The sequence below is a fragment of the Patagioenas fasciata genome, chromosome 16, assembly GCF_037038585.1.
Source record: "Patagioenas fasciata isolate bPatFas1 chromosome 16, bPatFas1.hap1, whole genome shotgun sequence".
Classification (NCBI taxonomy): domain Eukaryota; kingdom Metazoa; phylum Chordata; class Aves; order Columbiformes; family Columbidae; genus Patagioenas; species Patagioenas fasciata.
Window position 1 is genome coordinate 14571035 of NC_092535.1, and position 133718 is coordinate 14704752.

Sequence of the window (133718 nt, forward strand, 5' to 3'; positions counted from 1 at the left end):
GCTCTACGCGTCTCTTGCCGCAGCCCTGCCCAGGACATGGCCCGCAAGCCTCCCAGCTAACGGCCTCGCTGCTGCCGCGGCTGCTGGGGCTCGCCTCCCACCAGCTGGCCGCGCGCTGCTCTGCGTCGTGCTGCTGTCTGGGCAGGGGCCCTCGGAGCTGCCGGAGGGACGGGCTGTCTGCAGAGCTGTGGGCCCGTGGAGGGGCGGGTGTCCTCAGCGGGACGGCTCTCCTCTCCGCCTGGAGGTCCGGGCGACTTTGCTCCCTCGCCGGCTTCCAGGCTCTGCTCTTGAGGTGCGCCGGGGAATCCTTGTCCTTCCTCCACGCCTGGGCTTGAGAAAGGCGCCCGGGGTGGCTGCGGCCGTCTGTTGGAGACAGCTCCCCTGAAAAGCTCCAGCAGTCCAGAGCATGGGCAGCTACAGCCTCCTTCAGCCTGAGAGGCTCCGATGGCTTCCAAGGTGCTGCAGACAACGTTGACAACTTCTGTGGCCAGACGGTCAAGCGAAGCCCCTGAAGTTGCTCTGTCGGAAGCTGCTCTTTCCGCTTGCCCCGATTTCTCTTCCTCAAATTTGCCCGCTTCGGTGGTTCCTCCGGCAACAGGCCCTGGCTCAGGTGTGCCGGATGCAAAGTGCTTCCCCAGGCTCTCCGACACGGTCGCTGTAAGCTGCTCGGCCGCCAGTCCGATTTGCTGCCGATGGCGCAGAGAAGAGATCTCCGGAGGCTCTGCAGCTCTGAGCGCACCGGCTGCACCTTCGTGTCCCGGCTCGGGTTGGGAGGGGCTTTGGCCCTTGCCCAAAGCTGCATCCGCTCTTAAGCGTCGCCCCCATTTCAGGGAGTTGCTTGCTCCTTTGGGTGGAGGTGGGCACGATGGTTTGTGAGGCAGCAGCAGCTGTTGTCCCAGACCAGATGGTATCTGAGGCAGCAGGAGCCGCTGTCCCAGAAAAGAAGTGTTGATATTCCCCCGCAGTTTGGGAGCATGCTCTAACTTGGGCAGGTGTTCCCGAAGCTTCTCCTGCAAGGTGACAGCAGGTTGTGTCTGGCTGTGGGCTGGACAAGCGCTCCCGGCCCTGCGTGCTGAGGCGTCCCGCGGGCCCAGGACAGGGCTCTGCTCCAGCCCCGCGACGAGGGCGGAAGGGAAGGGCTTCCCTCGGGACTCTGCGTGTCTGGGAACACCCCGCTTTGCTGACCTGCTCTCGGATGAACGCTTTCTGGGCCTCCAGCTTGAGCATGGTCCGGTACTGCCTGTACTGGTTGAACTCCTTCAGCGAGCAAACCACCTGTGGAGAGCCGGGGGCAGAAATCCCCCAAGCGCTGTGAAGCCGGCTGCGCAGACTGCCTTCCCGAAACAGCCGCCCCGGCGGGAGGGGAGCTGCTCCCTGCACACCCTGCTCTGCGCTCGGGAACCCCGCTGGGAGGGAACCGTTTTGATCAGCCCCATCTCATCCAAACCTACGTTGCCATCGCTGGTGACGAAACCCTGTCTCTTCAGCCACTGCACGTTGACCTTGCGTTGGTGGTAGGCCTTCAGATGCGGGTCATGCAGGCTGTTGTACTCGTTGCTCATGCGGCGGCCCAGGGGATCCCCAAGGTCAAACGAGCCCGAGGGCCGGTGAAGCTGTGAGAGATGTTCCAGAGTGTGAACGGGGCAGGAAGGAGCAGCAGGGACGAACGCACCTCCCAGCTCCTCAGGCACACAGGCCGGCATTTCCAAACCTGCGAGGTCCAGACTAATTCTGGGCTTACTTCCCACCCCTTTCTTCTGCCTTTACCTTTTCCCCCAGCTTTCCCCTGCTGAACACAGGCTTGGAGCCGGGTGTCACGGGGATCTTGACACCGAGGGTGAGGTCCAGCAGCTCAGGGTCCATTGGGCCAGTAGCTACTTCTCCCAGGTGTTGTCTCCTGTGTCCGAGCTAGGAAGACAGAGACCCTCAGGCACAGCTCAATGAGCCTCCTGCCCAGCGGCTGCAAGAAAGGGCCCGTCCCAATGCCCCCGAGCAGCCCCGCCGTGTCCCAGGCTCCCCGGCTGAGCCCTCTCCATCGCCCCGCTGCTCACCTCTGCCTGTTTGACAGTGCACTGAGCACCGCGTCTGCCTTTGGGACAGCAGCGGTGAGACTGCGCTGCACAGCTCCTGCACTCAGCACCGCGTCTGCCTTTGGGACAGCAGCGGTGAGACTGCGCTGCACAGCTCCTGCACTCAGCACCGCGTCTGCCTTTGGGACAGCAGCGGTGAGACTGCGCTGCACAGCTCCTGCACTCAGCACTGTGTCTGCCTTTAGGACTCCAGCAGTCAGGCTCCGCTCCACGGCTCCTTCCAAGAGCTCTCCTAGAGCTGCGTCCTGCGCTGGCTCCTGTCGCTCCAGAGGCACCCGGCAGCAGATGCCACGGCCGCTCTCCCGGCGAGCGGCTTTATAGAGCACTCGCCATTGTGGCATCACGGTGTTGCCGCATTGTCACATCACTGGTTTCCATGACGCTGCCCTGCTGCTGCCCACCGGCCCGTGCTGGGGGCCCGTCTGGAGGCCCATTTGGACTGGCCTGTGGCCCCCGCCCTTCCTGGCCCAGCTTGGAGGGGTCATCTCCACAGCCCCCTTCTCACCTCAACTCTCCTGTGATGCTGTGAAGCAAAGCAGCATCCTCAGCAACCGGGAAGAAAGACAGGGCACACCCCTTGATACCAAAAAGTCTATTCTGCTAATCTACTCTATTCTATATTGGTCAGATTGCCTCCAGCACCATGAAATCTCACCTTGAATGTTACCAGGGATGAGGCATCTACCACCTCTCTGGGCAACACGTGCCAGCATTTTACCACTCTCATTGTAAAAAAATTCCTCCCTTGTATCTAGTCTAGATCTCCCCTCTTTGGTTTAAAACCATCACCCCTTGCCCTGTGTCCTGGTTTTGTTAAAAAACAAGTTTCTCTTTTAGTGAATTTTGCCTGTCAGCTAAAGCTTCATATCAGCTGCATTTTCCTGGAGAACCAGACACATGTTTTGGCAAACCTCGCAATGGAATGCAAACTTATTGATAAGCACGGATGGACATCTCGCGAGAGGGGCAACGAGAAACTGGTGACCGAGAGACTGAGCAACGGTGTATAACATTCCATTCACGTGAATACTTCATATAAAAGTGGGAGATCACGAGGATCTCATCCCTTTTTCCTTCCCTTTTTCCTCATGGCTGACATTAGGAGAGGACCTTGCTGCTCGTCCCTGTGAACGGAGGCCTAGTGAGAGACTGAGTCCAGCTCCGGTTGGCTGCAGAGTCCAATCCAGGACTTTGGGTGCTGGCTCTGCAGTTGCTGAGACTTTCAAGATTGGTTTTGTATATTTTGTATTATTTTCTCTATTCTTATCAGTAGCATTAGTAAAACATCTTTAACTTTTCCAACTCTCTTCTCTCTGTCCTTCTTTCCCTCCCGATCGCCTGTCCCTGGTGGGAAGGGGGGAGAGGGAGGGGCAAATGGGGGAAGTGTGGGGGAGAGGAGGTGAACAACACATCTGCCAGGGTTTGATTGTCACCCCGCAATCTTAACCCTCGACACCCTGAGACAGAAAAGAGGAGAAAAGGAGCGCCCGGGGCAGAGAAACGCAGAGCCCGGCACCCAGGGCACAGGGAGCGCCGTGCTGGGTACCCAGAGGCAGCTGCACAGAAATTCACTTCGCTAGAGCTCCGTGTTCAGAAAAAGAGACAGAGGAGTCAAACCAAAAGAAAAACTTTATTCAACTAAAGGGAAGAGTCCACCGGGCATCTCCCTGTGGGGTCTCTTCCAAAACGCGGGGGACGCAGCCCCCATTGACCCCAGTTCCCCAGCCCTAGCTCCCGGCCGCAATGATCCCTCCTCCTTTCCCCATGGGCTGAGGTACTCGGAGGGTACAACCTTTCCGATCCGCCTGCTCCCCATCTCCCCACCCACCCCCCAATGTCTCCCCAACCACACCCCTGAACCCCCCTCGTAGCTCGTGGTTAAAATTCACTTCCCTCATCTCCAAGGGTGTGATTGCCCCCTGGGCAAGGGAGAAACAGCAGAGAGGTCGCTCAACAACTGCTGCCCACAAGCAGCAGCCCTGGGATTTCCCAGCTCCCTCAACACTGGCTTTGTTGTCAGACTCAGAGGCAGCAAAAGCGCTTCCTGGCATTAACCAAGATCTCTCTGGGATGGCCAGCTCAGCTGCTTCTCCTGGCTTTAAGCCTTCCATTGCCATCCACAGGTTCGGTTCTCCCTTCCTCTCAACTCTGATGATGCCCACAGTGAACGTCTTGCCTCCCCGCCGTGCTGTCTGATCACTGCATCATCCATCACCTTTCTCTACCACTGTCCTGAGCCCTCACCTACTCAATCCTACAGGATTTAGTAACCCAACTCTTTGTTTCAAAGAGAGATCTGGGCTACTGCCACCTTAGTTCCACACACTTTTTCCTCAGCAGGACTACTGGTTACACGAGGCAGCGAAGAACTGTTCTGTTATGATCGAGTTCCCAAACTCAACAGCTGGCACTTGAAAAGGGACCAAACTCTCCCCTTTCCTGGCTCTGGAGCATTTCACAAATGAGCAGAGCATCATTTGCTGGACAAAGCCCAGGGGGAAATGAGCCTTAAAGACTGCTGAGGCCGGTACATCCTCAGAGCCTGTTCTCTCCTGGCAGCACGGGCCGTGCCTGCTGGGCTTGTTGGAGCAGAGCCCCAGCTGCTCTCAGCTCCTGGACCGTTTGCAGCGCAGCCACAGCAGCTCTGGGATGTTCCTCTGCCCCTGTGGAGCGGAGCAGACGGCAGCGCTGGGAGCAGCGCTCCGGGCTTTGCTGTTTGCGGAAAACAGCCCAGGCGAAAGGTTTTCCTCAGTTCCCAGAGTGACAAGTGCTTTGCAATCCCCAGCCTCAAATTGGAACAGAGGAATATTTTCTTGGGCGGTGAACTCAAATAACAGAAGCAATTCCTAAAGGAGTCTTATGGCTTGTGGAACCTGCTACTTTTCAAGCGCAACACCAAGCTCAGTCAACGTAAAACAGCCAAACCCAGTAAAACTGGGACCCTAATCTGCTAAGCCTCTAGAGCAGACCAGATGTGAAACTCAGGCAGCAGCTCCAGAAGGGCAATGCGCAGGGCTCAACTGGAAGCCAGTAGCACACATGGAAAATGAGACGTCCAAGGGACTTCACGGCAAGTTCCAGTCCCACTCTGTCCCAGCCCCAGAGCAGGGCCCTAACTGGCAGCTGAGGACTCGGCTTGGAGCAGAGCACCCCCATTTTGCTGAAGGAGGTGCCCAGGGCAGGCAGACACAACAGGCACGAGGGGAAGGGGGCTCAGTTCGGTATCTGTGCCAAGAGAGCTTCAGCCACTGAGGCGCCCTGCTGAAAACATCCTGCAGACAGACCCTGACAGTTCAGCAGGATTCTCGGCTCCTTTGCCAGAGCCAAACATCACGTACCCGACTGACAGAAATCTTACAGGCGTTTGCCCCTGAGCACCTCGGGTGCTCAGGTCTCTGGATCAGCCCCATGTTGGGATCACGATCAGCACAGAAGAGCAATACGAGACTAACGAGTGCCTGAAGGCTCTAAGCTCTGGCACTGCCTCGGATCCCTGGAGCTCTGGCACGATGCAGATACGCTGCTGATTGAGCCACAGGAAAACAGGAAGAGTCAACACCATGAGGAAGACTCGAGGGGATCACCCTTATAACATTCTCCTCCTGCCACCCAGTGCGATCCTGTTCTCACCTGTCTGGAAGCCGGCACCTTCCGCTGGTCAGAGAGAGACAATGCGCACGCATCTGGCAGCGAGCGACCACGGCAACATCTCTTCAGCCTCCTCCGTTCACGTTCCACCTGCACGTTGGGAAGGAGAAAGGGTCACAGACTCTGGCCACCAAACGAGTTGCAGAAGGACCCCTGCACATCAGGGCAAGGAGATTTCTGCTCAGAGACTGTCACTTGCACCTGAGAACGTTGGGGCAAAACGCACTCGAAGCAGAATATGGAGGAGAAAGGGCAAGAGAGAGTCCAGTGTGTGTGGATGGGGACACTGGGGCAGGAAGGGTGGTACCCCAGTGAATGTGCATTTGGGAAGGCAACGGGTGCCAGGAGGGAGAGAAAATAGACAGCGAGTGTGCACAGGGGGACGGGGAGAGGGCAGGAAAGCAGCAGAGGGCTCCAAAGTGCTGTCTGGGAAACGTGTGGTGTTCCAGAGCACCGGGAGGCTTTGCAGAGGCAGGGAAAGCCTGTTTCACCTGCTCCAGGGTCCTCCTGAGCTCAGCGTTGTACTGCTTCAGCTCCGTCTTCTCCAGTTCCAGCCTTGCAACTGCTCCCTGCAGACATTCCAGCCGCTGCGACAGGCGTCTCTTCTCTGAGAGCCAGGAGAGCTGCTCCCCTTCTGCAGCAGCCTGCTGGGGATTCAGAGAGGAGATGGTGGAGCTGGTGCCACACGCAGGTTACAAGGGCCAGAATGAACAAGCCGGGGAGAGTGAGCGCGCTCAGGACTGGACAGGGCCAAGTGCCTTCTTCTCCCCCTGGGCCACAGCCCAAAACAGCCCCAAACTCTCTTCCCAGGGGCCCCCTGCAGATCACCTGGGAGAAACCCACACTCATTTGCCTTCCTGCTTTTGGGGCTGTGGCACAAGTACATGCGGAATGGCAATGGAGCCTTTAACCGGATCACGCAACAGTACCAATTCCATTATTTCAATACAGCGGAAAAGCTGTTGCCCCGCAGACCCCAAACTGCGCCCTGCGCTCTCTGTGCTCCATGGTGGGGCTGCCATTCGGCAGGACCTACACCAGCTGGGGAACGGGCTGTCGGAGACCTCACCAAATCCATCCAAAAAGCGCTGGGAAACCAGAGCAGAAGCCAGGGCAGGGGAGACTTGCGAGGGCGAAGAATCATGGACTCCACACAATCCAATGTGAATTTAAGCAAAGCCGTTTATTACTTGTTATAACTCTCCTTAAATATCTTTTTGACCTGTCCACGCGCTGTCCACGCATCAGAAGGCTGTTTGTAACTGGTCAATAGCTACTGTTCACATGCCGCAAACCAACAGGTGATTGGATTCTACAATTCTGCACAAACTCTAAGATTAAACAAAATGTATCTCCATTATAGCTGGCTTGCTGACTCTTTTCTTCACTAGACAGTCTTTCTTTTGTTTTACCCCAGGTTGTATAGAGTCACGTAAGACACGTAGGCTGCTCGACTCTTGCTCTCTTGCTGAATACATAGGCCTCAGAGGCCTGTTCAGTTCAGTTCCATACAATGTCCATTAACTTCAAGAAAATCACTCAAATCTCCCACAGAGACTGGGAATGGGCAGAGAGGTGTTTGGGCCGAAGGGGACCCTGAGGAAGGGGAGGAGAGGGGTGTTCCTGTAAGAGTCGGTCTGAAGACGGAGCAGGATGTGCCTGAAACACAGTCATCAGGAACTGAGAGAACTGAGGCCCTGACAGAAAGAACAGATGGACAATGACTTGGAGAGAGGCCTGAGGAGAAGAATTGTGTTGCACAGGTCTCTCCAACCCGGAGGGCTACTGCTAACAATGGCGGCTGTATGGACTTCGCCTGCTGCCTGAACCAAGCTGGCCCTCGCCTCCTAAAAGCGATTGTTACGAGGGTCTCTCCGCCCCAGGGACAACAGCTGCTGTCGGAAGATGGATTCTCACCTGCAGCCTCAGCTACACGTGTCCCCCACCTGCTCCCTCGAACAAAGGTCAAGCACAAGGGCATGCCCAGAAGCTCGCCAATGGTCACCCAATGGACCAGAGAGAGACCCCAGAATGCTGGACATGCAAGCGCAGACAAGTGCTGGCAAGAGAGGCGAGGATCCTTTCAGCCTGCGCAGTTAAGCCTGGGTTGTGAAACAAAGGCAGAGATTGGCCTCGAACAATGGGAGCGATGGGGGTGAAGAAGAATAAAAGATGACTCCTGACTGGACATCGTTGAGATCTCCCCACCAAGGGATCTCGGATGATGACAGAGGACCAACAGGACGCTGTTCGGGACCTGGGACCATAGGGCCGCCTTGGGACCCGTGGTGGTAACCAACCCTCTTTCCGCCTTTTCTTTCTCCTTCCCTTTTTCTCTATTCTTCCTATCGCGTGCCACTTTACGGGGAAAATAATAAAGTAACACTGTTTGATTGAATTATAATCCCTTAGCATTTGGTTGCCTCAGTTTTGCACTTTGAGATCTAGATAAACGAACCGTCATGAGTCCATCCCCAAATGGAGCATGACAGTCCCTCAGCCCTGGTTTGTCTTCTATGTTTCATGTGATGCAAACCCAGAATTAGATGTTGACAGGGAGGGGCCAAAAATCCAGTTCAGTGCAATTCCCCAAGTTGAGGCTGCTTGGTCCATGGCAGGGAAGAGCTCTGAACAGGAAAAGGGAGCAAACTCCAGCCGAGACCCAGTGTCTTTGGTGTGGCAGTTCTTTGTCTTTCTTCCCGGTTGCTGAGGATGCTGCTTTGCTTCACAGCATCACAGGAGAGTTGAGGTGAGAAGGGGCCTGTGGAGATGACCCCTCCAAGCAGGGCCAGGAAGGGCGGGGGCCACAGGCCGGTCCAAATGGGCCTCCAGACGGGCCCCCAGCACGGGCCGGTGGGCAGCAGCAGGGCAGCGTCATGGAAACCAGTGATGTGACAATGCGGCAACGCCGTGATGCCACAATGGCGAGTGCTCTATAAAGCCGCTCGCCGGGAGAGCGGCCGTGGCATCTGCTGCCGGGTGCCTCTGGAGCGACAGGAGCCAGCGCAGGACGCAGCTCTAGGAGAGCTCTTGGAAGGAGCCGTGGAGCGGAGTCTGACTGCTGGAGTCCTAAAGGCAGACACAGTGCTGAGTGCAGGAGCTGTGCAGCGCAGTCTCACCGCTGCTGTCCCAAAGGCAGACGCGGTGCTGAGTGCAGGAGCTGTGCAGCGCAGTCTCACCGCTGCTGTCCCAAAGGCAGACGCGGTGCTCAGTGCACTGTCAAACAGGCAGAGGTGAGCAGCGGGGCGATGGAGAGGGCTCAGCCGGGGAGCCTGGGACACGGCGGGGCTGCTCGGGGGCATTGGGACGGGCCCTTTCTTGCAGCCGCTGGGCAGGAGGCTCATTGAGCTGTGCCTGAGGGTCTCTGTCTTCCTAGCTCGGACACAGGAGACAACACCTGGGAGAAGTAGCTACTGGCCCAAATGGACCCTGAGCTGCTGGACCTCACCCTCGGTGTCAAGATCCCCGTGACACCCGGCTCCAAGCCTGTGTTCAGCAGGGGAAAGCTGGGGGAAAAGGTAAAGGCAGAAGAAAGGGGTGGGAGGGCCAGGAATCAGTCTGGACCTCGCAGGTTTGGAAATGCCGGCCTGCGTGCCTGAGGAGCTGGGAGGTGCGTTCGTCCCTGCTGCTCCTTCCTGCCCCGTTCACACTCTGGAACATCTCTCACAGCTTCACCGGCCCTCGGGCTCGTTTGACCTTGGGGATCCCCTGGGCCGCCGCATGAGCAACGAGTACAACAGCCTGCATGACCCGCATCTGAAGGCCTACCACCAACGCAAGGTCAACGTGCAGTGGCTGAAGAGACAGGGTTTCGTCACCAGCGATGGCAACGTAGGTTTGGATGAGATGGGGCTGATCAAAACGGTTCCCTCCCAGCGGGGTTCCCGAGCGCAGAGCAGGGTGTGCAGGGAGCAGCTCCCCTCCCGCCGGGGCGGCTGTTTCGGGAAGGCAGTCTGCGCAGCCGGCTTCACAGCGCTTGGGGGATTTCTGCCCCCGGCTCTCCACAGGTGGTTTGCTCGCTGAAGGAGTTCAACCAGTACAGGCAGTACCGGACCATGCTCAAGCTGGAGGCCCAGAAAGCGTTCATCCGAGAGCAGGTCAGCAAAGCGGGGTGTTCCCAGACACGCAGAGTCCCGAGGGAAGCCCTTCCCTTCCGCCCTCGTCGCGGGGCTGGAGCAGAGCCCTGTCCTGGGCCCGCGGGACGCCTCAGCACGCAGGGCCGGGAGCGCTTGTCCAGCCCACAGCCAGACACAACCTGCTGTCACCTTGCAGGAGAAGCTTCGGGAACACCTGCCCAAGTTAGAGCATGCTCCCAAACTGCGGGGGAACATCAACACTTCTTCTCTGGGACAGCGGCTCCTGCTGCCTCAGATACCATCTGGTCTGGGACAACAGCTGCTGCTGCCTCACAAACCATCGTGCCCACCTCCACCCAAAGGAGCAAGCAGCTCCCTGAAATGGGGGCGACGCTTAAGAGCGGATGCAGCTTTGGGCAAGGGCCAAAGCCCCTCCCAACCCGAGCCCGGACACGAAGGTGCAGCCGGTGCGCTCAGAGCTGCAGAGCCTCCGGAGATCTCTTCTCTGCGCCATCGGCAGCAAATCGGACTGGCGGCCGAGCAGCTTACAGCGACCGTGTCGGAGAGCCTGGGGAAGCACTTTGCATCCGGCACACCTGAGCCAGGGCCTGTTGCCGGAGGAACCACCGAAGCGGGCAAATTTGAGGAAGAGAAATCGGGGCAAGCGGAAAGAGCAGCTTCCGACAGAGCAACTTCAGGGGCTTCGCTTGACCGTCTGGCCACAGAAGTTGTCAACGTTGTCTGCAGCACCTTGGAAGCCATCGGAGCCTCTCAGGCTGAAGGAGGCTGTAGCTGCCCATGCTCTGGACTGCTGGAGCTTTTCAGGGGAGCTGTCTCCAACAGACGGCCGCAGCCACCCCGGGCGCCTTTCTCAAGCCCAGGCGTGGAGGAAGGACAAGGATTCCCCGGCGCACCTCAAGAGCAGAGCCTGGAAGCCGGCGAGGGAGCAAAGTCGCCCGGACCTCCAGGCGGAGAGGAGAGCCGTCCCGCTGAGGACACCCGCCCCTCCACGGGCCCACAGCTCTGCAGACAGCCCGTCCCTCCGGCAGCTCCGAGGGCCCCTGCCCAGACAGCAGCACGACGCAGAGCAGCGCGCGGCCAGCTGGTGGGAGGCGAGCCCCAGCAGCCGCGGCAGCCGCGAGGCCGTTAGCTGGGAGGCTTGCGGGCCATGTCCTGGGCAGGGCTGCGGCAAGAGACGCGTAGAGCCCTGGGCAGCTCCGCCAAGTACAGCCCCGCGCTTCCAATAAAGAGTTTGTTGCCAAGTGCTGGCTTGTGCCTGCCTTCCTTCCAGCCAGGCCAGACTGTGTCTGGCATTTGCCTTGCAGTCATCCGTCCCCGTCCCTCCTGCAGTCTCTGTCATGCTATGACCCCATTTTACAGGGAATCTCATGTAGGGAGGTGAGAAGCAACCAGCATTTTCATCACACCTGTGCTCCAGCCCCTCACCAGCTCTGTTCCCTTCTCTGAACTCACTCCAGCACCTCAAGGACTCCTGTTGTGAGGGGCCCTAAACTGACCCAAGGATTCAAGGTTTGGCCTCCCCAGTGCCCAGGACAGTGGCACAATCACTTCTCTAGTCCTGCTGGCCACACTATTCCTGGTACAAGCCAGGATGCTGGAGGCCTTTTTGGCCACCTGGGCACACTCTGGCTCATGTTCAGCCGCTGTCACCAACAGCCCCAGCTCCTTTTCCAGCCGCTCTTCCCCAGCCTGCAGCGTTCATGGGGTTGTTGTGACCCAAGTGCAGGACCCGGCCCTTGCCCTTGTTGAACCTCAGGCAATTGCCCTCGGCCCATGGATCCAGCATGATGAGACATACGTCGCTAATTCCTCCAGTCGTTCTCCAGCACTTTCTATGCTAGAGTTCTCTGAGACAGCAACTCATTAAGCTTCGGGAACACCTGGCCAAATTAGAGGATGGTCCCAAACTGCAGGGGATGATCGACACTTCTCGCCTGCGAGAGTGGCTGCTGCAGGAGCAGAGCAAGAGTTTGCCAGGCGGAGAGAGGAAGAGGAGGCAGAAGTAAGAAAAGGCCAAGTGGCGCTTGCTCTAGAAGGGGCCTGTGCTCCAGGAGAGAAGTGCTGGAGCCGCACGTTCCGGGAAACAAACCAGGACCAGTGGTGGAAGGAGCTGGAGCCACCGCTGCAGAACACTGCGGATGTCACTGGTGTGTCGTGCGCTTGCTAAGAAGAGCAGCCAAACGGCCACAGATGTTGTTCCCAAGGCCTTGCTCGTGCCTGCAGCGATTCACGCCAGGCCCTGCTGTGTCTGGGCATTTGCCTGCAATGTTTTCCTGCCTCTTCCTCCCTCCTACAGCCTCGCTCAGGCTAAGACCCAGTTCTACAGGGAATCTTAAGTGGGGAAGAGAAAAGCAGCCCAGGCTTTTGCCTTGTTTGGAAAGCCTTGCGGCCGGGCTGTTGGAGGGGCAGGTCCAGCTCTGTAAAGCCGTGCTCGTGCCCTAGGACAGTCCCACATGGCGGTGCTGTTGAAGGCTGCGCCTTGTTCTGGCCATTGATTCTCTCGGCCCCTCAAGGCTCCTGATGGCCCTTTGGGTTCCCACCCAGGGCCCTCGCTGGGCCTTTCGCTGTCCCACCAAGGGACCGGCCTTCGGCTTGTCATCTTTCCCAGGGACTCCTCCTCTCGTCTCCTCAAGCCGTCTCTGTTTGCCTTTCCATGTCCCCAGGGATGGGCTTTTTGGGGCAACCAAGGGGCCACCAAACAGCCTTTTGGTGCCTCCCAAGGGCCTCCGTTTCTCTTCCTGTGCTTCCTGGGGCCCTCCGTTTGCCCTTTGGTGTGGCCCAGAGCCCTGCGTGTGCCCCTGGGTGTCCAGCCTGAGCCCTTTGCTGCCTCTGGGTACCCCCATGGCCCTGCGCGTGCCCACGGGTGCCACCCTTGTGAAGCACGGATTAAGCGTGAGGGGTTCTAAGTCAGGAGAGCTCCCGACCCGAGGGGTGAATAAGTGAATTCGTGCAACAGACCAGTCTGGCCAAGGGGACTGAGCCCCGTGTGTCATCTTTGGTTCTTGTATTTCTTCATGAGGTGATGAAGTGAAGTGTAGTTCAGAGAGCACGTGGTGCTGTGACTTGTCCGTTTTCTCTGGCACCCAGGCTCTTCTCTACCTGCTTGCAGTCTGTCCCGTTCATGCTGCAAAACAGGGAGGAAAAGGTTCCCAAGTGCCACCCGTGTGCGTTTGGTTTGCGCCCCAGCCTGGAACTCCTGCGCCAGGGCCAGTCCCGGGCTCAAGTGTGAGCTTTAGCAGAAAGCTCCGGCTGCTCCGTCGGCTCCCCTGGCCCACGGAGCTTTTGCGCTGTCCCTGCGCTGCCCCCTCCCTGCCCCAGTGTCCCCACACCCCACGCTCTGCTCTCGGGACCGTTTCCTCGCTCCTTCTCTCCCGGGCTCCCGCGGCAGCGCGTGCTGCCCGCACCGTTCTCCGGGGCCGTTACCGGTCCCTGCGCAGGGCTCGGTGGAGCAAAGCGCTGCCCAGAGCAGCACCGCAGCCCGGCGGGCCCGGCCAGGAGCGAGCAGAGAGAACCGAGAGCCGAGGAGAGAGGAGACAGAAGCGAGAAGAGCAGCGGGGAGCGAAGCGCTGCCCCAGAGCGGCCCCGAGCCAGCCCGGCTCTCCCGCCCCGCGGCTCCCGGTCGCGCCCGGCGGGCAGGGGGAGCCGCTCCGCCCGCCCCGGAGGCGCCAGCCCGCGGCCCGGGGCCGCCTGAGCGCGGTCCGCCGGGCAGGGCGCGGAGCAGCCCCCGCCGCGGGGCCCGGCAGGGAGCGGGGCCATGGCGGCGCCGAGCCAGGGCTCCCTGCGGCGCCGGCTGCAGAGCTCGCAGGAGGCGCAGCACCGGCAAGCGCTGGTGGTGCGGAAGCTGCAGGCGAAGGTGAGGAGCGGGGGCGCCTGCCCGGGGGGAGCTGCCCGGGGCCGGGCCGCGGTGCTGGGGCCGGGGTGTCCGGGCCGCCCAGAGAGGGCGCTGGGCCGCGGCGATGCCGGGGGCGAACGCGCGGCCCCAGCGGGTTCCTTCCCGGAGCTGCCGCGGGCGGGACGGTGCCCAGCGCGGAGCTCGGGGGAGGCGCCGGGAGCCGCCCCGCTCCGCCCGGCCCGCCCAGGCGTGCTGGGCGCTGCTTCCCCCGCCGGCAGCCCCGAGCCGCTCGGCAGCCCTTGGCCGCCTTCGCTGCCGCTGCCCGGCCGGCGAACGGGCCCGGGCGGCTCTTGTGCAGCTGCACAGAAACCGCGTTGTGCAGCGGCTGAGCGGGGCTGGGGCAGAGCTGACCTGCTCGGCGGGGCTTGAGAAGCGACGTGGAAACTCCCTCCTTGCCCTCCCTTCAGGGCCCGGGGGACCTTTCCCCCGTGGGAATCTCGAGTTGGGGTCCGGGTGCCCATGGGGCAGGTGCTGCTGGCCAGCGCTGCCTTAGCATGAGCAGACAGTGCTGTGTGCGACAGAAACCCTGGCTGGCTGGCCTGAAGATCAGAGGAGGTGAAGCTTCCCCGTATGGTCACGACTTCTCGTTGCTGTATCAGCAGTGCCGTGAAATGTTCCGTGCTTGGGCTGCAAAGACTGAGAGAAAAGGGGATGCGGGAGGAGCCGCGTCTGGGAGAAGCTGCATTCGCTCATCTTCCTTCTCTGTATCCTCCCAGGTCCTGCAGTACCGGACTCGGTGCCGAGAGCTGGAGCAGCAAGTGGAGGCAGCAGGGGTGAGTGTGCAGGCTGCTGACTACAGACAGTGCACACAGCATTCGTTAACACCGGCAAAAAACACCTCTCCAGAGTGACAGTGACAGGAAAACAGGCTTTTGCTACCGGAGGGTTTCGGGAAGCGCTGTAATTCTGCCCGTCAGTGTGTGTGCAGTTGCCGTTCTTGGAGCAGCCAGGAGTCCCAGAAATGCCAGTCCAGAAATCCCCACCAAGAAGGATTTTAGTTTTGTGAGAGAGCGCTTTCCTGCTGGGGTAACGCGCTGTCCTCGGTCTCAGGAGAGGGCCGTACTGCCTGTTACGTTGTGGGGCCGTCTCTGAAAGAGAACCGGCTGGAACACGGCATTTCGGCAGGCGGGAATGCTGGCGTTCAGCACACAGAGCTGGCTCTTCTGTGCTTTTCTTTCTGCTTCGCGGCTAAAGTAAACCTGGGAGAGGAAGAGTAGGAGAGCAGGAGAGCATTCCTGGGCTTCAAGTGCAAGTGAGCGCTTGTGGTGCTGAGCGGAGGATCCCGGGCTGTGAGAGTGCAACAGTGGGAGACTGAGCAGAGCTGTCCCCTGCAGTGACACCCTTCCCCTTCCTCTCTGCTGTCACGACACTGTTATGCCTGGAAGAAGCCACGAGCTGCAGAGATACCAGCAAATGGAGGGGAGAGCGATGGATGCTGACAGTAGTGAAGGGAACACAAGAATTTGACTAATCTTTTCCTTTCTGCCTTAGGGATCCCTCCCCGGCAGGCGGGAAGCCACAGAAGACCAGAGCCTGGAGAAAGCACTGCTGCGGCTGGAAGAGGAGCAGCAAAGGTACAAGGAAGAAGCGTTCCCTCATAGCCGGTACCCTGGATGCTCATGGAGGGGAGGGAAAACCTGCCAGTGCCGCCTGCTCTCCCCAAGGGAAGCGGCTGGACGAGCCGCTGTGACAGGAGAAAGGTCCACGATGTGTTTTCTGTGGTGCAGTGACAGTGTTGTGTGCCGAATGGCTCTGTTCTGAGCGGGGGGTTGTTCCGGGTGAGCTGCAAAGGTCCCTTTCCAGCCTCAGGTGCTCCAGGGTTCAGTAGGTGAGGGCTCAGGACAGTGGTAGAGAAAGGTGATGGATGATGCAGTGATCAGACAGCACGGCGGGGAGGCAAGACGTTCACTGTGGGCATCATCAGAGTTGAGAGGAAGGGAGAACCGAACCTGTGGATGGCAATGGAAGGCTTAAAGCCAGGAGAAGCAGCTGAGCTGGCCATCCCAGAGAGATCTTGGTTAATGCCAGGAAGCGCTTTTGCTGCCTCTGAGTCTGACAACAAAGCCAGTGTTGAGGGAGCTGGGAAATCCCGGGGCTGCTGCTTGTGGGCAGCAGTTGTTGAGCGACCTCTCTGCTGTTTCTCCCTCTCCCAGGTGTGAGAATCTGGCAGAAGTGAACGCTCTCCTGCGGGAGCAGCTCGATGAAGCCGGTGAGGTTAATTCAGCCCTCAAAGAAGATGTTGCAAAACTGACGGCGGATTGGATGAGGGCCCGGGAGGAGCTGGGGTTGAAGGAGAGTGAACGGCGCCGTGAGCGCGAGGTAAGGAAAGGCTGCGGGCTCGTCAGCCGTGATGCCAGAGCGGCGTGAGAATGGATTTGATTTCTGGCCGAGAGGTCTTGCTGTGTGGCAGCGGTGGCTCTGCTGAGCTGTGCTGGTGCTGAGGAGCAGGAGACAGGGCTGGGAGATGGAAGAGACCTGGTGCTGGGGGTTGCGCTCTCTCCTCTCTGAAAGACTCGAGCAGTGTTGGCGAAGGCTGGACTGGCATTTCTTTTTGTCTTGGCACGTTTAGGTGTATGACAGCTACGTCAGGGGTGAACACCAGCGTCTCCTCAGCCTGTGGTGCCAGGTGGTGACCTTCCGCCGTCAGTTCCTGGAGATGAAGGCTGCCACTGACCGGTGAGTACGAGGGAAGGCCAGAGCTCTTGCAGGAAAGCTGTAGCTTCCTTCACACCTGCTGGGTGAGCCTCCATGTTACAGTAATTGTGGCTCAAGCCATGATTTCTCCTTTGAGAGTCTGAAGCAATGAAGCCATGAAGCTGTTTAGCTGTCTTTGGAATGATTTGGTTTGATGCAGGTTTTCAAACCAGACTGAGGGGCTCGGGCTGTGGGCAATGCCGAGGCCCTGAGCGATGAACTTGCCTGTGGTGATGTTTGGGCACATTAACTCGGGCACGGGCACACATGGACATGCTGGAAGAGACTCCCCACAGCTGTGCGTGCAGCACGTAGAGCAGTCCGTTTAATAGAACGGTGGAAATCTGCCGTACATCTCACTGAATGAGAGTATGTTAATAAGCTAGAGCAGCAGCAACAGTCAGTAAGAGTCAGTGGAGGTCCTTGAGGCCTCTGGCCGTCCCACACATTTCTTCTCATCTCTGAGGAGAAAACAGACTCATCCTCGACGATCACGCAGACTCATTGCTCAACTGTCCAGATGCGTCCTGGTCCCAAAGTGCCAGATGAGCGGCTCGTCCCAGCCAAGGCGTCACCTTTCCTGCCAGCTGGGACTGGTGCACAATGATGCGCTTCAGAAGCGAGTGAGCTGATAGAGATGGTGCTGTGAACACGGTCTCTTTCTTGATTCCTCTTCAGAGATTTGTCTGAGCTGAAGGCAGAGCACATGAGGCTTTCTGGAGCTGTGCTTGTGAGCTGCTCCCGTCCAACCTCTGGCGACCTGGAGAAGAAGGAGCTTCAGGACAGGTGAAGCTGTTTTAAACTTTGCAGTTACCAACATGATCTTTTGTGGCTGCTGCTGTGATTCGTAGATGAGCTGTGTTCACGTTTTAAACACATGAACAGACCTGCACAGCCCTGTTTCTGTGCCTGGTCAGACTGTTGCCTTCAACGGGATGGACAGAAAAGCCGTCAGACTGACAGAAGCTGTTCTGAGTAAGACCAGACTGTCAAAGAGATTGCATAGCACAGTGTTTTTGCTGTTAGCTGACTCTTGGTGAGAAATGGAGAGCAGCATAAAGAGAGCTCTGTCTCTGTACAGCCCTTTTCCTCCCCAGGGCTGCATTAAAGCAGTTGGGAGGAATGTGAACAGGAGCATCATAAGCAGTGTAGCTCCTCTGTGCTGATGGTTCCTTGCAAGACTGAGTGCAGAAGACCTTTGTGGCAAGAAGGGCCATTTGGCACCCTCAAGCTCATTACCCCTTAGAGCTGGATGCTGCCTTTGCTGTATTTTCTGGCTTGGACTTTCTCTGCTGTGCCTCTGGGAGCTGCTCAGCTCTTTCCCAGGCGATGGTGTGCTGTGCTTTTGGAGTGGCATGTGGACCTTCTCTTCTCAGGGTGCTGGAGCTCTCGGCCTTGCTTGTACCCTCCCAGAAGAAGAATGAGGAGAAGGAGAAGCCCATGGAAACACCTGACGACACCGTGGAGATTCTGGTGTGTTTTCCCTTGATCTGGGGGACAGCCCAGTGTTTGCTCCCCAGCCGTAGCACACAGAGGTGCGGTTTCCTCAGCAGAAGGAGGGGTAGAGATGCCACCTGCAGGGGAACATCAGGGACATTGCCAGAATGTTCCTTGTGTGTTTGGCACAGGTGCAGTCAGTCCGGGTGCAGCAGCGGCAGGGGAGCTGCAGACAGCTCCGGTGTCTTCCTCAGGGGTTGCACCAAGGCTGTTGTGCCTGGGGTCAAAGTTCCTTGGCACTGGCAGCTTCCTGGCAGTCTATGGAAACGAGCTGTCGGTCTTTCCCTTCTTAGTTTTAGCCAGGAAGAAGTGGAATAGATGTGGGAAGGAATGCACTGGAATGCCGAGGGCTGAGGCTTCTGGGCACGGCAGTGCCGCTGAGGATGGGAACGCTGCAGAGGGAGCAGCTCTGCCCTGCCCACCCTTTCCTCCTTCTGTTCTCAGGAAGCTGGTCGGTTAGAGAAAGAACGTGAAGTTCTGTGGAGTAAAAGTGCCAAAGAGGAGAACCTGTCCCTGCAAAAGCTGATAAAAGATATAACTGAGGTGTGTGCAGAGCTGGGACCTTGATCTCCAACCCCCTCCCAGCTTTTGCCTCCAGCGGAGCCGTCTCTCTGCTCACTGCTTCTCCCGGCTGTCTGGAGCCGCCTTGGCCGCTCCTCACTGCTTCTTTGTGCTCTTTCCCTGCCCGTTGCTTGCAGGCCCTACAAGAAGAGCTTTCTGCCAGGCAGGACTCCATTGATTCCCTGCTGCAGCAGCACAGGCAGCAGGAAGAGAAGTGCAGGACGCTGCAGCAGAGGCTTGAGCAGCTGCAGGAGGAATGCGCCACGTCCAGCAGCCAGCGGCAGCACCTCCAGTCTCTGGTGGAAGCGCTCAGAAGGTGAGCGTTTCCTCCTTCTCCTGCGGTCCAGAGGCAATCTGCTTCCAGTTCGGGAGCCCAGAGCTGTTGTGGGCAGAGAACTTGCCTGCCCTGCCTCGCGCGTGCCTCTGTTTGGCACCACAGCATCCTCCTGTCGCTGCTTTTCCTGCTCGGCTGTGCCTCCCAAGGCTGTCTGGGCGATTCAGAGCGATGCTGGCATACAAGGCGCCTCTCCCTCGACATGCTGTGTCTGCTTCTGCTCTTTGGGTGCCCTTTCCCGGGCACCGCTTCTCGCTGGCTGAAGGCAGCAGCCTGCCCGCCTTTCTGCTTCCCTCTTCAGTTACCCTGGGAGGGGAAGAGCAAGTTCTTCCTCCCCGTGCTCCCCACAGCTCCATCCTGGGATGAGGAAAACGGGATCTGTGACTCTCCTGGCCTCTTCATTCTTGTAACGGAGCCTTGTCTCTCCAGTGACTGTGCCAACCTGGAGAGAACCAGGGACGAGCTACAGCAGCAGCTGGAAGTAACGGAGCAAGAAGCCTCGCGTCTGCGTCAAAGGAACACGGAGCTGCAGCTGAAGGAAGACTCAGCCCAGGGGGACAAGGTGGAGCAGCAAGAGGCGATGGAGAGAGCGCGTCGTGAGCAGGAGCTGCTGTGAGCGTTCGAGCTTTCTCGGGGCAGGGGTGGGCATGGCTGGACCTTAGGGGCCCAGCGCACAAGGCTGAGTTGTGCCTGCTCGTCATTTGCAGCACAGAAGGGCGAAGGGAGCCCGCGGGCAGGGCTGGCTGCCATATCTGGACATATTAGGTACTCTTGGTTTGGAGATGACAATGCTTTTAGGTTAAGAACTTGTTTGTCTTTCCCCGTCTCCCAGGCTGAAGGACTTTGCTGCGCTCGAAGGAAAACATTCATTATTGCAGAGTGAGCTGGTAGTGGCGAGAGAGACGCTGGAGGAGTCGCAGCTTCAGAGGGATCTGCTGGAGCGAGAGAAACACGAGCTGACCATGGCCCTGGAGAAGGTACGGTCACCTTATTCCTAGGGAGCACCTGTGGGAGAGGGAGCTGTGACAGCAGGACCAGCACCGGTGCTGTTCCTGGCAGGAGAAGACAGGGAAACCGTTGTTGTCCTTCTGGGGAAATGGGGATCAGAGCACACAGGCTCTTTGGGTGTTCAGTCCCCACGTGCTCATTGGGAGCGTGAACTGGGAGCGTGTCGGAGACACCCAGGGGATGGGAGTTGCTGCTGGGAGTCAGGCATTTTCCTGCCCTTGTTGTCACGTTGTTCTTTTGTCTCTGCAGGCCGAGCAGTCGGTGGCAGAGTTGAGCAGGACTCAGAAGCAGCTGAGTGTAGAAATAGCTGATCTCCGTGCTGCAGCAGCCAACATGAGCAGTATCAATGAAGCTCTTGCAGTGGAGAAAGTGCAGCTGAACCACCTTGTGCTGCAGGTGAGCAGAGTTGCCACAGCTCTTGCCAGCTGTTTGTCTCCAGCTGCTGCTGCTTCTCAGCCTTCTTGCCTTCCAGCAGTAGGACTGGCTGGCTGTGCAAATGTTGTTCCTTGTCCTGTCCAAGCCAAAGCTCCTTCCTAGGAAATGTTCCTGTCTTTGATGTGCTCTCTGCTTCTGTGATTGTAGCTGGAGCAAGAGAATAAGGTTGTGTCAGAGAAAGTGGCCGGGCTGGAGAGAGCAAGAGTCTGTGAGCAGGAGCGGCTGAGCTGGTGTGAAAGAACCAAGGCAGAGCTCTGTGCGGAGAAAGCCCAGCTGGAGCAGCTGCTGCAGGAAGCAGAGGAGCAGCAGGAGGGGCTGCGGGTGCAGCTGAGGAGACTGGCAGAGGAGAAGGAAGAAACCCGAGAGCAGCTCAGTGAGGTGAGACCAAAAAGCTGGTGCTTGTGGGTGGGCGTTTGGCTGCTTGGCTGAGTGAAGCTGTGTCTGCTGGCTGCTGCAGGCTTTGTGTCAAGGAGACACTCGGTAGCCCTGCAGGGCAGGGGGTTTGTTCCCTTCTTTTTGGCACCACGTTGATGGCTTGCGGAGCAGCTCTGCAGTTCTCTGCGCTGTCCTCTGCTTCTCTGGGTTCTTCTAATCCACCGGTCCGTGTTGGCCTCTTCCGTGGCTTTTGCTGAGCTGCAAAGCGGTGATCGTGTTGTCCATGGATCAGAGCGGGGCGACTCCTGTCACCTGTGGCAAAAGAAACAAACTGTGTAGCTCTGAATCCTTTTTCTGAGGCAGAATCCGGTCGGCAGCGGCTGAACATGAGCCGGCGTGTGCCCAGGTGTCCCAGAAGGCCAAGAGCAGCCTGGCTTGTCCCAGCACTGGTGTGGCCAGCAGGAGCAGGGCAGTGACCGTCCCCTGCACTGGGCACTGGGGAGGCCACAGCTGGTCCCAGGCAGCCCAGGCTGGCCTTGCACATCACTTGCCGGTGAGCGGGGCCAGCGCCTTTTGGCAGCCCAGGCTCTCGGTGCGGGACCAGCAGCTGCTCTCACACTTGGAGCCCCCGGGACAGGAGCTCTTTCTCCTCCCGCCCCCTGGCCAGCGGCGCTGGCTGCTCTGCACACAGCTGCACAGAAAGGGCTCCAGCTGCGGTTTGTCCCGTTCCAGGTGTCCCGGCAGCAAGAGTCGGCCAGCACTGGTCTGGAGCAGTTGCGCCAGGAGTCCTCTCGCCAAGGGCTCGCCCTGGCCAAGGTGTCCGAAGAGAAGGAGGTGCTGGTGCAGGAGAAGGCTGCCCTGGAGCTGCGCCTGGCAGCCGTGGAGCGGGACAGACAAGGCCTTTCCGAGCAGCTGGCAGAGGCCAGGTAAAGGGCGAGGAACCCTGGGCAGGACATGACTCGCTGTCGGGAATTACAGAGCTGGTCAGCATTGCACGGGGCTTTCTTGCGTCCCCTGTGCTTTGCGGATGTTCTCACCTTCCAGGGACAGAACAGGGAAGAATCTTGAGGGGAAAAAAACCTGCTTATTGTGTCCCCCTGCAGAGCAGTTGGAAGTGCTGATGGGATGCACCTGTGAGCAGAGGTTGGGCTTTTGCTGGCTGGCACAGACGTTGTCAGGAAAACTGCTACCTGTGTGCCATCCAGCAGGCAGCAGCCATTTCAGATTTGGCTGTCGAGATGAAATTCGGCTGGGCTTGCTGTGTTACGCTGGGTCCTAAGGAAAGCCTGGGCGTTCCCTCAGAGGGGCCTGCATTGCTAATTTAAATGGCAGAAATATGTTTGCTGTACACGGGTGTCCATGCAGCCCCTTTTCCGTTCTCAGGGGCAGGGATCTTGAAGCACTTGTCACTGGGATCCCTCCCTGTGGGTGTCAGGAGCAAGAAGCTCATTTCTCTCCGTGTCCACAACCCGCAGGCCGGTGAAGGAGACCCTGGCGCGCAGCCTGTTTGAGGCTCAGCAGCGCGTATCTCAGCTGGAGATCGCCCGGAGTCACCTGGAGATGCGGCTTCACACCGTCACGCAGGCCAAGGACGTGATACAAGGTGAGGCCCCATGTGCTTTGTTTCTGGTGATGCCCTGCCTAGACAAGATGGTATAAAACCAGCTCTCTGTCCGCAGTGCTTGTGAGGAGTGAAGGAGCTGGAACAGACCCCTCCAGCACTGAAACTCCAAGGGCTGAAGGTCAGTAAGGCCAGAAGCAGGGTCTGGGTAGACTCTGACTCTTGCCACTTGTGGGGTTTGCAGGGGAAGTGAAGTGTCTTCAACGTGAGCTGGAAGCAGAGAGATCTCTCCTGAGGCAGGAGCGGGAGAACGCGGCACAACAGCTCTTGCGGAGAGAACGGCAGCATGACGATGCCCTCAGACTTCGGCAGAGCGACCACGAAGCAGAAACACAGAGGCTCCTGCAAGACCTGGTAGGAAACAAGAGGTGTTGAATTCCTCAAGCACGCTCGGTGGGCTGGCTTTAGCAGAGGAACGGCCCGGGGTGTGAAATGGCAGCAACCGCGTGTCGCAGGCCGCACGTTGCCGGGCCAGCAGCAGAGCCGATGGCTCGTACTCGAAGGCACGTGGAGCCCACAGGACTGTGCTGGGACAGGAAATGCAGCCACAGATGGAGCGTGGGCGTGAGATGAGTTCAAGGGCAGGTTGGGGGCCCCACCCAGAGCGTGGCAGCACAGGGGGGCTCTTACCAGCCTCCCGTCTCCCATGGGGCAGAGTCCTGACCCTCCTGCCAGCTGCAGTCACGGGAGCTTTGTTCCTTTCTTGCTGCCCTTTCTCGGTGGACAGAGGGGTTTTCTTTGGGCCTGAACCCCAAAGGAGGGTGAAGCTTCCCATGTTCTGAGGAGCTTGGCTGGGGCTCCATCCTGAAGCGTTTTCCTCCCGTTGACCACTCTAATGTAGGGAACTCGGTAGAGTTTTATACCGATGGCTGAACAGCAGCGACACCGATGGTGCTTAGAGGATGCTTTCAGAGATGGAGATCTCTGGGCAACAGCTTTTCCGCTGTATTAAAATAATGGAATTGGTACTGTTGCGTGATCCGGTTAAAGGCTTCATTGCCATTCCGCATGTACTTGTGCCACAGCCCCAAAAGCAGGAAGGCAAATGAGTGTGGATTTCTCCCAGGTGATCTGCAGGGGGCCCCTGGGAAGAGAGTTTGGGGCTGTTTTGGGCTGTGGCCCAGGGGGAGAAGAAGGCACTTGGCCCTGTCCAGTCCTGAGCGCGCTCACTCTCCCCGGCTTGTTCATTCTGGCCCTTGTAACCTGCGTGTGGCACCAGCTCCACCATCTCCTCTCTGAATCCCCAGCAGGCTGCTGCAGAAGGGGAGCAGCTCTCCTGGCTCTCAGAGAAGAGACGCCTGTCGCAGCGGCTGGAATGTCTGCAGGGAGCAGTTGCAAGGCTGGAACTGGAGAAGACGGAGCTGAAGCAGTACAACGCTGAGCTCAGGAGGACCCTGGAGCAGGTGAAACAGGCTTTCCCTGCCTCTGCAAAGCCTCCCGGTGCCCTGGAACACCACACGTTTCCCAGACAGCACTTTGGAGCCCTCTGCTGCTTTCCTGCCCTCTCCCCGTCCCCCTGTGCACACTCGCTGTCTATTTTCTCTCCCTCCTGGCACCCGTTGCCTTCCCAAATGCACATTCACTGGGGTACCACCCTTCCTGCCCCAGTGTCCCCATCCACACACACTGGACTCTCTCTTGCCCTTTCTCCTCCATATTCTGCTTCGAGTGCGTTTTGCCCCAACGTTCTCAGGTGCAAGTGACAGTCTCTGAGCAGAAATCTCCTTGCCCTGATGTGCAGGGGTCCTTCTGCAACTCGTTTGGTGGCCCGAGTCTGTGACCCTTTCTCCTTCCCAACGTGCAGGTGGAACGTGAACGGAGGAGGCTGAAGAGATGTTGCCGTGGTCGGTCGCTGCCAGATGCGTGCGCATTGTCTCTCTCTGACCAGCGGAAGGTGCCGGCTTCCAGACAGGTGAGAACAGGATCGCACTGGGTGGCAGGAGGGTCTGGCCATAGGGAGGAACGATGGCAAATCCCAGTGGTCTTTTGCCTCTTTCAGGTGGCCCTCCTGGAGACACAGCTGGTGCAAGAACCAAAATAGAAGCAAGGACTCCAGGGGCAGTCACACCCTTGAAGATGAAGGAAGGGAATTTTAACCCCCAGCTACTGGGGGGGTTGGGGGGGGTGGGTGGGGAGATGGGGAGCAGGCGGATCGGAAAGGTTGTACCCTCCGAGTACCTCAGCCCATGGGGAAAGGAGGAGGGATCATTGCGGCCGGGAGCTAGGGCTGGGGAACTGGGGTCAATGGGGGCTGCGTCCCCCGCGTTTTGGAAGAGACCCCACAGTGAGATGCCCGGTGGACTCTTCCCTTTAGTTGAATAAAGTTTTTCTTTTGGTTTGACTCCTCTGTCTCTTTTTCTGAACACAGAGCTCTAGCGAAGTGAATTTCTGTGCAGCTGCCTCTGGGTACCCAGCACGGCGCTCCCTGTGCCCTGGGTGCCGGGCTCTGCGTTTCTCTGCCCCGGGAGCTCCTTTTCTCCTCTTTTCTTTCTCAGGGTGTCGAGGGTTAAGATTGCGGGGTGACAATCAAACCCTGGCAGATGTGTTGTTCACCTCCTCTCCCCCACACTTCCCCCATTTGCCCCTCCCTCTCCCCACTTCCCACCAAGGACAGGCGATCGGGAGGGAAAGAAGGACAGAGAGAAGAGAGTTGGAAAAGTTAAAGATGTTGTACTAATGCTACTGATAAGAATAGAGAAAATAATACAAAATATACAAAACCAATCTTGAAAGTCTCAGCAACTGCAGAGCCAGCACGCAAAGTCCTGGATTGGACTCTGCAGCCAACCGGAGCTGGACTCAGTCTCTCACTAGGCCTCCGTTCACAGGGACGAGCAGCAAGGTCCTCTCCTAATGTCAGCCATGAGGAAAAAGGGAAGGAAAAAGGGATGAGATCCTCGTGATCTCCCACTTTTATATGAAGTATTCACGTGAATGGAATGTTATTCACCGTTGCTCAGTCTCTCGGTCACCAGTTTCTCGTTGCCCCTCTCGCGAGATGTCCATCCGTGCTTATCAATAAGTTTGCATTCCATTGCGAGGTTTGCCAAAACATGTGTCTGGTTCTCCAGGAAAATGCAGCTGATATGAAGCTTTAGCTGAGAGGCAAAATTCACTAAAAGAGAAACTTGTTTTTTAACAAAACCAGGACACAGGGCAAGGGATGATGGTTTTAAACCAAAGAGGGGAGATCTAGACTAGATACAAGGGAGGAATTTTTTTACAATGAGAGTGGTAAAATGCTGGCACATGTTGCCCAGAGAGGTGGTAGATGCCTCATCCCTGGTAACATTCAAGGTGAGATTTCATGGTGCTGGAGACAATCTGACCAATATAGAATAGAGTAGATTAGCAGAATAGACTTTTTGGTATCAAGGGGTGTGCCCTGCCGGTGGGCAGCAGCAGGGCAGCGTCATGGAAACCAGTGATGTGACAATGCGGCAACGCCGTGATGCCACAATGGCGAGTGCTCTATAAAGCCGCTCGCCGGGAGAGCGGCCGTGGCATCTGCTGCCGGGTGCCTCTGGAGCGACAGGAGCCAGCGCAGGACGCAGCTCTAGGAGAGCTCTTGGAAGGAGCCGTGGAGCGGAGTCTGACTGCTGGAGTCCTAAAGGCAGACACAGTGCTGAGTGCAGGAGCTGTGCAGCGCAGTCTCACCGCTGCTGTCCCAAAGGCAGACGCGGTGCTGAGTGCAGGAGCTGTGCAGCGCAGTCTCACCGCTGCTGTCCCAAAGGCAGACGCGGTGCTGAGTGCAGGAGCTGTGCAGCGCAGTCTCACCGCTGCTGTCCCAAAGGCAGACGCGGTGCTGAGTGCAGGAGCTGTGCAGCACAGTCTCACCGCTGCTGTCCCAAAGGCAGACGCGGTGCTCAGTGCACTGTCAAACAGGCAGAGGTGAGCAGCGGGGCGATGGAGAGGGCTCAGCCGGGGAGCCTGGGACACGGCGGGGCTGCTCGGGGGCATTGGGACGGGCCCTTTCTTGCAGCCGCTGGGCAGGAGGCTCATTGAGCTGTGCCTGAGGGTCTCTGTCTTCCTAGCTCGGACACAGGAGACAACACCTGGGAGAAGTAGCTACTGGCCCAATGGACCCTGAGCTGCTGGACCTCACCCTCGGTGTCAAGATCCCCGTGACACCCGGCTCCAAGCCTGTGTTCAGCAGGGGAAAGCTGGGGGAAAAGGTAAAGGCAGAAGAAAGGGGTGGGAGGGCCAGGAATCAGTCTGGACCTCGCAGGTTTGGAAATGCCGGCCTGTGTGCCTGAGGAGCTGGGAGGTGCGTTCGTCCCTGCTGCTCCTTCCTGCCCCGTTCACACTCTGGAACATCTCTCACAGCTTCACCGGCCCTCGGGCTCGTTTGACCTTGGGGATCCCCTGGGCCGCCGGATGAGCAACGAGTACAACAGCCTGCATGACCCGCATCTGAAGGCCTACCACCAACGCAAGGTCAACGTGCAGTGGCTGAAGAGACAGGGTTTCGTCACCAGCGATGGCAACGTAGGTTTGGATGAGATGGGGCTGATCAAAACGGTTCCCTCCCAGCGGGGTTCCCGAGCGCAGAGCAGGGTGTGCAGGGAGCAGCTCCCCTCCCGCCGGGGCGGCTGTTTCGGGAAGGCAGTCTGCGCAGCCGGCTTCACAGCGCTTGGGGGATTTCTGCCCCCGGCTCTCCACAGGTGGTTTGCTCGCTGAAGGAGTTCAACCAGTACAGGCAGTACCGGACCATGCTCAAGCTGGAGGCCCAGAAAGCGTTCATCCGAGAGCAGGTCAGCAAAGCGGGGTGTTCCCAGACACGCAGAGTCCCGAGGGAAGCCCTTCCCTTCCGCCCTCGTCGCGGGGCTGGAGCAGAGCCCTGTCCTGGGCCCGCGGGACGCCTCAGCACGCAGGGCCGGGAGCGCTTGTCCAGCCCACAGCCAGACACAACCTGCTGTCACCTTGCAGGAGAAGCTTCGGGAACACCTGCCCAAGTTAGAGCATGCTCCCAAACTGCGGGGGAACATCAACACTTCTTCTCTGGGACAGCGGCTCCTGCTGCCTCAGATACCATCTGGTCTGGGACAACAGCTGCTGCTGCCTCACAAACCATCGTGCCCACCTCCACCCAAAGGAGCAAGCAACTCCCTGAAATGGGGGCGACGCTTGAGAGCGGATGCAGCTTTGGGCAAGGGCCAAAGCCCCTCCCAACCCGAGCCGGGACACGAAGGTGCAGCCGGTGCGCTCAGAGCTGCAGAGCCTCCGGAGATCTCTTCTCTGCGCCATCGGCAGCAAATCGGACTGGCGGCCGAGCAGCTTACAGCGACCGTGTCGGAGAGCCTGGGGAAGCACTTTGCATCCGGCACACCTGAGCCAGGGCCTGTTGCCGGAGGAACCACCGAAGCGGGCAAATTTGAGGAAGAGAAATCGGGGCAAGCGGAAAGAGCAGCTTCCGACAGAGCAACTTCAGGGGCTTCGCTTGACAGTCTGGCCACAGAAGTTGTCAACGTTGTCTGCAGCACCTTGGAAGCCATCGGAGCCTCTCAGGCTGAAGGAGGCTGTAGCTGCCCATGCTCTGGACTGCTGGAGCTTTTCAGGGGAGCTGTCTCCAACAGACGGCCGCAGCCACCCCGGGCGCCTTTCTCAAGCCCAGGCGTGGAGGAAGGACAAGGATTCCCCGGCGCACCTCAAGAGCAGAGCCTGGAAGCCGGCGAGGGAGCAAAGTCGCCCGGACCTCCAGGCGGAGAGGAGAGCCGTCCCGCTGAGGACACCCGCCCCTCCACGGGCCCACAGCTCTGCAGACAGCCCGTCCCTCCGGCAGCTCCGAGGGCCCCTGCCCAGACAGCAGCACGACGCAGAGCAGCGCGCGGCCAGCTGGTGGGAGGCGAGCCCCAGCAGCCGCGGCAGCAGCGAGGCCGTTAGCTGGGAGGCTTGCGGGCCATGTCCTGGGCAGGGCTGCGGCAAGAGACGCGTAGAGCCCTGGGCAGCTCCGCCAAGTACAGCCCCGTGCTTCCCATAAAGAGTTTGTTGCCAAGTGCTGGCTTGTGCCTGCCTTCTTCGCTGAGGGAGCTGCTCCTGCACCCGACGGGCGGCGGAGCGGCAGACCTTGCCACGCTGAGGGGTTTCCTTGGGCGGGAAACGCCGAGAGAGGCCGCCCGGAGCCGGCAGCTCTGGCCAGAGGCGCCGAGGAGAGTTGGGCCTGGCCGGAGCCACGCTGACCGCCGCTCTCGCCCCCACCTGTCAGCAGCAGCGCCAGCCCGCAGCGTGTGGCACGGCCCGTGCGTGCGGGGAGGGCGCCGTCACCCCACCGGCTCAAGAGCCGAGCTCAGCTGGTGGTTGTCACCCTCCTAGGAGGAGCTTGGCCATGGTATCCACCCAGCAGAAAGTTGTGTCCTCGGCACTTGCCAGGAAGGTCCTGCAGCAACCGAGGCAGAGCTGCCAGGGAAACATGCAGCCCTGCAGGCCTGGGGCTGCCGGCAGTGCCAGAGCCTTTCCTGGGCTGGGATGGCAGTAGAGACCAGAGCTGTGGGAGGGGTGACCGGGCGTCCATCTGCTCAGCCTGGTGGCAGAGCTAAGAGAGGAAGCAGAAAGGTTAAGAGGCATCAGGGAGTCTGAGGAGACTGGTGGGACTATGCTCTGGCTTCCCTGGGACAGGAACAGCCACCAAAAAAAACCCAACCAAACCCACCAAGATCAAGGGGGCCCTTTACCCTCACCCTGCCGGGCTGGAGGCCGTAGCTCAAGGGAAAGGAGTGAATGGAAGCAAGTCCACACTTGGGGCAGCAGGTGAAACCCCTCCTTGCCCACCTCGCCCTCCCAGGTGCCTCTGTACAACAGCTATGAGGCTCTGGATGTGGAAGACCAGTCAATGGATCATGAGGACGAAGGCCCATCCACACCAGAGGTGTTGACAGGGGCAGGAAGCATACCTGCTGTATCAAGACCAGCTACACGAGGAAGGAAAAAATGGGTTACAGTTGTAGGTGACTCGCTTCTGTCAGGAACAGAAGGTCCAAAATGCCAGACAGACCTTCCCCGTAGAGAAGTCTGCTGCCTCCCTGGGGCCGGGGTCAAGGACATTGCCATGAAACTTCCGACCTTGGTACGGCCCTCAGACGGCTGGTCTGCCCTTACTGCTCTTCCATAGGTAACAAACACACACACACAAACAACTCCAGTTCCCTCAGCTGTTCCTCGTAAGACTTGTGCTCTAAAATGCTGAAGGTGTCCCTGCTCATTTCGGGGGCTTGGAGTAGATGATCTTCAAAGGTTCCAGCCCAAACTATTCTGTGAAGATTCGCCAACGCAGGCAGCCCTGGTTTGCCTCTCCCGTAGCTCTGCCTTTTGAAAGCATCCTTTTGCTGGCTGAGGTCACATGGAGCAGAGAGCTACAGTGGTGAAGGCAATCAGCACATCTCCAGTGATTGTGTTCACGGTGCTGACAACAGGACACCTCGGCTCCACCACCACAGCCCATCAGAGGCTCCAGCTCGCTGTGTCTGAGCACATCTGCTGCTCCTTTGCCAGCTCCCACAGGGAGAAGCCCCAGCAGGGCTGACACTGCTGTGGGGTCAGTGCAGCAGGCACAGGCCCATCACCCATGCCGCAAGGAGGCGGTTCAGAGAGGTCCCGAGCTCAGGGACCAGAGTTTAAATACCGTGAGGCTGGTGCTTAACAAGGGTCAACCCGCATTGCTGCTCCAGATGCCAGGACCAGTGAGGCAACTGTTCTCACCTACCCGCTGCTGCATGCTGAGCTTCCAGCTGGCTTCCCACCCTCTTTCTTCAGCACTTACCACCCGTTTGCGCTCTGCTGGCCCTGTCCCTTACACCCGCAGCTCCTGCCCTGGACAGAAGATTCAGCTGGACAGGGTGCTGGGCCACCTTGTCTAGACTGTGCTTTGCCAGGAAAGGTTGGACCAGATGATCCTCATGGTCCCTTCCAACCTGGTGTTCTATGATTCCATGATTCCCGGCAGGCGTAGGACATGAACACAACGGTCAGCTGCAACTCAGGCAAACGGTATCTAACCCCCCCTCTGCTGGGCAGTGCAAAGGGCCTGAGCCGAGGGGCAGCAAAACACACTGAGATGCTAAATGGCCATCGGCCCCTGCCTTTGGTTGGAAAACAGTTTTGACTGAGCGCTCGGGGAGGTTTCCTGCACTGCTCAAAGTTTCCTTTAAAAGCAGAGACTTTGCAAATGCCCCCCACCGCAGGGTTTGGCTTTTTTCCCAGGTGAGGCAACTTGGTCGTGGGACAAGAGACTTGCCTGTGTCACGGGTAGGGCAATGGTAACCACGTTTCCCGCATCACTGTCCAATGATCTGTCCTCTAAACTGGGCTTCCACCTTTGCCGCAGCCCCTCAACCCCAGCCAGTCGCCTTTGCCACAGCTGGGACCAACCACGACTTGAATTTATGTTTATTTTATATATATATTTATAGATATATATACCTTTGTATAGATTAAACTGGGTGGGGTTTTATCATATACATTGTTTTGGTATAATACACGAGAAACAGGAAAGGGAACATAGCAAGTATAAACCAGTACGTTCCTTGAGTGAACTCTTTGCCACACTGAGACTGTAAAGTTGCATGCAATGGGGAGACAGAAAGGAAACCAATTTTACTAAAAAAACCCCCAAAAATGAGACAATCTAGGTACAACTGTCAACAGAGGAGCAGCACTTTATATGGCGACCTGTATAAATTAAAATGAAGTTCCACTCTGACATCTACTGTGCTTTAAAGTGCAATGAAGCCTGATTTATTTACCTACAGATACAGGAAAGATTACCCCCTCTCCCCATTCCAATCTATCCCTAAACAAACCAACCCAAACAACCAACCAAAACCCAATAAAATAAATCTAAAGGATATACACTATCCACAGCACTATAGAGACGCCTACATCTAATCAGTAGCACCAAGAATCTGATATGGGTGTAATTCAAATCAATTAAAAGTCGGGAGCAACGGTAACATCTGTTTGCTGCTTTTGCAGACCTCCTGCCCGTTGTTAGTGGGTCGGAGGAGAGGCGGCTCTCCCTGCGCTGCCAGCGAAGGCTACAGTGTCCTGTCCCCTCTCCGCCACGGCCGGGCCGTCTTGGCACTGGGTTACAAAGCCGCGGAGCACAGCGAGAGCAGCAGGGGGTGACACGGAGGGGACGGGACAGGGAGCTGAGGCCCCACGTGCGCGCTTGGGTGTCTGCACGTGGGTGCGTGTGTGTGGAGGGAGCGGGACTAATGCACACAGAGCTGAAGGGCTGTGCTGGTCCACCACACGCCACGAGCCTCTTGGTGATGGGAAGGGGAGGGAGGGAAGGGGGGTCAGCACAGCCCCCGTCTCGTGAGCCTCTGGCTGTGTCGTCTTCCAAAGCCGGGGCCCGTGTGCCACAGTTCATCTGTCTCCACACGCCACCTCTCAGCAGGCCTCAGTAGCCAAAGGTCTCCTGGGACGCACAGACCATGTAGAGGAAGCCATCCTCATCCTTCTCCTGCTCGTAGATCTCCGAGATGGGGGTGGACACGCTCACCATGCTGTGCTGGTTCACCAGCAGGAAGAACGCCTGGGTGGGATTCAGCTGCAGGCGACGCCTGTGGGGACAAGGGCAGGAGGGCTGGGGTCAGCCCACCGCGCAGGCACCGCGACAACAAGTTCTGCCTCCCCCAGCAACACTGTTCACGCGGGGCCAGGCCTGCACAGCCAGGACATGGTGTCTATGAGCCCAGCTGAGCTGCTCGGGGTTCTGTGGCCCCCTGAATTGGGACTCTGCAAAGCCCCTTTCTCCAAGTACTGGCGGGCAAGGGCAAAGCCAAGGAGCCTCTTCCATCTGAGCTGACGCACGAGAGAAGGGCACTGGGGTCCCCCCATCGGCTCATGGAGTGTCCCTGGCAGGGAGAGGTCACAGTCCTTCACCAGATGTGAAGAACCTGCCCCCTCCAGCCCCCTGTACCACAACACAAGGATGCTGTGGTTGTCATGTCCCCATCCCCACCCTCAGCAGCTGTCTCTGCCTCACCCTCGCCCACCACTCTGTGCCCAGGTTCTCGGCATGCCAGCTGGGGCCACCCCACTCACCGGATTATTTTCACCAATTCACTCATGTTGACATGGTCTGGGACAAGGAACTTGGTCTTGCCCAGCACTGGGAGCTGTTTCTCCCCTTTAGAGCGTTCGATGATGACCTGCGGAGAAAGTCAACGGTAGGGTTGGCCAGAGTTCAGCGTGTCCCAGGCACTGGCCTCAAGGTCAAACCCAAATCAAACTAGTACAAGTTAAAAAGTTGAGGTAAGGCCCCACTTGGCTTCACCCTCACGGGAAAACAAAAAAAAAGGACATGAGCAGTGACCACCAGGTTGGCTGCAGACAGCTCCTCGGCAAAGAGTCGGCAAAGAGTCACCTGTCTGTCTGAGCCACGTGATGGAGAGCATTTATCTTCACAATCACTGCAAGGCTAAGAGAGCTTAGAGGCAGACTCTTCAAATTTTGCCTCCAACCAATACACGTTCTTGTCAGGAGGGGAACGTTTTACACGCTGATATTCTGTGGGTTGATATAAGGATACTATTGTTACTTCATGGCTATTTTAAGACTTACACAGTCACGGAATGGATGCTGAACAGCCAGAACAGTTCCTTTTTGCATCTGAATAAAGGCGAGTTTTGTTATTGATCTACTGGTAGGGTATTTTTGTTCTTTCATTCAGACACTTCTTCAGTTCCAGACAGAACAATCCCATTGCCCCAAAACACACGTCATAAGGACACGCAAAGACCGTATTTGAAGAAATACCTCCTGTTAAAAAGACAGTATTGCCCTTGCTAACATCTTCTTGCCAATGAAAACCAGCAGTGCAGGAAACTTCTGACCAAGAAGAAACTCTTTAAGACCTGGTAGAGGTGAGAATCTGGATCTGGTGACACAGAAGGAAAATCCATCCTAAAAAGGCCTGGATCACCCAGCGAGGGAACAGGACATCTTCACATCCGCAAACCAAGGCTAAGAACACGGGCAAAACCAAATTCCTCACATTTAACACTCACATGGATAATGCTCTGACTCCAGGTTACCCCCTCATCCTCAACACCCGAAATTCCCTTTCCAACATCAGTGCTTCCCACAGGTGGAGGGGACAAATATGACCCTGCCACTCCCAACATCCTCGTTGGCGACTTTTTTAGAAGAGTTTTCAAACGAGCGTGCCAGCTGGTTCTTTGAAAACAAATACACAAACGACATTTATCCTCTGGAATGGAAATCCCAACTCTTCTATCAATTTTCACACACATCGGCTCCTCAAATACCAATTACATGCGCTTGGAGGACACCACTCATGACACTCAGCACACCAGAGAAACACGTTATGTTTCTGAAAGAACCACATGCAAAGTGCTTTTATAAAGTAAGAGATGCTCTATTCACTGTATACACTGCTCTCAAACACCATCCTAAAAACTATTAAAAAAAAGTGATAATATATGTCAGAACATCCTGGTCAGTGGAGAATTTTCCCCAGAGTCATCCCTGCCAGTCTTTAAGCTGTCTCCCAATCTTGCTGAAGCTTGTCATCAGAGGAAGCTTTTTGTGAGGAAAACAGAGGAAAAACCAAGCACATGTTGTCAAACCCTCCCCTTCCACCTTCCCGTAAGGACCTTCTGTCCCAGAGCCAGCACTCGCAGGTCTCACACCTGGGAAGTCACATCCTGTGCATGAACGACCCTCACACCCCAGAGATGGGAGGAAATAACTCCCGAGAGCAGACTGAGCCCGCACAGATCGCTAGCGAAGGGCAAACACACCGAACTGCTGCAGAGGCAGCTCTGGCAAGGTCGGCGCTCAGTCCCATTGTCAACCCCGATCCTCAGGGAAACCCACAAACTGCCCTCCAGCCACAAACCGAGAAAGAAAAATCCGTGACACTTCCAGACAGCAACTGTGCTGCTCTGCCACACCGCAACCCCACACCCCACGGGCTGTCACCTCTCTCTTTCTCTGCCTACAGCTCATCCGGGCATTTAACCACGCCAGGAAACAGCACTTCTCTTCCCCTGAGAAGACAAGTATCACATCATTCCTGTTGCCCTACAAATCAGCATTCCCATGCTGAACTTGCCAGCTCCATTTCCTTTCAAATAGGACCTGATGGATACAGACTCAAAACTCCCAGGGATTTTCTCATTTCCATGCCATTCGGAAAGCAAGCTGGCACTTTTAGCTCAGGCCTGAAGGTGGCTTGCATGCCTGAAAGCTTTTCTACTTTTCAGACCGTGCGCTCTAATGACAGACATCACCTCTGCATGCGTCCTTAGACATCGCGGCCACAGCAATGCTCCTGTGTTTCTAGATACTTGAAAAAAATCAAGCCATATCTACATCCAAAATAAACTTTCAATCCTTAGAAAACATTTCAAAACCTGATTTTGAATCCTCAAAAGTTTAAAGACACGTTGCGCCTCCTAAACCACTAGGGTTAGAGGAAATTTGAGTGGTACCTTACAAGGTCACTGTAAAATTCTAGTTTTCCAACTTAAACTGTTCACAAGTCATCACTATTCTCAAACAAAGATTTGAAAATAGATGAGAAAGTGCTCATTGCCATTAGAGAGCAAGATAAAGCTAGAAAGACACCGAAACTGCTTAATATCACAAAAACATTAGTCCTCCCTAACAAATCAGCCAGTCCCAGTGTCTGACGGGAGGAACTGGGACCACACTCAGACTGTGGGAAGACAAATATTGATCCAAACAACTTGACGTTCAAAGGTCTTCACTCTCTCAACTCCCTGTTCGCCGTTACAACTCCATTGGCCCTTGGTAAGCGTTCCAGGAGATCCAGGGCTCACTTCTCAACTCTCTCTTGCTCACCCTTGCCCCCCAGAGCTGTGGTTTCTGTAGCAACTATGGTGCAAATCTTGAGAGAAGGAAAAAGCCAGCAGACACACACTTGTGCCCACACCTCAACATTCACACCCGTGCACAGAGGCGTGCGGAGTCACAAACCTACTGACAAAATTATTGACCCATTGAAGATATAATCCACGTTTGAGAAAATATTTGAACCACTGTATGGGAGGTGAAAGCTCCACCACCCAAACATTTTCTAGGTGAAAGCCTGTCAATGCGTCTACATTGAACTCATCCTTGTTCTGAAAAATGACCTGCGCTCTTACCATCGTGATTAGAATTTCCCAGGGTCCAGGGCTTATCGGAATCAAAGTGAGCAGCTCCTCCTATTCCTGGTCCAGGAAAGTAAGCGTGAGCTAGGAATCCACCTTCTCCATCAAACGGAGAACTGTCTCCATGGAAACCAGAAGCAAAAAATATCATAATATCTGCCTCCTTTCTGTCCTTTTTAATTTCGTGGTAGGGGACCTCTTCAAAGGTCAGCGGCGTCACCCTCTGCCAAACGTCAAACGCCTGTCGGATGGCTCTCCTCGTACCGACCTCTCCAGCCTTGGGGGTATAGTTGTGTACGCTGTGCGGGTGAGAAAGAAGCGTCCTTTAAACTTGCAGAACACATTGAAGATTTCTTATTATAATTCCAGTACACAGCCACATCTACACGGTTTCCATTTCCAAAGGGTCTTTCTTTTTTGCACCTACTACTTTGTGCATGCAAAGTTTTGCCGTTACAAATAAAGTTACAAACAAAACTACGTTTTGCATTTACTAACAAGAATCTTCCCAACGCTTTGGTTAATCTTGCATGCCTGCCTAAAAACCTGAGAACCTTTCAGTCCTGGTGTACACAGCTAAACAAGGTAGTTTAAAAATGTAAATCACTTTGGGTTTTGTCTGAAATCATTGTGCTAAAATGGAACCCAGCACACATCTTCACTCATCATTCATTTTCCCATTGAGAACAGACTCTTCAGTTACTCCAGTGCTCTCAAAGTGTTTCCCCCCAGCATGTTCTGAGCATCTAAAGGCTCACGCAGCCAGCGGAGCAAAAATCCCGTTTTCAAAAGTACTTACAACATTTGCTTACCAGACAAATACAGAACCTTTTTTCCCCACAAAAAAAAAGGCGCATGGAGGGCTCTATACCTGTAGGTTATATGCTTCTGCCTCCACTTCTGTCCAGTTAGTGCATACCGCTTTTTCCTCCGGCTATGGCGTAGGTGGGGATGATCTGGAACTCCACATCGAGGCTTCTTCATCCACCTGGAAGGGAAGGGAAGGGAAGGGAAGGGAAGGGAAGGGAAGGGAAGGGAAGGGAAGGGAAGGGAAGGGAAGGGAAGGGAAGGGAAGGGAAGGGAAGGGAAAGGAAGAGAAGGGAAGGGAAGGGAAGGGAAGGGAAGGGAAGGGAAGAAAGAGCAAGCTAACAAAGAGTTTGGAAAAGAGATTCAAAAGAGCTCAGGGGTGGATGGATGGCCTCTGAGGGAACCTCTCCTGGGTTCACCCTCTATGCACAGAGCTGCACACCCACCTCTGCTGACAATCCACACCCCAGCACACCCCAAATCATTCATTTTTCTTTGTGGAAACACAGGCACCAGATCATGTAGCCCTCACGCTCGTCAAGAGCTCAGTGACAACAATGCCACAAGAGAGGCCCAGATCAAAACCGCACGCGCGTGTGCAGTGGGATGGATCAAACTCTGCCATCACCTGCTCTATCCACTCTCCATTGTTCAAGTGCTCCTGTGCCAGCAAAACAACCTCCAATTTGTAACTTGCTAGATAGGACCGAAAATGAGCAACCACGACCCTCCCAGGTAGCAACAAAGGCTTACACCTGTAATAACCAGAACAGACCACTCCAATCCGTGGGTCACAGTCACCAAGTTCTGTTGGGTCCTCCCCATAAGCCTTGACTCTTTTCATGTCCCTCGTCACGTAGGAACCTCTTGTCTCTATGGCCAGGTGACCTGGAAGAGCAAAGGCTGCTGTCCCTTGCACAGGACCCAGCTCCGACCATCAGAGAAGACAGGTCTCCTCCCCAGCCTCCTTCTTCTCCAGTCTCAACAGATCTTTGCCTGTTTCTTGCACCAGGCTGAAGGTGCTCAAGCACTGGCACAGGTAGAGTCTCCAACTGGACGTGGTCCTGGGCAACCTGCTCCAGCTGTCCCTGTTTGAGGAGGAGGTTGCAGTAGATGGTCTCAAGAAGTCCCTTTCCGATATAAATCATTATCTGACAAGGAGAAATCGACTGTACCCCAGAATACTATCCCACTCGCTGGTGCTGGCACACTCCAGAGAAGTCAGAAGCAGCTTACGGAGCAAGGAATCTGCCCATGTGGCAGCGGGGGAGAGAGGAGACAGGGACAGGAACACAGGAACTACAGGTACTGCTCTCCAAAGGTCCCAGCACAGCAGATTTCTGCCCCAGCCACATTCTTCAGGATTTTGCAGTGCAGCCCAGGACAGGAGACCAGCACCCAGGAATAATGCACGTGGTGTCTGGCCACAGCCTCCCCAGCACAGTGGCCCTCGGCCCAGCTTGGGCTGCTGCTGGGGACGTGGCCCTGGCATTCGTCAGGGGTTTTGCACGTTTGGTCTGACAGCAAGGGCAAGTGTCCACTGTGACACAAGGTCTTGAGGACACACTGCGGGACATGAGATACGGAACAGGCCACTGCCTGGGCACACACAAGAAGAGCATCATAGCCAATCCTGGCAGATTTCACAGAGTCACAGAATGGTTGGGGTTGGAAGGGACCTCTGCAGATCATCTAGTCCAGCCATAGGAGGAGACTCCACAACCTCTCTGGGCAGCCTCTTCCAGTGCTCTGTCACCCCTCCTCTGTCACTGGGCCCCACTGAAAGCAGTCTGGTCCGTCCTCTGACACCCACCCTGAGATATTTATAAACACTGATGAGATCCCCTCTCAGCTTCTCTTCTCCAGCTGAACAGACACGGCTCTCTCCTCATAAGAAAGGTGCTCTAGGCCCCTAATCATCTCCATAGCCCACCACTTGACTACCCAATTCTCTCCCCTCTCCTCAGCAGGGCTTCCCCACATCCCACCTCTCTGGGAAACCCTTTGCCAGTATTTTACCACCCTCATTCTAAAAAAATTCCTTCCTTGTATCTAGTCTAGTTCTCCCCTCTTTTTGTTTAAAACCATCACCCTTGGCCTGAGACAGAAAAGAGGAGAAAAGGAGCTCCCGGGGCAGAGAAACGCAGAGCCCGGCACCCAGGGCACAGGGAGCGCCGTGCTGGGTACCCAGAGGCAGCTGCACAGAAATTCACTTCGCTAGAGCTCCGTGTTCAGAAAAAGAGACAGAGGAGTCAAACCAAAAGAAAAACTTTATTCAACTAAAGGGAAGAGTCCACCGGGCATCTCCCTGTGGGGTCTCTTCCAAAACGCGGGGAACGCAGCCCCCATTGACCCCAGTTCCCCAGCCCTAGCTCCCGGCCGCAATGATCCCTCCTCCTTTCCCCATGGGCTGAGGTACTCGGAGGGTACAACCTTTCCGATCCGCCTGCTCCCCATCTCCCCACCCACCCCCCCCAACCCCCCCAGTAGCTGGGGGTTAAAATTCCCTTCCTTCATCTCCAAGGGTGTGACTGCCCCTGGAGTCCTTGCTTCTATTTTGGTTCTTGCACCAGCTGTGTCTCCAGGAGGGCCACCTGAAAGAGGCAAAAGACCACTGGGATTTGCCATCGTTCCTCCCTATGGCCAGACCCTCCTGCCACCCAGTGCGATCCTGTTCTCACCTGTCTGGAAGCCGGCACCTTCCGCTGGTCAGAGAGAGACAATGCGCACGCATCTGGCAGCGACCGACCACGGCAACATCTCTTCAGCCTCCTCCGTTCACGTTCCACCTGCACGTTGGGAAGGAGAAAGGGTCACAGACTCGGGCCACCAAACGAGTTGCAGAAGGACCCCTGCACATCAGGGCAAGGAGATTTCTGCTCAGAGACTGTCACTTGCACCTGAGAACGTTGGGGCAAAACGCACTCGAAGCAGAATATGGAGGAGAAAGGGCAAGAGAGAGTCCAGTGTGTGTGGATGGGGACACTGGGGCAGGAAGGGTGGTACCCCAGTGAATGTGCATTTGGGAAGGCAACGGGTGCCAGGAGGGAGAGAAAACAGACAGCGAGTGTGCACAGGGGGACGGGGAGAGGGCAGGAGAGCAGCAGAGGGCTCCAAAGTGCTGTCTGGGAAACGTGTGGTGTTCCAGGGCACCGGGAGGCTTTGCAGAGGCAGGGAAAGCCTGTTTCACCTGCTCCAGGGTCCTCCTGAGCTCAGCGTTGTACTGCTTCAGCTCCGTCTTCTCCAGTTCCAGCCTTGCAACTGCTCCCTGCAGACATTCCAGCCGCTGCGACAGGCGTCTCTTCTCTGAGAGCCAGGAGAGCTGCTCCCCTTCTGCAGCAGCCTGCTGGGGATTCAGAGAGGAGATGGTGGAGCTGGTGCCACACGCAGGTTACAAGGGCCAGAATGAACAAGCCGGGGAGAGTGAGCGCGCTCAGGACTGGACAGGGCCAAGTGCCTTCTTCTCCCCCTGGGCCACAGCCCAAAACAGCCCCAAACTCTCTTCCCAGGGGCCCCCTGCAGATCACCTGGGAGAAATCCATACTCATTTGCCTTCCTGCTTTTGGGGCTGTGGCACAAGTACATGCGGAATGGCAATGAAGCCTTTAACCGGATCACGCAACAGTACCAATTCCATTATTTTAATACAGCGGAAAAGCTGTTGCCCAGAGATCTCCATCTCTGAAAGCATCCTCTAAGCACCATCGGTGTCGCTGCTGTTCAGCCATCGGTATAAAACTCTATCGAGTTCCCTACATTAGAGTGGTCAACGGGAGGAAAACGCTTCAGGATGGAGCCCCAGCCAAGCTCCTCAGAACATGGGAAGCTTCACCCTCCTTTGGGGTTCAGGCCCAAAGAAAACCCCTCTGTCCACCGAGAAAGGGCAGCAAGAAAGGAACAAAGCTCCCGTGACTGCAGCTGGCAGGAGGGTCAGGACTCTGCCCCATGGGAGACGGGAGGCTGGTAAGAGCCCCCCTGTGCTGCCACGCTCTGGGTGGGGCCCCCAACCTGCCCTTGAGCTCATCTCACGCCCACGCTCCATCTGTGGCTGCATTTCCTGTCCCAGCACAGTCCTGTGGGCTCCACGTGCCTTCGAGTACGAGCCATCGGCTCTGCTGCTGGCCCGGCAACGTGCGGCCTGCGACACGCGGTTGCTGCCATTTCACACCCCGGGCCGTTCCTCTGCTAAAGCCAGCCCACCGAGCGTGCTTGAGGAATTCAACACCTCTTGTTTCCTACCAGGTCTTGCAGGAGCCTCTGTGTTTCTGCTTCGTGGTCGCTCTGCCGAAGTCTGAGGGCATCGTCATGCTGCCGTTCTCTCCGCAAGAGCTGTTGTGCCGCGTTCTCCCGCTCCTGCCTCAGGAGAGATCTCTCTGCTTCCAGCTCACGTTGAAGACACTTCACTTCCCCTGCAAACCCCACAAGTGGCAAGAGTCAGAGTCTACCCAGACCCTGCTTCTGGCCTTACTGACCTTCAGCCCTTGGAGTTTCAGTGCTGGAGGGGTCTGTTCCAGCTCCTTCACTCCTCACAAGCACTGCGGACAGAGAGCTGGTTTTATACCATCTTGTCTAGGCAGGGCATCACCAGAAACAAAGCACATGGGGCCTCACCTTGTATCACGTCCTTGGCCTGCGTGACGGTGTGAAGCCGCATCTCCAGGTGACTCCGGGCGATCTCCAGCTGAGATACGCGCTGCTGAGCCTCAAACAGGCTGCGCGCCAGGGTCTCCTTCACCGGCCTGCGGGTTGTGGACACGGAGAGAAATGAGCTTCTTGCTCCTGACACCCACAGGGAGGGATCCCAGTGACAAGTGCTTCAAGATCCCTGCCCCTGAGAACGGAAAAGGGGCTGCATGGACACCCGTGTACAGCAAACATATTTCTGCCATTTAAATTAGCAATGCAGGCCCCTCTGAGGGAACGCCCAGGCTTTCCTTAGGACCCAGCGTGACACAGCAAGCCCAGCCGAATTTCATCTCGACAGCCAAATCTGAAATGGCTGCTGCCTGGTGGATGGCACACAGGTAGCAGTTTTCCTGACAACGTCTGTGCCAGCCAGCAAAAGCCCAACCTCTGCTCACAGGTGCATCCCATCAGCACTTCCAATTGCTCTGCAGGGGGACACAATAAGAGGGGATTTCTCCCCTCAAGATTCTTCCCTGTTCTGTCCCTGGAAGGTGAGAACATCCGCAAAGCACAGGGGACGCAAGAAAGCCCCGTGCAATGCTGACCAGCTCTGTAATTCCCGACAGCGAGTCATGTCCTGCCCAGGGTTCCTCGCCCTTTACCTGGCCTCTGCCAGCTGCTCGGAAAGGCCTTGTCTGTCCCGCTCCACGGCTGCCAGGCGCAGCTCCAGGGCAGCCTTCTCCTGCACCAGCACCTCCTTCTCTTCGGACACCTTGGCCAGGGCGAGCCCTTGGCGAGAGGACTCCTGGCGCAACTGCTCCAGACCAGTGCTGGCCGACTCTTGCTGCCGGGACACCTGGAACGGGACAAACCGCAGCTGGAGCCCTTTCTGTGCAGCTGTGTGCAGAGCAGCCAGCGCCGCTGGCCAGGGGGCGGGAGGAGAAAGAGCTCCTGTCCCGGGGGCTCCAAGTGTGAGAGCAGCTGCTGGTCCCGCACCGAGAGCCTGGGCTGCCAAAAGGCGCTGGCCCCGCTCACCGGCAAGTGATGTGCAAGGCCAGCCTGGGCTGCCTGGGACCAGCTGTGGCCTCCCCAGTGCCCAGTGCAGGGGACGGTCACTGCCCTGCTCCTGCTGGCCACACCAGTGCTGGGACAAGCCAGGCTGCTCTTGGCCTTCTGGGACACCTGGGCACACGCCGGCTCATGTTCAGCCGCTGCCGACCGGATTCTGCCTCAGAAAAAGGATTCAGAGCTACACAGTTTGTTTCTTTTGCCACAGGTGACAGGAGTCGCCCCGCTCTGATCCATGGACAACACGATCACCGCTTTGCAGCTCAGCAAAAGCCACGGAAGAGCCCAACACGGACCGGTGGATTAGAAGAACCCAGAGAAGCAGAGGACAGCGCAGAGAACTGCAGAGCTGCTCCGCAAGCCATCAACGTGGTGCCAAAAAGAAGGGAACAAACCCCCTGCCCTGCAGGGCTACCGAGTGTCTCCTTGACACAAAGCCTGCAGCAGCCAGCAGACACAGCTTCACTCAGCCAAGCAGCCAAACGCCCACCCACAAGCACCAGCTTTTTGGTCTCACCTCACTGAGCTGCTCTCGGGTTTCTTCCTTCTCCTCTGCCAGTCTCCTCAGCTGCACCCGCAGCCCCTCCTGCTGCTCCTCTGCTTCCTGCAGCAGCTGCTCCAGCTGGGCTTTCTCCGCACAGAGCTCTGCCTTGGTTCTTTCACACCAGCTCAGCCGCTCCTGCTCACAGACTCTTGCTCTCTCCAGCCCGGCCACTTTCTCTGACACAACCTCATTCTCTTGCTCCAGCTACAATCACAGAAGCAGAGAGCACATCTAAGACAGGAACATTTCCTAGGAAGGAGCTTTGGCTTGGACAGGACAAGGAACAACGTTTGCACAGCCAGCCAGTCCTACTGCTGGAAGGCAAGAAGGCTGAGAAGCAGCAGCAGCTGGAGACAAACAGCTGGCAAGAGCTGTGGCAACTCTGCTCACCTGCAGCACAAGGTGGTTCAGCTGCACTTTCTCCACTGCAAGAGCTTCATTGATACTGCTCATGTTGGCTGCTGCAGCACGGAGATCAGCTATTTCTACACTCAGCTGCTTCTGAGTCCTGCTCAACTCTGCCACCGACTGCTCGGCCTGCAGAGACAAAAGAACAACGTGACAACAAGGGCAGGAAAATGCCTGACTCCCAGCAGCAACTCCCATCCCCTGGGTGTCTCCGACACGCTCCCAGTTCACGCTCCCAATGAGCACGTGGGGACTGAACACCCAAAGAGCCTGTGTGCTCGGATCCCCATTTCCCAAGAAGGACAGCAACGGTTTCCCTGTCTTCTCCTGCCAGGAACAGCACCGGTGCTGGTCCTGCTGTCACAGCTCCCTCTCCCACAGGTGCTCCCTAGGAATAAGGTGACCGTACCTTCTCCAGGGCCATGGTCAGCTCGTGTTTCTCTCGCTCCAGCAGATCCCTCTGAAGCTGCGACTCCTCCAGCGTCTCTCTCGCCACTACCAGCTCACTCTGCAATAATGAATGTTTTCCTTCGAGCGCAGCAAAGTCCTTCAGCCTGGGAGACGGGGAAAGACAAACAAGTTCTTAACCTAAAAGCATTGTCATCTCCAAACCAAGAGTACCTAATATGTCCAGATATGGCAGCCAGCCCTGCCCGCGGGCTCCCTTCGCCCTTCTGTGCTGCAAATGACGAGCAGGCACAACTCAGCCTTGTGCGCTGGGCCCCTAAGGTCCAGCCATGCCCACCCCTGCCCCGAGAAAGCTCGAACGCTCACAGCAGCTCCTGCTCACGACGCGCTCTCTCCATCGCCTCTTGCTGCTCCACCTTGTCCCCCTGGGCTGAGTCTTCCTTCAGCTGCAGCTCCGTGTTCCTTTGATGCAGACGCGAGGCTTCTTGCTCCGTTACTTCCAGCTGCTGCTGTAGCTCGTCCCTGGTTCTCTCCAGGTTGGCACAGTCACTGCAGAGACAAGGCTCCGTTACAAGAATGAAGAGGCCGGGAGAGTCACAGATCCCGTTTTCCTCATCCCAGGATGGAGCTGTGGGGAGCACGGGGAGGAAGAACTTGCTCTTCCCCTCCCAGGGTAACTGAAGAGGGAAGCAGAAAGGCGGGCAGGCTGCTGCCTTCAGCCAGCGAGAAGCGGTGCCCGGGAAAGGGCACCCAAAGAGCAGAAGCAGACGCAGCATGTCGAGGGAGAGGCGCCTTGTATGCCAGCATCGCTCTGAATCGCCCAGACAGCCTTGGGAGGCACAGCCGAGCAGGAAAAGCAGCGACAGGAGGATGCTGTGGTGCCAAACAGAGGCACGCGCGAGGCAGGGCAGGCAAGTTCTCTGCCCACAACAGCTCTGGGCTCCCGAACTGGAAGCAGATTGCCTCTGGACCGCAGGAGAAGGAGGAAACGCTCACCTTCTGAGCGCTTCCACCAGAGACTGGAGGTGCTGCCGCTGGCTGCTGGACGTGGCGCATTCCTCCTGCAGCTGCTCAAGCCTCTGCTGCAGCGTCCTGCACTTCTCTTCCTGCTGCCTGTGCTGCTGCAGCAGGGAATCGATGGAGTCCTGCCTGGCAGAAAGCTCTTCTTGTAGGGCCTGCAAGCAACGGGCAGGGAAAGAGCACAAAGAAGCAGTGAGGAGCGGCCAAGGCGGCTCCAGACAGCCGGGAGAAGCAGTGAGCAGAGAGACGGCTCCGCTGGAGGCAAAAGCTGGGAGGGGGTTGGAGATCAAGGTCCCAGCTCTGCACACACCTCAGTTATATCTTTTATCAGCTTTTGCAGGGGCAGGTTCTCCTCTTTGGCACTTTTACTCCACAGAACTTCATGTTCTTTCTCTAACCGACCAGCTTCCTGAGAACAGAAGGAGGAAAGGGTGGGCAGGGCAGAGCTGCTCCCTCTGCAGCGTTCCCATCCTCAGCGGCACTGCCGTGCCCAGAAGCCTCAGCCCTCGGCATTCCAGTGCATTCCTTCCCACATCTATTCCACTTCATCCTCGCTAAAACTAAGAAGGGAAAGACCGACAGCTCGTTTCCATAGACTGCCAGGAAGCTGCCAGTGCCAAGGAACTTTGACCCCAGGCACAACAGCCTTGGTGCAACCCCTGAGGAAGACACCGGAGCTGTCTGCAGCTCCCCTGCCGCTGCTGCACCCGGACTGACTGCACCTGTGCCAAACACACAAGGAACATTCTGGCAATGTCCCTGATGTTCCCCTGCAGGTGGCATCTCTACCCCTCCTTCTGCTGAGGAAACCGCACCTCTGTGTGCTACGGCTGGGGAGCAAACACTGGGCTGTCCCCCAGATCACGGGAAAACACACCAGAATCTCCACGGTGTCGTCAGGTGTTTCCATGGGCTTCTCCTTCTCCTCATTCTTCTTCTGGGAGGGTACAAGCAAGGCCGAGAGCTCCAGCACCCTGAGAAGAGAAGGTCCACGTGCCACTCCAAAAGCACAGCACACCATCGCCTGGGAAAGAGCTGAGCAGCTCCCAGAGGCACAGCAGAGAAAGTTCAAGCCAGGAAATACAGCAAAGGCAGCATCCAGCTCTATGGGGTAATGAGCTTGAGGGTGCCAAATGGCCCTTCTTGCCCCAAAGGTCTTCTGTACTCAGTCTTGCAAGGAACCGTCAGCACAGAGGAGCTACACTGCTTATGATGCTCCTGTTCACATTCCTCCCAACTGCTTTAATGCAGCCCTGGGGAGGAAAAGGGCTGTACAGAGACAGAGTTCTCTTTATGCTGCTCTCCATTTCTCACCAAGAGTCAGCTAACAGCAAAAACACTGTGCTATGCAATCTCTTTGCCATTCTGGTCTTACTCAGAACAGCTTCTGTCAGTCTGACGGCTTTTCTGTCCATCCCGTTGAAGGCAACAGTCTGACCAGGCACAGAAACAGGGCTGTGCAGAATGGGTGTGTTTAAAACGTGAACACAGCTCATCTACGAATCACAGCAGCAGCCACAAAAGATCATGTTGGTAACAGCAAAGTTTAAAACAGCTTCACCTGTCCTGAAGCTCCTTCTTCTCCAGGTCGCCAGAGGTTGGACGGGAGCAGCTCACAAGCACAGCTCCAGAAAGCCTCATGTGCTCTGCCTTCAGCTCAGACAAATCTCTGAAGAGGAATCAAGAAAGAGACCGTGTTCACAGCACCATCTCTATCAGCTCACTCGCTTCTGAAGCGCATCATTGTGCACCAGTCCCAGCTGGCAGGAAAGGTGACGCCTTGGCTGGGACGAGCCGCTCATCTGGCACTTTGGGACCAGGACGCATCTGGACAGTTGAGCAATGAGTCTGCGTGATCGTCGAGGATGAGTCTGTTTTCTCCTCAGAGATGAGAAGAAATGTGTGGGACGGCCAGAAGGCCTCAAGGACCTCCACTGACTCTTACTGACTGTTGCTGCTGCTCTAGCTTATTAACATACTCTCATTCAGTGAGATGTACGGCAGATTTCCACCGTTCTATTAAACGGACTGCTCTACGTGCTGCACGCACAGCTGTGGGGAGTCTCTTCCAGCATGTCCATGTGTGCCCGTGCCCGAGTTAATGTGCCCAAACATCACCACAGGCAAGTTCATCGCTCAGGGCCTCGGCATTGCCCACAGCCCGAGCCCCTCAGTCTGGTTTGAAAACCTGCATCAAACCAAATCATTCCAAAGACAGCTAAACAGCTTCATGGCTTCATTGCTTCAGACTCTCAAAGGAGAAATCATGGCTTGAGCCACAATTACTGTAACACGGAGGCTCACCCAGCAGGTGTGAAGGAAGCTACAGCTTTCCTGCAAGAGCTCTGGCCTTCCCTCGTACTCACCGGTCAGTGGCAGCCTTCATCTCCAGGAACTGACGGCGGAAGGTCACCACCTGGCACCACAGGCTGAGGAGACGCTGGTGTTCACCCCTGACGTAGCTGTCATACACCTAAACGTGCCAAGACAAAAAGAAATGCCAGTCCAGCCTTCGCCAACACTGCTCGAGTCTTTCAGAGAGGAGAGAGCGCAACCCCCAGCACCAGGTCTCTTCCATCTCCCAGCCCTGTCTCCTGCTCCTCAGCACCAGCACAGCTCAGCAGAGCCACCGCTGCCACACAGCAAGACCTCTCGGCCAGAAATCAAATCCATTCTCACGCCGCTCTGGCATCACGGCTGACGAGCCCGTAGCCTTTCCTTACCTCGCGCTCGCGGCGCCGTTCACTCTCCTTCAACCCCAGCTCCTCCCGGGCCCTCATCCAATCCGCCGTCAGTTTTGCAACATCTTCTTTGAGGGCTGAATTAACCTCACCGGCTTCATCGAGCTGCTCCCGCAGGAGAGCGTTCACTTCTGCCAGATTCTCACACCTGGGAGAGGGAGAAACAGCAGAGAGGTCGCTCAACAACTGCTGCCCACAAGCAGCAGCCCCGGGATTTCCCAGCTCCCTCAACACTGGCTTTGTTGTCAGACTCAGAGGCAGCAAAAGCGCTTCCTGGCATTAACCAAGATCTCTCTGGGATGGCCAGCTCAGCTGCTTCTCCTGGCTTTAAGCCTTCCATTGCCATCCACAGGTTCGGTTCTCCCTTCCTCTCAACTCTGATGATGCCCACAGTGAACGTCTTGCCTCCCCGCCGTGCTGTCTGATCACTGCATCATCCATCACCTTTCTCTACCACTGTCCTGAGCCCTCACCTACTGAACCCTGGAGCACCTGAGGCTGGAAAGGGACCTTTGCAGCTCACCCGGAACAACCCCCCGCTCAGAACAGAGCCATTCGGCACACAATACTGTCACTGCACCACAGAAAACACATCGTGGACCTTTCTCCTGTCACAGCGGCTCGTCCAGCCGCTTCCCTTGGGGAGAGCAGGCGGCACTGGCAGGTTTTCCCTCCCCTCCATGAGCATCCAGGGTACCGGCTATGAGGGAACGCTTCTTCCTTGTACCTTTGCTGCTCCTCTTCCAGCCGCAGCAGTGCTTTCTCCAGGCTCTGGTCTTCTGTGGCTTCCCGCCTGCCGGGGAGGGATCCCTAAGGCAGAAAGGAAAAGATTAGTCAAATTCTTGTGTTCCCTTCACTACTGTCAGCATCCATCGCTCTCCCCTCCATTTGCTGGTATCTCTGCAGCTCGTGGCTTCTTCCAGGCATAACAGTGTCGTGACAGCAGAGAGGAAGGGGAAGGGTGTCACTGCAGGGGACAGCTCTGCTCAGTCTCCCACTGTTGCACTCTCACAGCCCGGGATCCTCCGCTCAGCACCACAAGCGCTCACTTGCACTTGAAGCCCAGGAATGCTCTCCTGCTCTCCTACTCTTCCTCTCCCGGGTTTACTTTAGCCGCGAAGCAGAAAGAAAAGCACAGAAGAGCCAGCTCTGTGTGCTGAACGCCAGCATTCCCGCCTGCCGAAATGCCGTGTTCCAGCCGGTTCTCTTTCAGAGACGGCCCCACAACGTAACAGGCAGTACGGCCCTCTCCTGAGACCGAGGACAGCGCGTTACCCCAGCAGGAAAGCGCTCTCTCACAAAACTAAAATCCTTCTTGGTGGGGATTTCTGGACTGGCATTTCTGGGACTCCTGGCTGCTCCAAGAACGGCAACTGCACACACACTGACGGGCAGAATTACAGCGCTTCCCGAAACCCTCCGGTAGCAAAAGCCTGTTTTCCTGTCACTGTCACTCTGGAGAGGTGTTTTTTGCCGGTGTTAACGAATGCTGTGTGCACTGTCTGTAGTCAGCAGCCTGCACACTCACCCCTGCTGCCTCCACTTGCTGCTCCAGCTCTCGGCACCGAGTCCGGTACTGCAGGACCTGGGAGGATACAGAGAAGGAAGATGAGCGAATGCAGCTTCTCCCAGACGCGGCTCCTCCCGCATCCCCTTTTCTCTCAGTCTTTGCAGCCCAAGCACGGAACATTTCACGGCGCTGCTGATACAGCAACGAGAAGTCGTGACCATACGGGGAAGCTTCACCTCCTCTGATCTTCAGGCCAGCCAGCCAGGGTTTCTGTCGCACACAGCACTGTCTGCTCATGCTAAGGCAGCGCTGGCCAGCAGCACCTGCCCCATGGGCACCCGGACCCCAACTCGAGATTCCCACGGGGGAAAGGTCCCCCGGGCCCTGAAGGGAGGGCAAGGAGGGAGTTTCCACGTCGCTTCTCAAGCCCCGCCGAGCAGGTCAGCTCTGCCCCAGCCCCGCTCAGCCGCTGCACAACGCGGTTTCTGTGCAGCTGCACAAGAGCCGCCCGGGCCCGTTCGCCGGCCGGGCAGCGGCAGCGAAGGCGGCCAAGGGCTGCCGAGCGGCTCGGGGCTGCCGGCGGGGGAAGCAGCGCCCAGCACGCCTGGGCGGGCCGGGCGGAGCGGGGCGGCTCCCGGCGCCTCCCCCGAGCTCCGCGCTGGGCACCGTCCCGCCCGCGGCAGCTCCGGGAAGGAACCCGCTGGGGCCGCGCGTTCGCCCCCGGCATCGCCGCGGCCCAGCGCCCTCTCTGGGCGGCCCGGACACCCCGGCCCCAGCACCGCGGCCCGGCCCCGGGCAGCTCCCCCCGGGCAGGCGCCCCCGCTCCTCACCTTCGCCTGCAGCTTCCGCACCACCAGCGCTTGCCGGTGCTGCGCCTCCTGCGAGCTCTGCAGCCGGCGCCGCAGGGAGCCCTGGCTCGGCGCCGCCATGGCCCCGCTCCCTGCCGGGCCCCGCGGCGGGGGCTGCTCCGCGCCCTGCCCGGCGGACCGCGCTCAGGCGGCCCCGGGCCGCGGGCTGGCGCCTCCGGGGCGGGCGGAGCGGCTCCCCCTGCCCGCCGGGCGCGACCGGGAGCCGCGGGGCGGGAGAGCCGGGCTGGCTCGGGGCCGCTCTGGGGCAGCGCTTCGCTCCCCGCTGCTCTTCTCGCTTCTGTCTCCTCTCTCCTCGGCTCTCGGTTCTCTCTGCTCGCTCCTGGCCGGGCCCGCCGGCCTGCGGTGCTGCTCTGGGCAGCGCTTTGCTCCACCGAGCCCTGCGCAGGGACCGGTAACGGCCCCGGAGAACGGTGCGGGCAGCACGCGCTGCCGCGGGAGCCCGGGAGAGAAGGAGCGAGGAAACGGTCCCGAGAGCAGAGCGTGGGGTGTGGGGACACTGGGGCAGGGAGGGGGCAGCGCAGGGACAGCGCAAAAGCTCCGTGGGCCAGGGGAGCCGACGGAGCAGCCGGAGCTTTCTGCTAAAGCTCACACTTGAGCCCGGGACTGGCCCTGGCGCAGGAGTTCCAGGCTGGGGCGCAAACCAAACGCACACGGGTGGCACTTGGGAACCTTTTCCTCCCTGTTTTGCAGCATGAACGGGACAGACTGCAAGCAGGTAGAGAAGAGCCTGGGTGCCAGAGAAAACGGACAAGTCACAGCACCACGTGCTCTCTGAACTACACTTCACTTCATCACCTCATGAAGAAATACAAGAACCAAAGATGACACACGGGGCTCAGTCCCCTTGGCCAGACTGGTCTGTTGCACGAATTCACTTATTCACCCCTCGGGTCGGGAGCTCTCCTGACTTAGAACCCCTCACGCTTAATCCGTGCTTCACAAGGGTGGCACCCGTGGGCACGCGCAGGGCCATGGGGGTACCCAGAGGCAGCAAAGGGCTCAGGCTGGACACCCAGGGGCACACGCAGGGCTCTGGGCCACACCAAAGGGCAAACGGAGGGCCCCAGGAAGCACAGGAAGAGAAACGGAGGCCCTTGGGAGGCACCAAAAGGCTGTTTGGTGGCCCCTTGGTTGCCCCAAAAAGCCCATCCCTGGGGACATGGAAAGGCAAACAGAGACGGCTTGAGGAGACGAGAGGAGGAGTCCCTGGGAAAGATGACAAGCCGAAGGCCGGTCCCTTGGTGGGACAGCGAAAGGCCCAGCGAGGGCCCTGGGTGGGAACCCAAAGGGCCATCAGGAGCCTTGAGGGGCCGAGAGAATCAATGGCCAGAACAAGGCGCAGCCTTCAACAGCACCGCCATGTGGGACTGTCCTAGGGCACGAGCACGGCTTTACAGAGCTGGACCTGCCCCTCCAACAGCCCGGCCGCAAGGCTTTCCAAACAAGGCAAAAGCCTGGGCTGCTTTTCTCTTCCCCACTTAAGATTCCCTGTAGAACTGGGTCTTAGCCTGAGCGAGGCTGTAGGAGGGAGGAAGAGGCAGGAAAACATTGCAGGCAAATGCCCAGACACAGCAGGGCCTGGCGTGAATCGCTGCAGGCACGAGCAAGGCCTTGGGAACAACATCTGTGGCCGTTTGGCTGCTCTTCTTAGCAAGCGCACGACACACCAGTGACATCCGCAGTGTTCTGCAGCGGTGGCTCCAGCTCCTTCCACCACTGGTCCTGGTTTGTTTCCCGGAACATGCGGCTCCAGCACTTCTCTCCTGGAGCACAGGCCCCTTCTAGAGCAAGCGCCACTTGGCCTTTTCTTACTTCTGCCTCCTCTTCCTCTCTCCGCCTGGCAAACTCTTGCTCTGCTCCTGCAGCAGCCACTCTCGCAGGCGAGAAGTGTCGATCATCCCCTGCAGTTTGGGAGCATCCTCTAATTTGGCCAGGTGTTCCCGAAGCTTAATGAGTTGCTGTCTCAGAGAACTCTAGCATAGAAAGTGCTGGAGAACGACTGGAGGAATAGCGACGTATGTCTCATCATGCTGGATCCATGGGCCGAGGGCAATTGCCTGAGGTTCAACAAGGGCAAGGGCCGGGTCCTGCACTTGGGTCACAACAACCCCATGAACGCTGCAGGCTGGGGAAGAGCGGCTGGAAAAGGAGCTGGGGCTGTTGGTGACAGCGGCTGAACATGAGCCAGAGTGTGCCCAGGTGGCCAAAAAGGCCTCCAGCATCCTGGCTGGTATCAGGAATAGTGTGGCCAGCAGGACTAGAGAAGTGATTGTGCCACTGTCCTGGGCACTGGGGAGGCCAAACCTTGAATCCTTGGGTCAGTTTAGGGCCCCTCACAACAGGAGTCCTTGAGATGCTGGAGTGAGTTCAGAGAAGGGAACAGAGCTGGTGAGGGGCTGGAGCACAGGTGTGATGAAAATGCTGGTTGCTTCTCACCTCCCTACATGAGATTCCCTGTAAAATGGGGTCATAGCATGACAGAGACTGCAGGAGGGACGGGGACGGATGACTGCAAGGCAAATGCCAGACACAGTCTGGCCTGGCTGGAAGGAAGGCAGGCACAAGCCAGCACTTGGCAACAAACTCTTTATTGGAAGCGCGGGGCTGTACTTGGCGGAGCTGCCCAGGGCTCTACGCGTCTCTTGCCGCAGCCCTGCCCAGGACATGGCCCGCAAGCCTCCCAGCTAACGGCCTCGCTGCTGCCGCGGCTGCTGGGGCTCGCCTCCCACCAGCTGGCCGCGCGCTGCTCTGCGTCGTGCTGCTGTCTGGGCAGGGGCCCTCGGAGCTGCCGGAGGGACGGGCTGTCTGCAGAGCTGTGGGCCCGTGGAGGGGCGGGTGTCCTCAGCGGGACGGCTCTCCTCTCCGCCTGGAGGTCCGGGCGACTTTGCTCCCTCGCCGGCTTCCAGGCTCTGCTCTTGAGGTGCGCCGGGGAATCCTTGTCCTTCCTCCACGCCTGGGCTTGAGAAAGGCGCCCGGGGTGGCTGCGGCCGTCTGTTGGAGACAGCTCCCCTGAAAAGCTCCAGCAGTCCAGAGCATGGGCAGCTACAGCCTCCTTCAGCCTGAGAGGCTCCGATGGCTTCCAAGGTGCTGCAGACAACGTTGACAACTTCTGTGGCCAGACGGTCAAGCGAAGCCCCTGAAGTTGCTCTGTCGGAAGCTGCTCTTTCCGCTTGCCCCGATTTCTCTTCCTCAAATTTGCCCGCTTCGGTGGTTCCTCCGGCAACAGGCCCTGGCTCAGGTGTGCCGGATGCAAAGTGCTTCCCCAGGCTCTCCGACACGGTCGCTGTAAGCTGCTCGGCCGCCAGTCCGATTTGCTGCCGATGGCGCAGAGAAGAGATCTCCGGAGGCTCTGCAGCTCTGAGCGCACCGGCTGCACCTTCGTGTCCCGGCTCGGGTTGGGAGGGGCTTTGGCCCTTGCCCAAAGCTGCATCCACTCTCAAGCGTCGCCCCCATTTCAGGGAGTTGCTTGCTCCTTTGGGTGGAGGTGGGCACGATGGTTTGTGAGGCAGCAGCAGCTGTTGTCCCAGACCAGATGGTATCTGAGGCAGCAGGAGCCGCTGTCCCAGAGAAGAAGTGTTGATGTTCCCCCGCAGTTTGGGAGCATGCTCTAACTTGGGCAGGTGTTCCCGAAGCTTCTCCTGCAAGGTGACAGCAGGTTGTGTCTGGCTGTGGGCTGGACAAGCGCTCCCGGCCCTGCGTGCTGAGGCGTCCCGCGGGCCCAGGACAGGGCTCTGCTCCAGCCCCGCGACGAGGGCGGAAGGGAAGGGCTTCCCTCGGGACCCTGCGTGTCTGGGAACACCCCGCTTTGCTGACCTGCTCTCGGATGAACGCTTTCTGGGCCTCCAGCTTGAGCATGGTCCGGTACTGCCTGTACTGGTTGAACTCCTTCAGCGAGCAAACCACCTGTGGAGAGCCGGGGGCAGAAATCCCCCAAGCGCTGTGAAGCCGGCTGCGCAGACTGCCTTCCCGAAACAGCCGCCCCGGCGGGAGGGGAGCTGCTCCCTGCACACCCTGCTCTGCGCTCGGGAACCCCGCTGGGAGGGAACCGTTTTGATCAGCCCCATCTCATCCAAACCTACGTTGCCATCGCTGGTGACGAAACCCTGTCTCTTCAGCCACTGCACGTTGACCTTGCGTTGGTGGTAGGCCTTCAGATGCGGGTCATGCAGGCTGTTGTACTCGTTGCTCATGCGGCGGCCCAGGGGATCCCCAAGGTCAAACGAGCCCGAGGGCCGGTGAAGCTGTGAGAGATGTTCCAGAGTGTGAACGGGGCAGGAAGGAGCAGCAGGGACGAACGCACCTCCCAGCTCCTCAGGCACGCAGGCCGGCATTTCCAAACCTGCGAGGTCCAGACTGATTCCTGGCTCTCCCACCCCTTTCTTCTGCCTTTACCTTTTCCCCCAGCTTTCCCCTGCTGAACACAGGCTTGGAGCCGGGTGTCACGGGGATCTTGACACCGAGGGTGAGGTCCAGCAGCTCAGGGTCCATTGGGCCAGTAGCTACTTCTCCCAGGTGTTGTCTCCTGTGTCCGAGCTAGGAAGACAGAGACCCTCAGGCACAGCTCAATGAGCCTCCTGCCCAGCGGCTGCAAGAAAGGGCCCGTCCCAATGCCCCCGAGCAGCCCCGCCGTGTCCCAGGCTCCCCGGCTGAGCCCTCTCCATCGCCCCGCTGCTCACCTCTGCCTGTTTGACAGTGCACTGAGCACCGCGTCTGCCTTTGGGACAGCAGCGGTGAGACTGCGCTGCACAGCTCCTGCACTCAGCACCGCGTCTGCCTTTGGGACAGCAGCGGTGAGACTGCGCTGCACAGCTCCTGCACTCAGCACTGTGTCTGCCTTTAGGACTCCAGCAGTCAGACTCCGCTCCACGGCTCCTTCCAAGAGCTCTCCTAGAGCTGCGTCCTGCGCTGGCTCCTGTCGCTCCAGAGGCACCCGGCAGCAGATGCCACGGCCGCTCTCCCGGCGAGCGGCTTTATAGAGCACTCGCCATTGTGGCATCACGGCGTTGCCGCATTGTCACATCACTGGTTTCCATGACGCTGCCCTGCTGCTGCCCACCGGCCCGTGCTGGGGGCCCGTCTGGAGGCCCATTTGGACTGGCCTGTGGCCCCCGCCCTTCCTGGCCCGGTTTGGAGGGGTCATCTCCACAGCCCCCTTCTCACCTCAACTCTCCTGTGATGCTGTGAAGCAAAGCAGCATCCTCAGCAACCGGGAAGAAAGACAGGGCACACCCCTTGATACCAAAAAGTCTATTCTGCTAATCTACTCTATTCTATATTGGTCAGATTGCCTCCAGCACCATGAAATCTCACCTTGAATGTTACCAGGGATGAGGCATCTACCACCTCTCTGGGCAACACGTGCCAGCATTTTACCACTCTCATTGTAAAAAAATTCCTCCCTTGTATCTAGTCTAGATCTCCCCTCTTTGGTTTAAAACCATCACCCCTTGCCCTGTGTCCTGGTTTTGTTAAAAAACAAGTTTCTCTTTTAGTGAATTTTGCCTGTCAGCTAAAGCTTCATATCAGCTGCATTTTCCTGGAGAACCAGACACATGTTTTGGCAAACCTCGCAATGGAATGCAAACTTATTGATAAGCACGGATGGACATCTCGCGAGAGGGGCAACGAGAAACTGGTGACCGAGAGACTGAGCAACGGTGAATAACATTCCATTCACGTGAATACTTCATATAAAAGTGGGAGATCACGAGGATCTCATCCCTTTTTCCTTCCCTTTTTCCTCATGGCTGACATTAGGAGAGGACCTTGCTGCTCGTCCCTGTGAACGGAGGCCTAGTGAGAGACTGAGTCCAGCTCCGGTTGGCTGCAGAGTCCAATCCAGGACTTTGGGTGCTGGCTCTGCAGTTGCTGAGACTTTCAAGATTGGTTTTGTATATTTTGTATTATTTTCTCTATTCTTATCAGTAGCATTAGTAAAACATCTTTAACTTTTCCAACTCTCTTCTCTCTGTCCTTCTTTCCCTCCCGATCGCCTGTCCCTGGTGGGAAGGGGGGAGAGGGAGGGGCAAAAGGGGGAAGTGTGGGGGAGAGGAGGTGAACAACACATCTGCCAGGGTTTGATTGTCACCCCGCAATCCTAACCCTCAACACCCTGAGACAGAAAAGAGGAGAAAAGGAGCTCCCGGGGCAGAGAAACGCAGAGCCCGGCACCCAGGGCACAGGGAGCGCCGTGCTGGGTACCCAGAGGCAGCTGCACAGAAATTCACTTCGCTAGAGCTCCGTGTTCAGAAAAAGAGACAGAGGAGTCAAACCAAAAGAAAAACTTTATTCAACTAAAGGGAAGAGTCCACCGGGCATCTCCCTGTGGGGTCTCTTCCAAAACGCGGGGAACGCAGCCCCCATTGACCCCAGCTCCCCAGCCCTAGCTCCCGGCCGCAATGATCCCTCCTCCTTTCCCCATGGGCTGAGGTACTCGGAGGGTACAACCTTTCCGATCCGCCTGCTCCCCATCTCCCCACCCACCCCCCAATGTCTCCCCAACCACACCCCTGAACCCCCCTCGTAGCTCGTGGTTAAAATTCACTTCCCTCATCTCCAAGGGTGTGATTGCCCCCCGGGCAAGGGAGAAACAGCAGAGAGGTCGCTCAACAACTGCTGCCCACAAGCAGCAGCCCTGGGATTTCCCAGCTCCCTCAACACTGGCTTTGTTGTCAGACTCAGAGGCAGCAAAAGCGCTTCCTGGCATTAACCAAGATCTCTCTGGGATGGCCAGCTCAGCTGCTTCTCCTGGCTTTAAGCCTTCCATTGCCATCCACAGGTTCGGTTCTCCCTTCCTCTCAACTCTGATGATGCCCACAGTGAACGTCTTGCCTCCCCGCCGTGCTGTCTGATCACTGCATCATCCATCACCTTTCTCTACCACTGTCCTGAGCCCTCACCTACTCAATCCTACAGGATTTAGTAACCCAACTCTTTGTTTCAAAGAGAGATCTGGGCTACTGCCACCTTAGTTCCACACACTTTTTCCTCAGCAGGACTACTGGTTACACGAGGCAGCGAAGAACTGTTCTGTTATGATCGAGTTCCCAAACTCAACAGCTGGCACTTGAAAAGGGACCAAACTCTCCCCTTTCCTGGCTCTGGAGCATTTCACAAATGAGCAGAGCATCATTTGCTGGACAAAGCCCAGGGGGAAATGAGCCTTAAAGACTGCTGAGGCCGGTACATCCTCAGAGCCTGTTCTCTCCTGGCAGCACGGGCCGTGCCTGCTGGGCTTGTTGGAGCAGAGCCCCAGCTGCTCTCAGCTCCTGGACCGTTTGCAGCGCAGCCACAGCAGCTCTGGGATGTTCCTCTGCCCCTGTGGAGCGGAGCAGACGGCAGCGCTGGGAGCAGCGCTCCGGGCTTTGCTGTTTGCGGAAAACAGCCCAGGCGAAAGGTTTTCCTCAGTTCCCAGAGTGACAAGTGCTTTGCAATCCCCAGCCTCAAATTGGAACAGAGGAATATTTTCTTGGGCGGTGAACTCAAATAACAGAAGCAATTCCTAAAGGAGTCTTATGGCTTGTGGAACCTGCTACTTTTCAAGCACAACACCAAGCTCAGTCAACGTAAAACAGCCAAACCCAGTAAAACTGGGACCCTAATCTGCTAAGCCTCTAGAGCAGACCAGATGTGAAACTCAGGCAGCAGCTCCAGAAGGGCAATGCGCAGGGCTCAACTGGAAGCCAGTAGCACACATGGAAAATGAGACGTCCAAGGGACTTCACGGCAAGTTCCAGTCCCACTCTGTCCCAGCCCCAGAGCAGGGCCCTAACTGGCAGCTGAGGACTCGGCTTGGAGCAGAGCTCCCCCATTTTGCTGAAGGAGGTGCCCAGGGCAGGCAGACACAACAGGCACGAGGGGAAGGGGGCTCAGTTCGGTATCTGTGCCAAGAGAGCTTCAGCCACTGAGGCGCCCTGCTGAAAACATCCTGCAGACAGACCCTGACAGTTCAGCAGGATTCTCGGCTCCTTTGCCAGAGCCAAACATCACGTACCCGACTGACAGAAATCTTACACGCGTTTGCCCCTGAGCACCTCGGGTGCTCAGGTCTCTGGATCAGCCCCATGTTGGGATCACGATCAGCACAGAAGAGCAATACGAGACTAACGAGTGCCTGAAGGCTCTAAGCTCTGGCACTGCCTCGGATCCCTGGAGCTCTGGCACGATGCAGATACGCTGCTGATTGAGCCACAGGAAAACAGGAAGAGTCAACACCATGAGGAAGACTCGAGGGGATCACCCTTATAACATTCTCCTCCTGCCACCCAGTGCGATCCTGTTCTCACCTGTCTGGAAGCCGGCACCTTCCGCTGGTCAGAGAGAGACAATGCGCACGCATCTGGCAGCGAGCGACCACGGCAACATCTCTTCAGCCTCCTCCGTTCACGTTCCACCTGCACGTTGGGAAGGAGAAAGGGTCACAGACTCGGGCCACCAAACGAGTTGCAGAAGGACCCCTGCACATCAGGGCAAGGAGATTTCTGCTCAGAGACTGTCACTTGCACCTGAGAACGTTGGGGCAAAACGCACTCGAAGCAGAATATGGAGGAGAAAGGGCAAGAGAGAGTCCAGTGTGTGTGGATGGGGACACTGGGGCAGGAAGGGTGGTACCCCAGTGAATGTGCATTTGGGAAGGCAACGGGTGCCAGGAGGGAGAGAAAATAGACAGCGAGTGTGCACAGGGGGACGGGGAGAGGGCAGGAAAGCAGCAGAGGGCTCCAAAGTGCTGTCTGGGAAACGTGTGGTGTTCCAGAGCACCGGGAGGCTTTGCAGAGGCAGGGAAAGCCTGTTTCACCTGCTCCAGGGTCCTCCTGAGCTCAGCGTTGTACTGCTTCAGCTCCGTCTTCTCCAGTTCCAGCCTTGCAACTGCTCCCTGCAGACATTCCAGCTGCTGCGACAGGCGTCTCTTCTCTGAGAGCCAGGAGAGCTGCTCCCCTTCTGCAGCAGCCTGCTGGGGATTCAGAGAGGAGATGGTGGAGCTGGTGCCACACGCAGGTTACAAGGGCCAGAATGAACAAGCCGGGGAGAGTGAGCGCGCTCAGGACTGGACAGGGCCAAGTGCCTTCTTCTCCCCCTGGGCCACAGCCCAAAACAGCCCCAAACTCTCTTCCCAGGGGCCCCCTGCAGATCACCTGGGAGAAACCCACACTCATTTGCCTTCCTGCTTTTGGGGCTGTGGCACAAGTACATGCGGAATGGCAATGGAGCCTTTAACCGGATCACGCAACAGTACCAATTCCATTATTTCAATACAGCGGAAAAGCTGTTGCCCCGCAGACCCCAAACTGCGCCCTGCGCTCTCTGTGCTCCATGGTGGGGCTGCCATTCGGCAGGACCTACACCAGCTGGGGAACGGGCTGTCGGAGACCTCACCAAATCCAGCCAAAAAGCGCTGGGAAACCAGAGCAGAAGCCAGGGCAGGGGAGACTTGCGAGGGCGAAGAATCATGGACTCCACACAATCCAATGTGAATTTAAGCAAAGCCGTTTATTACTTGTTATAACTCTCCTTAAATATCTTTTTGACCTGTCCACGCGCTGTCCACGCATCAGAAGGCTGTTTGTAACTGGTCAATAGCTACTGTTCACATGCCGCAAACCAACAGGTGATTGGATTCTACAATTCTGCACAAACTCTAAGATTAAACAAAATGTATCTCCATTATAGCTGGCTTGCTGACTCTTTTCTTCACTAGGCAGTCTTTCTTTTGTTTTACCCCAGGTTGTATAGAGTCACATAAGACACGTAGGCTGCTCGACTCTTGCTCTCTTGCTGAATACATAGGCCTCAGAGGCCTGTTCAGTTCAGTTCCATACAATGTCCATTAACTTCAAGAAAATCACTCAAATCTCCCACAGAGACTGGGAATGGGCAGAGAGGTGTTTGGGCCGAAGGGGACCCTGAGGAAGGGGAGGAGAGGGGTGTTCCTGTAAGAGTCGGTCTGAAGACGGAGCAGGATGTGCCTGAAACACAGTCATCAGGAACTGAGAGAACTGAGGCCCTGACAGAAAGAACAGATGGACAATGACTTGGAGAGAGGCCTGAGGAGAAGAATTGTGTTGCACAGGTCTCTCCAACCCGGAGGGCTACTGCTAACAATGGCGGCTGTATGGACTTCGCCTGCTGCCTGAGCCAAGCTGGCCCTCGCCTCCTAAAAGCGATTGTTACGAGGGTCTCTCCGCCCCAGGGACAACAGCTGCTGTCGGAAGATGGATTCTCACCTGCAGCCTCAGCTACACGTGTCCCCCACCTGCTCCCTCGAACAAAGGTCAAGCACAAGGGCATGCCCAGAAGCTCGCCAATGGTCACCCAATGGACCAGAGAGAGACCCCAGAATGCTGGACATGCAAGCGCAGACAAGTGCTGGCAAGAGAGGCGAGGATCCTTTCAGCCTGCGCAGTTAAGCCTGGGTTGTGAAACAAAGGCAGAGATTGGCCTCGAACAATGGGAGCGATGGGGGTGAAGAAGAATAAAAGATGACTCCTGACTGGACATCGTTGAGATCTCCCCACCAAGGGATCTCGGATGACGACAGAGGACCAACAGGACGCTGTTCGGGACCTGGGACCATAGGGCCGCCTTGGGACCCGTGGTGGTAACCAACCCTCTTTCCGCCTTTTCTTTCTCCTTCCCTTTTTCTCTATTCTTCCTATCGCGTGCCACTTTACGGGGAAAATAATAAAGTAACACTGTTTGATTGAATTATAATCCCTTAGCATTTGGTTGCCTCAGTTTTGCACTTTGAGATCTAGATAAACGAACCGTCATGAGTCCATCCCCAAATGGAGCATGACAGTCCCTCAGCCCTGGTTTGTCTTCTATGTTTCATGTGATGCAAACCCAGAATTAGATGTTGACAGGGAGGGGCCAAAAATCCAGTTCAGTGCAATTCCCCAAGTTGAGGCTGCTTGGTCCATGGCAGGGAAGAGCTCTGAACAGGAAAAGGGAGCAAACTCCAGCCGAGACCCAGTGTCTTTGGTGTGGCAGTTCTTTGTCTTTCTTCCCGGTTGCTGAGGATGCTGCTTTGCTTCACAGCATCACAGGAGAGTTGAGGTGAGAAGGGGCCTGTGGAGATGACCCCTCCAAGCAGGGCCAGGAAGGGCGGGGGCCACAGGCCGGTCCAAATGGGCCTCCAGACGGGCCCCCAGCACGGGCCGGTGGGCAGCAGCAGGGCAGCGTCATGGAAACCAGTGATGTGACAATGCGGCAACGCCGTGATGCCACAATGGCGAGTGCTCTATAAAGCCGCTCGCCGGGAGAGCGGCCGTGGCATCTGCTGCCGGGTGCCTCTGGAGCGACAGGAGCCAGCGCAGGACGCAGCTCTAGGAGAGCTCTTGGAAGGAGCCGTGGAGCGGAGTCTGACTGCTGGAGTCCTAAAGGCAGACACAGTGCTGAGTGCAGGAGCTGTGCAGCGCAGTCTCACCGCTGCTGTCCCAAAGGCAGACGCGGTGCTGAGTGCAGGAGCTGTGCAGCGCAGTCTCACCGCTGCTGTCCCAAAGGCAGACGCGGTGCTGAGTGCAGGAGCTGTGCAGCGCAGTCTCACCGCTGCTGTCCCAAAGGCAGACGCGGTGCTCAGTGCACTGTCAAACAGGCAGAGGTGAGCAGCGGGGCGATGGAGAGGGCTCAGCCGGGGAGCCTGGGACACGGCGGGGCTGCTCGGGGGCATTGGGACGGGCCCTTTCTTGCAGCCGCTGGGCAGGAGGCTCATTGAGCTGTGCCTGAGGGTCTCTGTCTTCCTAGCTCAGACACAGGAGACAACACCTGGGAGAAGTAGCTACTGGCCCAAATGGACCCTGAGCTGCTGGACCTCACCCTCGGTGTCAAGATCCCCGTGACACCCGGCTCCAAGCCTGTGTTCAGCAGGGGAAAGCTGGGGGAAAAGGTAAAGGCAGAAGAAAGGGGTGGGAGGGCCAGGAATCAGTCTGGACCTCGCAGGTTTGGAAATGCCGGCCTGCGTGCCTGAGGAGCTGGGAGGTGCGTTCGTCCCTGCTGCTCCTTCCTGCCCCGTTCACACTCTGGAACATCTCTCACAGCTTCACCGGCCCTCGGGCTCGTTTGACCTTGGGGATCCCCTGGGCCGCCGCATGAGCAACGAGTACAACAGCCTGCATGACCCGCATCTGAAGGCCTACCACCAACGCAAGGTCAACGTGCAGTGGCTGAAGAGACAGGGTTTCGTCACCAGCGATGGCAACGTAGGTTTGGATGAGATGGGGCTGATCAAAACGGTTCCCTCCCAGTGGGGTTCCCGAGCGCAGAGCAGGGTGTGCAGGGAGCAGCTCCCCTCCCGCCGGGGCGGCTGTTTCGGGAAGGCAGTCTGCGCAGCCGGCTTCACAGCGCTTGGGGGATTTCTGCCCCCGGCTCTCCACAGGTGGTTTGCTCGCTGAAGGAGTTCAACCAGTACAGGCAGTACCGGACCATGCTCAAGCTGGAGGCCCAGAAAGTGTTCATCCGAGAGCAGGTCAGCAAAGCGGGGTGTTCCCAGACACGCAGAGTCCCGAGGGAAGCCCTTCCCTTCCGCCCTCGTCGCGGGGCTGGAGCAGAGCCCTGTCCTGGGCCCGCGGGACGCCTCAGCACGCAGGGCCGGGAGCGCTTGTCCAGCCCACAGCCAGACACAACCTGCTGTCACCTTGCAGGAGAAGCTTCGGGAACACCTGCCCAAGTTAGAGCATGCTCCCAAACTGCGGGGGAACATCAACACTTCTTCTCTGGGACAGCGGCTCCTGCTGCCTCAGATACCATCTGGTCTGGGACAACAGCTGCTGCTGCCTCACAAACCATCGTGCCCACCTCCACCCAAAGGAGCAAGCAGCTCCCTGAAATGGGGGCGACGCTTAAGAGCGGATGCAGCTTTGGGCAAGGGCCAAAGCCCCTCCCAACCCGAGCCGGGACACGAAGGTGCAGCCGGTGCGCTCAGAGCTGCAGAGCCTCCGGAGATCTCTTCTCTGCGCCATCGGCAGCAAATCGGACTGGCGGCCGAGCAGCTTACAGCGACCGTGTCGGAGAGCCTGGGGAAGCACTTTGCATCCGGCACACCTGAGCCGGGGCCTGTTGCCGGAGGAACCACCGAAGCGGGCAAATTTGAGGAAGAGAAATCGGGGCAAGCGGAAAGAGCAGCTTCCGACAGAGCAACTTCAGGGGCTTCGCTTGACCGTCTGGCCACAGAAGTTGTCAACGTTGTCTGCAGCACCTTGGAAGCCATCGGAGCCTCTCAGGCTGAAGGAGGCTGTAGCTGCCCATGCTCTGGACTGCTGGAGCTTTTCAGGGGAGCTGTCTCCAACAGACGGCCGCAGCCACCCCGGGCGCCTTTCTCAAGCCCAGGCGTGGAGGAAGGACAAGGATTCCCCGGCGCACCTCAAGAGCAGAGCCTGGAAGCCGGCGAGGGAGCAAAGTCGCCCGGACCTCCAGGCGGAGAGGAGAGCCGTCCCGCTGAGGACACCCGCCCCTCCACGGGCCCACAGCTCTGCAGACAGCCCGTCCCTCCGGCAGCTCCGAGGGCCCCTGCCCAGACAGCAGCACGACGCAGAGCAGCGCGCGGCCAGCTGGTGGGAGGCGAGCCCCAGCAGCCGCGGCAGCCGCGAGGCCGTTAGCTGGGAGGCTTGCGGGCCATGTCCTGGGCAGGGCTGCGGCAAGAGACGCGTAGAGCCCTGGGCAGCTCCGCCAAGTACAGCCCCGCGCTTCCAATAAAGAGTTTGTTGCCAAGTGCTGGCTTGTGCCTGCCTTCCTTCCAGCCAGGCCAGACTGTGTCTGGCATTTGCCTTGCAGTCATCCGTCCCCGTCCCTCCTGCAGTCTCTGTCATGCTATGACCCCATTTTACAGGGAATCTCATGTAGGGAGGTGAGAAGCAACCAGCATTTTCATCACACCTGTGCTCCAGCCCCTCACCAGCTCTGTTCCCTTCTCTGAACTCACTCCAGCACCTCAAGGACTCCTGTTGTGAGGGGCCCTAAACTGACCCAAGGATTCAAGGTTTGGCCTCCCCAGTGCCCAGGACAGTGGCACAATCACTTCTCTAGTCCTGCTGGCCACACTATTCCTGGTACAAGCCAGGATGCTGGAGGCCTTTTTGGCCACCTGGGCACACTCTGGCTCATGTTCAGCCGCTGTCACCAACAGCCCCAGCTCCTTTTCCAGCCGCTCTTCCCCAGCCTGCAGCGTTCATGGGGTTGTTGTGACCCAAGTGCAGGACCCGGCCCTTGCCCTTGTTGAACCTCAGGCAATTGCCCTCGGCCCATGGATCCAGCATGATGAGACATACGTCGCTAATTCCTCCAGTCGTTCTCCAGCACTTTCTATGCTAGAGTTCTCTGAGACAGCAACTCATTAAGCTTCGGGAACACCTGGCCAAATTAGAGGATGGTCCCAAACTGCAGGGGATGATCGACACTTCTCGCCTGCGAGAGTGGCTGCTGCAGGAGCAGAGCAAGAGTTTGCCAGGCGGAGAGAGGAAGAGGAGGCAGAAGTAAGAAAAGGCCAAGTGGCGCTTGCTCTAGAAGGGGCCTGTGCTCCAGGAGAGAAGTGCTGGAGCCGCACGTTCCGGGAAACAAACCAGGACCAGTGGTGGAAGGAGCTGGAGCCACCGCTGCAGAACACTGCGGATGTCACTGGTGTGTCGTGCGCTTGCTAAGAAGAGCAGCCAAACGGCCACAGATGTTGTTCCCAAGGCCTTGCTCGTGCCTGCAGCGATTCACGCCAGGCCCTGCTGTGTCTGGGCATTTGCCTGCAATGTTTTCCTGCCTCTTCCTCCCTCCTACAGCCTCGCTCAGGCTAAGACCCAGTTCTACAGGGAATCTTAAGTGGGGAAGAGAAAAGCAGCCCAGGCTTTTGCCTTGTTTGGAAAGCCTTGCGGCCGGGCTGTTGGAGGGGCAGGTCCAGCTCTGTAAAGCCGTGCTCGTGCCCTAGGACAGTCCCACATGGCGGTGCTGTTGAAGGCTGCGCCTTGTTCTGGCCATTGATTCTCTCGGCCCCTCAAGGCTCCTGATGGCCCTTTGGGTTCCCACCCAGGGCCCTCGCTGGGCCTTTCGCTGTCCCACCAAGGGACCGGCCTTCGGCTTGTCATCTTTCCCAGGGACTCCTCCTCTCGTCTCCTCAAGCCGTCTCTGTTTGCCTTTCCATGTCCCCAGGGATGGGCTTTTTGGGGCAACCAAGGGGCCACCAAACAGCCTTTTGGTGCCTCCCAAGGGCCTCCGTTTCTCTTCCTGTGCTTCCTGGGGCCCTCCGTTTGCCCTTTGGTGTGGCCCAGAGCCCTGCGTGTGCCCCTGGGTGTCCAGCCTGAGCCCTTTGCTGCCTCTGGGTACCCCCATGGCCCTGCGCGTGCCCACGGGTGCCACCCTTGTGAAGCACGGATTAAGCGTGAGGGGTTCTAAGTCAGGAGAGCTCCCGACCCGAGGGGTGAATAAGTGAATTCGTGCAACAGACCAGTCTGGCCAAGGGGACTGAGCCCCGTGTGTCATCTTTGGTTCTTGTATTTCTTCATGAGGTGATGAAGTGAAGTGTAGTTCAGAGAGCACGTGGTGCTGTGACTTGTCCGTTTTCTCTGGCACCCAGGCTCTTCTCTACCTGCTTGCAGTCTGTCCCGTTCATGCTGCAAAACAGGGAGGAAAAGGTTCCCAAGTGCCACCCGTGTGCGTTTGGTTTGCGCCCCAGCCTGGAACTCCTGCGCCAGGGCCAGTCCCGGGCTCAAGTGTGAGCTTTAGCAGAAAGCTCCGGCTGCTCCGTCGGCTCCCCTGGCCCACGGAGCTTTTGCGCTGTCCCTGCGCTGCCCCCTCCCTGCCCCAGTGTCCCCACACCCCACGCTCTGCTCTCGGGACCGTTTCCTCGCTCCTTCTCTCCCGGGCTCCCGCGGCAGCGCGTGCTGCCCGCACCGTTCTCCGGGGCCGTTACCGGTCCCTGCGCAGGGCTCGGTGGAGCAAAGCGCTGCCCAGAGCAGCACCGCAGCCCGGCGGGCCCGGCCAGGAGCGAGCAGAGAGAACCGAGAGCCGAGGAGAGAGGAGACAGAAGCGAGAAGAGCAGCGGGGAGCGAAGCGCTGCCCCAGAGCGGCCCCGAGCCAGCCCGGCTCTCCCGCCCCGCGGCTCCCGGTCGCGCCCGGCGGGCAGGGGGAGCCGCTCCGCCCGCCCCGGAGGCGCCAGCCCGCGGCCCGGGGCCGCCTGAGCGCGGTCCGCCGGGCAGGGCGCGGAGCAGCCCCCGCCGCGGGGCCCGGCAGGGAGCGGGGCCATGGCGGCGCCGAGCCAGGGCTCCCTGCGGCGCCGGCTGCAGAGCTCGCAGGAGGCGCAGCACCGGCAAGCGCTGGTGGTGCGGAAGCTGCAGGCGAAGGTGAGGAGCGGGGGCGCCTGCCCGGGGGGAGCTGCCCGGGGCCGGGCCGCGGTGCTGGGGCCGGGGTGTCCGGGCCGCCCAGAGAGGGCGCTGGGCCGCGGCGATGCCGGGGGCGAACGCGCGGCCCCAGCGGGTTCCTTCCCGGAGCTGCCGCGGGCGGGACGGTGCCCAGCGCGGAGCTCGGGGGAGGCGCCGGGAGCCGCCCCGCTCCGCCCGGCCCGCCCAGGCGTGCTGGGCGCTGCTTCCCCCGCCGGCAGCCCCGAGCCGCTCGGCAGCCCTTGGCCGCCTTCGCTGCCGCTGCCCGGCCGGCGAACGGGCCCGGGCGGCTCTTGTGCAGCTGCACAGAAACCGCGTTGTGCAGCGGCTGAGCGGGGCTGGGGCAGAGCTGACCTGCTCGGCGGGGCTTGAGAAGCGACGTGGAAACTCCCTCCTTGCCCTCCCTTCAGGGCCCGGGGGACCTTTCCCCCGTGGGAATCTCGAGTTGGGGTCCGGGTGCCCATGGGGCAGGTGCTGCTGGCCAGCGCTGCCTTAGCATGAGCAGACAGTGCTGTGTGCGACAGAAACCCTGGCTGGCTGGCCTGAAGATCAGAGGAGGTGAAGCTTCCCCGTATGGTCACGACTTCTCGTTGCTGTATCAGCAGCGCCGTGAAATGTTCCGTGCTTGGGCTGCAAAGACTGAGAGAAAAGGGGATGCGGGAGGAGCCGCGTCTGGGAGAAGCTGCATTCGCTCATCTTCCTTCTCTGTATCCTCCCAGGTCCTGCAGTACCGGACTCGGTGCCGAGAGCTGGAGCAGCAAGTGGAGGCAGCAGGGGTGAGTGTGCAGGCTGCTGACTACAGACAGTGCACACAGCATTCGTTAACACCGGCAAAAAACACCTCTCCAGAGTGACAGTGACAGGAAAACAGGCTTTTGCTACCGGAGGGTTTCGGGAAGCGCTGTAATTCTGCCCGTCAGTGTGTGTGCAGTTGCCGTTCTTGGAGCAGCCAGGAGTCCCAGAAATGCCAGTCCAGAAATCCCCACCAAGAAGGATTTTAGTTTTGTGAGAGAGCGCTTTCCTGCTGGGGTAACGCGCTGTCCTCGGTCTCAGGAGAGGGCCGTACTGCCTGTTACGTTGTGGGGCCGTCTCTGAAAGAGAACCGGCTGGAACACGGCATTTCGGCAGGCGGGAATGCTGGCGTTCAGCACACAGAGCTGGCTCTTCTGTGCTTTTCTTTCTGCTTCGCGGCTAAAGTAAACCCGGGAGAGGAAGAGTAGGAGAGCAGGAGAGCATTCCTGGGCTTCAAGTGCAAGTGAGCGCTTGTGGTGCTGAGCGGAGGATCCCGGGCTGTGAGAGTGCAACAGTGGGAGACTGAGCAGAGCTGTCCCCTGCAGTGACACCCTTCCCCTTCCTCTCTGCTGTCACGACACTGTTATGCCTGGAAGAAGCCACGAGCTGCAGAGATACCAGCAAATGGAGGGGAGAGCGATGGATGCTGACAGTAGTGAAGGGAACACAAGAATTTGACTAATCTTTTCCTTTCTGCCTTAGGGATCCCTCCCCGGCAGGCGGGAAGCCACAGAAGACCAGAGCCTGGAGAAAGCACTGCTGCGGCTGGAAGAGGAGCAGCAAAGGTACAAGGAAGAAGCGTTCCCTCATAGCCGGTACCCTGGATGCTCATGGAGGGGAGGGAAAACCTGCCAGTGCCGCCTGCTCTCCCCAAGGGAAGCGGCTGGACGAGCCGCTGTGACAGGAGAAAGGTCCACGATGTGTTTTCTGTGGTGCAGTGACAGTGTTGTGTGCCGAATGGCTCTGTTCTGAGCGGGGGGTTGTTCCGGGTGAGCTGCAAAGGTCCCTTTCCAGCCTCAGGTGCTCCAGGGTTCAGTAGGTGAGGGCTCAGGACAGTGGTAGAGAAAGGTGATGGATGATGCAGTGATCAGACAGCACGGCGGGGAGGCAAGACGTTCACTGTGGGCATCATCAGAGTTGAGAGGAAGGGAGAACCGAACCTGTGGATGGCAATGGAAGGCTTAAAGCCAGGAGAAGCAGCTGAGCTGGCCATCCCAGAGAGATCTTGGTTAATGCCAGGAAGCGCTTTTGCTGCCTCTGAGTCTGACAACAAAGCCAGTGTTGAGGGAGCTGGGAAATCCCGGGGCTGCTGCTTGTGGGCAGCAGTTGTTGAGCGACCTCTCTGCTGTTTCTCCCTCTCCCAGGTGTGAGAATCTGGCAGAAGTGAACGCTCTCCTGCGGGAGCAGCTCGATGAAGCCGGTGAGGTTAATTCAGCCCTCAAAGAAGATGTTGCAAAACTGACGGCGGATTGGATGAGGGCCCGGGAGGAGCTGGGGTTGAAGGAGAGTGAACGGCGCCGTGAGCGCGAGGTAAGGAAAGGCTGCGGGCTCGTCAGCCGTGATGCCAGAGCGGCGTGAGAATGGATTTGATTTCTGGCCGAGAGGTCTTGCTGTGTGGCAGCGGTGGCTCTGCTGAGCTGTGCTGGTGCTGAGGAGCAGGAGACAGGGCTGGGAGATGGAAGAGACCTGGTGCTGGGGGTTGCGCTCTCTCCTCTCTGAAAGACTCGAGCAGTGTTGGCGAAGGCTGGACTGGCATTTCTTTTTGTCTTGGCACGTTTAGGTGTATGACAGCTACGTCAGGGGTGAACACCAGCGTCTCCTCAGCCTGTGGTGCCAGGTGGTGACCTTCCGCCGTCAGTTCCTGGAGATGAAGGCTGCCACTGACCGGTGAGTACGAGGGAAGGCCAGAGCTCTTGCAGGAAAGCTGTAGCTTCCTTCACACCTGCTGGGTGAGCCTCCATGTTACAGTAATTGTGGCTCAAGCCATGATTTCTCCTTTGAGAGTCTGAAGCAATGAAGCCATGAAGCTGTTTAGCTGTCTTTGGAATGATTTGGTTTGATGCAGGTTTTCAAACCAGACTGAGGGGCTCGGGCTGTGGGCAATGCCGAGGCCCTGAGCGATGAACTTGCCTGTGGTGATGTTTGGGCACATTAACTCGGGCACGGGCACACATGGACATGCTGGAAGAGACTCCCCACAGCTGTGCGTGCAGCATGTAGAGCAGTCCGTTTAATAGAACGGTGGAAATCTGCCGTACATCTCACTGAATGAGAGTATGTTAATAAGCTAGAGCAGCAGCAACAGTCAGTAAGAGTCAGTGGAGGTCCTTGAGGCCTCTGGCCGTCCCACACATTTCTTCTCATCTCTGAGGAGAAAACAGACTCATCCTCGACGATCACGCAGACTCATTGCTCAACTGTCCAGATGCGTCCTGGTCCCAAAGTGCCAGATGAGCGGCTCGTCCCAGCCAAGGCGTCACCTTTCCTGCCAGCTGGGACTGGTGCACAATGATGCGCTTCAGAAGCGAGTGAGCTGATAGAGATGGTGCTGTGAACACGGTCTCTTTCTTGATTCCTCTTCAGAGATTTGTCTGAGCTGAAGGCAGAGCACATGAGGCTTTCTGGAGCTGTGCTTGTGAGCTGCTCCCGTCCAACCTCTGGCGACCTGGAGAAGAAGGAGCTTCAGGACAGGTGAAGCTGTTTTAAACTTTGCAGTTACCAACATGATCTTTTGTGGCTGCTGCTGTGATTCGTAGATGAGCTGTGTTCACGTTTTAAACACATGAACAGACCTGCACAGCCCTGTTTCTGTGCCTGGTCAGACTGTTGCCTTCAACGGGATGGACAGAAAAGCCGTCAGACTGACAGAAGCTGTTCTGAGTAAGACCAGACTGTCAAAGAGATTGCATAGCACAGTGTTTTTGCTGTTAGCTGACTCTTGGTGAGAAATGGAGAGCAGCATAAAGAGAGCTCTGTCTCTGTACAGCCCTTTTCCTCCCCAGGGCTGCATTAAAGCAGTTGGGAGGAATGTGAACAGGAGCATCATAAGCAGTGTAGCTCCTCTGTGCTGATGGTTCCTTGCAAGACTGAGTGCAGAAGACCTTTGTGGCAAGAAGGGCCATTTGGCACCCTCAAGCTCATTACCCCTTAGAGCTGGATGCTGCCTTTGCTGTATTTTCTGGCTTGGACTTTCTCTGCTGTGCCTCTGGGAGCTGCTCAGCTCTTTCCCAGGCGATGGTGTGCTGTGCTTTTGGAGTGGCATGTGGACCTTCTCTTCTCAGGGTGCTGGAGCTCTCGGCCTTGCTTGTACCCTCCCAGAAGAAGAATGAGGAGAAGGAGAAGCCCATGGAAACACCTGACGACACCGTGGAGATTCTGGTGTGTTTTCCCTTGATCTGGGGGACAGCCCAGTGTTTGCTCCCCAGCCGTAGCACACAGAGGTGCGGTTTCCTCAGCAGAAGGAGGGGTAGAGATGCCACCTGCAGGGGAACATCAGGGACATTGCCAGAATGTTCCTTGTGTGTTTGGCACAGGTGCAGTCAGTCCGGGTGCAGCAGCGGCAGGGGAGCTGCAGACAGCTCCGGTGTCTTCCTCAGGGGTTGCACCAAGGCTGTTGTGCCTGGGGTCAAAGTTCCTTGGCACTGGCAGCTTCCTGGCAGTCTATGGAAACGAGCTGTCGGTCTTTCCCTTCTTAGTTTTAGCCAGGAAGAAGTGGAATAGATGTGGGAAGGAATGCACTGGAATGCCGAGGGCTGAGGCTTCTGGGCACGGCAGTGCCGCTGAGGATGGGAACGCTGCAGAGGGAGCAGCTCTGCCCTGCCCACCCTTTCCTCCTTCTGTTCTCAGGAAGCTGGTCGGTTAGAGAAAGAACGTGAAGTTCTGTGGAGTAAAAGTGCCAAAGAGGAGAACCTGTCCCTGCAAAAGCTGATAAAAGATATAACTGAGGTGTGTGCAGAGCTGGGACCTTGATCTCCAACCCCCTCCCAGCTTTTGCCTCCAGCGGAGCCGTCTCTCTGCTCACTGCTTCTCCCGGCTGTCTGGAGCCGCCTTGGCCGCTCCTCACTGCTTCTTTGTGCTCTTTCCCTGCCCGTTGCTTGCAGGCCCTACAAGAAGAGCTTTCTGCCAGGCAGGACTCCATTGATTCCCTGCTGCAGCAGCACAGGCAGCAGGAAGAGAAGTGCAGGACGCTGCAGCAGAGGCTTGAGCAGCTGCAGGAGGAATGCGCCACGTCCAGCAGCCAGCGGCAGCACCTCCAGTCTCTGGTGGAAGCGCTCAGAAGGTGAGCGTTTCCTCCTTCTCCTGCGCTCCAGAGGCAATCTGCTTCCAGTTCGGGAGCCCAGAGCTGTTGTGGGCAGAGAACTTGCCTGCCCTGCCTCGCGCGTGCCTCTGTTTGGCACCACAGCATCCTCCTGTCGCTGCTTTTCCTGCTCGGCTGTGCCTCCCAAGGCTGTCTGGGCGATTCAGAGCGATGCTGGCATACAAGGCGCCTCTCCCTCGACATGCTGTGTCTGCTTCTGCTCTTTGGGTGCCCTTTCCCGGGCACCGCTTCTCGCTGGCTGAAGGCAGCAGCCTGCCCGCCTTTCTGCTTCCCTCTTCAGTTACCCTGGGAGGGGAAGAGCAAGTTCTTCCTCCCCGTGCTCCCCACAGCTCCATCCTGGGATGAGGAAAACGGGATCTGTGACTCTCCTGGCCTCTTCATTCTTGTAACGGAGCCTTGTCTCTCCAGTGACTGTGCCAACCTGGAGAGAACCAGGGACGAGCTACAGCAGCAGCTGGAAGTAACGGAGCAAGAAGCCTCGCGTCTGCGTCAAAGGAACACGGAGCTGCAGCTGAAGGAAGACTCAGCCCAGGGGGACAAGGTGGAGCAGCAAGAGGCGATGGAGAGAGCGCGTCGTGAGCAGGAGCTGCTGTGAGCGTTCGAGCTTTCTCGGGGCAGGGGTGGGCATGGCTGGACCTTAGGGGCCCAGCGCACAAGGCTGAGTTGTGCCTGCTCGTCATTTGCAGCACAGAAGGGCGAAGGGAGCCCGCGGGCAGGGCTGGCTGCCATATCTGGACATATTAGGTACTCTTGGTTTGGAGATGACAATGCTTTTAGGTTAAGAACTTGTTTGTCTTTCCCCGTCTCCCAGGCTGAAGGACTTTGCTGCGCTCGAAGGAAAACATTCATTATTGCAGAGTGAGCTGGTAGTGGCGAGAGAGACGCTGGAGGAGTCGCAGCTTCAGAGGGATCTGCTGGAGCGAGAGAAACACGAGCTGACCATGGCCCTGGAGAAGGTACGGTCACCTTATTCCTAGGGAGCACCTGTGGGAGAGGGAGCTGTGACAGCAGGACCAGCACCGGTGCTGTTCCTGGCAGGAGAAGACAGGGAAACCGTTGTTGTCCTTCTGGGGAAATGGGGATCAGAGCACACAGGCTCTTTGGGTGTTCAGTCCCCACGTGCTCATTGGGAGCGTGAACTGGGAGCGTGTCGGAGACACCCAGGGGATGGGAGTTGCTGCTGGGAGTCAGGCATTTTCCTGCCCTTGTTGTCACGTTGTTCTTTTGTCTCTGCAGGCCGAGCAGTCGGTGGCAGAGTTGAGCAGGACTCAGAAGCAGCTGAGTGTAGAAATAGCTGATCTCCGTGCTGCAGCAGCCAACATGAGCAGTATCAATGAAGCTCTTGCAGTGGAGAAAGTGCAGCTGAACCACCTTGTGCTGCAGGTGAGCAGAGTTGCCACAGCTCTTGCCAGCTGTTTGTCTCCAGCTGCTGCTGCTTCTCAGCCTTCTTGCCTTCCAGCAGTAGGACTGGCTGGCTGTGCAAATGTTGTTCCTTGTCCTGTCCAAGCCAAAGCTCCTTCCTAGGAAATGTTCCTGTCTTTGATGTGCTCTCTGCTTCTGTGATTGTAGCTGGAGCAAGAGAATAAGGTTGTGTCAGAGAAAGTGGCCGGGCTGGAGAGAGCAAGAGTCTGTGAGCAGGAGCGGCTGAGCTGGTGTGAAAGAACCAAGGCAGAGCTCTGTGCGGAGAAAGCCCAGCTGGAGCAGCTGCTGCAGGAAGCAGAGGAGCAGCAGGAGGGGCTGCGGGTGCAGCTGAGGAGACTGGCAGAGGAGAAGGAAGAAACCCGAGAGCAGCTCAGTGAGGTGAGACCAAAAAGCTGGTGCTTGTGGGTGGGCGTTTGGCTGCTTGGCTGAGTGAAGCTGTGTCTGCTGGCTGCTGCAGGCTTTGTGTCAAGGAGACACTCGGTAGCCCTGCAGGGCAGGGGGTTTGTTCCCTTCTTTTTGGCACCACGTTGATGGCTTGCGGAGCAGCTCTGCAGTTCTCTGCGCTGTCCTCTGCTTCTCTGGGTTCTTCTAATCCACCGGTCCGTGTTGGCCTCTTCCGTGGCTTTTGCTGAGCTGCAAAGCGGTGATCGTGTTGTCCATGGATCAGAGCGGGGCGACTCCTGTCACCTGTGGCAAAAGAAACAAACTGTGTAGCTCTGAATCCTTTTTCTGAGGCAGAATCCGGTCGGCAGCGGCTGAACATGAGCCGGCGTGTGCCCAGGTGTCCCAGAAGGCCAAGAGCAGCCTGGCTTGTCCCAGCACTGGTGTGGCCAGCAGGAGCAGGGCAGTGACCGTCCCCTGCACTGGGCACTGGGGAGGCCACAGCTGGTCCCAGGCAGCCCAGGCTGGCCTTGCACATCACTTGCCGGTGAGCGGGGCCAGCGCCTTTTGGCAGCCCAGGCTCTCGGTGCGGGACCAGCAGCTGCTCTCACACTTGGAGCCCCCGGGACAGGAGCTCTTTCTCCTCCCGCCCCCTGGCCAGCGGCGCTGGCTGCTCTGCACACAGCTGCACAGAAAGGGCTCCAGCTGCGGTTTGTCCCGTTCCAGGTGTCCCGGCAGCAAGAGTCGGCCAGCACTGGTCTGGAGCAGTTGCGCCAGGAGTCCTCTCGCCAAGGGCTCGCCCTGGCCAAGGTGTCCGAAGAGAAGGAGGTGCTGGTGCAGGAGAAGGCTGCCCTGGAGCTGCGCCTGGCAGCCGTGGAGCGGGACAGACAAGGCCTTTCCGAGCAGCTGGCAGAGGCCAGGTAAAGGGCGAGGAACCCTGGGCAGGACATGACTCGCTGTCGGGAATTACAGAGCTGGTCAGCATTGCACGGGGCTTTCTTGCGTCCCCTGTGCTTTGCGGATGTTCTCACCTTCCAGGGACAGAACAGGGAAGAATCTTGAGGGGAAAAAAACCTGCTTATTGTGTCCCCCTGCAGAGCAGTTGGAAGTGCTGATGGGATGCACCTGTGAGCAGAGGTTGGGCTTTTGCTGGCTGGCACAGACGTTGTCAGGAAAACTGCTACCTGTGTGCCATCCAGCAGGCAGCAGCCATTTCAGATTTGGCTGTCGAGATGAAATTCGGCTGGGCTTGCTGTGTTACGCTGGGTCCTAAGGAAAGCCTGGGCGTTCCCTCAGAGGGGCCTGCATTGCTAATTTAAATGGCAGAAATATGTTTGCTGTACACGGGTGTCCATGCAGCCCCTTTTCCGTTCTCAGGGGCAGGGATCTTGAAGCACTTGTCACTGGGATCCCTCCCTGTGGGTGTCAGGAGCAAGAAGCTCATTTCTCTCCGTGTCCACAACCCGCAGGCCGGTGAAGGAGACCCTGGCGCGCAGCCTGTTTGAGGCTCAGCAGCGCGTATCTCAGCTGGAGATCGCCCGGAGTCACCTGGAGATGCGGCTTCACACCGTCACGCAGGCCAAGGACGTGATACAAGGTGAGGCCCCATGTGCTTTGTTTCTGGTGATGCCCTGCCTAGACAAGATGGTATAAAACCAGCTCTCTGTCCGCAGTGCTTGTGAGGAGTGAAGGAGCTGGAACAGACCCCTCCAGCACTGAAACTCCAAGGGCTGAAGGTCAGTAAGGCCAGAAGCAGGGTCTGGGTAGACTCTGACTCTTGCCACTTGTGGGGTTTGCAGGGGAAGTGAAGTGTCTTCAACGTGAGCTGGAAGCAGAGAGATCTCTCCTGAGGCAGGAGCGGGAGAACGCGGCACAACAGCTCTTGCGGAGAGAACGGCAGCATGACGATGCCCTCAGACTTCGGCAGAGCGACCACGAAGCAGAAACACAGAGGCTCCTGCAAGACCTGGTAGGAAACAAGAGGTGTTGAATTCCTCAAGCACGCTCGGTGGGCTGGCTTTAGCAGAGGAACGGCCCGGGGTGTGAAATGGCAGCAACCGCGTGTCGCAGGCCGCACGTTGCCGGGCCAGCAGCAGAGCCGATGGCTCGTACTCGAAGGCACGTGGAGCCCACAGGACTGTGCTGGGACAGGAAATGCAGCCACAGATGGAGCGTGGGCGTGAGATGAGTTCAAGGGCAGGTTGGGGGCCCCACCCAGAGCGTGGCAGCACAGGGGGGCTCTTACCAGCCTCCCGTCTCCCATGGGGCAGAGTCCTGACCCTCCTGCCAGCTGCAGTCACGGGAGCTTTGTTCCTTTCTTGCTGCCCTTTCTCGGTGGACAGAGGGGTTTTCTTTGGGCCTGAACCCCAAAGGAGGGTGAAGCTTCCCATGTTCTGAGGAGCTTGGCTGGGGCTCCATCCTGAAGCGTTTTCCTCCCGTTGACCACTCTAATGTAGGGAACTCGGTAGAGTTTTATACCGATGGCTGAACAGCAGCGACACCGATGGTGCTTAGAGGATGCTTTCAGAGATGGAGATCTCTGGGCAACAGCTTTTCCGCTGTATTAAAATAATGGAATTGGTACTGTTGCGTGATCCGGTTAAAGGCTTCATTGCCATTCCGCATGTACTTGTGCCACAGCCCCAAAAGCAGGAAGGCAAATGAGTGTGGATTTCTCCCAGGTGATCTGCAGGGGGCCCCTGGGAAGAGAGTTTGGGGCTGTTTTGGGCTGTGGCCCAGGGGGAGAAGAAGGCACTTGGCCCTGTCCAGTCCTGAGCGCGCTCACTCTCCCCGGCTTGTTCATTCTGGCCCTTGTAACCTGCGTGTGGCACCAGCTCCACCATCTCCTCTCTGAATCCCCAGCAGGCTGCTGCAGAAGGGGAGCAGCTCTCCTGGCTCTCAGAGAAGAGACGCCTGTCGCAGCGGCTGGAATGTCTGCAGGGAGCAGTTGCAAGGCTGGAACTGGAGAAGACGGAGCTGAAGCAGTACAACGCTGAGCTCAGGAGGACCCTGGAGCAGGTGAAACAGGCTTTCCCTGCCTCTGCAAAGCCTCCCGGTGCCCTGGAACACCACACGTTTCCCAGACAGCACTTTGGAGCCCTCTGCTGCTTTCCTGCCCTCTCCCCGTCCCCCTGTGCACACTCGCTGTCTATTTTCTCTCCCTCCTGGCACCCGTTGCCTTCCCAAATGCACATTCACTGGGGTACCACCCTTCCTGCCCCAGTGTCCCCATCCACACACACTGGACTCTCTCTTGCCCTTTCTCCTCCATATTCTGCTTCGAGTGCGTTTTGCCCCAACGTTCTCAGGTGCAAGTGACAGTCTCTGAGCAGAAATCTCCTTGCCCTGATGTGCAGGGGTCCTTCTGCAACTCGTTTGGTGGCCCGAGTCTGTGACCCTTTCTCCTTCCCAACGTGCAGGTGGAACGTGAACGGAGGAGGCTGAAGAGATGTTGCCGTGGTCGGTCGCTGCCAGATGCGTGCGCATTGTCTCTCTCTGACCAGCGGAAGGTGCCGGCTTCCAGACAGGTGAGAACAGGATCGCACTGGGTGGCAGGAGGGTCTGGCCATAGGGAGGAACGATGGCAAATCCCAGTGGTCTTTTGCCTCTTTCAGGTGGCCCTCCTGGAGACACAGCTGGTGCAAGAACCAAAATAGAAGCAAGGACTCCAGGGGCAGTCACACCCTTGAAGATGAAGGAAGGGAATTTTAACCCCCAGCTACTGGGGGGGTTGGGGGGGGTGGGTGGGGAGATGGGGAGCAGGCGGATCGGAAAGGTTGTACCCTCCGAGTACCTCAGCCCATGGGGAAAGGAGGAGGGATCATTGCGGCCGGGAGCTAGGGCTGGGGAACTGGGGTCAATGGGGGCTGCGTCCCCCGCGTTTTGGAAGAGACCCCACAGTGAGATGCCCGGTGGACTCTTCCCTTTAGTTGAATAAAGTTTTTCTTTTGGTTTGACTCCTCTGTCTCTTTTTCTGAACACAGAGCTCTAGCGAAGTGAATTTCTGTGCAGCTGCCTCTGGGTACCCAGCACGGCGCTCCCTGTGCCCTGGGTGCCGGGCTCTGCGTTTCTCTGCCCCGGGAGCTCCTTTTCTCCTCTTTTCTTTCTCAGGGTGTCGAGGGTTAAGATTGCGGGGTGACAATCAAACCCTGGCAGATGTGTTGTTCACCTCCTCTCCCCCACACTTCCCCCATTTGCCCCTCCCTCTCCCCACTTCCCACCAAGGACAGGCGATCGGGAGGGAAAGAAGGACAGAGAGAAGAGAGTTGGAAAAGTTAAAGATGTTGTACTAATGCTACTGATAAGAATAGAGAAAATAATACAAAATATACAAAACCAATCTTGAAAGTCTCAGCAACTGCAGAGCCAGCACGCAAAGTCCTGGATTGGACTCTGCAGCCAACCGGAGCTGGACTCAGTCTCTCACTAGGCCTCCGTTCACAGGGACGAGCAGCAAGGTCCTCTCCTAATGTCAGCCATGAGGAAAAAGGGAAGGAAAAAGGGATGAGATCCTCGTGATCTCCCACTTTTATATGAAGTATTCACGTGAATGGAATGTTATTCACCGTTGCTCAGTCTCTCGGTCACCAGTTTCTCGTTGCCCCTCTCGCGAGATGTCCATCCGTGCTTATCAATAAGTTTGCATTCCATTGCGAGGTTTGCCAAAACATGTGTCTGGTTCTCCAGGAAAATGCAGCTGATATGAAGCTTTAGCTGAGAGGCAAAATTCACTAAAAGAGAAACTTGTTTTTTAACAAAACCAGGACACAGGGCAAGGGATGATGGTTTTAAACCAAAGAGGGGAGATCTAGACTAGATACAAGGGAGGAATTTTTTTACAATGAGAGTGGTAAAATGCTGGCACATGTTGCCCAGAGAGGTGGTAGATGCCTCATCCCTGGTAACATTCAAGGTGAGATTTCATGGTGCTGGAGACAATCTGACCAATATAGAATAGAGTAGATTAGCAGAATAGACTTTTTGGTATCAAGGGGTGTGCCCTGCCGGTGGGCAGCAGCAGGGCAGCGTCATGGAAACCAGTGATGTGACAATGCGGCAACGCCGTGATGCCACAATGGCGAGTGCTCTATAAAGCCGCTCGCCGGGAGAGCGGCCGTGGCATCTGCTGCCGGGTGCCTCTGGAGCGACAGGAGCCAGCGCAGGACGCAGCTCTAGGAGAGCTCTTGGAAGGAGCCGTGGAGCGGAGTCTGACTGCTGGAGTCCTAAAGGCAGACACAGTGCTGAGTGCAGGAGCTGTGCAGCGCAGTCTCACCGCTGCTGTCCCAAAGGCAGACGCGGTGCTGAGTGCAGGAGCTGTGCAGCGCAGTCTCACCGCTGCTGTCCCAAAGGCAGACGCGGTGCTGAGTGCAGGAGCTGTGCAGCGCAGTCTCACCGCTGCTGTCCCAAAGGCAGACGCGGTGCTGAGTGCAGGAGCTGTGCAGCACAGTCTCACCGCTGCTGTCCCAAAGGCAGACGCGGTGCTCAGTGCACTGTCAAACAGGCAGAGGTGAGCAGCGGGGCGATGGAGAGGGCTCAGCCGGGGAGCCTGGGACACGGCGGGGCTGCTCGGGGGCATTGGGACGGGCCCTTTCTTGCAGCCGCTGGGCAGGAGGCTCATTGAGCTGTGCCTGAGGGTCTCTGTCTTCCTAGCTCGGACACAGGAGACAACACCTGGGAGAAGTAGCTACTGGCCCAATGGACCCTGAGCTGCTGGACCTCACCCTCGGTGTCAAGATCCCCGTGACACCCGGCTCCAAGCCTGTGTTCAGCAGGGGAAAGCTGGGGGAAAAGGTAAAGGCAGAAGAAAGGGGTGGGAGGGCCAGGAATCAGTCTGGACCTCGCAGGTTTGGAAATGCCGGCCTGTGTGCCTGAGGAGCTGGGAGGTGCGTTCGTCCCTGCTGCTCCTTCCTGCCCCGTTCACACTCTGGAACATCTCTCACAGCTTCACCGGCCCTCGGGCTCGTTTGACCTTGGGGATCCCCTGGGCCGCCGGATGAGCAACGAGTACAACAGCCTGCATGACCCGCATCTGAAGGCCTACCACCAACGCAAGGTCAACGTGCAGTGGCTGAAGAGACAGGGTTTCGTCACCAGCGATGGCAACGTAGGTTTGGATGAGATGGGGCTGATCAAAACGGTTCCCTCCCAGCGGGGTTCCCGAGCGCAGAGCAGGGTGTGCAGGGAGCAGCTCCCCTCCCGCCGGGGCGGCTGTTTCGGGAAGGCAGTCTGCGCAGCCGGCTTCACAGCGCTTGGGGGATTTCTGCCCCCGGCTCTCCACAGGTGGTTTGCTCGCTGAAGGAGTTCAACCAGTACAGGCAGTACCGGACCATGCTCAAGCTGGAGGCCCAGAAAGCGTTCATCCGAGAGCAGGTCAGCAAAGCGGGGTGTTCCCAGACACGCAGAGTCCCGAGGGAAGCCCTTCCCTTCCGCCCTCGTCGCGGGGCTGGAGCAGAGCCCTGTCCTGGGCCCGCGGGACGCCTCAGCACGCAGGGCCGGGAGCGCTTGTCCAGCCCACAGCCAGACACAACCTGCTGTCACCTTGCAGGAGAAGCTTCGGGAACACCTGCCCAAGTTAGAGCATGCTCCCAAACTGCGGGGGAACATCAACACTTCTTCTCTGGGACAGCGGCTCCTGCTGCCTCAGATACCATCTGGTCTGGGACAACAGCTGCTGCTGCCTCACAAACCATCGTGCCCACCTCCACCCAAAGGAGCAAGCAACTCCCTGAAATGGGGGCGACGCTTGAGAGCGGATGCAGCTTTGGGCAAGGGCCAAAGCCCCTCCCAACCCGAGCCGGGACACGAAGGTGCAGCCGGTGCGCTCAGAGCTGCAGAGCCTCCGGAGATCTCTTCTCTGCGCCATCGGCAGCAAATCGGACTGGCGGCCGAGCAGCTTACAGCGACCGTGTCGGAGAGCCTGGGGAAGCACTTTGCATCCGGCACACCTGAGCCAGGGCCTGTTGCCGGAGGAACCACCGAAGCGGGCAAATTTGAGGAAGAGAAATCGGGGCAAGCGGAAAGAGCAGCTTCCGACAGAGCAACTTCAGGGGCTTCGCTTGACAGTCTGGCCACAGAAGTTGTCAACGTTGTCTGCAGCACCTTGGAAGCCATCGGAGCCTCTCAGGCTGAAGGAGGCTGTAGCTGCCCATGCTCTGGACTGCTGGAGCTTTTCAGGGGAGCTGTCTCCAACAGACGGCCGCAGCCACCCCGGGCGCCTTTCTCAAGCCCAGGCGTGGAGGAAGGACAAGGATTCCCCGGCGCACCTCAAGAGCAGAGCCTGGAAGCCGGCGAGGGAGCAAAGTCGCCCGGACCTCCAGGCGGAGAGGAGAGCCGTCCCGCTGAGGACACCCGCCCCTCCACGGGCCCACAGCTCTGCAGACAGCCCGTCCCTCCGGCAGCTCCGAGGGCCCCTGCCCAGACAGCAGCACGACGCAGAGCAGCGCGCGGCCAGCTGGTGGGAGGCGAGCCCCAGCAGCCGCGGCAGCCGCGAGGCCGTTAGCTGGGAGGCTTGCGGGCCATGTCCTGGGCAGGGCTGCGGCAAGAGACGCGTAGAGCCCTGGGCAGCTCCGCCAAGTACAGCCCCGTGCTTCCCATAAAGAGTTTGTTGCCAAGTGCTGGCTTGTGCCTGCCTTCTTCGCTGAGGGAGCTGCTCCTGCACCCGACGGGCGGCGGAGCGGCAGACCTTGCCACGCTGAGGGGTTTCCTTGGGCGGGAAACGCCGAGAGAGGCCGCCCGGAGCCGGCAGCTCTGGCCAGAGGCGCCGAGGAGAGTTGGGCCTGGCCGGAGCCACGCTGACCGCCGCTCTCGCCCCCACCTGTCAGCAGCAGCGCCAGCCCGCAGCGTGTGGCACGGCCCGTGCGTGCGGGGAGGGCGCCGTCACCCCACCGGCTCAAGAGCCGAGCTCAGCTGGTGGTTGTCACCCTCCTAGGAGGAGCTTGGCCATGGTATCCACCCAGCAGAAAGTTGTGTCCTCGGCACTTGCCAGGAAGGTCCTGCAGCAACCGAGGCAGAGCTGCCAGGGAAACATGCAGCCCTGCAGGCCTGGGGCTGCCGGCAGTGCCAGAGCCTTTCCTGGGCTGGGATGGCAGTAGAGACCAGAGCTGTGGGAGGGGTGACCGGGCGTCCATCTGCTCAGCCTGGTGGCAGAGCTAAGAGAGGAAGCAGAAAGGTTAAGAGGCATCAGGGAGTCTGAGGAGACTGGTGGGACTATGCTCTGGCTTCCCTGGGACAGGAACAGCCACCAAAAAAAACCCAACCAAACCCACCAAGATCAAGGGGGCCCTTTACCCTCACCCTGCCGGGCTGGAGGCCGTAGCTCAAGGGAAAGGAGTGAATGGAAGCAAGTCCACACTTGGGGCAGCAGGTGAAACCCCTCCTTGCCCACCTCGCCCTCCCAGGTGCCTCTGTACAACAGCTATGAGGCTCTGGATGTGGAAGACCAGTCAATGGATCATGAGGACGAAGGCCCATCCACACCAGAGGTGTTGACAGGGGCAGGAAGCATACCTGCTGTATCAAGACCAGCTACACGAGGAAGGAAAAAATGGGTTACAGTTGTAGGTGACTCGCTTCTGTCAGGAACAGAAGGTCCAAAATGCCAGACAGACCTTCCCCGTAGAGAAGTCTGCTGCCTCCCTGGGGCCGGGGTCAAGGACATTGCCATGAAACTTCCGACCTTGGTACGGCCCTCAGACGGCTGGTCTGCCCTTACTGCTCTTCCATAGGTAACAAACACACACACACAAACAACTCCAGTTCCCTCAGCTGTTCCTCGTAAGACTTGTGCTCTAAAATGCTGAAGGTGTCCCTGCTCATTTCGGGGGCTTGGAGTAGATGATCTTCAAAGGTTCCAGCCCAAACTATTCTGTGAAGATTCGCCAACGCAGGCAGCCCTGGTTTGCCTCTCCCGTAGCTCTGCCTTTTGAAAGCATCCTTTTGCTGGCTGAGGTCACATGGAGCAGAGAGCTACAGTGGTGAAGGCAATCAGCACATCTCCAGTGATTGTGTTCACGGTGCTGACAACAGGACACCTCGGCTCCACCACCACAGCCCATCAGAGGCTCCAGCTCGCTGTGTCTGAGCACATCTGCTGCTCCTTTGCCAGCTCCCACAGGGAGAAGCCCCAGCAGGGCTGACACTGCTGTGGGGTCAGTGCAGCAGGCACAGGCCCATCACCCATGCCGCAAGGAGGCGGTTCAGAGAGGTCCCGAGCTCAGGGACCAGAGTTTAAATACCGTGAGGCTGGTGCTTAACAAGGGTCAACCCGCATTGCTGCTCCAGATGCCAGGACCAGTGAGGCAACTGTTCTCACCTACCCGCTGCTGCATGCTGAGCTTCCAGCTGGCTTCCCACCCTCTTTCTTCAGCACTTACCACCCGTTTGCGCTCTGCTGGCCCTGTCCCTTACACCCGCAGCTCCTGCCCTGGACAGAAGATTCAGCTGGACAGGGTGCTGGGCCACCTTGTCTAGACTGTGCTTTGCCAGGAAAGGTTGGACCAGATGATCCTCATGGTCCCTTCCAACCTGGTGTTCTATGATTCCATGATTCCCGGCAGGCGTAGGACATGAACACAACGGTCAGCTGCAACTCAGGCAAACGGTATCTAACCCCCCCTCTGCTGGGCAGTGCAAAGGGCCTGAGCCGAGGGGCAGCAAAACACACTGAGATGCTAAATGGCCATCGGCCCCTGCCTTTGGTTGGAAAACAGTTTTGACTGAGCGCTCGGGGAGGTTTCCTGCACTGCTCAAAGTTTCCTTTAAAAGCAGAGACTTTGCAAATGCCCCCCACCGCAGGGTTTGGCTTTTTTCCCAGGTGAGGCAACTTGGTCGTGGGACAAGAGACTTACCTGTGTCACGGGTAGGGCAATGGTAACCACGTTTCCCGCATCACTGTCCAATGATCTGTCCTCTAAACTGGGCTTCCACCTTTGCCGCAGCCCCTCAACCCCAGCCAGTCGCCTTTGCCACAGCTGGGACCAACCACGACTTGAATTTATGTTTATTTTATATATATATTTATAGATATATATACCTTTGTATAGATTAAACTGGGTGGGGTTTTATCATATACATTGTTTTGGTATAATACACGAGAAACAGGAAAGGGAACATAGCAAGTATAAACCAGTACGTTCCTTGAGTGAACTCTTTGCCACACTGAGACTGTAAAGTTGCATGCAATGGGGAGACAGAAAGGAAACCAATTTTACTAAAAAAACCCCCAAAAATGAGACAATCTAGGTACAACTGTCAACAGAGGAGCAGCACTTTATATGGCGACCTGTATAAATTAAAATGAAGTTCCACTCTGACATCTACTGTGCTTTAAAGTGCAATGAAGCCTGATTTATTTACCTACAGATACAGGAAAGATTACCCCCTCTCCCCATTCCAATCTATCCCTAAACAAACCAACCCAAACAACCAACCAAAACCCAATAAAATAAATCTAAAGGATATACACTATCCACAGCACTATAGAGACGCCTACATCTAATCAGTAGCACCAAGAATCTGATATGGGTGTAATTCAAATCAATTAAAAGTCGGGAGCAACGGTAACATCTGTTTGCTGCTTTTGCAGACCTCCTGCCCGTTGTTAGTGGGTCGGAGGAGAGGCGGCTCTCCCTGCGCTGCCAGCGAAGGCTACAGTGTCCTGTCCCCTCTCCGCCACGGCCGGGCCGTCTTGGCACTGGGTTACAAAGCCGCGGAGCACAGCGAGAGCAGCAGGGGGTGACACGGAGGGGACGGGACAGGGAGCTGAGGCCCCACGTGCGCGCTTGGGTGTCTGCACGTGGGTGCGTGTGTGTGGAGGGAGCGGGACTAATGCACACAGAGCTGAAGGGCTGTGCTGGTCCACCACACGCCACGAGCCTCTTGGTGATGGGAAGGGGAGGGAGGGAAGGGGGGTCAGCACAGCCCCCGTCTCGTGAGCCTCTGGCTGTGTCGTCTTCCAAAGCCGGGGCCCGTGTGCCACAGTTCATCTGTCTCCACACGCCACCTCTCAGCAGGCCTCAGTAGCCAAAGGTCTCCTGGGACGCACAGACCATGTAGAGGAAGCCATCCTCATCCTTCTCCTGCTCGTAGATCTCCGAGATGGGGGTGGACACGCTCACCATGCTGTGCTGGTTCACCAGCAGGAAGAACGCCTGGGTGGGATTCAGCTGCAGGCGACGCCTGTGGGGACAAGGGCAGGAGGGCTGGGGTCAGCCCACCGCGCAGGCACCGCGACAACAAGTTCTGCCTCCCCCAGCAACACTGTTCACGCGGGGCCAGGCCTGCACAGCCAGGACATGGTGTCTATGAGCCCAGCTGAGCTGCTCGGGGTTCTGTGGCCCCCTGAATTGGGACTCTGCAAAGCCCCTTTCTCCAAGTACTGGCGGGCAAGGGCAAAGCCAAGGAGCCTCTTCCATCTGAGCTGACGCACGAGAGAAGGGCACTGGGGTCCCCCCATCGGCTCATGGAGTGTCCCTGGCAGGGAGAGGTCACAGTCCTTCACCAGATGTGAAGAACCTGCCCCCTCCAGCCCCCTGTACCACAACACAAGGATGCTGTGGTTGTCATGTCCCCATCCCCACCCTCAGCAGCTGTCTCTGCCTCACCCTCGCCCACCACTCTGTGCCCAGGTTCTCGGCATGCCAGCTGGGGCCACCCCACTCACCGGATTATTTTCACCAATTCACTCATGTTGACATGGTCTGGGACAAGGAACTTGGTCTTGCCCAGCACTGGGAGCTGTTTCTCCCCTTTAGAGCGTTCGATGATGACCTGCGGAGAAAGTCAACGGTAGGGTTGGCCAGAGTTCAGCGTGTCCCAGGCACTGGCCTCAAGGTCAAACCCAAATCAAACTAGTACAAGTTAAAAAGTTGAGGTAAGGCCCCACTTGGCTTCACCCTCACGGGAAAACAAAAAAAAAGGACATGAGCAGTGACCACCAGGTTGGCTGCAGACAGCTCCTCGGCAAAGAGTCGGCAAAGAGTCACCTGTCTGTCTGAGCCACGTGATGGAGAGCATTTATCTTCACAATCACTGCAAGGCTAAGAGAGCTTAGAGGCAGACTCTTCAAATTTTGCCTCCAACCAATACACGTTCTTGTCAGGAGGGGAACGTTTTACACGCTGATATTCTGTGGGTTGATATAAGGATACTATTGTTACTTCATGGCTATTTTAAGACTTACACAGTCACGGAATGGATGCTGAACAGCCAGAACAGTTCCTTTTTGCATCTGAATAAAGGCGAGTTTTGTTATTGATCTACTGGTAGGGTATTTTTGTTCTTTCATTCAGACACTTCTTCAGTTCCAGACAGAACAATCCCATTGCCCCAAAACACACGTCATAAGGACACGCAAAGACCGTATTTGAAGAAATACCTCCTGTTAAAAAGACAGTATTGCCCTTGCTAACATCTTCTTGCCAATGAAAACCAGCAGTGCAGGAAACTTCTGACCAAGAAGAAACTCTTTAAGACCTGGTAGAGGTGAGAATCTGGATCTGGTGACACAGAAGGAAAATCCATCCTAAAAAGGCCTGGATCACCCAGCGAGGGAACAGGACATCTTCACATCCGCAAACCAAGGCTAAGAACACGGGCAAAACCAAATTCCTCACATTTAACACTCACATGGATAATGCTCTGACTCCAGGTTACCCCCTCATCCTCAACACCCGAAATTCCCTTTCCAACATCAGTGCTTCCCACAGGTGGAGGGGACAAATATGACCCTGCCACTCCCAACATCCTCGTTGGCGACTTTTTTAGAAGAGTTTTCAAACGAGCGTGCCAGCTGGTTCTTTGAAAACAAATACACAAACGACATTTATCCTCTGGAATGGAAATCCCAACTCTTCTATCAATTTTCACACACATCGGCTCCTCAAATACCAATTACATGCGCTTGGAGGACACCACTCATGACACTCAGCACACCAGAGAAACACGTTATGTTTCTGAAAGAACCACATGCAAAGTGCTTTTATAAAGTAAGAGATGCTCTATTCACTGTATACACTGCTCTCAAACACCATCCTAAAAACTATTAAAAAAAAGTGATAATATATGTCAGAACATCCTGGTCAGTGGAGAATTTTCCCCAGAGTCATCCCTGCCAGTCTTTAAGCTGTCTCCCAATCTTGCTGAAGCTTGTCATCAGAGGAAGCTTTTTGTGAGGAAAACAGAGGAAAAACCAAGCACATGTTGTCAAACCCTCCCCTTCCACCTTCCCGTAAGGACCTTCTGTCCCAGAGCCAGCACTCGCAGGTCTCACACCTGGGAAGTCACATCCTGTGCATGAACGACCCTCACACCCCAGAGATGGGAGGAAATAACTCCCGAGAGCAGACTGAGCCCGCACAGATCGCTAGCGAAGGGCAAACACACCGAACTGCTGCAGAGGCAGCTCTGGCAAGGTCGGCGCTCAGTCCCATTGTCAACCCCGATCCTCAGGGAAACCCACAAACTGCCCTCCAGCCACAAACCGAGAAAGAAAAATCCGTGACACTTCCAGACAGCAACTGTGCTGCTCTGCCACACCGCAACCCCACACCCCACGGGCTGTCACCTCTCTCTTTCTCTGCCTACAGCTCATCCGGGCATTTAACCACGCCAGGAAACAGCACTTCTCTTCCCCTGAGAAGACAAGTATCACATCATTCCTGTTGCCCTACAAATCAGCATTCCCATGCTGAACTTGCCAGCTCCATTTCCTTTCAAATAGGACCTGATGGATACAGACTCAAAACTCCCAGGGATTTTCTCATTTCCATGCCATTCGGAAAGCAAGCTGGCACTTTTAGCTCAGGCCTGAAGGTGGCTTGCATGCCTGAAAGCTTTTCTACTTTTCAGACCGTGCGCTCTAATGACAGACATCACCTCTGCATGCGTCCTTAGACATCGCGGCCACAGCAATGCTCCTGTGTTTCTAGATACTTGAAAAAAATCAAGCCATATCTACATCCAAAATAAACTTTCAATCCTTAGAAAACATTTCAAAACCTGATTTTGAATCCTCAAAAGTTTAAAGACACGTTGCGCCTCCTAAACCACTAGGGTTAGAGGAAATTTGAGTGGTACCTTACAAGGTCACTGTAAAATTCTAGTTTTCCAACTTAAACTGTTCACAAGTCATCACTATTCTCAAACAAAGATTTGAAAATAGATGAGAAAGTGCTCATTGCCATTAGAGAGCAAGATAAAGCTAGAAAGACACCGAAACTGCTTAATATCACAAAAACATTAGTCCTCCCTAACAAATCAGCCAGTCCCAGTGTCTGACGGGAGGAACTGGGACCACACTCAGACTGTGGGAAGACAAATATTGATCCAAACAACTTGACGTTCAAAGGTCTTCACTCTCTCAACTCCCTGTTCGCCGTTACAACTCCATTGGCCCTTGGTAAGCGTTCCAGGAGATCCAGGGCTCACTTCTCAACTCTCTCTTGCTCACCCTTGCCCCCCAGAGCTGTGGTTTCTGTAGCAACTATGGTGCAAATCTTGAGAGAAGGAAAAAGCCAGCAGACACACACTTGTGCCCACACCTCAACATTCACACCCGTGCACAGAGGCGTGCGGAGTCACAAACCTACTGACAAAATTATTGACCCATTGAAGATATAATCCACGTTTGAGAAAATATTTGAACCACTGTATGGGAGGTGAAAGCTCCACCACCCAAACATTTTCTAGGTGAAAGCCTGTCAATGCGTCTACATTGAACTCATCCTTGTTCTGAAAAATGACCTGCGCTCTTACCATCGTGATTAGAATTTCCCAGGGTCCAGGGCTTATCGGAATCAAAGTGAGCAGCTCCTCCTATTCCTGGTCCAGGAAAGTAAGCGTGAGCTAGGAATCCACCTTCTCCATCAAACGGAGAACTGTCTCCATGGAAACCAGAAGCAAAAAATATCATAATATCTGCCTCCTTTCTGTCCTTTTTAATTTCGTGGTAGGGGACCTCTTCAAAGGTCAGCGGCGTCACCCTCTGCCAAACGTCAAACGCCTGTCGGATGGCTCTCCTCGTACCGACCTCTCCAGCCTTGGGGGTATAGTTGTGTACGCTGTGCGGGTGAGAAAGAAGCGTCCTTTAAACTTGCAGAACACATTGAAGATTTCTTATTATAATTCCAGTACACAGCCACATCTACACGGTTTCCATTTCCAAAGGGTCTTTCTTTTTTGCACCTACTACTTTGTGCATGCAAAGTTTTGCCGTTACAAATAAAGTTACAAACAAAACTACGTTTTGCATTTACTAACAAGAATCTTCCCAACGCTTTGGTTAATCTTGCATGCCTGCCTAAAAACCTGAGAACCTTTCAGTCCTGGTGTACACAGCTAAACAAGGTAGTTTAAAAATGTAAATCACTTTGGGTTTTGTCTGAAATCATTGTGCTAAAATGGAACCCAGCACACATCTTCACTCATCATTCATTTTCCCATTGAGAACAGACTCTTCAGTTACTCCAGTGCTCTCAAAGTGTTTCCCCCCAGCATGTTCTGAGCATCTAAAGGCTCACGCAGCCAGCGGAGCAAAAATCCCGTTTTCAAAAGTACTTACAACATTTGCTTACCAGACAAATACAGAACCTTTTTTCCCCACAAAAAAAAAGGCGCATGGAGGGCTCTATACCTGTAGGTTATATGCTTCTGCCTCCACTTCTGTCCAGTTAGTGCATACCGCTTTTTCCTCCGGCTATGGCGTAGGTGGGGATGATCTGGAACTCCACATCGAGGCTTCTTCATCCACCTGGAAGGGAAGGGAAGGGAAGGGAAGGGAAGGGAAGGGAAGGGAAGGGAAGGGAAGGGAAGGGAAGGGAAGGGAAGGGAAGGGAAGGGAAGGGAAGGGAAGGGAAAGGAAGAGAAGGGAAGGGAAGGGAAGGGAAGGGAAGGGAAGGGAAGGGAAGGGAAGAAAGAGCAAGCTAACAAAGAGTTTGGAAAAGAGATTCAAAAGAGCTCAGGGGTGGATGGATGGCCTCTGAGGGAACCTCTCCTGGGTTCACCCTCTATGCACAGAGCTGCACACCCACCTCTGCTGACAATCCACACCCCAGCACACCCCAAATCATTCATTTTTCTTTGTGGAAACACAGGCACCAGATCATGTAGCCCTCACGCTCGTCAAGAGCTCAGTGACAACAATGCCACAAGAGAGGCCCAGATCAAAACCGCACGCGCGTGTGCAGTGGGATGGATCAAACTCTGCCATCACCTGCTCTATCCACTCTCCATTGTTCAAGTGCTCCTGTGCCAGCAAAACAACCTCCAATTTGTAACTTGCTAGATAGGACCGAAAATGAGCAACCACGACCCTCCCAGGTAGCAACAAAGGCTTACACCTGTAATAACCAGAACAGACCACTCCAATCCGTGGGTCACAGTCACCAAGTTCTGTTGGGTCCTCCCCATAAGCCTTGACTCTTTTCATGTCCCTCGTCACGTAGGAACCTCTTGTCTCTATGGCCAGGTGACCTGGAAGAGCAAAGGCTGCTGTCCCTTGCACAGGACCCAGCTCCGACCATCAGAGAAGACAGGTCTCCTCCCCAGCCTCCTTCTTCTCCAGTCTCAACAGATCTTTGCCTGTTTCTTGCACCAGGCTGAAGGTGCTCAAGCACTGGCACAGGTAGAGTCTCCAACTGGACGTGGTCCTGGGCAACCTGCTCCAGCTGTCCCTGTTTGAGGAGGAGGTTGCAGTAGATGGTCTCAAGAAGTCCCTTTCCGATATAAATCATTATCTGACAAGGAGAAATCGACTGTACCCCAGAATACTATCCCACTCGCTGGTGCTGGCACACTCCAGAGAAGTCAGAAGCAGCTTACGGAGCAAGGAATCTGCCCATGTGGCAGCGGGGGAGAGAGGAGACAGGGACAGGAACACAGGAACTACAGGTACTGCTCTCCAAAGGTCCCAGCACAGCAGATTTCTGCCCCAGCCACATTCTTCAGGATTTTGCAGTGCAGCCCAGGACAGGAGACCAGCACCCAGGAATAATGCACGTGGTGTCTGGCCACAGCCTCCCCAGCACAGTGGCCCTCGGCCCAGCTTGGGCTGCTGCTGGGGACGTGGCCCTGGCATTCGTCAGGGGTTTTGCACGTTTGGTCTGACAGCAAGGGCAAGTGTCCACTGTGACACAAGGTCTTGAGGACACACTGCGGGACATGAGATACGGAACAGGCCACTGCCTGGGCACACACAAGAAGAGCATCATAGCCAATCCTGGCAGATTTCACAGAGTCACAGAATGGTTGGGGTTGGAAGGGACCTCTGCAGATCATCTAGTCCAGCCATAGGAGGAGACTCCACAACCTCTCTGGGCAGCCTCTTCCAGTGCTCTGTCACCCCTCCTCTGTCACTGGGCCCCACTGAAAGCAGTCTGGTCCGTCCTCTGACACCCACCCTGAGATATTTATAAACACTGATGAGATCCCCTCTCAGCTTCTCTTCTCCAGCTGAACAGACACGGCTCTCTCCTCATAAGAAAGGTGCTCTAGGCCCCTAATCATCTCCATAGCCCACCACTTGACTACCCAATTCTCTCCCCTCTCCTCAGCAGGGCTTCCCCACATCCCACCTCTCTGGGAAACCCTTTGCCAGTATTTTACCACCCTCATTCTAAAAAAATTCCTTCCTTGTATCTAGTCTAGTTCTCCCCTCTTTTTGTTTAAAACCATCACCCTTGGCCTGAGACAGAAAAGAGGAGAAAAGGAGCTCCCGGGGCAGAGAAACGCAGAGCCCGGCACCCAGGGCACAGGGAGCGCCGTGCTGGGTACCCAGAGGCAGCTGCACAGAAATTCACTTCGCTAGAGCTCCGTGTTCAGAAAAAGAGACAGAGGAGTCAAACCAAAAGAAAAACTTTATTCAACTAAAGGGAAGAGTCCACCGGGCATCTCCCTGTGGGGTCTCTTCCAAAACGCGGGGAACGCAGCCCCCATTGACCCCAGTTCCCCAGCCCTAGCTCCCGGCCGCAATGATCCCTCCTCCTTTCCCCATGGGCTGAGGTACTCGGAGGGTACAACCTTTCCGATCCGCCTGCTCCCCATCTCCCCACCCACCCCCCCCAACCCCCCCAGTAGCTGGGGGTTAAAATTCCCTTCCTTCATCTCCAAGGGTGTGACTGCCCCTGGAGTCCTTGCTTCTATTTTGGTTCTTGCACCAGCTGTGTCTCCAGGAGGGCCACCTGAAAGAGGCAAAAGACCACTGGGATTTGCCATCGTTCCTCCCTATGGCCAGACCCTCCTGCCACCCAGTGCGATCCTGTTCTCACCTGTCTGGAAGCCGGCACCTTCCGCTGGTCAGAGAGAGACAATGCGCACGCATCTGGCAGCGACCGACCACGGCAACATCTCTTCAGCCTCCTCCGTTCACGTTCCACCTGCACGTTGGGAAGGAGAAAGGGTCACAGACTCGGGCCACCAAACGAGTTGCAGAAGGACCCCTGCACATCAGGGCAAGGAGATTTCTGCTCAGAGACTGTCACTTGCACCTGAGAACGTTGGGGCAAAACGCACTCGAAGCAGAATATGGAGGAGAAAGGGCAAGAGAGAGTCCAGTGTGTGTGGATGGGGACACTGGGGCAGGAAGGGTGGTACCCCAGTGAATGTGCATTTGGGAAGGCAACGGGTGCCAGGAGGGAGAGAAAACAGACAGCGAGTGTGCACAGGGGGACGGGGAGAGGGCAGGAGAGCAGCAGAGGGCTCCAAAGTGCTGTCTGGGAAACGTGTGGTGTTCCAGGGCACCGGGAGGCTTTGCAGAGGCAGGGAAAGCCTGTTTCACCTGCTCCAGGGTCCTCCTGAGCTCAGCGTTGTACTGCTTCAGCTCCGTCTTCTCCAGTTCCAGCCTTGCAACTGCTCCCTGCAGACATTCCAGCCGCTGCGACAGGCGTCTCTTCTCTGAGAGCCAGGAGAGCTGCTCCCCTTCTGCAGCAGCCTGCTGGGGATTCAGAGAGGAGATGGTGGAGCTGGTGCCACACGCAGGTTACAAGGGCCAGAATGAACAAGCCGGGGAGAGTGAGCGCGCTCAGGACTGGACAGGGCCAAGTGCCTTCTTCTCCCCCTGGGCCACAGCCCAAAACAGCCCCAAACTCTCTTCCCAGGGGCCCCCTGCAGATCACCTGGGAGAAATCCATACTCATTTGCCTTCCTGCTTTTGGGGCTGTGGCACAAGTACATGCGGAATGGCAATGAAGCCTTTAACCGGATCACGCAACAGTACCAATTCCATTATTTTAATACAGCGGAAAAGCTGTTGCCCAGAGATCTCCATCTCTGAAAGCATCCTCTAAGCACCATCGGTGTCGCTGCTGTTCAGCCATCGGTATAAAACTCTATCGAGTTCCCTACATTAGAGTGGTCAACGGGAGGAAAACGCTTCAGGATGGAGCCCCAGCCAAGCTCCTCAGAACATGGGAAGCTTCACCCTCCTTTGGGGTTCAGGCCCAAAGAAAACCCCTCTGTCCACCGAGAAAGGGCAGCAAGAAAGGAACAAAGCTCCCGTGACTGCAGCTGGCAGGAGGGTCAGGACTCTGCCCCATGGGAGACGGGAGGCTGGTAAGAGCCCCCCTGTGCTGCCACGCTCTGGGTGGGGCCCCCAACCTGCCCTTGAGCTCATCTCACGCCCACGCTCCATCTGTGGCTGCATTTCCTGTCCCAGCACAGTCCTGTGGGCTCCACGTGCCTTCGAGTACGAGCCATCGGCTCTGCTGCTGGCCCGGCAACGTGCGGCCTGCGACACGCGGTTGCTGCCATTTCACACCCCGGGCCGTTCCTCTGCTAAAGCCAGCCCACCGAGCGTGCTTGAGGAATTCAACACCTCTTGTTTCCTACCAGGTCTTGCAGGAGCCTCTGTGTTTCTGCTTCGTGGTCGCTCTGCCGAAGTCTGAGGGCATCGTCATGCTGCCGTTCTCTCCGCAAGAGCTGTTGTGCCGCGTTCTCCCGCTCCTGCCTCAGGAGAGATCTCTCTGCTTCCAGCTCACGTTGAAGACACTTCACTTCCCCTGCAAACCCCACAAGTGGCAAGAGTCAGAGTCTACCCAGACCCTGCTTCTGGCCTTACTGACCTTCAGCCCTTGGAGTTTCAGTGCTGGAGGGGTCTGTTCCAGCTCCTTCACTCCTCACAAGCACTGCGGACAGAGAGCTGGTTTTATACCATCTTGTCTAGGCAGGGCATCACCAGAAACAAAGCACATGGGGCCTCACCTTGTATCACGTCCTTGGCCTGCGTGACGGTGTGAAGCCGCATCTCCAGGTGACTCCGGGCGATCTCCAGCTGAGATACGCGCTGCTGAGCCTCAAACAGGCTGCGCGCCAGGGTCTCCTTCACCGGCCTGCGGGTTGTGGACACGGAGAGAAATGAGCTTCTTGCTCCTGACACCCACAGGGAGGGATCCCAGTGACAAGTGCTTCAAGATCCCTGCCCCTGAGAACGGAAAAGGGGCTGCATGGACACCCGTGTACAGCAAACATATTTCTGCCATTTAAATTAGCAATGCAGGCCCCTCTGAGGGAACGCCCAGGCTTTCCTTAGGACCCAGCGTGACACAGCAAGCCCAGCCGAATTTCATCTCGACAGCCAAATCTGAAATGGCTGCTGCCTGGTGGATGGCACACAGGTAGCAGTTTTCCTGACAACGTCTGTGCCAGCCAGCAAAAGCCCAACCTCTGCTCACAGGTGCATCCCATCAGCACTTCCAATTGCTCTGCAGGGGGACACAATAAGAGGGGATTTCTCCCCTCAAGATTCTTCCCTGTTCTGTCCCTGGAAGGTGAGAACATCCGCAAAGCACAGGGGACGCAAGAAAGCCCCGTGCAATGCTGACCAGCTCTGTAATTCCCGACAGCGAGTCATGTCCTGCCCAGGGTTCCTCGCCCTTTACCTGGCCTCTGCCAGCTGCTCGGAAAGGCCTTGTCTGTCCCGCTCCACGGCTGCCAGGCGCAGCTCCAGGGCAGCCTTCTCCTGCACCAGCACCTCCTTCTCTTCGGACACCTTGGCCAGGGCGAGCCCTTGGCGAGAGGACTCCTGGCGCAACTGCTCCAGACCAGTGCTGGCCGACTCTTGCTGCCGGGACACCTGGAACGGGACAAACCGCAGCTGGAGCCCTTTCTGTGCAGCTGTGTGCAGAGCAGCCAGCGCCGCTGGCCAGGGGGCGGGAGGAGAAAGAGCTCCTGTCCCGGGGGCTCCAAGTGTGAGAGCAGCTGCTGGTCCCGCACCGAGAGCCTGGGCTGCCAAAAGGCGCTGGCCCCGCTCACCGGCAAGTGATGTGCAAGGCCAGCCTGGGCTGCCTGGGACCAGCTGTGGCCTCCCCAGTGCCCAGTGCAGGGGACGGTCACTGCCCTGCTCCTGCTGGCCACACCAGTGCTGGGACAAGCCAGGCTGCTCTTGGCCTTCTGGGACACCTGGGCACACGCCGGCTCATGTTCAGCCGCTGCCGACCGGATTCTGCCTCAGAAAAAGGATTCAGAGCTACACAGTTTGTTTCTTTTGCCACAGGTGACAGGAGTCGCCCCGCTCTGATCCATGGACAACACGATCACCGCTTTGCAGCTCAGCAAAAGCCACGGAAGAGCCCAACACGGACCGGTGGATTAGAAGAACCCAGAGAAGCAGAGGACAGCGCAGAGAACTGCAGAGCTGCTCCGCAAGCCATCAACGTGGTGCCAAAAAGAAGGGAACAAACCCCCTGCCCTGCAGGGCTACCGAGTGTCTCCTTGACACAAAGCCTGCAGCAGCCAGCAGACACAGCTTCACTCAGCCAAGCAGCCAAACGCCCACCCACAAGCACCAGCTTTTTGGTCTCACCTCACTGAGCTGCTCTCGGGTTTCTTCCTTCTCCTCTGCCAGTCTCCTCAGCTGCACCCGCAGCCCCTCCTGCTGCTCCTCTGCTTCCTGCAGCAGCTGCTCCAGCTGGGCTTTCTCCGCACAGAGCTCTGCCTTGGTTCTTTCACACCAGCTCAGCCGCTCCTGCTCACAGACTCTTGCTCTCTCCAGCCCGGCCACTTTCTCTGACACAACCTCATTCTCTTGCTCCAGCTACAATCACAGAAGCAGAGAGCACATCTAAGACAGGAACATTTCCTAGGAAGGAGCTTTGGCTTGGACAGGACAAGGAACAACGTTTGCACAGCCAGCCAGTCCTACTGCTGGAAGGCAAGAAGGCTGAGAAGCAGCAGCAGCTGGAGACAAACAGCTGGCAAGAGCTGTGGCAACTCTGCTCACCTGCAGCACAAGGTGGTTCAGCTGCACTTTCTCCACTGCAAGAGCTTCATTGATACTGCTCATGTTGGCTGCTGCAGCACGGAGATCAGCTATTTCTACACTCAGCTGCTTCTGAGTCCTGCTCAACTCTGCCACCGACTGCTCGGCCTGCAGAGACAAAAGAACAACGTGACAACAAGGGCAGGAAAATGCCTGACTCCCAGCAGCAACTCCCATCCCCTGGGTGTCTCCGACACGCTCCCAGTTCACGCTCCCAATGAGCACGTGGGGACTGAACACCCAAAGAGCCTGTGTGCTCGGATCCCCATTTCCCAAGAAGGACAGCAACGGTTTCCCTGTCTTCTCCTGCCAGGAACAGCACCGGTGCTGGTCCTGCTGTCACAGCTCCCTCTCCCACAGGTGCTCCCTAGGAATAAGGTGACCGTACCTTCTCCAGGGCCATGGTCAGCTCGTGTTTCTCTCGCTCCAGCAGATCCCTCTGAAGCTGCGACTCCTCCAGCGTCTCTCTCGCCACTACCAGCTCACTCTGCAATAATGAATGTTTTCCTTCGAGCGCAGCAAAGTCCTTCAGCCTGGGAGACGGGGAAAGACAAACAAGTTCTTAACCTAAAAGCATTGTCATCTCCAAACCAAGAGTACCTAATATGTCCAGATATGGCAGCCAGCCCTGCCCGCGGGCTCCCTTCGCCCTTCTGTGCTGCAAATGACGAGCAGGCACAACTCAGCCTTGTGCGCTGGGCCCCTAAGGTCCAGCCATGCCCACCCCTGCCCCGAGAAAGCTCGAACGCTCACAGCAGCTCCTGCTCACGACGCGCTCTCTCCATCGCCTCTTGCTGCTCCACCTTGTCCCCCTGGGCTGAGTCTTCCTTCAGCTGCAGCTCCGTGTTCCTTTGATGCAGACGCGAGGCTTCTTGCTCCGTTACTTCCAGCTGCTGCTGTAGCTCGTCCCTGGTTCTCTCCAGGTTGGCACAGTCACTGCAGAGACAAGGCTCCGTTACAAGAATGAAGAGGCCGGGAGAGTCACAGATCCCGTTTTCCTCATCCCAGGATGGAGCTGTGGGGAGCACGGGGAGGAAGAACTTGCTCTTCCCCTCCCAGGGTAACTGAAGAGGGAAGCAGAAAGGCGGGCAGGCTGCTGCCTTCAGCCAGCGAGAAGCGGTGCCCGGGAAAGGGCACCCAAAGAGCAGAAGCAGACGCAGCATGTCGAGGGAGAGGCGCCTTGTATGCCAGCATCGCTCTGAATCGCCCAGACAGCCTTGGGAGGCACAGCCGAGCAGGAAAAGCAGCGACAGGAGGATGCTGTGGTGCCAAACAGAGGCACGCGCGAGGCAGGGCAGGCAAGTTCTCTGCCCACAACAGCTCTGGGCTCCCGAACTGGAAGCAGATTGCCTCTGGACCGCAGGAGAAGGAGGAAACGCTCACCTTCTGAGCGCTTCCACCAGAGACTGGAGGTGCTGCCGCTGGCTGCTGGACGTGGCGCATTCCTCCTGCAGCTGCTCAAGCCTCTGCTGCAGCGTCCTGCACTTCTCTTCCTGCTGCCTGTGCTGCTGCAGCAGGGAATCGATGGAGTCCTGCCTGGCAGAAAGCTCTTCTTGTAGGGCCTGCAAGCAACGGGCAGGGAAAGAGCACAAAGAAGCAGTGAGGAGCGGCCAAGGCGGCTCCAGACAGCCGGGAGAAGCAGTGAGCAGAGAGACGGCTCCGCTGGAGGCAAAAGCTGGGAGGGGGTTGGAGATCAAGGTCCCAGCTCTGCACACACCTCAGTTATATCTTTTATCAGCTTTTGCAGGGGCAGGTTCTCCTCTTTGGCACTTTTACTCCACAGAACTTCATGTTCTTTCTCTAACCGACCAGCTTCCTGAGAACAGAAGGAGGAAAGGGTGGGCAGGGCAGAGCTGCTCCCTCTGCAGCGTTCCCATCCTCAGCGGCACTGCCGTGCCCAGAAGCCTCAGCCCTCGGCATTCCAGTGCATTCCTTCCCACATCTATTCCACTTCATCCTCGCTAAAACTAAGAAGGGAAAGACCGACAGCTCGTTTCCATAGACTGCCAGGAAGCTGCCAGTGCCAAGGAACTTTGACCCCAGGCACAACAGCCTTGGTGCAACCCCTGAGGAAGACACCGGAGCTGTCTGCAGCTCCCCTGCCGCTGCTGCACCCGGACTGACTGCACCTGTGCCAAACACACAAGGAACATTCTGGCAATGTCCCTGATGTTCCCCTGCAGGTGGCATCTCTACCCCTCCTTCTGCTGAGGAAACCGCACCTCTGTGTGCTACGGCTGGGGAGCAAACACTGGGCTGTCCCCCAGATCACGGGAAAACACACCAGAATCTCCACGGTGTCGTCAGGTGTTTCCATGGGCTTCTCCTTCTCCTCATTCTTCTTCTGGGAGGGTACAAGCAAGGCCGAGAGCTCCAGCACCCTGAGAAGAGAAGGTCCACGTGCCACTCCAAAAGCACAGCACACCATCGCCTGGGAAAGAGCTGAGCAGCTCCCAGAGGCACAGCAGAGAAAGTTCAAGCCAGGAAATACAGCAAAGGCAGCATCCAGCTCTATGGGGTAATGAGCTTGAGGGTGCCAAATGGCCCTTCTTGCCACAAAGGTCTTCTGTACTCAGTCTTGCAAGGAACCGTCAGCACAGAGGAGCTACACTGCTTATGATGCTCCTGTTCACATTCCTCCCAACTGCTTTAATGCAGCCCTGGGGAGGAAAAGGGCTGTACAGAGACAGAGTTCTCTTTATGCTGCTCTCCATTTCTCACCAAGAGTCAGCTAACAGCAAAAACACTGTGCTATGCAATCTCTTTGCCATTCTGGTCTTACTCAGAACAGCTTCTGTCAGTCTGACGGCTTTTCTGTCCATCCCGTTGAAGGCAACAGTCTGACCAGGCACAGAAACAGGGCTGTGCAGAATGGGTGTGTTTAAAACGTGAACACAGCTCATCTACGAATCACAGCAGCAGCCACAAAAGATCATGTTGGTAACAGCAAAGTTTAAAACAGCTTCACCTGTCCTGAAGCTCCTTCTTCTCCAGGTCGCCAGAGGTTGGACGGGAGCAGCTCACAAGCACAGCTCCAGAAAGCCTCATGTGCTCTGCCTTCAGCTCAGACAAATCTCTGAAGAGGAATCAAGAAAGAGACCGTGTTCACAGCACCATCTCTATCAGCTCACTCGCTTCTGAAGCGCATCATTGTGCACCAGTCCCAGCTGGCAGGAAAGGTGACGCCTTGGCTGGGACGAGCCGCTCATCTGGCACTTTGGGACCAGGACGCATCTGGACAGTTGAGCAATGAGTCTGCGTGATCGTCGAGGATGAGTCTGTTTTCTCCTCAGAGATGAGAAGAAATGTGTGGGACGGCCAGAAGGCCTCAAGGACCTCCACTGACTCTTACTGACTGTTGCTGCTGCTCTAGCTTATTAACATACTCTCATTCAGTGAGATGTACGGCAGATTTCCACCGTTCTATTAAACGGACTGCTCTACGTGCTGCACGCACAGCTGTGGGGAGTCTCTTCCAGCATGTCCATGTGTGCCCGTGCCCGAGTTAATGTGCCCAAACATCACCACAGGCAAGTTCATCGCTCAGGGCCTCGGCATTGCCCACAGCCCGAGCCCCTCAGTCTGGTTTGAAAACCTGCATCAAACCAAATCATTCCAAAGACAGCTAAACAGCTTCATGGCTTCATTGCTTCAGACTCTCAAAGGAGAAATCATGGCTTGAGCCACAATTACTGTAACACGGAGGCTCACCCAGCAGGTGTGAAGGAAGCTACAGCTTTCCTGCAAGAGCTCTGGCCTTCCCTCGTACTCACCGGTCAGTGGCAGCCTTCATCTCCAGGAACTGACGGCGGAAGGTCACCACCTGGCACCACAGGCTGAGGAGACGCTGGTGTTCACCCCTGACGTAGCTGTCATACACCTAAACGTGCCAAGACAAAAAGAAATGCCAGTCCAGCCTTCGCCAACACTGCTCGAGTCTTTCAGAGAGGAGAGAGCGCAACCCCCAGCACCAGGTCTCTTCCATCTCCCAGCCCTGTCTCCTGCTCCTCAGCACCAGCACAGCTCAGCAGAGCCACCGCTGCCACACAGCAAGACCTCTCGGCCAGAAATCAAATCCATTCTCACGCCGCTCTGGCATCACGGCTGACGAGCCCGTAGCCTTTCCTTACCTCGCGCTCGCGGCGCCGTTCACTCTCCTTCAACCCCAGCTCCTCCCGGGCCCTCATCCAATCCGCCGTCAGTTTTGCAACATCTTCTTTGAGGGCTGAATTAACCTCACCGGCTTCATCGAGCTGCTCCCGCAGGAGAGCGTTCACTTCTGCCAGATTCTCACACCTGGGAGAGGGAGAAACAGCAGAGAGGTCGCTCAACAACTGCTGCCCACAAGCAGCAGCCCCGGGATTTCCCAGCTCCCTCAACACTGGCTTTGTTGTCAGACTCAGAGGCAGCAAAAGCGCTTCCTGGCATTAACCAAGATCTCTCTGGGATGGCCAGCTCAGCTGCTTCTCCTGGCTTTAAGCCTTCCATTGCCATCCACAGGTTCGGTTCTCCCTTCCTCTCAACTCTGATGATGCCCACAGTGAACGTCTTGCCTCCCCGCCGTGCTGTCTGATCACTGCATCATCCATCACCTTTCTCTACCACTGTCCTGAGCCCTCACCTACTGAACCCTGGAGCACCTGAGGCTGGAAAGGGACCTTTGCAGCTCACCCGGAACAACCCCCCGCTCAGAACAGAGCCATTCGGCACACAATACTGTCACTGCACCACAGAAAACACATCGTGGACCTTTCTCCTGTCACAGCGGCTCGTCCAGCCGCTTCCCTTGGGGAGAGCAGGCGGCACTGGCAGGTTTTCCCTCCCCTCCATGAGCATCCAGGGTACCGGCTATGAGGGAACGCTTCTTCCTTGTACCTTTGCTGCTCCTCTTCCAGCCGCAGCAGTGCTTTCTCCAGGCTCTGGTCTTCTGTGGCTTCCCGCCTGCCGGGGAGGGATCCCTAAGGCAGAAAGGAAAAGATTAGTCAAATTCTTGTGTTCCCTTCACTACTGTCAGCATCCATCGCTCTCCCCTCCATTTGCTGGTATCTCTGCAGCTCGTGGCTTCTTCCAGGCATAACAGTGTCGTGACAGCAGAGAGGAAGGGGAAGGGTGTCACTGCAGGGGACAGCTCTGCTCAGTCTCCCACTGTTGCACTCTCACAGCCCGGGATCCTCCGCTCAGCACCACAAGCGCTCACTTGCACTTGAAGCCCAGGAATGCTCTCCTGCTCTCCTACTCTTCCTCTCCCGGGTTTACTTTAGCCGCGAAGCAGAAAGAAAAGCACAGAAGAGCCAGCTCTGTGTGCTGAACGCCAGCATTCCCGCCTGCCGAAATGCCGTGTTCCAGCCGGTTCTCTTTCAGAGACGGCCCCACAACGTAACAGGCAGTACGGCCCTCTCCTGAGACCGAGGACAGCGCGTTACCCCAGCAGGAAAGCGCTCTCTCACAAAACTAAAATCCTTCTTGGTGGGGATTTCTGGACTGGCATTTCTGGGACTCCTGGCTGCTCCAAGAACGGCAACTGCACACACACTGACGGGCAGAATTACAGCGCTTCCCGAAACCCTCCGGTAGCAAAAGCCTGTTTTCCTGTCACTGTCACTCTGGAGAGGTGTTTTTTGCCGGTGTTAACGAATGCTGTGTGCACTGTCTGTAGTCAGCAGCCTGCACACTCACCCCTGCTGCCTCCACTTGCTGCTCCAGCTCTCGGCACCGAGTCCGGTACTGCAGGACCTGGGAGGATACAGAGAAGGAAGATGAGCGAATGCAGCTTCTCCCAGACGCGGCTCCTCCCGCATCCCCTTTTCTCTCAGTCTTTGCAGCCCAAGCACGGAACATTTCACGGCGCTGCTGATACAGCAACGAGAAGTCGTGACCATACGGGGAAGCTTCACCTCCTCTGATCTTCAGGCCAGCCAGCCAGGGTTTCTGTCGCACACAGCACTGTCTGCTCATGCTAAGGCAGCGCTGGCCAGCAGCACCTGCCCCATGGGCACCCGGACCCCAACTCGAGATTCCCACGGGGGAAAGGTCCCCCGGGCCCTGAAGGGAGGGCAAGGAGGGAGTTTCCACGTCGCTTCTCAAGCCCCGCCGAGCAGGTCAGCTCTGCCCCAGCCCCGCTCAGCCGCTGCACAACGCGGTTTCTGTGCAGCTGCACAAGAGCCGCCCGGGCCCGTTCGCCGGCCGGGCAGCGGCAGCGAAGGCGGCCAAGGGCTGCCGAGCGGCTCGGGGCTGCCGGCGGGGGAAGCAGCGCCCAGCACGCCTGGGCGGGCCGGGCGGAGCGGGGCGGCTCCCGGCGCCTCCCCCGAGCTCCGCGCTGGGCACCGTCCCGCCCGCGGCAGCTCCGGGAAGGAACCCGCTGGGGCCGCGCGTTCGCCCCCGGCATCGCCGCGGCCCAGCGCCCTCTCTGGGCGGCCCGGACACCCCGGCCCCAGCACCGCGGCCCGGCCCCGGGCAGCTCCCCCCGGGCAGGCGCCCCCGCTCCTCACCTTCGCCTGCAGCTTCCGCACCACCAGCGCTTGCCGGTGCTGCGCCTCCTGCGACCTCTGCAGCCGGCGCCGCAGGGAGCCCTGGCTCGGCGCCGCCATGGCCCCGCTCCCTGCCGGGCCCCGCGGCGGGGGCTGCTCCGCGCCCTGCCCGGCGGACCGCGCTCAGGCGGCCCCGGGCCGCGGGCTGGCGCCTCCGGGGCGGGCGGAGCGGCTCCCCCTGCCCGCCGGGCGCGACCGGGAGCCGCGGGGCGGGAGAGCCGGGCTGGCTCGGGGCCGCTCTGGGGCAGCGCTTCGCTCCCCGCTGCTCTTCTCGCTTCTGTCTCCTCTCTCCTCGGCTCTCGGTTCTCTCTGCTCGCTCCTGGCCGGGCCCGCCGGCCTGCGGTGCTGCTCTGGGCAGCGCTTTGCTCCACCGAGCCCTGCGCAGGGACCGGTAACGGCCCCGGAGAACGGTGCGGGCAGCACGCGCTGCCGCGGGAGCCCGGGAGAGAAGGAGCGAGGAAACGGTCCCGAGAGCAGAGCGTGGGGTGTGGGGACACTGGGGCAGGGAGGGGGCAGCGCAGGGACAGCGCAAAAGCTCCGTGGGCCAGGGGAGCCGACGGAGCAGCCGGAGCTTTCTGCTAAAGCTCACACTTGAGCCCGGGACTGGCCCTGGCGCAGGAGTTCCAGGCTGGGGCGCAAACCAAACGCACACGGGTGGCACTTGGGAACCTTTTCCTCCCTGTTTTGCAGCATGAACGGGACAGACTGCAAGCAGGTAGAGAAGAGCCTGGGTGCCAGAGAAAACGGACAAGTCACAGCACCACGTGCTCTCTGAACTACACTTCACTTCATCACCTCATGAAGAAATACAAGAACCAAAGATGACACACGGGGCTCAGTCCCCTTGGCCAGACTGGTCTGTTGCACGAATTCACTTATTCACCCCTCGGGTCGGGAGCTCTCCTGACTTAGAACCCCTCACGCTTAATCCGTGCTTCACAAGGGTGGCACCCGTGGGCACGCGCAGGGCCATGGGGGTACCCAGAGGCAGCAAAGGGCTCAGGCTGGACACCCAGGGGCACACGCAGGGCTCTGGGCCACACCAAAGGGCAAACGGAGGGCCCCAGGAAGCACAGGAAGAGAAACGGAGGCCCTTGGGAGGCACCAAAAGGCTGTTTGGTGGCCCCTTGGTTGCCCCAAAAAGCCCATCCCTGGGGACATGGAAAGGCAAACAGAGACGGCTTGAGGAGACGAGAGGAGGAGTCCCTGGGAAAGATGACAAGCCGAAGGCCGGTCCCTTGGTGGGACAGCGAAAGGCCCAGCGAGGGCCCTGGGTGGGAACCCAAAGGGCCATCAGGAGCCTTGAGGGGCCGAGAGAATCAATGGCCAGAACAAGGCGCAGCCTTCAACAGCACCGCCATGTGGGACTGTCCTAGGGCACGAGCACGGCTTTACAGAGCTGGACCTGCCCCTCCAACAGCCCGGCCGCAAGGCTTTCCAAACAAGGCAAAAGCCTGGGCTGCTTTTCTCTTCCCCACTTAAGATTCCCTGTAGAACTGGGTCTTAGCCTGAGCGAGGCTGTAGGAGGGAGGAAGAGGCAGGAAAACATTGCAGGCAAATGCCCAGACACAGCAGGGCCTGGCGTGAATCGCTGCAGGCACGAGCAAGGCCTTGGGAACAACATCTGTGGCCGTTTGGCTGCTCTTCTTAGCAAGCGCACGACACACCAGTGACATCCGCAGTGTTCTGCAGCGGTGGCTCCAGCTCCTTCCACCACTGGTCCTGGTTTGTTTCCCGGAACATGCGGCTCCAGCACTTCTCTCCTGGAGCACAGGCCCCTTCTAGAGCAAGCGCCACTTGGCCTTTTCTTACTTCTGCCTCCTCTTCCTCTCTCCGCCTGGCAAACTCTTGCTCTGCTCCTGCAGCAGCCACTCTCGCAGGCGAGAAGTGTCGATCATCCCCTGCAGTTTGGGAGCATCCTCTAATTTGGCCAGGTGTTCCCGAAGCTTAATGAGTTGCTGTCTCAGAGAACTCTAGCATAGAAAGTGCTGGAGAACGACTGGAGGAATAGCGACGTATGTCTCATCATGCTGGATCCATGGGCCGAGGGCAATTGCCTGAGGTTCAACAAGGGCAAGGGCCGGGTCCTGCACTTGGGTCACAACAACCCCATGAACGCTGCAGGCTGGGGAAGAGCGGCTGGAAAAGGAGCTGGGGCTGTTGGTGACAGCGGCTGAACATGAGCCAGAGTGTGCCCAGGTGGCCAAAAAGGCCTCCAGCATCCTGGCTGGTATCAGGAATAGTGTGGCCAGCAGGACTAGAGAAGTGATTGTGCCACTGTCCTGGGCACTGGGGAGGCCAAACCTTGAATCCTTGGGTCAGTTTAGGGCCCCTCACAACAGGAGTCCTTGAGATGCTGGAGTGAGTTCAGAGAAGGGAACAGAGCTGGTGAGGGGCTGGAGCACAGGTGTGATGAAAATGCTGGTTGCTTCTCACCTCCCTACATGAGATTCCCTGTAAAATGGGGTCATAGCATGACAGAGACTGCAGGAGGGACGGGGACGGATGACTGCAAGGCAAATGCCAGACACAGTCTGGCCTGGCTGGAAGGAAGGCAGGCACAAGCCAGCACTTGGCAACAAACTCTTTATTGGAAGCGCGGGGCTGTACTTGGCGGAGCTGCCCAGGGCTCTACGCGTCTCTTGCCGCAGCCCTGCCCAGGACATGGCCCGCAAGCCTCCCAGCTAACGGCCTCGCTGCTGCCGCGGCTGCTGGGGCTCGCCTCCCACCAGCTGGCCGCGCGCTGCTCTGCGTCGTGCTGCTGTCTGGGCAGGGGCCCTCGGAGCTGCCGGAGGGACGGGCTGTCTGCAGAGCTGTGGGCCCGTGGAGGGGCGGGTGTCCTCAGCGGGACGGCTCTCCTCTCCGCCTGGAGGTCCGGGCGACTTTGCTCCCTCGCCGGCTTCCAGGCTCTGCTCTTGAGGTGCGCCGGGGAATCCTTGTCCTTCCTCCACGCCTGGGCTTGAGAAAGGCGCCCGGGGTGGCTGCGGCCGTCTGTTGGAGACAGCTCCCCTGAAAAGCTCCAGCAGTCCAGAGCATGGGCAGCTACAGCCTCCTTCAGCCTGAGAGGCTCCGATGGCTTCCAAGGTGCTGCAGACAACGTTGACAACTTCTGTGGCCAGACGGTCAAGCGAAGCCCCTGAAGTTGCTCTGTCGGAAGCTGCTCTTTCCGCTTGCCCCGATTTCTCTTCCTCAAATTTGCCCGCTTCGGTGGTTCCTCCGGCAACAGGCCCTGGCTCAGGTGTGCCGGATGCAAAGTGCTTCCCCAGGCTCTCCGACACGGTCGCTGTAAGCTGCTCGGCCGCCAGTCCGATTTGCTGCCGATGGCGCAGAGAAGAGATCTCCGGAGGCTCTGCAGCTCTGAGCGCACCGGCTGCACCTTCGTGTCCCGGCTCGGGTTGGGAGGGGCTTTGGCCCTTGCCCAAAGCTGCATCCACTCTCAAGCGTCGCCCCCATTTCAGGGAGTTGCTTGCTCCTTTGGGTGGAGGTGGGCACGATGGTTTGTGAGGCAGCAGCAGCTGTTGTCCCAGACCAGATGGTATCTGAGGCAGCAGGAGCCGCTGTCCCAGAGAAGAAGTGTTGATGTTCCCCCGCAGTTTGGGAGCATGCTCTAACTTGGGCAGGTGTTCCCGAAGCTTCTCCTGCAAGGTGACAGCAGGTTGTGTCTGGCTGTGGGCTGGACAAGCGCTCCCGGCCCTGCGTGCTGAGGCGTCCCGCGGGCCCAGGACAGGGCTCTGCTCCAGCCCCGCGACGAGGGCGGAAGGGAAGGGCTTCCCTCGGGACTCTGCGTGTCTGGGAACACCCCGCTTTGCTGACCTGCTCTCGGATGAACGCTTTCTGGGCCTCCAGCTTGAGCATGGTCCGGTACTGCCTGTACTGGTTGAACTCCTTCAGCGAGCAAACCACCTGTGGAGAGCCGGGGGCAGAAATCCCCCAAGCGCTGTGAAGCCGGCTGCGCAGACTGCCTTCCCGAAACAGCCGCCCCGGCGGGAGGGGAGCTGCTCCCTGCACACCCTGCTCTGCGCTCGGGAACCCCGCTGGGAGGGAACCGTTTTGATCAGCCCCATCTCATCCAAACCTACGTTGCCATCGCTGGTGACGAAACCCTGTCTCTTCAGCCACTGCACGTTGACCTTGCGTTGGTGGTAGGCCTTCAGATGCGGGTCATGCAGGCTGTTGTACTCGTTGCTCATGCGGCGGCCCAGGGGATCCCCAAGGTCAAACGAGCCCGAGGGCCGGTGAAGCTGTGAGAGATGTTCCAGAGTGTGAACGGGGCAGGAAGGAGCAGCAGGGACGAACGCACCTCCCAGCTCCTCAGGCACGCAGGCCGGCATTTCCAAACCTGCGAGGTCCAGACTGATTCCTGGCTCTCCCACCCCTTTCTTCTGCCTTTACCTTTTCCCCCAGCTTTCCCCTGCTGAACACAGGCTTGGAGCCGGGTGTCACGGGGATCTTGACACCGAGGGTGAGGTCCAGCAGCTCAGGGTCCATTGGGCCAGTAGCTACTTCTCCCAGGTGTTGTCTCCTGTGTCCGAGCTAGGAAGACAGAGACCCTCAGGCACAGCTCAATGAGCCTCCTGCCCAGCGGCTGCAAGAAAGGGCCCGTCCCAATGCCCCCGAGCAGCCCCGCCGTGTCCCAGGCTCCCCGGCTGAGCCCTCTCCATCGCCCCGCTGCTCACCTCTGCCTGTTTGACAGTGCACTGAGCACCGCGTCTGCCTTTGGGACAGCAGCGGTGAGACTGCGCTGCACAGCTCCTGCACTCAGCACCGCGTCTGCCTTTGGGACAGCAGCGGTGAGACTGCGCTGCACAGCTCCTGCACTCAGCACTGTGTCTGCCTTTAGGACTCCAGCAGTCAGACTCCGCTCCACGGCTCCTTCCAAGAGCTCTCCTAGAGCTGCGTCCTGCGCTGGCTCCTGTCGCTCCAGAGGCACCCGGCAGCAGATGCCACGGCCGCTCTCCCGGCGAGCGGCTTTATAGAGCACTCGCCATTGTGGCATCACGGCGTTGCCGCATTGTCACATCACTGGTTTCCATGACGCTGCCCTGCTGCTGCCCACCGGCCCGTGCTGGGGGCCCGTCTGGAGGCCCATTTGGACTGGCCTGTGGCCCCCGCCCTTCCTGGCCCGGTTTGGAGGGGTCATCTCCACAGCCCCCTTCTCACCTCAACTCTCCTGTGATGCTGTGAAGCAAAGCAGCATCCTCAGCAACCGGGAAGAAAGACAGGGCACACCCCTTGATACCAAAAAGTCTATTCTGCTAATCTACTCTATTCTATATTGGTCAGATTGCCTCCAGCACCATGAAATCTCACCTTGAATGTTACCAGGGATGAGGCATCTACCACCTCTCTGGGCAACACGTGCCAGCATTTTACCACTCTCATTGTAAAAAAATTCCTCCCTTGTATCTAGTCTAGATCTCCCCTCTTTGGTTTAAAACCATCACCCCTTGCCCTGTGTCCTGGTTTTGTTAAAAAACAAGTTTCTCTTTTAGTGAATTTTGCCTGTCAGCTAAAGCTTCATATCAGCTGCATTTTCCTGGAGAACCAGACACATGTTTTGGCAAACCTCGCAATGGAATGCAAACTTATTGATAAGCACGGATGGACATCTCGCGAGAGGGGCAACGAGAAACTGGTGACCGAGAGACTGAGCAACGGTGAATAACATTCCATTCACGTGAATACTTCATATAAAAGTGGGAGATCACGAGGATCTCATCCCTTTTTCCTTCCCTTTTTCCTCATGGCTGACATTAGGAGAGGACCTTGCTGCTCGTCCCTGTGAACGGAGGCCTAGTGAGAGACTGAGTCCAGCTCCGGTTGGCTGCAGAGTCCAATCCAGGACTTTGGGTGCTGGCTCTGCAGTTGCTGAGACTTTCAAGATTGGTTTTGTATATTTTGTATTATTTTCTCTATTCTTATCAGTAGCATTAGTAAAACATCTTTAACTTTTCCAACTCTCTTCTCTCTGTCCTTCTTTCCCTCCCGATCGCCTGTCCCTGGTGGGAAGGGGGGAGAGGGAGGGGCAAAAGGGGGAAGTGTGGGGGAGAGGAGGTGAACAACACATCTGCCAGGGTTTGATTGTCACCCCGCAATCCTAACCCTCAACACCCTGAGACAGAAAAGAGGAGAAAAGGAGCTCCCGGGGCAGAGAAACGCAGAGCCCGGCACCCAGGGCACAGGGAGCGCCGTGCTGGGTACCCAGAGGCAGCTGCACAGAAATTCACTTCGCTAGAGCTCCGTGTTCAGAAAAAGAGACAGAGGAGTCAAACCAAAAGAAAAACTTTATTCAACTAAAGGGAAGAGTCCACCGGGCATCTCCCTGTGGGGTCTCTTCCAAAACGCGGGGAACGCAGCCCCCATTGACCCCAGCTCCCCAGCCCTAGCTCCCGGCCGCAATGATCCCTCCTCCTTTCCCCATGGGCTGAGGTACTCGGAGGGTACAACCTTTCCGATCCGCCTGCTCCCCATCTCCCCACCCACCCCCCAATGTCTCCCCAACCACACCCCTGAACCCCCCTCGTAGCTCGTGGTTAAAATTCACTTCCCTCATCTCCAAGGGTGTGATTGCCCCCCGGGCAAGGGAGAAACAGCAGAGAGGTCGCTCAACAACTGCTGCCCACAAGCAGCAGCCCTGGGATTTCCCAGCTCCCTCAACACTGGCTTTGTTGTCAGACTCAGAGGCAGCAAAAGCGCTTCCTGGCATTAACCAAGATCTCTCTGGGATGGCCAGCTCAGCTGCTTCTCCTGGCTTTAAGCCTTCCATTGCCATCCACAGGTTCGGTTCTCCCTTCCTCTCAACTCTGATGATGCCCACAGTGAACGTCTTGCCTCCCCGCCGTGCTGTCTGATCACTGCATCATCCATCACCTTTCTCTACCACTGTCCTGAGCCCTCACCTACTCAATCCTACAGGATTTAGTAACCCAACTCTTTGTTTCAAAGAGAGATCTGGGCTACTGCCACCTTAGTTCCACACACTTTTTCCTCAGCAGGACTACTGGTTACACGAGGCAGCGAAGAACTGTTCTGTTATGATCGAGTTCCCAAACTCAACAGCTGGCACTTGAAAAGGGACCAAACTCTCCCCTTTCCTGGCTCTGGAGCATTTCACAAATGAGCAGAGCATCATTTGCTGGACAAAGCCCAGGGGGAAATGAGCCTTAAAGACTGCTGAGGCCGGTACATCCTCAGAGCCTGTTCTCTCCTGGCAGCACGGGCCGTGCCTGCTGGGCTTGTTGGAGCAGAGCCCCAGCTGCTCTCAGCTCCTGGACCGTTTGCAGCGCAGCCACAGCAGCTCTGGGATGTTCCTCTGCCCCTGTGGAGCGGAGCAGACGGCAGCGCTGGGAGCAGCGCTCCGGGCTTTGCTGTTTGCGGAAAACAGCCCAGGCGAAAGGTTTTCCTCAGTTCCCAGAGTGACAAGTGCTTTGCAATCCCCAGCCTCAAATTGGAACAGAGGAATATTTTCTTGGGCGGTGAACTCAAATAACAGAAGCAATTCCTAAAGGAGTCTTATGGCTTGTGGAACCTGCTACTTTTCAAGCACAACACCAAGCTCAGTCAACGTAAAACAGCCAAACCCAGTAAAACTGGGACCCTAATCTGCTAAGCCTCTAGAGCAGACCAGATGTGAAACTCAGGCAGCAGCTCCAGAAGGGCAATGCGCAGGGCTCAACTGGAAGCCAGTAGCACACATGGAAAATGAGACGTCCAAGGGACTTCACGGCAAGTTCCAGTCCCACTCTGTCCCAGCCCCAGAGCAGGGCCCTAACTGGCAGCTGAGGACTCGGCTTGGAGCAGAGCTCCCCCATTTTGCTGAAGGAGGTGCCCAGGGCAGGCAGACACAACAGGCACGAGGGGAAGGGGGCTCAGTTCGGTATCTGTGCCAAGAGAGCTTCAGCCACTGAGGCGCCCTGCTGAAAACATCCTGCAGACAGACCCTGACAGTTCAGCAGGATTCTCGGCTCCTTTGCCAGAGCCAAACATCACGTACCCGACTGACAGAAATCTTACACGCGTTTGCCCCTGAGCACCTCGGGTGCTCAGGTCTCTGGATCAGCCCCATGTTGGGATCACGATCAGCACAGAAGAGCAATACGAGACTAACGAGTGCCTGAAGGCTCTAAGCTCTGGCACTGCCTCGGATCCCTGGAGCTCTGGCACGATGCAGATACGCTGCTGATTGAGCCACAGGAAAACAGGAAGAGTCAACACCATGAGGAAGACTCGAGGGGATCACCCTTATAACATTCTCCTCCTGCCACCCAGTGCGATCCTGTTCTCACCTGTCTGGAAGCCGGCACCTTCCGCTGGTCAGAGAGAGACAATGCGCACGCATCTGGCAGCGAGCGACCACGGCAACATCTCTTCAGCCTCCTCCGTTCACGTTCCACCTGCACGTTGGGAAGGAGAAAGGGTCACAGACTCGGGCCACCAAACGAGTTGCAGAAGGACCCCTGCACATCAGGGCAAGGAGATTTCTGCTCAGAGACTGTCACTTGCACCTGAGAACGTTGGGGCAAAACGCACTCGAAGCAGAATATGGAGGAGAAAGGGCAAGAGAGAGTCCAGTGTGTGTGGATGGGGACACTGGGGCAGGAAGGGTGGTACCCCAGTGAATGTGCATTTGGGAAGGCAACGGGTGCCAGGAGGGAGAGAAAATAGACAGCGAGTGTGCACAGGGGGACGGGGAGAGGGCAGGAAAGCAGCAGAGGGCTCCAAAGTGCTGTCTGGGAAACGTGTGGTGTTCCAGAGCACCGGGAGGCTTTGCAGAGGCAGGGAAAGCCTGTTTCACCTGCTCCAGGGTCCTCCTGAGCTCAGCGTTGTACTGCTTCAGCTCCGTCTTCTCCAGTTCCAGCCTTGCAACTGCTCCCTGCAGACATTCCAGCTGCTGCGACAGGCGTCTCTTCTCTGAGAGCCAGGAGAGCTGCTCCCCTTCTGCAGCAGCCTGCTGGGGATTCAGAGAGGAGATGGTGGAGCTGGTGCCACACGCAGGTTACAAGGGCCAGAATGAACAAGCCGGGGAGAGTGAGCGCGCTCAGGACTGGACAGGGCCAAGTGCCTTCTTCTCCCCCTGGGCCACAGCCCAAAACAGCCCCAAACTCTCTTCCCAGGGGCCCCCTGCAGATCACCTGGGAGAAACCCACACTCATTTGCCTTCCTGCTTTTGGGGCTGTGGCACAAGTACATGCGGAATGGCAATGGAGCCTTTAACCGGATCACGCAACAGTACCAATTCCATTATTTCAATACAGCGGAAAAGCTGTTGCCCCGCAGACCCCAAACTGCGCCCTGCGCTCTCTGTGCTCCATGGTGGGGCTGCCATTCGGCAGGACCTACACCAGCTGGGGAACGGGCTGTCGGAGACCTCACCAAATCCAGCCAAAAAGCGCTGGGAAACCAGAGCAGAAGCCAGGGCAGGGGAGACTTGCGAGGGCGAAGAATCATGGACTCCACACAATCCAATGTGAATTTAAGCAAAGCCGTTTATTACTTGTTATAACTCTCCTTAAATATCTTTTTGACCTGTCCACGCGCTGTCCACGCATCAGAAGGCTGTTTGTAACTGGTCAATAGCTACTGTTCACATGCCGCAAACCAACAGGTGATTGGATTCTACAATTCTGCACAAACTCTAAGATTAAACAAAATGTATCTCCATTATAGCTGGCTTGCTGACTCTTTTCTTCACTAGGCAGTCTTTCTTTTGTTTTACCCCAGGTTGTATAGAGTCACATAAGACACGTAGGCTGCTCGACTCTTGCTCTCTTGCTGAATACATAGGCCTCAGAGGCCTGTTCAGTTCAGTTCCATACAATGTCCATTAACTTCAAGAAAATCACTCAAATCTCCCACAGAGACTGGGAATGGGCAGAGAGGTGTTTGGGCCGAAGGGGACCCTGAGGAAGGGGAGGAGAGGGGTGTTCCTGTAAGAGTCGGTCTGAAGACGGAGCAGGATGTGCCTGAAACACAGTCATCAGGAACTGAGAGAACTGAGGCCCTGACAGAAAGAACAGATGGACAATGACTTGGAGAGAGGCCTGAGGAGAAGAATTGTGTTGCACAGGTCTCTCCAACCCGGAGGGCTACTGCTAACAATGGCGGCTGTATGGACTTCGCCTGCTGCCTGAGCCAAGCTGGCCCTCGCCTCCTAAAAGCGATTGTTACGAGGGTCTCTCCGCCCCAGGGACAACAGCTGCTGTCGGAAGATGGATTCTCACCTGCAGCCTCAGCTACACGTGTCCCCCACCTGCTCCCTCGAACAAAGGTCAAGCACAAGGGCATGCCCAGAAGCTCGCCAATGGTCACCCAATGGACCAGAGAGAGACCCCAGAATGCTGGACATGCAAGCGCAGACAAGTGCTGGCAAGAGAGGCGAGGATCCTTTCAGCCTGCGCAGTTAAGCCTGGGTTGTGAAACAAAGGCAGAGATTGGCCTCGAACAATGGGAGCGATGGGGGTGAAGAAGAATAAAAGATGACTCCTGACTGGACATCGTTGAGATCTCCCCACCAAGGGATCTCGGATGACGACAGAGGACCAACAGGACGCTGTTCGGGACCTGGGACCATAGGGCCGCCTTGGGACCCGTGGTGGTAACCAACCCTCTTTCCGCCTTTTCTTTCTCCTTCCCTTTTTCTCTATTCTTCCTATCGCGTGCCACTTTACGGGGAAAATAATAAAGTAACACTGTTTGATTGAATTATAATCCCTTAGCATTTGGTTGCCTCAGTTTTGCACTTTGAGATCTAGATAAACGAACCGTCATGAGTCCATCCCCAAATGGAGCATGACAGTCCCTCAGCCCTGGTTTGTCTTCTATGTTTCATGTGATGCAAACCCAGAATTAGATGTTGACAGGGAGGGGCCAAAAATCCAGTTCAGTGCAATTCCCCAAGTTGAGGCTGCTTGGTCCATGGCAGGGAAGAGCTCTGAACAGGAAAAGGGAGCAAACTCCAGCCGAGACCCAGTGTCTTTGGTGTGGCAGTTCTTTGTCTTTCTTCCCGGTTGCTGAGGATGCTGCTTTGCTTCACAGCATCACAGGAGAGTTGAGGTGAGAAGGGGCCTGTGGAGATGACCCCTCCAAGCAGGGCCAGGAAGGGCGGGGGCCACAGGCCGGTCCAAATGGGCCTCCAGACGGGCCCCCAGCACGGGCCGGTGGGCAGCAGCAGGGCAGCGTCATGGAAACCAGTGATGTGACAATGCGGCAACGCCGTGATGCCACAATGGCGAGTGCTCTATAAAGCCGCTCGCCGGGAGAGCGGCCGTGGCATCTGCTGCCGGGTGCCTCTGGAGCGACAGGAGCCAGCGCAGGACGCAGCTCTAGGAGAGCTCTTGGAAGGAGCCGTGGAGCGGAGTCTGACTGCTGGAGTCCTAAAGGCAGACACAGTGCTGAGTGCAGGAGCTGTGCAGCGCAGTCTCACCGCTGCTGTCCCAAAGGCAGACGCGGTGCTGAGTGCAGGAGCTGTGCAGCGCAGTCTCACCGCTGCTGTCCCAAAGGCAGACGCGGTGCTGAGTGCAGGAGCTGTGCAGCGCAGTCTCACCGCTGCTGTCCCAAAGGCAGACGCGGTGCTCAGTGCACTGTCAAACAGGCAGAGGTGAGCAGCGGGGCGATGGAGAGGGCTCAGCCGGGGAGCCTGGGACACGGCGGGGCTGCTCGGGGGCATTGGGACGGGCCCTTTCTTGCAGCCGCTGGGCAGGAGGCTCATTGAGCTGTGCCTGAGGGTCTCTGTCTTCCTAGCTCAGACACAGGAGACAACACCTGGGAGAAGTAGCTACTGGCCCAAATGGACCCTGAGCTGCTGGACCTCACCCTCGGTGTCAAGATCCCCGTGACACCCGGCTCCAAGCCTGTGTTCAGCAGGGGAAAGCTGGGGGAAAAGGTAAAGGCAGAAGAAAGGGGTGGGAGGGCCAGGAATCAGTCTGGACCTCGCAGGTTTGGAAATGCCGGCCTGCGTGCCTGAGGAGCTGGGAGGTGCGTTCGTCCCTGCTGCTCCTTCCTGCCCCGTTCACACTCTGGAACATCTCTCACAGCTTCACCGGCCCTCGGGCTCGTTTGACCTTGGGGATCCCCTGGGCCGCCGCATGAGCAACGAGTACAACAGCCTGCATGACCCGCATCTGAAGGCCTACCACCAACGCAAGGTCAACGTGCAGTGGCTGAAGAGACAGGGTTTCGTCACCAGCGATGGCAACGTAGGTTTGGATGAGATGGGGCTGATCAAAACGGTTCCCTCCCAGTGGGGTTCCCGAGCGCAGAGCAGGGTGTGCAGGGAGCAGCTCCCCTCCCGCCGGGGCGGCTGTTTCGGGAAGGCAGTCTGCGCAGCCGGCTTCACAGCGCTTGGGGGATTTCTGCCCCCGGCTCTCCACAGGTGGTTTGCTCGCTGAAGGAGTTCAACCAGTACAGGCAGTACCGGACCATGCTCAAGCTGGAGGCCCAGAAAGTGTTCATCCGAGAGCAGGTCAGCAAAGCGGGGTGTTCCCAGACACGCAGAGTCCCGAGGGAAGCCCTTCCCTTCCGCCCTCGTCGCGGGGCTGGAGCAGAGCCCTGTCCTGGGCCCGCGGGACGCCTCAGCACGCAGGGCCGGGAGCGCTTGTCCAGCCCACAGCCAGACACAACCTGCTGTCACCTTGCAGGAGAAGCTTCGGGAACACCTGCCCAAGTTAGAGCATGCTCCCAAACTGCGGGGGAACATCAACACTTCTTCTCTGGGACAGCGGCTCCTGCTGCCTCAGATACCATCTGGTCTGGGACAACAGCTGCTGCTGCCTCACAAACCATCGTGCCCACCTCCACCCAAAGGAGCAAGCAGCTCCCTGAAATGGGGGCGACGCTTAAGAGCGGATGCAGCTTTGGGCAAGGGCCAAAGCCCCTCCCAACCCGAGCCGGGACACGAAGGTGCAGCCGGTGCGCTCAGAGCTGCAGAGCCTCCGGAGATCTCTTCTCTGCGCCATCGGCAGCAAATCGGACTGGCGGCCGAGCAGCTTACAGCGACCGTGTCGGAGAGCCTGGGGAAGCACTTTGCATCCGGCACACCTGAGCCGGGGCCTGTTGCCGGAGGAACCACCGAAGCGGGCAAATTTGAGGAAGAGAAATCGGGGCAAGCGGAAAGAGCAGCTTCCGACAGAGCAACTTCAGGGGCTTCGCTTGACCGTCTGGCCACAGAAGTTGTCAACGTTGTCTGCAGCACCTTGGAAGCCATCGGAGCCTCTCAGGCTGAAGGAGGCTGTAGCTGCCCATGCTCTGGACTGCTGGAGCTTTTCAGGGGAGCTGTCTCCAACAGACGGCCGCAGCCACCCCGGGCGCCTTTCTCAAGCCCAGGCGTGGAGGAAGGACAAGGATTCCCCGGCGCACCTCAAGAGCAGAGCCTGGAAGCCGGCGAGGGAGCAAAGTCGCCCGGACCTCCAGGCGGAGAGGAGAGCCGTCCCGCTGAGGACACCCGCCCCTCCACGGGCCCACAGCTCTGCAGACAGCCCGTCCCTCCGGCAGCTCCGAGGGCCCCTGCCCAGACAGCAGCACGACGCAGAGCAGCGCGCGGCCAGCTGGTGGGAGGCGAGCCCCAGCAGCCGCGGCAGCAGCGAGGCCGTTAGCTGGGAGGCTTGCGGGCCATGTCCTGGGCAGGGCTGCGGCAAGAGACGCGTAGAGCCCTGGGCAGCTCCGCCAAGTACAGCCCCGCGCTTCCAATAAAGAGTTTGTTGCCAAGTGCTGGCTTGTGCCTGCCTTCCTTCCAGCCAGGCCAGACTGTGTCTGGCATTTGCCTTGCAGTCATCCGTCCCCGTCCCTCCTGCAGTCTCTGTCATGCTATGACCCCATTTTACAGGGAATCTCATGTAGGGAGGTGAGAAGCAACCAGCATTTTCATCACACCTGTGCTCCAGCCCCTCACCAGCTCTGTTCCCTTCTCTGAACTCACTCCAGCACCTCAAGGACTCCTGTTGTGAGGGGCCCTAAACTGACCCAAGGATTCAAGGTTTGGCCTCCCCAGTGCCCAGGACAGTGGCACAATCACTTCTCTAGTCCTGCTGGCCACACTATTCCTGGTACAAGCCAGGATGCTGGAGGCCTTTTTGGCCACCTGGGCACACTCTGGCTCATGTTCAGCCGCTGTCACCAACAGCCCCAGCTCCTTTTCCAGCCGCTCTTCCCCAGCCTGCAGCGTTCATGGGGTTGTTGTGACCCAAGTGCAGGACCCGGCCCTTGCCCTTGTTGAACCTCAGGCAATTGCCCTCGGCCCATGGATCCAGCATGATGAGACATACGTCGCTAATTCCTCCAGTCGTTCTCCAGCACTTTCTATGCTAGAGTTCTCTGAGACAGCAACTCATTAAGCTTCGGGAACACCTGGCCAAATTAGAGGATGGTCCCAAACTGCAGGGGATGATCGACACTTCTCGCCTGCGAGAGTGGCTGCTGCAGGAGCAGAGCAAGAGTTTGCCAGGCGGAGAGAGGAAGAGGAGGCAGAAGTAAGAAAAGGCCAAGTGGCGCTTGCTCTAGAAGGGGCCTGTGCTCCAGGAGAGAAGTGCTGGAGCCGCACGTTCCGGGAAACAAACCAGGACCAGTGGTGGAAGGAGCTGGAGCCACCGCTGCAGAACACTGCGGATGTCACTGGTGTGTCGTGCGCTTGCTAAGAAGAGCAGCCAAACGGCCACAGATGTTGTTCCCAAGGCCTTGCTCGTGCCTGCAGCGATTCACGCCAGGCCCTGCTGTGTCTGGGCATTTGCCTGCAATGTTTTCCTGCCTCTTCCTCCCTCCTACAGCCTCGCTCAGGCTAAGACCCAGTTCTACAGGGAATCTTAAGTGGGGAAGAGAAAAGCAGCCCAGGCTTTTGCCTTGTTTGGAAAGCCTTGCGGCCGGGCTGTTGGAGGGGCAGGTCCAGCTCTGTAAAGCCGTGCTCGTGCCCTAGGACAGTCCCACATGGCGGTGCTGTTGAAGGCTGCGCCTTGTTCTGGCCATTGATTCTCTCGGCCCCTCAAGGCTCCTGATGGCCCTTTGGGTTCCCACCCAGGGCCCTCGCTGGGCCTTTCGCTGTCCCACCAAGGGACCGGCCTTCGGCTTGTCATCTTTCCCAGGGACTCCTCCTCTCGTCTCCTCAAGCCGTCTCTGTTTGCCTTTCCATGTCCCCAGGGATGGGCTTTTTGGGGCAACCAAGGGGCCACCAAACAGCCTTTTGGTGCCTCCCAAGGGCCTCCGTTTCTCTTCCTGTGCTTCCTGGGGCCCTCCGTTTGCCCTTTGGTGTGGCCCAGAGCCCTGCGTGTGCCCCTGGGTGTCCAGCCTGAGCCCTTTGCTGCCTCTGGGTACCCCCATGGCCCTGCGCGTGCCCACGGGTGCCACCCTTGTGAAGCACGGATTAAGCGTGAGGGGTTCTAAGTCAGGAGAGCTCCCGACCCGAGGGGTGAATAAGTGAATTCGTGCAACAGACCAGTCTGGCCAAGGGGACTGAGCCCCGTGTGTCATCTTTGGTTCTTGTATTTCTTCATGAGGTGATGAAGTGAAGTGTAGTTCAGAGAGCACGTGGTGCTGTGACTTGTCCGTTTTCTCTGGCACCCAGGCTCTTCTCTACCTGCTTGCAGTCTGTCCCGTTCATGCTGCAAAACAGGGAGGAAAAGGTTCCCAAGTGCCACCCGTGTGCGTTTGGTTTGCGCCCCAGCCTGGAACTCCTGCGCCAGGGCCAGTCCCGGGCTCAAGTGTGAGCTTTAGCAGAAAGCTCCGGCTGCTCCGTCGGCTCCCCTGGCCCACGGAGCTTTTGCGCTGTCCCTGCGCTGCCCCCTCCCTGCCCCAGTGTCCCCACACCCCACGCTCTGCTCTCGGGACCGTTTCCTCGCTCCTTCTCTCCCGGGCTCCCGCGGCAGCGCGTGCTGCCCGCACCGTTCTCCGGGGCCGTTACCGGTCCCTGCGCAGGGCTCGGTGGAGCAAAGCGCTGCCCAGAGCAGCACCGCAGCCCGGCGGGCCCGGCCAGGAGCGAGCAGAGAGAACCGAGAGCCGAGGAGAGAGGAGACAGAAGCGAGAAGAGCAGCGGGGAGCGAAGCGCTGCCCCAGAGCGGCCCCGAGCCAGCCCGGCTCTCCCGCCCCGCGGCTCCCGGTCGCGCCCGGCGGGCAGGGGGAGCCGCTCCGCCCGCCCCGGAGGCGCCAGCCCGCGGCCCGGGGCCGCCTGAGCGCGGTCCGCCGGGCAGGGCGCGGAGCAGCCCCCGCCGCGGGGCCCGGCAGGGAGCGGGGCCATGGCGGCGCCGAGCCAGGGCTCCCTGCGGCGCCGGCTGCAGAGCTCGCAGGAGGCGCAGCACCGGCAAGCGCTGGTGGTGCGGAAGCTGCAGGCGAAGGTGAGGAGCGGGGGCGCCTGCCCGGGGGGAGCTGCCCGGGGCCGGGCCGCGGTGCTGGGGCCGGGGTGTCCGGGCCGCCCAGAGAGGGCGCTGGGCCGCGGCGATGCCGGGGGCGAACGCGCGGCCCCAGCGGGTTCCTTCCCGGAGCTGCCGCGGGCGGGACGGTGCCCAGCGCGGAGCTCGGGGGAGGCGCCGGGAGCCGCCCCGCTCCGCCCGGCCCGCCCAGGCGTGCTGGGCGCTGCTTCCCCCGCCGGCAGCCCCGAGCCGCTCGGCAGCCCTTGGCCGCCTTCGCTGCCGCTGCCCGGCCGGCGAACGGGCCCGGGCGGCTCTTGTGCAGCTGCACAGAAACCGCGTTGTGCAGCGGCTGAGCGGGGCTGGGGCAGAGCTGACCTGCTCGGCGGGGCTTGAGAAGCGACGTGGAAACTCCCTCCTTGCCCTCCCTTCAGGGCCCGGGGGACCTTTCCCCCGTGGGAATCTCGAGTTGGGGTCCGGGTGCCCATGGGGCAGGTGCTGCTGGCCAGCGCTGCCTTAGCATGAGCAGACAGTGCTGTGTGCGACAGAAACCCTGGCTGGCTGGCCTGAAGATCAGAGGAGGTGAAGCTTCCCCGTATGGTCACGACTTCTCGTTGCTGTATCAGCAGCGCCGTGAAATGTTCCGTGCTTGGGCTGCAAAGACTGAGAGAAAAGGGGATGCGGGAGGAGCCGCGTCTGGGAGAAGCTGCATTCGCTCATCTTCCTTCTCTGTATCCTCCCAGGTCCTGCAGTACCGGACTCGGTGCCGAGAGCTGGAGCAGCAAGTGGAGGCAGCAGGGGTGAGTGTGCAGGCTGCTGACTACAGACAGTGCACACAGCATTCGTTAACACCGGCAAAAAACACCTCTCCAGAGTGACAGTGACAGGAAAACAGGCTTTTGCTACCGGAGGGTTTCGGGAAGCGCTGTAATTCTGCCCGTCAGTGTGTGTGCAGTTGCCGTTCTTGGAGCAGCCAGGAGTCCCAGAAATGCCAGTCCAGAAATCCCCACCAAGAAGGATTTTAGTTTTGTGAGAGAGCGCTTTCCTGCTGGGGTAACGCGCTGTCCTCGGTCTCAGGAGAGGGCCGTACTGCCTGTTACGTTGTGGGGCCGTCTCTGAAAGAGAACCGGCTGGAACACGGCATTTCGGCAGGCGGGAATGCTGGCGTTCAGCACACAGAGCTGGCTCTTCTGTGCTTTTCTTTCTGCTTCGCGGCTAAAGTAAACCTGGGAGAGGAAGAGTAGGAGAGCAGGAGAGCATTCCTGGGCTTCAAGTGCAAGTGAGCGCTTGTGGTGCTGAGCGGAGGATCCCGGGCTGTGAGAGTGCAACAGTGGGAGACTGAGCAGAGCTGTCCCCTGCAGTGACACCCTTCCCCTTCCTCTCTGCTGTCACGACACTGTTATGCCTGGAAGAAGCCACGAGCTGCAGAGATACCAGCAAATGGAGGGGAGAGCGATGGATGCTGACAGTAGTGAAGGGAACACAAGAATTTGACTAATCTTTTCCTTTCTGCCTTAGGGATCCCTCCCCGGCAGGCGGGAAGCCACAGAAGACCAGAGCCTGGAGAAAGCACTGCTGCGGCTGGAAGAGGAGCAGCAAAGGTACAAGGAAGAAGCGTTCCCTCATAGCCGGTACCCTGGATGCTCATGGAGGGGAGGGAAAACCTGCCAGTGCCGCCTGCTCTCCCCAAGGGAAGCGGCTGGACGAGCCGCTGTGACAGGAGAAAGGTCCACGATGTGTTTTCTGTGGTGCAGTGACAGTGTTGTGTGCCGAATGGCTCTGTTCTGAGCGGGGGGTTGTTCCGGGTGAGCTGCAAAGGTCCCTTTCCAGCCTCAGGTGCTCCAGGGTTCAGTAGGTGAGGGCTCAGGACAGTGGTAGAGAAAGGTGATGGATGATGCAGTGATCAGACAGCACGGCGGGGAGGCAAGACGTTCACTGTGGGCATCATCAGAGTTGAGAGGAAGGGAGAACCGAACCTGTGGATGGCAATGGAAGGCTTAAAGCCAGGAGAAGCAGCTGAGCTGGCCATCCCAGAGAGATCTTGGTTAATGCCAGGAAGCGCTTTTGCTGCCTCTGAGTCTGACAACAAAGCCAGTGTTGAGGGAGCTGGGAAATCCCGGGGCTGCTGCTTGTGGGCAGCAGTTGTTGAGCGACCTCTCTGCTGTTTCTCCCTCTCCCAGGTGTGAGAATCTGGCAGAAGTGAACGCTCTCCTGCGGGAGCAGCTCGATGAAGCCGGTGAGGTTAATTCAGCCCTCAAAGAAGATGTTGCAAAACTGACGGCGGATTGGATGAGGGCCCGGGAGGAGCTGGGGTTGAAGGAGAGTGAACGGCGCCGTGAGCGCGAGGTAAGGAAAGGCTGCGGGCTCGTCAGCCGTGATGCCAGAGCGGCGTGAGAATGGATTTGATTTCTGGCCGAGAGGTCTTGCTGTGTGGCAGCGGTGGCTCTGCTGAGCTGTGCTGGTGCTGAGGAGCAGGAGACAGGGCTGGGAGATGGAAGAGACCTGGTGCTGGGGGTTGCGCTCTCTCCTCTCTGAAAGACTCGAGCAGTGTTGGCGAAGGCTGGACTGGCATTTCTTTTTGTCTTGGCACGTTTAGGTGTATGACAGCTACGTCAGGGGTGAACACCAGCGTCTCCTCAGCCTGTGGTGCCAGGTGGTGACCTTCCGCCGTCAGTTCCTGGAGATGAAGGCTGCCACTGACCGGTGAGTACGAGGGAAGGCCAGAGCTCTTGCAGGAAAGCTGTAGCTTCCTTCACACCTGCTGGGTGAGCCTCCATGTTACAGTAATTGTGGCTCAAGCCATGATTTCTCCTTTGAGAGTCTGAAGCAATGAAGCCATGAAGCTGTTTAGCTGTCTTTGGAATGATTTGGTTTGATGCAGGTTTTCAAACCAGACTGAGGGGCTCGGGCTGTGGGCAATGCCGAGGCCCTGAGCGATGAACTTGCCTGTGGTGATGTTTGGGCACATTAACTCGGGCACGGGCACACATGGACATGCTGGAAGAGACTCCCCACAGCTGTGCGTGCAGCACGTAGAGCAGTCCGTTTAATAGAACGGTGGAAATCTGCCGTACATCTCACTGAATGAGAGTATGTTAATAAGCTAGAGCAGCAGCAACAGTCAGTAAGAGTCAGTGGAGGTCCTTGAGGCCTTCTGGCCGTCCCACACATTTCTTCTCATCTCTGAGGAGAAAACAGACTCATCCTCGACGATCACGCAGACTCATTGCTCAACTGTCCAGATGCGTCCTGGTCCCAAAGTGCCAGATGAGCGGCTCGTCCCAGCCAAGGCGTCACCTTTCCTGCCAGCTGGGACTGGTGCACAATGATGCGCTTCAGAAGCGAGTGAGCTGATAGAGATGGTGCTGTGAACACGGTCTCTTTCTTGATTCCTCTTCAGAGATTTGTCTGAGCTGAAGGCAGAGCACATGAGGCTTTCTGGAGCTGTGCTTGTGAGCTGCTCCCGTCCAACCTCTGGCGACCTGGAGAAGAAGGAGCTTCAGGACAGGTGAAGCTGTTTTAAACTTTGCAGTTACCAACATGATCTTTTGTGGCTGCTGCTGTGATTCGTAGATGAGCTGTGTTCATGTTTTAAACACACCCATTCTGCACAGCCCTGTTTCTGTGCCTGGTCAGACTGTTGCCTTCAACGGGATGGACAGAAAAACCGTCAGACTGACAGAAGCTGTTCTGAGTAAGACCAGAATGGCAAAAAAATTGCATAGCACAGTGTTTTTGCTGTTAGCTGACTCTTGGTGAGAAATGGAGAGCAGCATAAAGAGAACTCTGTCTCTGTACAGCCCTTTTCCTCCCCAGGGCTGCATTAAAGCAGTTGGGAGGAATGTGAACAGGAGCATCATAAGCAGTGTAGCTCCTCTGTGCTGACGGTTCCTTGCAAGACTGAGTGCAGAAGACCTTTGAGGCAAGAAGGGCCATTTGGCACCCTCAAGCTCATTACCCCTTAGAGCTGGATGCTGCCTTTGCTGTATTTCCTGGCTTGAACTTTCTCTGCTGTGCCTCTGGGAGCTGCTCAGCTCTTTCCCAGGCGATGGTGTGCTGTGCTTTTGGAGTGGCACGTGGACCTTCTCTTCTCAGGGTGCTGGAGCTCTCGGCCTTGCTTGTACCCTCCCAGAAGAAAAATGAGGAGAAGGAGAAGCCCATGGAAACACCTGACGACACCGTGGAGATTCTGGTGTGTTTTCCCGTGATCTGGGGGACAGCCCAGTGTTTGCTCCCCAGCCGTAGCACACAGAGGTGCGGTTTCCTCAGCAGAAGGAGGGGTAGAGATGCCACCTGCAGGGGAACATCAGGGACATTGCCAGAATGTTCCTTGTGTGTTTGGCACAGGTGCAGTCAGTCCGGGTGCAGCAGCGGCAGGGGAGCTGCAGACAGCTCCGGTGTCTTCCTCAGGGGTTGCACCAAGGCTGTTGTGCCTGGGGTCAAAGTTCCTTGGCACTGGCAGCTTCCTGGCAGTCTATGGAAACGAGCTGTCGGTCTTTCCCTTCTTAGTTTTAGCGAGGATGAAGTGGAATAGACGTGGGAAGGAATGCACTGGAATGCCGAGGGCTGAGGCTTCTGGGCATGGCAGTGCCGCTGAGGATGGGAACGCTGCAGAGGGAGCAGCTCTGCCCTGCCCACCCTTTCCTCCTTCTGTTCTCAGGAAGCCGGTCGGTTAGAGAAAGAACGTGAAGTTCTGTGGAGTAAAAGTGCCAAAGAGGAGAACCTGTCCCTGCAAAAGCTGATAAAAGATATAACTGAGGTGTGTGCAGAGCTGGGACCTTGATCTCCAACCCCCTCCCAGCTTTTGCCTCCAGCGGAGCCGTCTCTCTGCTCACTGCTTCTCCCGGCTGTCTGGAGCCGCCTTGGCCGCTCCTCACTGCTTCTTTGTGCTCTTTCCCTGCCCGTTGCTTGCAGGCCCTACAAGAAGAGCTTTCTGCCAGGCAGGACTCCATCGATTCCCTGCTGCAGCAGCACAGGCAGCAGGAAGAGAAGTGCAGGACGCTGCAGCAGAGGCTTGAGCAGCTGCAGGAGGAATGCGCCACGTCCAGCAGCCAGCGGCAGCACCTCCAGTCTCTGGTGCAAGCGCTCAGAAGGTGAGCGTTTCCTCCTTCTCCTGCGGTCCAGAGGCAATCTGCTTCCAGTTCGGGAGCCCAGAGCTGTTGTGGGCAGAGAACTTGCCTGCCCTGCCTCGCGCGTGCCTCTGTTTGGCACCACAGCATCCTCCTGTCGCTGCTTTTCCTGCTCGGCTGTGCCTCCCAAGGCTGTCTGGGCGATTCAGAGCGATGCTGGCATACAAGGCGCCTCTCCCTCGACATGCTGTGTCTGCTTCTGCTCTTTGGGTGCCCTTTCCCGGGCACCGCTTCTCGCTGGCTGAAGGCAGCAGCCTGCCCGCCTTTCTGCTTCCCTCTTCAGTTACCCTGGGAGGGGTAGAGCAAGTTCTTCCTCCCCGTGCTCCCCACAGCTCCATCCTGGGATGAGGAAAACGGGATCTGTGACTCTCCTGGCCTCTTCATTCTTGTAACGGAGCCTTGTCTCTCCAGTGACTGTGCCAACCTGGAGAGAACCAGGGACGAGCTACAGCAGCAGCTGGAAGTAACGGAGCAAGAAGCCTCGTGTCTGCGTCAAAGGAACACGGAGCTGCAGCTGAAGGAAGACTCAGCCCAGGGGGACAAGGTGGAGCAGCAAGAGGCGATGGAGAGAGGGCGTCATGAGCAGGAGCTGCTGTGAGCGTTCGAGCTTTCTCGGGGCAGGGGTGGGCATGGCTGGACCTTAGGGGCCCAGCGCACAAGGCTGAGTTGTGCCTGCTCGTCATTTGCAGCACAGAAGGGCGAAGGGAGCCCGCGGGCAGGGCTGGCTGCCTGCTGCCATCCAGCAGAGCCGCCTCCGTGTGCTTTGTGCGTGAGCTTCACAGAAATCATTCCCAGCCTGAGCAGAGTCTGTCGTACCTGAAGGAGAAATTTGGCAAGTCTTGGATCCAATGGATCCAAGAGGAGGGAGAGAACTAACAGGCAGGAACCCGTTGAGAGTACCTGAGCCACTTGGAAAGGTTCTGTGATTTCTGGAAGCTTGTTTTACTTTCTCAGTGACAAATGTTTCACCCACATCAATGGCAAAGAGTGATGTGGCTCTAGGCAGGAAATTCCAGCGTTCCTCAGGTGTAAATAGAAAGCTGTTGGAAATCCCTCCAACTGCCATATCTGGACATAGTAGGTACTCTTGGTTTGGAGATGACAATGCTTTTAGGTTAAGAACTTGTTTGTCTTTCCCCGTCTCCCAGGCTGAAGGACTTTGCTGCGCTCGAAGGAAAGCATTCATTATTGCAGAGTGAGCTGGTAGTGGCGAGAGAGACGCTGGAGGAGTCGCAGCTTCAGAGGGATCTGCTGGAGCGAGAGAAACACGAGCTGACCATGGCCCTGGAGAAGGTACGGTCACCTTATTCCTAGGGAGCACCTGTGGGAGAGGGAGCTGTGACAGCAGGACCAGCACCGGTGCTGTTCCTGGCAGGAGAAGACAGGGAAACCGTTGCTGTCCTTCTTGGGAAATGGGGATCAGAGCACACAGGCTCTTTGGGTGTTCAGTCCCCACGTGCTCATTGGGAGCGTGAACTGGGAGCGTGTCGGAGACACCCAGGGGATGGGAGTTGCTGCTGGGAGTCAGGCATTTTCCTGCCCTTGTTGTCACGTTGTTCTTTTGTCTCTGCAGGCCGAGCAGTCGGTGGCAGAGTTGACCAGGACTCAGAAGCAGCTGAGTGTAGAAATAGCTGATCTCCGTGCTGCAGCAGCCAACATGAGCAGTATCAATGAAGCTCTTGAAGTGGAGAAAGTGCAGCTGAACCACCTTGTGCTGCAGGTGAGCAGAGTTGCCAAAGCTCTTGCCAGCTGTTTGTCTCCAGCTGCTGCTGCTTCTCAGCCTTCTTGCCTTCCAGCAGTAGGACTGGCTGGCTGTGCAAATGTTGTTCCTTGTCCTGTCCAAGCCAAAGCTCCTTCCTAGGAAATGTTCCTGTCTTTGATGTGCTCTCTGCTTCTGTGATTGTAGCTGGAGCGAGAGAATGAGGTTGTGTCAGAGAAAGTGGCCGGGCTGGAGAGAGCAAGAGTCTGTGAGCAGGAGCGGCTGAGCTGGTGTGAAAGAACCAAGGCAGAGCTCTGTGCGGAGAAAGCCCAGCTGGAGCAGCTGCTGCAGGAAGCAGAGGAGCAGCAGGAGGGGCTGCGGGTGCAGCTGAGGAGACTGGCAGAGGAGAAGGAAGAAACCCGAGAGCAGCTCAGTGAGGTGAGACCAAAAAGCTGGTGCTTGTGGGTGGGCGTTTGGCTGCTTGGCTGAGTGAAGCTGTGTCTGCTGGCTGCTGCAGGCTTTGTGTCAAGGAGACACTCGGTAGCCCTGCAGGGCAGGGGGTTTGTTCCCTTCTTTTTGGCACCACGTTGGTGGCTTGCGGAGCAGCTCTGCAGTTCTCTGCGCTGTCCTCTGCTTCTCTGGGTTCTTCTAATCCACCGGTCCGTGTTGGGCTCTTCCGTGGCTTTTGCTGAGCTGCAAAGCGGTGATCGTGTTGTCCATGGATCAGAGCGGGGCGACTCCTGTCACCTGTGGCAAAAGAAACAAACTGTGTAGCTCTGAATCCTTTTTCTGAGGCAGAATCCGGTCGGCAGCGGCTGAACATGAGCCGGCGTGTGCCCAGGTGTCCCAGAAGGCCAAGAGCAGCCTGGCTTGTCCCAGCACTGGTGTAGCCAGCAGGAGCAGGGCAGTGACCGTCCCCTGCACTGGGCACTGGGGAGGCCACAGCTGGTCCCAGGCAGCCCAGGCTGGCCTTGCACATCACTTGCCGGTGAGCGGGGCCAGCGCCTTTTGGCAGCCCAGGCTCTCGGTGCGGGACCAGCAGCTGCTCTCACACTTGGAGCCCCCGGGACAGGAGCTCTTTCTCCTCCCGCCCCCTGGCCAGCGGCGCTGGCTGCTCTGCACACAGCTGCACAGAAAGGGCTCCAGCTGCGGTTTGTCCCGTTCCAGGTGTCCCGGCAGCAAGAGTCGGCCAGCACTGGTCTGGAGCAGTTGCGCCAGGAGTCCTCTCGCCAAGGGCTCGCCCTGGCCAAGGTGTCCGAAGAGAAGGAGGTGCTGGTGCAGGAGAAGGCTGCCCTGGAGCTGCGCCTGGCAGCCGTGGAGCGGGACAGACAAGGCCTTTCCGAGCAGCTGGCAGAGGCCAGGTAAAGGGCGAGGAACCCTGGGCAGGACATGACTCGCTGTCGGGAATTACAGAGCTGGTCAGCATTGCACGGGGCTTTCTTGCGTCCCCTGTGCTTTGCGGATGTTCTCACCTTCCAGGGACAGAACAGGGAAGAATCTTGAGGGGAAAAAAACCTGCTTATTGTGTCCCCCTGCAGAGCAATTGGAAGTGCTGATGGGATGCACCTGTGAGCAGAGGTTGGGCTTTTGCTGGCTGGCACAGACGTTGTCAGGAAAACTGCTACCTGTGTGCCATCCACCAGGCAGCAGCCATTTCAGATTTGGCTGTCGAGATGAAATTCGGCTGGGCTTGCTGTGTTACGCTGGGTCCTAAGGAAAGCCTGGGCGTTCCCTCAGAGGGGCCTGCATTGCTAATTTAAATGGCAGAAATATGTTTGCTGTACACGGGTGTCCATGCAGCCCCTTTTCCGTTCTCAGGGGCAGGGATCTTGAAGCACTTGTCACTGGGATCCCTCCCTGTGGGTGTCAGGAGCAAGAAGCTCATTTCTCTCCGTGTCCACAACCCGCAGGCCGGTGAAGGAGACCCTGGCGCGCAGCCTGTTTGAGGCTCAGCAGCGCGTATCTCAGCTGGAGATCGCCCGGAGTCACCTGGAGATGCGGCTTCACACCGTCACGCAGGCCAAGGACGTGATACAAGGTGAGGCCGCATGTGCTTTGTTTCTGGTGATGCCCTGCCTAGACAAGATGGTATAAAACCAGCTCTCTGTCCGCAGTGCTTGTGAGGAGTGAAGGAGCTGGAACAGACCCCTCCAGCACTGAAACTCCAAGGGCTGAAGGTCAGTAAGGCCAGAAGCAGGGTCTGGGTAGACTCTGACTCTTGCCACTTGTGGGGTTTGCAGGGGAAGTGAAGTGTCTTCAACGTGAGCTGGAAGCAGAGAGATCTCTCCTGAGGCAGGAGCGGGAGAACGCGGCACAACAGCTCTTGCGGAGAGAACGGCAGCATGACGATGCCCTCAGACTTCGGCAGAGCGACCACGAAGCAGAAACACAGAGGCTCCTGCAAGACCTGGTAGGAAACAAGAGGTGTTGAATTCCTCAAGCAAGCTCGGTGGGCTGGCTTTAGCAGAGGAACGGCCCGGGGTGTGAAATGGCAGCAACCGCGTGTCGCAGGCCGCACGTTGCCGGGCCAGCAGCAGAGCCGATGGCTCGTACTCGAAGGCACGTGGAGCCCACAGGACTGTGCTGGGACAGGAAATGCAGCCACAGATGGAGCGTGGGCGTGAGATGAGTTCAGGGGCAGGTTGGGGGCCCAACCCAGAGCGTGGCAGCACAGGGGGGCTCTTACCAGCCTCCCGTCTCCCATGGGGCAGAGTCCTGACCCTCCTGCCAGCTGCAGTCACGGGAGCTTTGTTCCTTTCTTGCTGCCCTTTCTCGGTGGACAGAGGGGTTTTCTTTGGGCCTGAACCCCAAAGGAGGGTGAAGCTTCCCATGTTCTGAGGAGCTTGGCTGGGGCTCCATCCTGAAGCGTTTTCCTCCCGTTGACCACTCTAATGTAGGGAACTCGATAGAGTTTTATACCGATGGCTGAACAGCAGCGACACCGATGGTGCTTAGAGGATGCTTTCAGAGATGGAGATCTCTGGGCAACAGCATTTCCGCTGTATTAAAATAATGGAATTGGTACTGTTGCGTGATCCGGTTAAAGGCTTCATTGCCATTCCGCATGTACTTGTGCCACAGCCCCAAAAGCAGGAAGGCAAATGAGTGTGGATTTCTCCCAGGTGATCTGCAGGGGGCCCCTGGGAAGAGAGTTTGGGGCTGTTTTGGGCTGTGGCCCAGGGGGAGAAGAAGGCACTTGGCCCTGTCCAGTCCTGAGCCCGCTCACTCTCCCCGGCTTGTTCATTCTGGCCCTTGTAACCTGCGTGTGGCACCAGCTCCACCATCTCCTCTCTGAATCCCCAGCAGGCTGCTGCAGAAGGGGAGCAGCTCTCCTGGCTCTCAGAGAAGAGACGCCTGTCGCAGCGGCTGGAATGTCTGCAGGGAGCAGTTGCAAGGCTGGAACTGGAGAAGACGGAGCTGAAGCAGTACAACGCTGAGCTCAGGAGGACCCTGGAGCAGGTGAAACAGGCTTTCCCTGCCTCTGCAAAGCCTCCCGGTGCTCTGGAACACCACACGTTTCCCAGACAGCGCTTTGGAGCCCTCTGCTGCTTTCCTGCCCTCTCCCCGTCCCCCTGTGCACACTCGCTGTCTGTTTTCTCTCCCTTCTGGCACCCGTTGCCTTCCCAAATGCACATTCACTGGGGTACCACCCTTCCTGCCCCAGTGTCCCCATCCACACACACTGGACTCTCTCTTGCCCTTTCTCCTCCATATTCTGCTTCGAGTGCGTTTTGCCCCAACGTTCTCAGGTGCAAGTGACAGTCTCTGAGCAGAAATCTCCTTGCCCTGATGTGCAGGGGTCCTTCTGCAACTCGTTTGGTGGCCCAAGTCTGTGACCCTTTCTCCTTCCCAACGTGCAGGTGGAACGTGAACGGAGGAGGCTGAAGAGATGTTGCCGTGGTCGGTCGCTGCCAGATGCGTGCGCATTGTCTCTCTCTGACCAGCGGAAGGTGCCGGCTTCCAGACAGGTGAGAACAGGATCGCACTGGGTGGCAGGAGGGTCTGGCCATAGGGAGGAACGATGGCAAATCCCAGTGGTCTTTTGCCTCTTTCAGGTGGCCCTCCTGGAGACACAGCTGGTGCAAGAACCAAAATAGAAGCAAGGACTCCAGGGGCAGTCACACCCTTGGAGATGAAGGAAGGGAATTTTAACCACCAGCTACTGGGGGGGTTAGAGGGGGGTGGGTGGGGAGATGGGGAGCAGGCGGATCGGAAAGGTTGTACCCTCCGAGTACCTCAGCCCATGGGGAAAGGAGGAGGGATCATTGCGGCCGGGAGCTAGGGCTGGGGAGCTGGGGTCAATGGGGGCTGCGTTCCCCGCGTTTTGGAAGAGACCCCACAGGGAGATGCCCGGTGGACTCTTCCCTTTAGTTGAATAAAGTTTTTCTTTTGGTTTGACTCCTCTGTCTCTTTTTCTGAACACGGAGCTCTAGCGAAGTGAATTTCTGTGCAGCTGCCTCTGGGTACCCAGCACGGCGCTCCCTGTGCCCTGGGTGCCGGGCTCTGCGTTTCTCTGCCCCGGGAGCTCCTTTTCTCCTCTTTTCTTTCTCAGGCCAAGGGTGATGGTTTTAAACAAAAAGAGGGGAGAACTAGACTAGATACAAGGAAGGAATTTTTTTAGAATGAGGGTGGTAAAATACTGGCAAAGGGTTTCCCAGAAAGGTGGTAGATGCCCCATCCCTGGAAACATTCAAGGTGAGATTTCATGGTGCTCGAAGCAACCTTATCTATATAGAATGGAGTAGAATAGAATCATGAAGGCTGGAAAAAAGATGTTTAAGATCACCAAGTCCAACTGTTAACCCAACACTGCCAAGTCCACCACTAAACCACGTCCCTAAGCACCACATCTCCACGTTCATCGAACCCCTCCAGGGATGGTGACTCCAGCACTGCCCTGGGCAGCCTGTTCCAATGCCCCACAGCCCTTTGGGGAAGAAATTGTTGAAACCAAAAGACGGAATGCAAGACAAGCCGGGGGGAGGGAATCTCAAACCCATCAGCACTCCAGGGACCTTGAGCAACAGCCGGTTCCACGGAGCATCGGGGCCATTATCAGCACATGGCCACAGCAGCGGGGCAGGCCCAGCCCTACTCACAGGGAGCCTGCACTCCAAACAATGGCTTGTCAGGGGCTCCCTCCAGGAAAAATAACCATTCACCAAGGACTGGTGAGGGCTCTCAGTCCCGGGAAGTCTCCTCAGGCAGCGTCCCTGCCCGAGGCGGGTATCCCACCTTCCCCATGGCAGCCAGACGGTCACTGCACGGGGGGGAGCGGGGTCCTGTTTTACACCTGTCCTGGTTTTGTTAAAAACAAGTTTCTCTTTTAGCAAATTTTTGCCTGTCAGCTAAAGCCTTCATATTAGCTGCATTTTCCTGGAGAATCCGACACATGTTTTGGTTAAACCTCGCAATGGAATGCAAACTTATTGATAAGCACGGATGGACATCTCGCGAGAGGGGCAACGAGAAACTGGTGACCGAGAGACTGACCAACGGGGTATAACATTCCATTCACGTGAATACTTCATATAAAAGTGGGAGATCACGAGGATCTCGTCTTTTTGCCTTTTTTTTCCCTTTTTTTCCTCATGGCTGACATTAGGAGAGGACCTTGCTGCTCGTCCCTGTGAACGGAGGCCTAGTGAGAGACTGAATCCAGCTCCGGTTGGCTACAGAGTCCAATCCAGGACTTTGGGTGCTGGCTCTGCAGTTGCTGAGACTTACAAGATTGGTTTTGTATATTTTGTATTATTTTCTCTATTCTTATCAGTAGCATTAGTAAAACATCTTTAACTTTTCCAACTCTCTTCTCTCTGCCTTTCTTTCCCTCCCGATCGCCTGTCCTTGGTGGGAAGGGGGGAGAGGGAGGGGCAAAAGGGGGAAGTGGGGGGGAGAGGAGGTGAACAACACATCTGCCAGGGTTTGATTGTCACCCCGCAATCTTAACCCTCGACAGATAATTGGTGCCCAACGTGGGGCAAGAGAAAGGGGTAAATTTGGAGATTTTTGGCTTTTCTACTGCTCTGACGTACCTTTCAATTTTCTTGGCACGGTGCCAACTCATAGAGTTGTGATACTCGCGCGTCTGTTTGATTCGGATATTATTTAGTCGTGATGATGATCCTGTGTGGTTTGGCACTGGTTTATTTCATTATACTGCAGCCGCTAATGTATTTTTACTCGTTTTTGCTTTACCTTGAAAAACCTCCAGGAGAGATTAAAGAGCAGAATGGCTCTATATTTGCTAATTGGTCAAGCGAATCTTTAGAAAGGCTGACTAACAATACTTTTGTGATTTCGCTGGGACAGTTTGCAAATGTGTTAGAGAACTTTGAATACCCTTGGAGCTTTGATAGAACTGTGATGGTGTTATTTGGTTTGCTGAATGTGTGTCAGTTTGTGCTACTGTTAAGAGAAATGAGGTTCAATAGGAGGTTTGCGTCTCTTTTTAGTCCTGAGATTTGCGGTGCGCCTTCGGAAGCTTTAGCAAAAAGCACTCCTGGCCGCTCGAGAAAAGGCAAAACAGCCAAAGCTGCTGCTGCAGCCACTGCCCCCCCAACCGCGGCTTCACAGGCTGAAGCTACAGCTCCTACGCAGAGCTCCTCTGCCAAGGTCGCTGCAGATAACGTTACCTCTCCAGCCTCAAAGGCTAACAAGGCAGCCCCCCCGTCTTCACACACTGGGCACTGTTGCTGCTGTAACCACAGCAATCACTGTGACAGTCATTCAGACTCTGAAAATGAATCAAATGATGGTGAACCCATATCAGCATCAGTTGCTGGTTGTAAGAAAGTCACTAGAAAGACCACCCGTGCAGCAGGTGATGGCACAGGGCCAACATCAACCCAAGAGGCATCATCATCAGGACAGGGTGGAGATGAAGTGACCACCACTCGGTCCTTTTCTCCAGGTGAGCTGAGAGATCTGCGAAAAGACTTTAGTCGTCGTGAAGGCGAGAATATTTTAACCTGGCTGCTCCGATGCTGGGACAATGGGGCAGAAACAATTGAATTAGAAGGTGGTGAAGCCAGGCAGCTGGGATCTCTGTCAAAAGATTCCACCATTGATAGGGCAATTTCAAGAGAGTCTAATGCCGCTACTCTCTGGACCCGACTCCTGGCAGCTATGAAAGTCAGATTTCCCTACAAGGAAGATTGTATATCCAAGTTAGGGAAATGGAATACTATGGAGAGAGGTATCCAGTTCCTGAGAGAATTAGCTGTGCGAGAGATCATCTATCTAGGACCAAACAGCCAAGAGGGGACAGACCCAGATAGAATCAATTGTACAAAATCTATGTGGCGCAGATTTGTACAAAGTGCACCACCTGCATATGCTAAGTCATTGGCAGGAATGGTCTGGTCAGCTAGAGGTATACAAGAAATTAATGAAGTAATTGAGCAGCTCCGGTACTTTGAGGACAGCCTTGCTGGTTCTCTACGGGCTTGTGTCTCCGCTGTGGAGAAACTGTGTGAAAAATCTGATGACCGGTTTGAAAAGCTGTTGCAAGAAATCAAAGAGCTCAGAGAAGACTCGTACCGTTCACGACCTGCACAAACCTATGTTTCAGCTGTTAGGAGAAGGCGTTTCCAATCTCGAGAGAGAGGGCAGAGACAGCCCACAAAAAGAGGTTCACTGTGGTTCTTCCTGCATGAGCAGGGAGAAAACATGAATAAGTGGCATGGAAGGCCTACCTCAGAACTTCAAGAACGAGTACGTGAGATAAAAGGAAAAACTTCTAGGAAGGTGGCTGCTCCAGTTTACAAAAGGAGCAGAAGAGATTCTGATGCTCTTGAAGGAACCTCTAATTCACACCCAGAGACTGTGCAAAACAGGAATTAGAGGTGCCCTGCCTCCAACCAGGTGGAGGAAAGGGATAACAGAGTCTATTGGACTGTACAAATATTATGGCCTGGTACAACACAACCCCAGGAGTACAAAGCTTTAGTGGACACTGGTGCTCAGTGCACAATAATTCCTTCTAATTATAAAGGAACGCAATCCATCAATATTGTTGGAGTGACTGGGGGATCCCAGGAGCTGACTGTTGTAGAGGCTGAAATGAGCCTAACTGGAAAAAACTGGCAAAAGCATCCCATTGTGACTGGTCCAGATGCTCCATGCATCCTTGGTATAGACTACCTCAGGAGAGGGTATTTTAAGGACCCAAAAGGGTATAGGTGGGCATTTGGTATAGCAGCTGTGGACACTGAGAAAATTGAACAGCTGTCTGATTTGCCTGGTCTTTCAGATGACCCTTCTGTTGTAGGACTGCTGATGGTTGACGATCAGCAGGTGCCAACTGCTACCACGACGGTGCATCGCCGGCAATATCGCACCAATCGAGACTCTTTGATTCCTATCCAGAAGCTGATCCGTCAATTGGAAAGCCAGGGTGTGATCAGTAAGACCCGCTCACCTTTTAACAGCCCAATCTGGCCAGTGCGTAAGTCTGGTGACGAGTGGAGACTAACTGTAGACTATCGTGGCCTGAATGAAGTTACACCACCACTGAGTGCTGCTGTGCCTGACATGCTAGAACTGCAATTTGAACTGGAGTCAAAGGCAGCCAAGTGGTATGCTACAATTGACATTGCTAATGCATTTTTCTCTATTCCTGTAGCAGCAGAGTGCAGGCCGCAGTTTGCTTTCACCTGGAGGGGCATCCAGTATACATGGAATCGCTTGCCCCAGGGGTGGAAACACAGTCCTACCATCTGCCATGGACTGATCCAGACCACGCTGGAGCAAGGTGAAGCTCCAGAACACTTGCAATATATTGATGACATCATCGTATGGGGCGACACAGCGAAAGAAGTCTTCGAGAAAGGTGAGAGAATAATTCATATTCTTTTGGATGCTGGTTTTGCCATAAAACGGAGCAAGGTCAAGGGACCTGCACGAGAGATCCAGTTTTTAGGAATAAAATGGCAAGATGGCCGTCGTCAGATCCCAATGGATGTGATCAACAAAATTGCAGCAATGTCTCCACCTACTAATAAAAAGGAGACACAGACTTTCTTGGGCGTTGTAGGTTTTTGGAGAATGCATATTCCTGACTACAGCCACATTGTGAGCCCTCTCTATCGAGTGACTCGTAAAAAGAACCAATTTGAGTGGGGCCCTGAACAA

At 57.2% G+C, this 133718-nt stretch overlaps 7 protein-coding genes across 17 annotated transcripts; 3 read left to right on the plus strand and 4 right to left on the minus strand.

Moving 5' to 3' along the window:
- The first annotated feature begins 13065 nt into the window (after nucleotides 1-13065).
- Nucleotides 13066-24368, plus strand: LOC139825449 (centrosome-associated protein CEP250-like). Of its 3 annotated transcripts, none has more exons than XM_071815399.1 (19): nucleotides 13068-13688; nucleotides 14444-14500; nucleotides 15219-15301; nucleotides 15881-16046; nucleotides 16297-16403; nucleotides 17100-17207; nucleotides 17798-17894; nucleotides 18363-18461; nucleotides 18617-18795; nucleotides 19243-19425; nucleotides 19646-19790; nucleotides 20071-20217; nucleotides 20404-20634; nucleotides 21364-21557; nucleotides 22107-22234; nucleotides 22437-22606; nucleotides 23500-23655; nucleotides 24057-24164; nucleotides 24252-24368. In XM_071815399.1, exons 1-19 carry the CDS (start codon nucleotides 13590-13592, stop codon nucleotides 24291-24293), a joined length of 2499 nt encoding a protein of 832 aa, XP_071671500.1. In that variant the 5' UTR covers nucleotides 13068-13589; the 3' UTR covers nucleotides 24294-24368. The 3 variants fall into 3 exon arrangements, with proteins under 3 accessions (XP_071671502.1, XP_071671500.1, XP_071671501.1); XM_071815400.1 differs by lacking the exon at nucleotides 13068-13688 and adding an exon at nucleotides 13909-14282; XM_071815401.1 differs by lacking the exons at nucleotides 23500-23655; nucleotides 24057-24164; nucleotides 24252-24368 and having other exon boundaries at nucleotides 13066-13688; nucleotides 22311-22579.
- A 6249-nt stretch (nucleotides 24369-30617) lies between these two features.
- On the minus strand, nucleotides 30618-36416 carry LOC136108077 (microtubule-associated protein 1 light chain 3 alpha-like). Its single transcript, XM_065849567.2, has 4 exons — nucleotides 36266-36416; nucleotides 35389-35693; nucleotides 32297-32403; nucleotides 30618-31812 (listed from the first exon to the last, which is right to left on the minus strand). The coding sequence occupies exons 2-4, from the start codon at nucleotides 35389-35391 to the stop codon at nucleotides 31650-31652; spliced, it is 273 nt and encodes a 90-aa protein (XP_065705639.2). The 5' UTR covers nucleotides 35392-35693; nucleotides 36266-36416; the 3' UTR covers nucleotides 30618-31649.
- A 2262-nt stretch (nucleotides 36417-38678) lies between these two features.
- LOC139829179 (centrosome-associated protein CEP250-like) lies at nucleotides 38679-49601 on the minus strand. Of its 4 annotated transcripts, none has more exons than XM_071815438.1 (19): nucleotides 49357-49601; nucleotides 48545-48601; nucleotides 47744-47826; nucleotides 46999-47164; nucleotides 46642-46748; nucleotides 45837-45944; nucleotides 45153-45249; nucleotides 44586-44684; nucleotides 44252-44430; nucleotides 43622-43804; nucleotides 43257-43401; nucleotides 42830-42976; nucleotides 42413-42643; nucleotides 41490-41683; nucleotides 40813-40940; nucleotides 40441-40610; nucleotides 39392-39547; nucleotides 38883-38990; nucleotides 38679-38795 (listed from the first exon to the last, which is right to left on the minus strand). In XM_071815438.1, exons 1-19 carry the CDS (start codon nucleotides 49453-49455, stop codon nucleotides 38754-38756), a joined length of 2499 nt encoding a protein of 832 aa, XP_071671539.1. In that variant the 5' UTR covers nucleotides 49456-49601; the 3' UTR covers nucleotides 38679-38753. The 4 variants fall into 4 exon arrangements, with proteins under 4 accessions (XP_071671539.1, XP_071671541.1, XP_071671540.1 ...); XM_071815440.1 differs by lacking the exon at nucleotides 49357-49601 and adding an exon at nucleotides 48763-49156; XM_071815439.1 differs by lacking the exon at nucleotides 44586-44684.
- Nucleotides 49602-65085: 15484 nt separating this feature from the next.
- LOC136108081 (centrosome-associated protein CEP250-like) lies at nucleotides 65086-76388 on the plus strand. Of its 3 annotated transcripts, none has more exons than XM_071815472.1 (19): nucleotides 65088-65708; nucleotides 66464-66520; nucleotides 67239-67321; nucleotides 67901-68066; nucleotides 68317-68423; nucleotides 69120-69227; nucleotides 69818-69914; nucleotides 70383-70481; nucleotides 70637-70815; nucleotides 71263-71445; nucleotides 71666-71810; nucleotides 72091-72237; nucleotides 72424-72654; nucleotides 73384-73577; nucleotides 74127-74254; nucleotides 74457-74626; nucleotides 75520-75675; nucleotides 76077-76184; nucleotides 76272-76388. In XM_071815472.1, exons 1-19 carry the CDS (start codon nucleotides 65610-65612, stop codon nucleotides 76311-76313), a joined length of 2499 nt encoding a protein of 832 aa, XP_071671573.1. In that variant the 5' UTR covers nucleotides 65088-65609; the 3' UTR covers nucleotides 76314-76388. The 3 variants fall into 3 exon arrangements, with proteins under 3 accessions (XP_071671575.1, XP_071671573.1, XP_071671574.1); XM_071815473.1 differs by lacking the exon at nucleotides 65088-65708 and adding an exon at nucleotides 65927-66302; XM_071815474.1 differs by lacking the exons at nucleotides 75520-75675; nucleotides 76077-76184; nucleotides 76272-76388 and having other exon boundaries at nucleotides 65086-65708; nucleotides 74331-74599.
- A 6249-nt stretch (nucleotides 76389-82637) lies between these two features.
- LOC136108069 (microtubule-associated protein 1 light chain 3 alpha-like) lies at nucleotides 82638-88438 on the minus strand. The gene is made up of 4 exons (XM_065849560.2): nucleotides 88286-88438; nucleotides 87409-87713; nucleotides 84317-84423; nucleotides 82638-83832 (listed from the first exon to the last, which is right to left on the minus strand). Exons 2-4 carry the CDS (start codon nucleotides 87409-87411, stop codon nucleotides 83670-83672), a joined length of 273 nt encoding a protein of 90 aa, XP_065705632.2. The 5' UTR covers nucleotides 87412-87713; nucleotides 88286-88438; the 3' UTR covers nucleotides 82638-83669.
- Nucleotides 88439-90713: 2275 nt separating this feature from the next.
- LOC136108076 (centrosome-associated protein CEP250-like) lies at nucleotides 90714-101635 on the minus strand. 4 transcript variants are annotated; one of them, XM_071815757.1, is made up of 19 exons: nucleotides 101392-101635; nucleotides 100580-100636; nucleotides 99779-99861; nucleotides 99034-99199; nucleotides 98677-98783; nucleotides 97872-97979; nucleotides 97188-97284; nucleotides 96621-96719; nucleotides 96287-96465; nucleotides 95657-95839; nucleotides 95292-95436; nucleotides 94865-95011; nucleotides 94448-94678; nucleotides 93525-93718; nucleotides 92848-92975; nucleotides 92476-92645; nucleotides 91427-91582; nucleotides 90918-91025; nucleotides 90714-90830 (listed from the first exon to the last, which is right to left on the minus strand). In XM_071815757.1, exons 1-19 carry the CDS (start codon nucleotides 101488-101490, stop codon nucleotides 90789-90791), a joined length of 2499 nt encoding a protein of 832 aa, XP_071671858.1. In that variant the 5' UTR covers nucleotides 101491-101635; the 3' UTR covers nucleotides 90714-90788. The 4 variants fall into 4 exon arrangements, with proteins under 4 accessions (XP_071671858.1, XP_071671860.1, XP_071671859.1 ...); XM_071815759.1 differs by lacking the exon at nucleotides 101392-101635 and adding an exon at nucleotides 100798-101187; XM_071815758.1 differs by lacking the exon at nucleotides 96621-96719.
- Nucleotides 101636-117096: 15461 nt separating this feature from the next.
- On the plus strand, nucleotides 117097-128752 carry LOC136108370 (centrosome-associated protein CEP250-like). Its single transcript, XM_071815536.1, has 19 exons — nucleotides 117097-117743; nucleotides 118499-118555; nucleotides 119274-119356; nucleotides 119936-120101; nucleotides 120352-120458; nucleotides 121156-121263; nucleotides 121851-121947; nucleotides 122416-122514; nucleotides 122670-122848; nucleotides 123296-123478; nucleotides 124033-124177; nucleotides 124458-124721; nucleotides 124791-125021; nucleotides 125751-125944; nucleotides 126494-126621; nucleotides 126824-126993; nucleotides 127887-128042; nucleotides 128444-128551; nucleotides 128639-128752. Exons 1-19 carry the CDS (start codon nucleotides 117645-117647, stop codon nucleotides 128678-128680), a joined length of 2616 nt encoding a protein of 871 aa, XP_071671637.1. The 5' UTR covers nucleotides 117097-117644; the 3' UTR covers nucleotides 128681-128752.
- Nucleotides 128753-133718: the final 4966 nt, after the last annotated feature.

Bases quoted from the DNA above. Each gene is read 5' to 3' on its own strand.
- LOC139825449 (XM_071815399.1), top strand. From the start codon at position 13,590: ATGGCGGCGCCGAGCCAGGGCTCCCTGCGGCGCCGGCTGCAGAGCTCG. The intron at 13,689-14,443 runs GTGAGGAGCGGG...GTATCCTCCCAG, and splicing joins TGCGGAAGCTGCAGGCGAAG to GTCCTGCAGTACCGGACTCG. The intron at 18,462-18,616 runs GTGTGTGCAGAG...CGTTGCTTGCAG, and splicing joins TGATAAAAGATATAACTGAG to GCCCTACAAGAAGAGCTTTC.
- LOC136108077 (XM_065849567.2), bottom strand. The intron at 31,813-32,296 runs GTGAGTGGGGTG...TTGTCCCCACAG, and splicing joins GAATTGGTGAAAATAATCCG to GCGTCGCCTGCAGCTGAATC.
- LOC139829179 (XM_071815438.1), bottom strand. From the start codon at position 49,455: ATGGCGGCGCCGAGCCAGGGCTCCCTGCGGCGCCGGCTGCAGAGCTCG. The intron at 42,644-42,829 runs GTGAGCAGAGTT...CTGTGATTGTAG, and splicing joins TGAACCACCTTGTGCTGCAG to CTGGAGCAAGAGAATGAGGT. The intron at 38,991-39,391 runs GTGAAACAGGCT...CCCAACGTGCAG, and splicing joins TCAGGAGGACCCTGGAGCAG to GTGGAACGTGAACGGAGGAG.
- LOC136108081 (XM_071815472.1), top strand. From the start codon at position 65,610: ATGGCGGCGCCGAGCCAGGGCTCCCTGCGGCGCCGGCTGCAGAGCTCG. The intron at 65,709-66,463 runs GTGAGGAGCGGG...GTATCCTCCCAG, and splicing joins TGCGGAAGCTGCAGGCGAAG to GTCCTGCAGTACCGGACTCG. The intron at 68,067-68,316 runs GTAAGGAAAGGC...TGGCACGTTTAG, and splicing joins AACGGCGCCGTGAGCGCGAG to GTGTATGACAGCTACGTCAG.
- LOC136108069 (XM_065849560.2), bottom strand. The intron at 83,833-84,316 runs GTGAGTGGGGTG...TTGTCCCCACAG, and splicing joins GAATTGGTGAAAATAATCCG to GCGTCGCCTGCAGCTGAATC.
- LOC136108076 (XM_071815757.1), bottom strand. From the start codon at position 101,490: ATGGCGGCGCCGAGCCAGGGCTCCCTGCGGCGCCGGCTGCAGAGGTCG. The intron at 94,679-94,864 runs GTGAGCAGAGTT...CTGTGATTGTAG, and splicing joins TGAACCACCTTGTGCTGCAG to CTGGAGCAAGAGAATGAGGT. The intron at 91,026-91,426 runs GTGAAACAGGCT...CCCAACGTGCAG, and splicing joins TCAGGAGGACCCTGGAGCAG to GTGGAACGTGAACGGAGGAG.
- LOC136108370 (XM_071815536.1), top strand. From the start codon at position 117,645: ATGGCGGCGCCGAGCCAGGGCTCCCTGCGGCGCCGGCTGCAGAGCTCG. The intron at 123,479-124,032 runs GTGAGCGTTCGA...CCCGTCTCCCAG, and splicing joins CGTCATGAGCAGGAGCTGCT to GCTGAAGGACTTTGCTGCGC. The intron at 124,722-124,790 runs GTCCAAGCCAAA...CTGTGATTGTAG, and splicing joins CAAATGTTGTTCCTTGTCCT to CTGGAGCGAGAGAATGAGGT.